This window comes from Podarcis tiliguerta, assembly GCF_965153285.1.
Source record: "Podarcis tiliguerta genome assembly, chromosome: 6".
Taxonomy (NCBI): domain Eukaryota; kingdom Metazoa; phylum Chordata; class Lepidosauria; order Squamata; family Lacertidae; genus Podarcis; species Podarcis tiliguerta.
In genome coordinates, this window is record NC_139539.1 from 15,685,571 (window position 1) to 15,829,749 (window position 144,179).

Below are 144,179 nucleotides of genomic sequence, written 5' to 3' on the forward strand. Positions count from 1 at the left end.
ACTGGAGAGACCTATCAGGAGTAAACATGGACCCTTGGTATCAAATAATATGGGAAACAGCCTTATTAGAAAAACTAACCAATAAACTGAAACTGACACGGCGACAAATAGAAGATGACTTCACCCTGGTATGGCTCCCCTTTATAACATACACAGCCCAACAAGACAATAGGAATCCGCCAACAGCATACAAATCAATATGGCTAACCTGATACAAAAACACCCACCCACCCCACTCACACATGAAAACAACGTTCACCACAGCCAATCACAAACAAACAACCACACCCTAGACCAACCCCAACCTCTCTCACCACCAAAGGAACACAAGCGAATAGTAAAGAGAACCCGTACAAGCAACACTGACACAAAACCCCACACATACATTAGGTAAAGTAGAAATATTGCCACCTGACTCCACAACACGACTCCACAACAACAACAACAACAACAAAAATGGTACAGACTAACTAAGTAGATAAAAATGCAGGCTTAGGTTTGAATGCAAAAAATGAATGAAAGGGGGGGAAATAATTTGGGGTAGCTCAGTAGCGTAGCGTGGGGGGTGCAGGGGGGCCGGCCGCACCGGGCGCAACATCGGGGGGGGGCGCTCACTCTCGCAGCTCTCTGCCCCTACCTGGCTCACTCACTCTCTCTCTCACTGCAGTGCTGGCTGTGCGAATCCGATCCGAGCCGCCGGGTCGCCACCCACTGTGGAGGGGAGGGTGCCAGGCGTGCGGTGCGGTGCGGAGAGAGAGCAAGGGACTATCTGGGGGAGGGACAGTGCAGTGGGGGGGGGGGGCGCAAATTACTTGCCTTGCCCCGGGTGCTGACAACCCACGCTATGCCACTGGGGTAGCTGTGATTCCTGCACTCAAGGGGGTTGGACTAAATGGCTCTTTGTATCCCTTCCAACTCTACAATTCTATTATTCTACTTGGTGACATCTTGGGCTTCTTGAATGAACAGACAGAAGGGGAAGTGGAAGACTTACCTGCAGTAGGAAAACGGAAATTCGATTTTGCTGAAGGAATTGGGTTGCATTGCCTCCAGTGATAAAGTACGGCTTGTCACACAGGACCCTGGTCTCCTGACCCTAGCACTTCTCTAAGCTGGGGTGTCTCCTTCCAGTTCTATCCAAATACAAAGGGGTACTTAGAATGCCCACCTGGGATACTTGGCCTGCATGGCAAACTAATTCTGGCTCTCATTCATAAGAAAAAGCCATAGGTCACTCCCTCCAAGGAGAGGTGAGAGAGCCTCTAAAAAGCCTTGGTCCCTCACCATTGAGCCACATTGTCTGGGGACTGCTGAGCTTTGGAGTCTACAGGCTCCCCAGCTCTGTACTAGAGGGAACTTCAGAACCTGCAGCTTGCCATGCCACAGTGTTAAAAGGGGAGGGGGAAAAAACTGAACTTGCAGAAATATTGATGAACACATGGCTGGGAGCAATTCCCACTGAAGCCAATGCAAATTTATTCATGGTTAGGGTTATGCTGTGAAGCACTGGTGATTATCTTTAGCACTGCAACTTTAAAGTAACAGGATTCCTATTTTTTATTATTTAAAAAGTGGCCATCCTGAGTGATTTTTTTATTATGATCTAAAATGGTATGGAATGCCTTGTCCACTAGATGTCTCTGTTGGCTTTCCATATTCATTCTCACGAGCTCTGCCAAAAGTTTATTCGACATTTAAACAAGACACACACAGTAATTTAAATAATTAAATTCCAGGTTCTCCCCCCCCCCGCCCCTTCTTTATTCAAACATGATGCACAATAAAATCCCTCTGATTCGATCATCCTCAAACTGTAATGCAAAATGCAGTCACACACACACGTCATTCCTTAAAAGTATATTGACAGCACATGGTGTTCTCCAGAGAATCATGGGAACTGTAGTTTGTTAAAGGCATTGGGAATTGTAGCTCCGTGAGGGATAAGCTGTAGTTCTCAACATTCTTTGGGGAAAATTGGATCATAATTTAACTGCACACATGGATGAACTTTCAAACTACATTTTCATTGACAAGACAAGTGTGTGTGTGTGTGTGTGTGTGTGTGTGTAAAATGTAAGATGTGATGTGTGGATATCACACTGAGCATGAACCAACTGATTTCAATGGGAAAGAGATAAAAGTAAGCCTATACAGTGGTGCCCCGCAAGATGAATGCCTCGCAAGACGGAAAACCCGCTAGACGAAAGGGTTTTCCGTTTTTCAATGCACTTCGCAGGATGAATTTCTCTATGGGCTTGCTTCGCAAGACGAAAATGTCTTGCGAGTTCCTGTGATTTTTTTTCGCTCCCCACCCCCTTTTTCTAAGGCACTAAGCTGCTAATAGCCTTTTAGCAGCTAATCCGCTAATCCCTTAAGCCTTTAATAGCCGCTAATAGCCGCTAAACCGCTAATAGCGCTAATCCGCCAATAGGGTTGCTTCGCAAGACGAAAAAAACGCTAGACGAAGAGACTCACGGAACGGATTCTTTTCGTCTTGTGAGGCACCACTGTATTTCCCATTAAAGTAAATGGGACAAGCAGCACAATTCTATACAAGTCTTCTGAATTCAGAGGGACTTGCTTCCAGATAAATGTGCATACACTTTCTAGGGCAGAAATGGGGAGCCTGTGGACCTCCTGATGTTGTGGGACTGCGTTTCCCATCATCCATGACCGATGGCCATACTGGCTAGAGCTGCCACATCTAATGTAGAACATGGTCTATGTTCTGATTGCAGCTTTGATTTGCCTGGAATGTTGCATGTATGGATGAATGGAACTGATAGTTGGGTGAATGTTTCATCTCTCTCTCTCTCCCCCCTTTGCCCTTCCTACTGTTGGAATGTGGCCCTCAAAAGGCTGGCTGGATTCAAATCCAGCCCTTGGGTGGAAAGTGCTTCTCCATGCCCTACTCCACCCCAGTAGAAGATATAGACCTTCACGACTTGTGGCTTGCTAATCTGAATGGAGCCCATCTGTAGGTTGTCCATGTGCTCATCTTTACAGAGGGCTGTCCTCTACTTGAAGGGCTGATAGAGGACAGTTGTATGTTTCAAAGACTATTCCCTCACAAGGGCCGCCCAGTCCAGGGCTGGTTTAAAGACAAAAAACAGTAAGAGATACTATGGATATTTGTAGCTGCAGCTGGAGAACAAGCCAGCTACAGTTTTCCCCACTATGATAAGAGGGACTGCATTTCCATTTGTTTCTAAATTTGCAGCTAGACATAGAAATGCTCAGATGCATATTTTATGAAATCTGCCTACTTTTTTTTAGCAGTACATAAGTGGCCACCCTACTTTGTGACTTTGGTGGCAAAGTGATTGAATGCTTGCTTCTCCACTAAAGTCAAAGGTAAAGGTAAAGGGGCCCCTGATCATTATGTCCAGTCGTGACCGACTCTGGGGTTGCGGCGCTCATCTCGCTTTATTGGCTGAGGGAACCGGCATACAGCTTCCAGGTCACGTGGCCAGCATGACTAAGCCACTTCTGGCGAACCAGAGCAGCGCACGGAAACGCCGTTTACCTTCCCACCGGAGCGATACCTATTTATCTACTTGCACTTTGACGTGCTTTTGAACTGCTAGGTTGGCAGGAGCAGGGACTGAGCAACGGGAGCTTACCCCGTCATGGGGATTCAAACTGCCGACCTTCTGACTGGCAAGTCCTAGGCTCTGTGGTTTAACCCACAGCGCCACCCGTGTCCCTTACTAAAGTCAAAACCTCACCCCTAAAAAGAGAGAGAGAGGGAGAACAAAGGTTCTTCCTGACATGTCAGCTTCCTATTTATTTTTGTATAGAGATGAAATCCAATAGTGTGATCCCCTACCTGCATTCTGAAGTGGTAAAGCCGAGATCTGAGTGAAGAGATCTGGGCCAATGATTATCCCATTTGGAGCTCGGCTGCTGAACTGTGGCATTTAAGTACAGCAAACCCAAAGAGTGGGAGGATGTTCCCGCCGCCCTTCACACTCTCTCCTCCTGTAAATGTTTCTTGACCTGCCTCTTTATCCTGCCCAGGAGATCCATAACTGCTAAATGTATTGCTTTCCACTTCTTTGTGTGCTGAAGTTCAATGCAAAACCTCTGCTTTATTTGGTGCATGGTCCATTGCCAGCCTTCCTTGTGATATTGCTGTCCTTGGAGACTCACAGTGTCACTGAACTGGTATCCTGCATCGCAGGAAGTACCTATTAGCCAGGACTGACTGATGGATTTTCTATCTCTCCCCTCAAAGTGCAATATGTATTTGCTTCAGTACATGTAGGCTCCCCATCTGATCCTTGTTAGCTGAGCTTTGTTTTTCCTCACTGGAATCAGGAAACAAAAATAAAACAGTCCAGACACCTCTCTCTCTCCTCCAAACCTCCCTCCCCACCCCTTTTTGGCTGTTTGCATAAATGATGCCTAGAGGAGGTGGTAGTGTGGGAAAGAGTCACATGACGTGCCTTTGAAACAAAGATTGCTCTTTCTAATAGGGCAGCTCAGCACATAACCCTTCAGCTTATTTCTACTGTGGGATGTTTCTCATAACAACCACCTCCCAGATGTATTTGCCTGGACTGAAGTCTGGCAACAGTTCATCTCTTCTTTTCCAGCACTCATCCAAGCAAACTGGGCGCAAACTAAAGTTAGTAGCCACCGGCTATCAATGCTATTTTAAGCAAGCATTTTATAATCAACTGTAGCCACCAGTTCTATGGAAGCTTAGAAATAAAGAGTCCTCTTTCAAGCAGTGGGGGTGATGGCTATTGGGAATGGTAGGAAGCTCAGAAGTAGAAGAGCCCATGATCCTGGCGGAGCCAACTATTCCTGGTTTTTGGCCCCATTCTCGCTGTTGAGTTCTGCAAGAGCAAGACTGACACGAAGGTGGGGATGTCTGACAGACAGTGCCACCCAATGGACTGGTTGTAAAGAAGGAGACAAGGCAGGTGATGGCTGTTGCTGGAACAATTTGCCCTCTGGAGAACAACAAAATAAAATTGATAAATATATGAATGATGCAATCTACAGGTGAACGTTGCAATACTAAGTTTAAGAAGCTGGCAGAATCTACATTGACTTGAGCGGATCTTGGGTTTGGCTTGTGCTGCAAGACATTAAACCCTGACTGTTACAGAAAAGATGTCAAATATAACCCCATCTTGAAAGTCTTCCCTTCTTCAGCCTTAGCTGTGCATGAGTGTCAGGGACTGGAAGGACACTGACAAGTGCGCACCGGGGGCAGGGGGGTTGGAGGCCAGTGATTTGTGGAGACCTGTACCAGCCAGGAGGCAAGAAACAGAGGCAGGGGAAGCTTCAGAGCTGGAGTGTGGAGCAGAGGATGGGTCGTAAGAAGAGGAGGAAGAGGCAGGCCATGCAAGTGAGGGGCCAGGTGCTTCCCCACCCCCTCCTGCATCCCTGTCTTCCAGAATCAGGAGGGGATTCAAGAGGGAAGAACAGAGACAGCTTCCACACATGTAATGGTAATAGTAATTTATTATTTGTACCCTGCCCATCTGGCTGGGTTTCCCCAGCCACTCTGGGTGGCTTCCAACAAAGATTAAAAATACATTAAAATGTCACACATTAAAAACTTCCCTGAACAGGGCTGCCTTCAGATGTCTTCTAAATGTCAGGTAGTTGTTTATCTCTTTGATATCTGATGGGAGGGTGTTCCACAGGGTGGGCACCACTGCCGAGAAGGCCTTCTGCCTGGTTCCCTGTAGCTTAGCTTCTCGCAGAGAGGAAACCGCCGGAAGGCCCTTGACGCTGGACCTCGGTGTCCAGGCTGAATGATGGGGGGTGGAGACTCTCCTTCAGGTATACTGGACCGGGGCCTTTTAGGGCTTTAAAGGTCAACACCAACATTTTGGATTGTGCTCAGAAATGTACTGGGAGCTAATGTAGGTCCTTCAGGACTGGTGTTATATGGTCTCGGCGGCTGCTCCCAGTCACCAGTCTAGCTGCTGCATTCTGGGTTATTTGTAGATTCCGGGTCACCTTCAAAGGTAGCCCCACATAGAGCGCATTGCAGTAGTCCAAGCGGGAGATAATTAGAGCATGCACCACTCTGGTGAGACAGTCCACTGGCAGATAGGGTCTAAGCCTGCGTACCAGATGGAGCTGGTAGACAGCTGCCCTGGATACAGAATTGACCTGTGCCTCCATGGACAGCTGTGAGTCCAAAATGTGTGTGAGCAGTCCATCAGGGGGAGGTACATAAGCTGGTGGAAGGAGAACGGCTCCCTGTTGCTGCAACTGCTCCATAGAGGGCAGACCAGGGACTAACTCCTGGATGCTAGACTAGTGTGCATGGGTGTTCGGAGCTGTAGAAACCACAGTAGAAAACTACAGAGTTAACTATCTCCCATGTGCATTTCTTTGTCTGGGAGGCACCCATGACATGGCAGAGATTGCCTTCCACTTTGATCAAAACAGAAGGCACTGCCTATGGCAACAGATGAAGTTCAGGTTAGGAATGAGGAAGTAAATGAAGATCTTCAGCAGCCAACACATAATGCTGTTGTTAGGTACAGCAAATACAGCTTGAACTGGAGAAGCACGCACATAAAGCCCTTAGGAAAATAAATCCAAGACTGCCCTTGGGGAAAACCCAGCTCAAGCTTTTTTGCTGCTCTGGAAGAATTAAAGCATTGTGTTCCACACACTGCATTCCTGGCATAGAGTATTCTGATGAACAGGAAATATATTTTATGTTGCCCTTTCAATGTTCCCTCTGCACCATTCATTTTAGACTCACAACAGCCCTGTGAGACTGAGCTGGTAACTGGGAGTACTGTGTTTTTTTGACCTCAGGTGGTTGTGGTGAAGTGCATTAAAGGACTCCCTGGAAGATACAATGGCCATCTTCAAATATCTGAAGAGCTGTCACGTGGAAGGTGGAGCAAGCTTGTTTTCTCCTTCTCTGAAGGGTAGGACCTGAACGAATGGATTCAAGTTACAAGAACGGAGATGGAGACAAAGCATTAGGAAGAACTTTCTGACAGTAAGAGCTGTTTGACAGCAGAACAGACTCCCTCAAAAGGTGGTGGACTTCCCTGCACTGGAGATTTTAAAGCAAGGATTGAATGACCATCTGTCATAGATGTTTTAGTTGAGATTCCTGCATTGCAGGGGGTTGGACTAGATGACCCCTGGGTCCCTTCCAACATGGAATTATATGATTCCATGTTTGAAGCTTAATTCTAAAGGGAGAGTCACCTTACCCTGTAGTATATGTATATCTTCATTATTAGAATGATGCATTTTTAAGTCAGCAGCCAGGGCTGTCTTAAGCATATCTGGCGCAGTGGTGCGAAGATCCCTCTGCTGCCCCCCCCCTTTCCCAGAGTTGCCGACCTTTTTTAGGGAGGATGGTGCTGCCAGTGACGTGCCCAGCTTTGTGGGGCTGGAGGAGGTGGGCAGCAGCTGGAGGGCAGCTCCTCCGGCGGGTAAGAGACAGGCTGGATGCAGCAGCTCCTGGCTCAGCTGGCCGCTTTGTGCCATGGTGGCCATGGCAGGCAGAGGCTCTGAGCGCAGTGCTGCTTCGGCAGAGGAAGAGGCGGGCGAGGGCGGTGAGCTGATGCTGGGAGGTGCCGCGTCCAGCCTCTGCCTCTTCCCTGGCGCCCTCCAGAACTTGGCGCCCAGGCGCCCTGCACCAGTAGCCTCTATGGGTAAGATGCTCCTGTCAGCAGCAACATCGGAAGGGGGTTTGTTGTACCAACTCAGATTGTTAGTTCAGTTAGCAGTTACTACTATCTGCTCTGTCTGGCATTAGCAATCCAGGGTCTCCAGCGAAAAATCTTTCCCATCACCTTCTACCTGATCCTTTCAATCAGAGATGCTAGCCAATGATCCTGAGGATTTCTGCATGCAAACCATGTGCTCAGGTTAGGACTTGCCTAGACATACTAAACATTTTTTTTGTTATTATTTATTTTTTAATGGCAGCTCTAGTTGTAGTGAGCAGACCTTCTGGCTGAGCTGTGTATTCTAACAACACGGGCCCTGTTCCTTCTTACCTGGCTGTGTGTTTTCCCGAAAAACCAGAAGCCATCCCCTGAAGCCTGTTGCAACAGTGATGGGGCTGTCCCAAAACATTTAGTTGCCTGAAGCAGAACAGGAAGGTGTACAATACCAAAGCCTCACTCAGTTATTTTGGCACCTGAAACAGAAAATCCCACAAGCCTCTTCCTTTCCCTGGTTGAAAAGGAAAATAGACCAAATAATTAACCATTTGCTGTCCCTTTGTGACACTCAAAATCATCCACCTGAGGATTCTGTCTCCCTCTGCCTAATGGAAGCGCTGGCCCTAAACAGCAGTCTGTAAAACCCAAGGTTGATAAGCATTTTAGTTCTTTTCAAGAGTTCATTAGCAAAATAAATAAAATAAAATAAAATAAAAGTGGAGATTTCCACCAAGATGTCCTACAATGAGAATCTGAAAAAGGATTTCTGAAAAGGGCTACAATATATGAATACAGTTGTGGTTGGTGGGGTGGAACAGTATTGTTTACCTGGCTTCCCAATGTGGAAGTTGCTATGAGAAAGAGGGGCGAGACAGCAGGGAGGTTGGTGTGGTTCAGGCACGGTGGGAGGAGCATTGGGTTGGTTCTGCCACTGTGTCCACACCACACTGACCTCCACTCCTCATTCCCTCCTCCTCTTTGTTGCCAGCAATGACTTCCGCATTGGGAAGAAAGCCATGCCACCCCACCGGCTGCTACTGTTTGAATGGTATTCTATACATGCCTAGGGCCTTTGAGTTTCACCTGCCTGGATTAAGTGTTCTCTAATGTTTCTCCATCTCTGGGTCAGAGTTCATGAAGTTATTATAGTTTTTCCGATCAAACAATAATAAACATTGGAGGAAGGTATTTCAGGTGGACTCAGAGGGCCGCTTCTGGGGGACTTTGTCCTCCTTCCCCTGAAGAAAAGGTGTGTGTGTGATTGTACAAATCAGGCCTCCACAAATACAGGTCTTATCCCATGTCCCAAATAGAAGCCAGACCAGTGAATATGATCAGTAATTGCTGTTGTTCTTGCTTTCAATCTGCAAAAGATAGCCACTCACAATAGATGCATGCCTTCCCCTGGTGTGTAGGTCAAGATCTGGGCTACATGGCTTCTCCACAGCTGGAAAACAACCGTAACATTTCTGTAACATTTGAATACAGTGGTACCAACAGGGACGGGTGGGAATTGTGATGTGTTCATTGTGTATTATTGTTACAATTTCTTATTCCTTGCATATCTTGCAAAATCCTGGATAAAATATCATTGCACTGATGAAATAAGTTACTTGGGTGCTACAACTGTGCAATCTTTGCTGCTTAAATGCTGTGCTGACTTTCTTATGAAATTGATCACTCCTAGACAGGGCCATCTTTACCCAGGGGTGCAAGGGGTGTGGGGCACCCAGGCACCAAATTCTGGGGGGTGCTAGGCACCCACCGCTGAAGCTGCCTAAGCTCTTAACTATCTACCTGTTATGAAATAATAAATAATTTTGATGAAGCTAGAAAAACAAAATACATATATACCTAGGTATTACCGAAATGTATACCTACAGTTTTACTAAAGGACTTTCGATTTTGTGCACTCATTTACCAAAGACGTGCTGTGCCAGCGGCGGCGCTTGTCATTCACAACAGTGGTGTTTGTCAGGCTCATTGGTGGTGCTTGTCATTCTCAATGGCGCCGTGCATGCAAAATTAACTCTTACATCAAAATATTATGTTACGTATTGTATTGAGCTGCTATGCTGCAGCGAGGTCAGCAGCACCTTTGACACCTTGGGGGGCATCTAAACTAAATTTGGGGGCACTGGGTGGATCTTTGCCCCATGGCGGCACATATGCTAAAGATGTTAGTGCTCCTAGACCTGTACCTGTGCTTGGAGAACTGAGCAACCCCATAGATTACAGCAGTGGCATAGCGTGGGGGTGTAGGGGGGCCCGGCCACACCGGGCGCAACATCTGGGGGGGGGGCGCTCGCACTCGCAGCTCTCTGCCCCTAACTGGCTCACTCACTCTCTCTCACTGCAGTGCTGGCTGTGCGAATCCGATCCGAGCCGCCGGGTCGCCGCCCACTGTGGAGGGGAGGGTGCCAGGCGTGCGGTGCGGTGCGGAGCAAGAGCGAGGGACTATCTGGGGGAGGGACAGTGCAGCGGGGGGGGGGCGCAAATTACTTGCCATGCCCCGGGTGCTGACAACCCACGCTATGCCACTGGATTACAGCTCTCCCTATTCAAATGTTGCTCCAGCAACCAACAGACACTGCTTTCAAATAAACCTGGGTGTATTACTAGGTTATGTCTCTGATATATCCACTAAAAGGAAGTAACGAAAAGGGAAACCAGAAATAAAGCAAACAAGCTTTGTCCTCCCCTCCCTTCAGAGGTAATTACCAGAAACCGCCTGGGTAACTTCCCTTTCTCGTTGAGATATGAGCACATACCAGGAAGAAGTGGTCAATTAATTAATAATTGTTCTGGTCGAGAACTTCTGAGAAGCAGAGTGGGAAAAGGGAAAAGCTGTACTGTGGAAAAGCAAGTGTTCTTCATAAATAAACAACAGAATGGACTCTTGTGGGAAACTGCTGAAATAAGGAGAAGCGATGGAGAACGCAAAAGCTCTGGATGTCGTTCCACAGGTAAAGGAATACATTCTTTCTCCCTTTAGCTGCCAATGGCATTCGCTAGGCACAACTAATATGAGCCTGCTTGCAAGCAACTTGTAAACAGCATTGTCTGGGATTTTGTTATATGGAAGCCCCACACTCATGGGATGTTACAGATTATCTAACATAGGAAGAGGAGTCCATCAATTAAGAATTAAGACTGCAATCCTGTGCACCTCACTTACATGGCTGCTGTGGGATAAGAAGTATCAGTTTGAGTTAGCTCCTTACAGAGCGATCATACAGACTTCTTAATGCAGTATACTTCACAGGATCCACTTTTGTCCCATTGTCAAGATTAAGCAAGCTTAAGTGATTCGGAGATAGCAGCCTAAGAGCCTAGATAATCATTAAGTAACTGTTAGGGACCAAAGTAGATGTGATGGGCACGTGTGCATTTATTCCTGTGTCTGCTTCATTCATGTATCAAGTGAGAGTTGTGTGTGTGTGTGTGTGTGTGTGTGTGTGCGTGCGCGTGTGCCTATGCTTTACATTAAGTGGATCCTGCAGGCAAGTGGAGTAAGGGCCCCCTCTGCTTTCTTCCCTCACTGCTCACTGTTGCTTTGTATTTTCTCTGCCTTGCTTCAGTACAGTGGTACCTCGGTTTAAGAACAGTCCGGTTTAAGAACGCTTTGGTTTACAAACTTTGCAAAACTGGAAATAGTGTCTTGGGAGATAGATATAAGATATATGTTCAAAAATACAGTAAAGGTTCACTATCTATGCTAGCATTCTGTTGATGTTGGAGAGAGACTGAGTTGAGAAATAAGACCAAGGGTACATATTGATATGAGAATGTATTAGATAAAATGTAAAGAAATATACAATAATAAGAGTACATTCCTTTGTAAAAAAGGAATATACAACGGGATAGACAGGAAGTCCAAAGTGTTGGTACATATATGATTTTGGAATAGTTTTTTGTCCTTGTTTTTTCCCTTTCCCCCTTTTCTTTTCTTTTAGTATATAAACTTTGTATACATGTTGAAAATTATAGTATAATAAGTCTTGTGATGTAATATGATAATGTTTACCGATGTAACATAAGAACTTTAATAAATAAATATTTTTTTTTTAAAAGGGAAATAGTGTCTTGGTTTGAGAACTTTACCTTGGTCTAAGAACGGAATCCGAACAGTGGAAGGGCACTGGTGGTGGGAGGCCTCATTAGGGAAAGTGCACCTCGGTTTAAGAATGGTTTTGGTTTAAGAAAGGACTTCCGGAACAGATTAAGTTCATAAACCAAGGTACCACTGTATTCATTGAATCATAGAATTGTAGAGTTGGAAGGGATCCCAAAGATCCCTTGTCAGATTTAGGGCAGTGCAGGCAGTTTCCCCCACATAGGGCACCGAACTGAGGGGGCGCAAAGTTGAGAAGATCCATAATTGAGAAGTTCCTTCTGGGGCGTCAAATTTTGGCCTCAAACAGGATGCTGCACTAACAAAGATTGCCAAAATCTGCCCCGACCAAGGATCATGGAGTCCAATCCCATAGCTAAAGAATCCCTGACAGATGGTCATCTAACTTCTGTTTAAAGACCTCCAGTTGAGAGTCCACCACCTTCCAAGGTAGTCCAACTCCACTGTAGAACAGCTCTGACTGTCAGAAAGCCCTTCCTAATGTTTAGTTGGATTCTCTGACTAATGTGAGCTGAGCTGGGGTGGGAGGGGGGAGGTTACAATGCTTGGAGCACTCACATTTAGTGAGAGACACTTTTATCATAGACATTGGTTGGGAGAAAAGAGAGGGGGGGACAGATAAGGGGAAACTATGAATTGAAAGTGGAGATGATAAATGTACCTTTCCCTGTCCATCTGTTTTGTAACACAAAAAATCTTTAATGATATATATAGATATATGATATATGATATATGATGATATATGATATATGATGATATATGATATATATCTCTATCTATCATCTATCATCTATCTATCTATCTATCTATCTATCTATCTATCTATCTATCTAATCTATCTATCTATCTATCTAATCAATCATCTATCTATATCTGTCTATCTATCTATCTATCATCTATCTATCTATCTATCATCTATCTATATCTCTATCTATCTATCTATCATCTATCATCTATCATCTATCATCTATCATCTATCTATATCTATCTATCTATCTATCTATCTATCATCTATCTATCTATCTATCATCTATCTATCTATCTATAATGTTTGGATCAATGGACCTGCATCTTCCATTACATGTTTAAAAATGAAAGATACACTTTCTGCTGAACAGATATATGGATATGGCTGGATCCTCACATCTAATTTGGCCCTAAGAACACCATTAGTGCCTTCATCTTCCAGTGTGCAGATCCAGGAGTGCAACAGCTGTAAGATCATCAGCAATCTTTGGTACTTTGGTACTACTACAACTAATCCAGAATGCGGCAGCTAGATTGGTGACTGGGGGTGGCCGCCGAGACCACATAACACTGGTCTTGAAAGACCTACATTGGCTCCCAGTACGTTTCCGAGCACAATTCAAAGTGTTGGTGTTGACTTTGAAAGCCCTAAATGGCCTCAGTCCTGTATACCTGAAGGAGCGTCTTCACCTCCATCGTTCTGCCCGGACACTGAGATCCAGCGCCGAGGCCTTCTGGTGGTTCCCTCATTGCGAGAAGGAAAGCTACAGGCAACCAGGCAGAGGGCCTTCTTGGTAGTGGCCCCTGCCCTGTGGAACGCCCTCCCATCAGATGTCAAAGAGATAAACAACTACCTGACTTTCAGAAGAGATCTGAAGGCAACCCTGTTCAGGGAAGTTTTTGATGTGTGATATCTTAGTGTATTTTTGGTCTTTGTTGGAAGCCGCCCAGAGTGGCTGGGGAAACCCAGCCAGATGGGCGGGGTACAAATAATTTATTATTATTATTATTATTATTATTATTATTATTATTATTACTTAGGGTCTTAGTAGGGAGAGCATTTGATTTGAATACGGAAGGTACCATGTTAGTTTCCACCATATCAGACTAAGGCTACAAGAGGCCTCTGTCTGAAGCCCAGGTGAGTCGATTCTGGTCAATGTAGACAATACTGTGCTAGATGGACCCATGTTTGAAATGGTCCAAGTTCTGCTTGCACGATGGGACTTTCCCCACTCCCCACCCCACACATGTGCAGCACCCTCCCACAGAGCAGCTGTAGGGGGGCATGTGAGGGGGAGAACATTCCCTTGTGCAAATAGCTGATGCAAAGTTCCCCTCAGGGCTAATTGAAATACGATCCCTAATGCAGATTACTATTATTTGATTAATTGTGGCAGCGGGCCCATGATTTCATTAACCACGGATTAAAAATGAGAGCTTTAAAATTGGTTTTTAATCAGAAATGCTTCCCCACGAGATAGTATTTCATGTTGGAGTCAGTGTCACTAAAACAGAATGTTTGCTGGCAGAGTACTCCAAACCCTCTTTGCGCAGGGCTGGTTCTGGTTCTTGGGCTGCTGCCTTGTGGTGATGCATTTTAAATGGTTTTCCAATTAACTAGTAAGATTGGGTTTTGTACTCTGTTATTTATTTATCTTATTTATTACACACACACACACACACACACACACACACACGCTTGATGGTTAGAAAACCTCTAAGTGGGTAACATCATATTGGTATGATGGAAAACATATTTGTGCAGATCAGCTGATTGGATTAGAAAATGCACTAATTCAAAATACCACAGCTAATCTGTGTTGCAATGCAAGCATTTAAATTTTCTATTTTGTGCCGCCTTTCCAATTGTCATTCTGTAGTTCTCTTATCCACCAAAGCAAATGCCCCACACTGTCTTGATCCCCATGTACTTTCTAATTAGCTGAAATCAGGGATGGTGGATTTCCCCAGTTTATACAGTAGTAGATTAATCAAGCTTTCAGCTGCCAATATGTACGCTGGCTGCTTAAATCCTACTGGTGCCAACAGTGCTGCCCACAAAAAAATATATTTAGGGGTACTCTCATTTTCCTACTCATATGGAAATACTTCCCCTCAACTTAGATTCACAAAATGTTTAGGGGTATGTGTACCCCTGCATCCCCCTAGAAAAAAAGCACTGGGTGCCGATAGCTTTTAACCAGCTTAATTTAAACCAGGGTTGCAGTTTAACCTTTATTTATTTATTTTACAGAGTACTCATGTCTCTGAATTGTCCCCCCTTTTTTTTCTTCTTTGCTGGATGGTGGAGAGCTGGTTCTTCATGCTGGTTCTTGATCCTGTCCTGTTAGCCAAGGCTACCTTTTTGCTAACAGTCCGTGATTTATTTTTTTAATTTATTTTTGCATTACTGGCTTAACCACTTAGTAAACCGTAGCATCCTTAACTTCCGATCTGCCATGATTTATCTTGAAAAATGTACACTCGTTTTAGTTGCGAAGACAAATATTAATTGGTGGGGCTGGGAAATAGGGGTGCTCCGGTTTATGCTTTGATTCTTTTTTGCTCCCAGTGTTCTACCATCATAGTAAATTGAAAAGGGGGGAAAAATATGGAAGATGGTCTTTCCTTGTAACAATGAGTGGTAACTGGGCACATCGATCCAAAGATCCTGGATTGCTTGGTGGTCACTCTGCCACGGCCAACAGTGATATAAAGCAATCATATATTGCACCAGCAGCAAAGTCAACAGCCAAACAATATCCATGGAAGCAAATATTATTAGAGGAACATGGACAGCATATCTACCATTGACTGACCACTGTTGAGCCTGTACAGAAGGCACCAATCAACATTAAATCAGATGTAAACTGGCTTCTTCATGTGAATGAAGTGGTGAGCATCCATTTAAGTTCACTACAAGACCTCCCTACTAACTGAGCTTTTCTTGAAGGTCTTATTTTACAATTTCTCCAGTCCCTGAACAAAATTACATTGAAATGTAACGTTTATGAAAAAAAGAGAGTCTATGAATCGAGCTGCGAAAGATCTCTTTGGAGTCCATGAATATACATACCAAGAGATATAGATTAATTTTGCCTTATTTAAATGCAATCGATCACTTGCTGTATAAATACAGTGAAAAATCAACCCCAAACAACCTTGCCAAGGACCGGTGGGGGAAAATCAATTGCATAGGAGAGGTGGCCTTTAACTAAAAGTCTAACAAAATTGATAAGAAGCCTGGGGAATATGGTGCTGCAAAGTGGTTGATTAAAACTAAGCGAACTATAAAGGGAGGAGGAAGAGGTCATTTGGCTTACAGCCCTGATACCAAGAGCTGTGGTCTTCTCAGCATTCGCAAGATACAAAGCACAAGGGTTAAGGGAAGAGATCTACAAATGAGGCCACAAAATATCCAAATAATCTGTTGTGCATAACCAGGCAATCTGTTGTGATTGTGCGGATGGAAGCTTTGCCTATGACTTGAGCATTGTCGGGGCACCCACAAAAGCAACCATCACCACAACAGTGAGGCCAAAGCTAGGCATGCTGGGAGATGTGTGGCTGATGCTGAAAGCACCGGACTCCCTCCCAGAGTAATGTCCGCTGCAGGCTTTCCCAACCTTGTGCCCTCCAGTTCTTTTGGATTTACAGTCTCAGGTAGGGTGGTCAATAATCAAGGATTATGGGAGTTGTAGCCCTAAACATCTGAAGGCCAGTAGCTTGGTGGAAGGCTGGTCTAGCATTACAAAATGAGCAATATCACTGTGTTGTAATCAGGGACGGGTGAATATGTCAATTTTTGGTTTCTTGCAGTTTCTGCATGGCTTTGCAATATTTCTTTAAAAATCCTCATGAAAACTTGTAAGCATCATAGTGCAAATTTCTCCCAATGCACACATTTTGGTTTGTCATTTTGCTTGCTACACATTTTTTTGCATGCAATTTCCTGTAATATAATGGCATTCTTATGCGCTACTTTCACGAATGTATGCATTTTTATATTCCCCCCCCTCCAATACGAACATTGTTGTACGCATTATTTGGTTGGAGAACTGTGTCATAATATTTGGAGCAGCACAAAATTTTGCAGGATAGCTGTGTTTCAGTTTGCATATTGTCGTAGCATTTGGTAGGCTTGCATTAAAATCCAAACTAAACCAGATTTCTCCTGCATCCCAAGCTGCAAACTTTAGGATAAAGTAGAGACATTTCTTTTCCGATACATAATTCTCCAAGAAAATGGCAGGGGGCTATTTTGGGGTTGTATCGCTGGCAGAAAAGCCCCCATGTGACAAGTAGATCATTCAACGCATAATCCCCTCTGATGAAAGTGCTTCTGTGTTGATGCAATTTTGGCAGACCGCTGGTTAAAAGCCATTTAGATAATTGTGGCTCCAAAGTTGGTTTGAAGCATTACACCTATTTCCAGAAAGTCTGCCCATGTTTGATTTAACTGCTGGAGATATAATCCTAAATACACTTGGAAGTACATTCCACTGACATAATGGGCGTGACTTGCATTTCACATGGAGGCTTTCAATTTATTAAACCCCTTGAGGGAGCTGGTGCTGACGCCAAACGGACTTATTAACTCAGAGAAGCAGCCAAGGCTGGACTGCGCTAAAGAGTCAGGTCTGGTGTGCTGTAACAGGATGCTGGCAAAGCAGAGACCGCAGCTGACTGTGGCAGCGGAGCCTACATTGGGGAGAGTGTTGTAAATGAATGATGGCTCGGAGTGTAAACTGGGGAGTCCAAATTTCACTACAGTCATGGACTTGTTAGCTTTAAAAAACCGCCACTTTTTTATTTTTATAAATTTATTTATTTGGTTTTTCAAATTAGAATTTTACAATCACATATCCAACATAGAACATAAAAGCAAGATTCCAAAGACTCTCCTGGACTTCCCTCCTCCTTTGTGGGTCCTATTATTAATCGTTTCCTCCTGCATCTTTTATAATACTCCAAATCTTTTACATCTTCATTACATCCAAAATCCACCATTTAAACTACAAGTGTTATTCCAATCCTACTAACAATTTCAACCGTTTACAATGGTTTTTAAGGTAAATTATAAATTTCCCCCATTCCTTATTAAAGTTTTGGTCTTCCTGGTTTCTGATTCTTCCAGTCATTTTTGCCATTGCAGCATAATCCATCAACTTAATCTGCCATTCTTCTCTGGTCAGGACTTTGTCATCTTTCCATTTCTGGGCCAATAACATCCACACAGCTGTGGTCACATATATAAATAGTATTTTCTGCTCCATTGGGATTTTGGAACCTAGAATTCCTAAAAGAAAGGCTTCAGGGTTTTTTTTTGTTCTTTTTTTTTTTTAACAAACAGTTATTTTAAACATTTTCCCTGGATTCATTATATATCATTTCCCAAAATTCTTTTACTACCTTACATGTCCACTACATATGATAGAATGTGCCACTACCTTCCTCCCTTACATTGCAATAATACTGACCAGCCTTATAGCATTAGAATGATGGATGAAATAATGTAAATGCAATGCATTGAAGGTCTTTATCCAACTCTAGTTATCTTTTGTGGTACCTAGCTAGCAGCTCTTGATAGGGATAGAAGAACACAAGAGTCGTGTTGGATCAGATCAGTGCTTCATCTTCTCCAACCAGATGTTTCTGGGAAGCCTATAAACAGGACACAAAGGCAGCAGATCTTTGCTGTTCTTGGTCCCAGCAGTTGGTATTCAGTGCCATGCAGAATCTGAATGTGCAGGTTGAATGTGTGACCAGTAGCCACGGATGGGCTAGTAGTTGGTATTAAGAAACTCAGTTCAACTGGAGCTCTGCTCATGTTCTCAAATAATGTCTTTGCTTTGGCTTTGCTCTGAGCAATGAGCATGGCACCATTGAAGGGAACCATATGACAGTTCAAGCTAAGTAAACTCCCATCCAGAGAAGCTCTAGTGGTTCCTACAAAACAGCCTATCCATAATAGCTGGGGAATTCCCTGGGGAATTTTCCCACCATAAACTAGTGTGCATGGTTGATGAGATGAACTTTATAAGTTTATGGTCCATGTCATGTGGGAGTAGGTAGCCTGTGTGAATTACATCCATTATCCATTTTGCTATTTTCACTTCCAGGATTGGCGCTTCAAGCTGATAAAGCAGTTTCACATGCAGACGTTTTGGAGGTCCTGTGCCACAGGGAGGTTAGGCTGGCCTCAACCAGAGCCAGGGCTTTTTCGGCTGTGGCTCCAATCTGGTGATCTGGTGGAACGCTCTGTCACAAGAGACTAGGGCCCTGCGGGACTTGACATCTTTCTGCAGAGCCTGCAATACAGAGCTGTTCCACCAGGCCTTTGGCCAAGGCACAGTTTGACCCCCTCCTTTGGCACTCCTCACAGAACTCTAACTCAATGGTTGCCATTCATTTAATTTGAAGTGATTTTATAATGAAATGATTTTAGAATGTTGTATTATTTTACTGTTGTTAGCCGCTCTGAGCCTGGCTTAGGCTGGGGAGGGTGGGATATTATTATTATTATTATTATTATTATTATTATTATTATTATTATTTAGCTTGATCCTTGTTGCTTCCTGCTTATAAGAGAAATAAGCAAGGCAATATTGGTGTTTCTAAACTAAAAATGTGCATTGCAACTTGGTCTGCAGAGTTCAGTCATCTCCAGAAAAGATACCCAGACCGACATTTCTTTGAATGTATCTGTAAGATATTAGTTGACATGTGCACATGCACTAATAGTGTGGATAACAACATCCTCCACAATGTCTGCAAGAGATGCATCCATTAAGTTCTGTAGGGACTGGATATGAATGGCAATGCACACCTGCATCCATATGCATGTGAGTGCACAGATATCACTTGCTAGAGTACACAGAAACCTGTCTTATACAGAGTCAGACCATTGCTCCATCTAGCTCAGTATTGTCCACATGGACTGTCTGGCAATGGCTTTCCAGGGATTCAGACAGGGGTCTCCCAACCTTACCTGGAGATGACAGGGATTGAACCTGGAACCTTCTGCATTTAAAGCTGGTGCTCCACCTCTGAGCTACAACCCTTCTGATTGTTGGAAGTAAAACAGTGCTTGCAGTAAGATACATGAACCAGTAGGGGACCGATAGAAAAGGCAATCTAGGGTAGGGTTACCAGACGTCCCCGTTTCCCGGGGACAGTCCCCGGATTTGTAAATAAGTTCCCGGACATATTCCATCCCTGGAATTTCCCCAGATTTCATCTAATGTCCCCGGGAAATGCAGCAGCGGCAGTCTCAGCAGCCTGGAGCAGTTATCTCTGGCTGGCTTCAGGAGCTGCTCGGAAGACCCCATCTAGGGTGGATCTAAACACAGGAAAAACCGCTTTAAATAAGTCAGAAATTAGATCGTTTTAACAAAAGAAAAATATGTTGTTGTTGTTGTTTAGTGGTTTAGTCGTGTCCGACTCTTCGTGACCCCATGGACCAAAGCACGCCAGGCACTCCTGTCTTCCACTGCCTCCCGCAGTTTGGTCAAACTCATGCTGGTCGGTTCGAGAACACTGTCCAACCATCTCGTCCTCTGTCGTCCCCTTCTCCTTGTGCCCTCCATCTTTCCCAGCATCAGGGTCTTTTCCAGGGAGTCTTCTCTTCTCTTGAGATGGCCAAAGTATTGGAGCCTCAGCTTCATGATCTGTCCTTCCAGTGAGCACTAAGGGCTGATTTCCGTAAGAATGGATGCGTTTGATCTTCTTGCAGTCCATGGGACTCTCAAGAGTCTCCCCCAGCACCATAATTCAAAAGCATCAATTCTTCAGCAATCAGCCTTCTTTATGGTGCAGCTCTCACTTCCATACATCACTACTGGGAAAACCATAGCTTTAACTATTGTTGGCAAGGTGATGTCTCTGCTTAGTTGTTACTAATAAGGTAGTAGATGAGCACTCAGGGCTGATTTCCTTAAGAATGGATAGATTTGATCTTCTTGCAGTCCATGGGACCCTCAAGAGTCTCCTCCAGCACCATAATTCAAAAGCATCAATTCTTCGGCGATCAGCCTTCTTTATGGTCCAGCTTTCACTTCCATACATCACTATTGGGAAAACCATAGCTTTTACTATATGGACCTTTGTTGGCAAGGTGATGTCTCTACTTTTTAAGATGCTGTCTAGGTTTGTCACTGCTTTTCTCCCAAGAAGCAGGCATCTTTTAATTTCGTGGCTGCTGTCACCATCTGCAAAATATATATATGTGGAAAACTGCATTTAAAATTTCCTGCTCTCTGGTGCCATCTGGTGTTGCATGTTTATAATGCATCCAATTATAGTTCTTCCAATTCACCCTTTCTTTACTAATGAGCCGAATAGCTATTCTTCCCTCGCTGATTCTTTCCTAACTTCTTACACATTGTTTTCTCTTTACTTCTTTCCTGCTTCTTCTTCAGCCTGTGAGTGTTGAGCCATCCTTTTATTAACCTCATCACTCCACGATGGCCATAGTTAAGCTTGTACTCAGAATGGCTTTGTTTGCCAGGAGTATTAAACCTTCTTTATTCTTTCAACCTGCAGTCTTCCCAGACTATTTATTTCTGCACTCCACTGCAATCTATAGCTCTTTACCAAACTCCGATTGTAGCAACAAGGTCGAAATTGGACAAGATGTCTAATGAGACAAGCATTTAATACCCCCTCGAAAATGACTCGGCTAAACTCAAGCGCTGGGCTGGCTGTGAATCCATCCCTGTCTCTTTACTCACATTTCTACAATGCTCATAAGCCAGATGGACTGCGAATCTTGGTTAGGTGTCACAAGACCTTTTGCAACAGGGTCATTCCATGAGTGGAGTTATGATGCCGATCTAGTCGGCAGCTACACTTCGTCAAAACATTTGGCAGCTAAAGTGCTCGGCCAAACGGAGCAAGAAATAATGATCAAACATCTCCAAGGAAATTGCTTGCCACTAGTGTCAGAAAGGCAAGCAGCGAGTAGCGGCAAACGGGGTGTTGTGAGTGTGTCAGGGCTGTGTTCCAGCAGATGTGATACACCTTCTGGTTTTATTACGCCTGACTAGATTATCCCAAGCCTTTATCAACTAAGAAAAGAGAGGGGAGACCTGCAGGTCCTTTGTCATTATCTGCCTGCTCATGGAGCCAGATCGGATGTAGTGTTGACTGACTGCTTAAGAATTCAAAGAGGACACAGCGGGATGGCAAAACCCCTCCCCTCCCTTTAGGAGTGCAAATTTCCCTGACAGCTTTAGCCATGCTTAAACATTGCACACTTGCAGACTGTCCTTGCTTCATGGGTGGGATTCATGCCCAGATTTGGGGTGCACAATTAGTGCGGATCTGGCACTCTCGGGCTACAAACCTGCTTCCAAGAAAAGAAAGGGAAAATGGACTTTTGCAGTAAGGAAAGTGAGGCAGAAGGTGTCCTGCGGAGTGTGGGACGGCCAGTGCTTGATACGGCATGACTTAAGCCTTCCCTGCCATCAGAATGACTGTGCCATAAGCAGCTAACTTAATACAACCTTTCTGAAAACTTTGCACAAGCAAATCAGAGGAGTGCTCCATAAACAGGTTGCCTGGAAGCACCCATTATGTTGACAGTGTGATAGACTACTGATAAGGCCAATAAAGCATATTCAGCACACCTTTGAGTATTAGATACTGGGAAGAATCACAGGTTCTTGAATGTGCTAGGCTGGTTGCTGTTGGATCTTTTCCAAAGGTTTGCCCAGTTCAGGTGATGGGATACAGGGAGTCAACTGCCAGGGATTATTTAGCTGTCATTCCCCATTGCAGAGAGTTCATTTGGGCTCCTTTGAACTCTACAATTCTATGATTCAATGAACTATGAATGAAATATTGGAGGGAGCTTCGTTTGGTGAATGCTCAGTAATTTCAAGGAGATCCTTCCTCAATCTCTTGTGATAAGTAGATGCTGAACTGCTAATCTGAACATTCACTTTGATCAGTGAGCTATAGCTGGTTTTGTAGAGATGGCTGGATGTCAGGCATAGAAAATAATGTTTTTTCTCTCAACTCTGGCATTATACCAGGACTGGCTCCGGCTTTGGGTGATTCTTGGACCTAGACAGGCTTCATAGTGGTCTCAGGGTGAGAATAAATATTGGGTGCCCTGCCCAATTCCAAACACACTAATCTCTGCTGTCAACTGTGCTTTGTTGTCAGATCGGGATCTGGAAAATGCAGTTACAAAGAATCCTGCAAACACTGGTTGCTCAAAATTAGGGTTGTCATATTTCAAACAGTGAGAATCTGGACAGAAAAAGTTGTTGAGCTTTTTTTTAGTTTTCCCCAAAGTTGTTGAACTTTTTCTGCTGCTTGCTTAAATGGGCATTGGGAGTGGTATGGCATTCTGACAGCTTAAGAAACAAAACAACGAATGGCCTTAGTTAAGAAGCTGAGCAGGGTTTCATAAGTGATGAAACCCGGTGCTATACCAGCTGCACTGGCTCCCGGTGGAGTACAGGATCAGGTTTAAGGTGCTGGTTTTAACCTTTAAAGCCCTATACGGCCTAGGACCCTCGTACCTACGGGACCGCCTCTCCTGGTATGCCCCACAGAGAAACCTACGCTCGTCAAATAAAAACATCCTGAAGGTCCCAGGCCTCAGAGAGGTTAGGCTGGCCTCAACTAGAGCCAGGGCTTTCTCGGCTGCGGCTCCAATCTGGTGGAACGCTCTCTCACAAGAGACTAGGGCCCTGCAGGACCTGACATCTTTCCGCAGAGCCTGCAAGACAGAGTTGTTCCACCAGGCCTTTGGTCAGGTCCCAGCCTGACTCCCTCCTCTGGCAACCTGCACAGAATTTTGCTCAACGGTTGCCATTAATTTGACTTTAATTAATTTTTATAATGGAATGTTTTTAGAATGTTTGATTATTTGATTGTTTGATTATTTAATTGTTGTTAGCCGCCCTGAGCCCGGCTTCGGCTGGGGAGGGCGGGATATAAATAAAATTTATTATTATTATTATTATTATGATGAGACTGTGCAACAGGACTCATGCACAGATAGGTTTGGAAAATCTAGAACAGGCAGGATCACCCAGAACAGAAATTGAAGTTCTTTTGGCCTGTAAACTGCAGTTAGTGCAAAATGCTGCAGCACAATGGTTGGTTGGTTTGTTTACTACATTTATAATATTCTTTACCTTCCAAAGAGCTCAAGGTGGTGTACATGGTTCTCCCAGGGGCGGAGGAAGGGGAGTGGGGGTGGTCCACCTCAGGTGTCACCACTGAGAGGGGTGACAAAATGGCAGGCGGCACTCACAGCCGGTCCTGCAGCGCACCTTAGCCACATGTTTCTCCTGGGAGTGATGTGGTGGCTTGGGTGCCCGCAGGCCCTGCGCTGCCCCAACAGTCTGCCCGCCACCTCCCCCTCAGCTGTAAGGCGGCTGAGTGGGAGGAGGCAGGCAGACAGGAGTCCCCGCAGAGCATCCTGCCTCAGCTAGCCCCACCCCGCAGGTGGCTGCCTCCGCCGCTGGGCACAGGGCAGGTGCGCCACCCCAGATGCCTGATCGGCTTCCTCCACTGCTGAGTTCTCCTCCTTCCCATTTCATCCTCACAGCAACCCTATGAGGTAGGTTAGGCTAAGAGATGGTGACTGGCCCAAGGTCACCCAGTGAGCTTCATGGCTGAGTGGGCATTCGAACCCTGGTCTCCCAGGTCATAGTCCAGCACTCTAACCAGTATGCCACACTGACATTTGTGCTCAAATATATTCGCTGCCCGCCAGTGAACTACTGGGCTGAGTTTAAGGTGCTATTATTGATATATAAAACACTTAACAGCCTGGGACATAACATGGATTATGTTAGCCATATACAGTGGTACCTCGGGTTAAGTACCGGTACTTAATTCGTTCTGGAGGTCCGTTCTTAACCCGAAACCATTCTTAACCTGAAGCACCACTTTAGCTAATGGGGCCTCTGGCTGCCGCCGCACTGCCAGAACACGATTTCTGTTCTCATCCTGAAGCAAAGTTCTTAACCCGAAGTACTATTTCTGGGTTAGCGGAGTCTGTAACCTGAAGCGTAGGCAACCTGAAGCATATGTAACCTGAGGTACCACTGTATGCTGATTTGAACACTTCAACAAGACTATTGAAAAGGTGATCTCCAGTTGATCATCTTGCAGTGGATAAACTTAGTGGCCAAATGAAAACTGGAATGCTGAGACCTAGTTAGGCTGGATCTTGTTCTTTTTCTTTTAAGTTACACAGGTCCTCTGACACTTGCCCAAGTAAGCTATACATTTACATCTCCTTATTTCCTCCAAGGAGTTCAAGATGTTGTACATGGTTCTCCTTCTCCCTATTTTAGTCTCGCAATAACCCTGTGAAGTAGGTTAGGCTGAGAGACAGTGACTGGCCCAAGGTCACCCAGGGAGTTTCATGGTTGGGTGGGGTTTTTAATCCTGGTCTCCCAGGTTCTAGTCCATCACTTTAACCACTATGTTAAGTTGGAGGAAGGTCATCACAATGCTTCCCTGTGGCTTCCTGATTTTGGGTCTGAAACTTCTGTTTAATGCCTTGAGCGATCTTCTAAGCAGCCCCTCTGTCCCCCCAGGAGTCCAAGTCTCACAGCCTCGGCCAACACAGCCAACAGTCAGGGAACATGGGAGCCGTAGTCCAATAACATCCAGAGAACTGCAATTTCGCATACAGTATCTGTTTTAGTGCTTAACAGACTGGTTCTTTTCCACTGAACAAGGCAGGTCAAGTATACAGACCTGTGAGCTCAGAGTGCACCAAACTGTCTCTAAAAATAATTAGGTGCCACTGTTTAACAACCTGATAATCATTGTTTCAACACAAGGCTAATTAGATTATCATGTTAATAAGCAATATGATAATACAGTTCTTATTACTTTGGATAATTTTAATCACTCGTTAAAAGGCACAGGGCATTATTACCTAGGTAATGAACAGATGCAGTGATATGTCAACAGCTTTCTATATTATTTTATGCATAGTTCATTAAGTAATAAACATTTGAAACTGCACAGGGGAACTCTGTGACGGCTCAAGGAGCCAGCAGCAGAAGGTTTGGCAGTTTGCAAACAATTACAGAACGCCGCTTTCTGCCTCGGAGATGGGGCTAAAATTTACAGAAAATGAAAACAAAAATAAAAATACGTAAGGGGTGTTATAGAGGTATTGTGGCTGTTCCATCAAAATCAATGCAGATTGTGGTCTGCTGGCAAGAAAGAAAAATATCGAGTGTTAGGAAGCCAGTCATGCTGACCAGTCAATATTTTGTTAATTGAATGCTCAGTTACCTGTTTATTATTTGATCACTCGCAAAATGCTCATCGTTATCATGGGCTGGATATATGTGGAGTTGTGGAGGCGATTATGGGGGCTACAATTTGTGCATTCTATGAACATCCCCGGAATCTGTGCTGGTGGCTGAGCCACCCAGTGTCAGAAAGTGTGAGTGAACGTCATTTCCTCTTGCAGTGCTTAAAAGCAAATGTTGATTCTGCCATCCCTAGGTTGTTACCTGCCAAACTCTGATCCACCTAACACAGAAATGGCCAACCAGCAACCGAGCATCGTGTTAATAATCTCTGATCTCCATTCATTTATATTTTGACTTTGTCTTGCCTGCTGTGTTATGCCTGAAGCAATTTGCTCTGCAAGTGCTTTTTCTGACGAGGGCTTGCTTGTGGCACACTGCAGTTTGGATTGGGTAGCTCTGTCTGCTGAAGGGTGAGCAGTACTAGGGAAGGGGTCATAGCTCAGTGGCAGAATGTGTGCTTTGATCCCTGGCACCTTCAATTTTAAAGGACCAGGTAGCTCTGGAGAGGTGCTGTAGGTTGGAGCACACAAAGTACTGAATTGGATGGTAAAAGGTAAAAAAGGTAAAGGACCCTTGGATGGTTAAATCCAGTCAAAGGCGACTATGGGGTTGTGACACTCATCTTGCTTTTAGGCCGAGGGAGCCAGCATTTGTCCACAGACAGTTTTCCGGGTCAAGTAGCCAGCATGACTAAACCGCTACTGGCACATGGAGGACTGTGACGAGTGCCAGAGTGCATGGAAACGGTGTTTACCTTCCCACCACAGTGGTAGCTATTTATCTACTTGCACTGGCATGCTTTCAAACTGCTATGTTGGCAGGAGCTGGGACAGAGGAATGGAAACTCACCCCAACATGGGAATTCAAATCGCCGACCTTCCAACCAGCAAGCCCAAGAGGCTCAGAGGTTTAGACCATAGCGCCACCCGCATCCCTTGAATTGGATGGACAGATAGCTGGATGCATTTTTCAGCAGTTTCCTACGCCTTGCAGCAAGGAGTCCAACTGAGGTTGTATTTTGTCATTTTTAACATGATCCTGGAAAAGGGCAAAAGAAAGATGGAGACAATTTACAAGCCACCACATTCTCCTTTGCAACCCTCCTCCCCATCCTTCTGCCTGCCTGTGGGGAGATTGTTTTTAAATAGATCACCTATATATAAATCGTGCAGCGCAAACTAGCATTGTCTTGGGAGCTTGTGCATGAAAATGCAATTTTTCAAAGAGGTTCTCCCCCCTCCATTTTTTTTTTTTTTTTTTTGAAAGGGGAGTGCACATCTACTTCTCCCTTGCTCCCTATTGCCCAGGCTATATTTCATGCCATGTTCAAATGGGATCTGGGTCCGTGTGGAATGAGAGTGGGGGGAACCTCAGCATATTTCTCGTGATGGGTCACTTTGCTGCAAAGGGCTTTTCCAATGGGCCTTGTTCTTTGCTACTTTATCATGCCAGCAATGCTGAGGCAGCGTAAAAGCCAGCCATGCCCTGTCAGCTCTGATGAAGTATTCTGTAGCTCCAATTGTAACAAAACTGTTTCCATACTTCTTCCTCCTTGTTGTTACTGTGGCAAAGCACACTGTCCCTTGCATCCCATTCTGACAGCACAGAGAATGTGCACTGGTATAATAAATGGCGATCTGCCAGGGAAAATCTTACTGAAGCTTTGCTTGGGGGTGGAGATGGGGAACCCATGGTCATATCTTAGTACGGTATTCAGGTCTAAGACTTAATTCATTTGCAGAGAATGCTGCAATGTGGGTTACTGAATGAGCTGCTTGTTGATCTCATGGTGTTGATTCATGCTGTTGAGGGTGGTTGCTGCTGGCTGGCAGATTCTCCATGGCAGGAGACAGACTGCAGTGTGCAAACCAAAGGTGATAGGATAGAAGCACCATTGTCCACGGAGAAGCATCAGTATTCATGGAGTGAATCTTTCTTTCATATTTACAGGCTTTGCAGGCTTTTTGGGTAGCACTTCAAAAACCTGCCGAAACCATTTGACAAATGGAAATACAATAAACACACAAAGTGAAGGGTGCATCACCTTAAAACTCTCCTAAATGTGGTGCCCCCAGCCTGGGTCCCTTGCTGCCATGCTTGCGTGAGATGCATGTCTCTATATGTAGGCAAACGACTCCTCCATGCACAGGGGGAGGAAAATAAAATAAAACCTTTCTGGGATTGAAAAGTGCAAGAGAAGTTAGAGCCAGAAGTTAGAGTGAAATGCTCTGCCCAAGACAGAAGGAGGGGAAGACACTGGGGCAAACCCAAAATGATGGTAAAAGGGAGTTCAGATGGGCAAGATGAGGATGAGGAGCAAAGCGCCTCGTGAACAACTTGCTCCAAAAAGGATTGGAAGTAGACTAAGGCCTTTTGAGGGACCACCTTCAGGTGACCTGAAGGTGCACTGCTTCCTTGCTAGTTTTCTATATGCAGGGAGTTGTTGTTGTTTTTGCTGTAAGCAGGTGTGGACCTTGGTAATATGCCACCTTATTGAGGCCATGGGCTCTTGCTGCTGTTGGGGTTTGGGAAGGAGGTGTGAGGCTCTGACAGGGTCCTAGAGCCCTCCCATCTCCTTCCCAATGCCCAGTAAGCACTTGCCCAGCTTGGGGATGGAGGAAGGAAGACTCCAGTACCCAGTCAGAACCCTCACGCCTCCTTCCTGAAGCCGAGCAAGTGCTTACTGGGATTTGAGAAAGTGCCCTCCTCGGCTGCGCGCCTGGTGTGACTACATAGCTTTGTTGTTGCTGTTGTTGTTTAGACGTTTAGTCGTGTCTGACTCTTCGTGACTCCATGGACCAGAGCACGCCAGGCACTCCTGTCTTCCACTGCCTCCCACAGATTGGTCAAACTCATGCTGGTAGCTTTGAGAACACTGTCCAACCATCTCGTCCTCTGTCGTCCCCTTCTCCTTGTGCCCTCCATCTTTCCCAGCATCAGGGTCTTTTCCAGGGGGTCTTCTCTTCTCATGAGGTGTCCAGAGTATTGGAGCCTCAGCTTCAGGATCTGTCCTTCCAGTGAGGACTCAGGGCTGATTTCCTTAAGAATCGATAGGTTTGATCTTCTTGTAGTCCATGGGACTCTCAATAGTCTCCTCCAGCACCATAATTCAAAAGCATCAATTCTTCGGCAATCAGCCTTCTTTATGGTCCAGCTCTCACTACATAGCTTGCACCACCCTAAATCCAGCTCTGCTGTAAGGGGCTACTCAGCAATGCAGTTTCCCAGGCCTGCCAGCAGCACCTGAAAGCTTATGCCAGCTGCCTGGACCCCAGTGCCCTAGCAGAGCCCCCCAGTTCTGATGTGTGCCTTGAGCCCCTTACAGTGGGCAGGCTCCATTCAAATTTCCCACAATGCCTTGGAACGGCACTGTGTTAAGCACCCCGAGCAATGTGGGAAATTAAGATGGCAGCCACCAGCCACTGGGGCCACCATCACTTGCAGCTAAGTCTGGGGGGGGGGTGTCCCTCAACATAAGAAGGAGCACTGATCCCCAGGTCTGTTGCCCCAAGGCCCACTCAGATATGGAGGCAGCTTTGCCACCTCCCACCTGGATTATGAAATAGAAGAGCAGAACTAGGAGGGCTTTTAATTTTGGAGGACTCACTGTGGGCTTTTGCCACAATGGGAACTGGCAACTTCTGGAGCAAGGACCACACCTATTGGTCTATTGTAGATGCTCTCCCGTTCCATTAAAAAGGCATTCACATGCGTTTGCCTCTTATTTCAGTGACATGTTAGGATGTGCTTTGAATATTAAAAAAGGGTAAAATAAACTTTGCACATTTAATTCCTCACTCAGCTGACACGCTGATCAAATCTACAAACAATTTCAGTGATAGCTTTGTACTCTAAATGGTTTTAATGGACTAAACTGGCTTGATGATCACTGAACGGAAGATATTGTTATATCTACATGAGTCACACATTTGGCATGAATATTTTACATTTTATAGTCTTGGGATATGAAAAGCAACATTTATTAACATTTCTGGCACTGTTTATATACATGTCTGCTGGCTTCATCAGCTTGCTTAAAAAGCTGGTTGATATTAATGACGTTTGTTTGCCAGACAATTCCACATTTGTTCTCTTCTCATTGTCTGCAGTCTGTTGGCATCATTGTTTCTAGACTCATTACTTCTCCAGAGTTACAAAAGGACAGCAAGAAAAGGCATTTGCTCATTTGCATCTAAAGTAGAACCTCCTTGATCCATGGCAGTATACCCTGATGTAGCAGATGCCAAGGACAAACACTTCCGTTTCCCTGGTCTGCTTGTACGCTTCATGGAGGCAATCTGGCTAAGAAGCAAGTTGTGCAGTGGTACTGTCAGAGCAGAAATTCAGGGCAGAAGCCCAGGTCCACACTCAGCAGAATGAGCTGCAGCAAATAATTATCAAATGTGACATCTGATGATTGAGGAGGGGACTATCTGCATCCCTAACAGGACAGATTTAAACCTCTCATCCCAACTCAGTACTACATATACTTTGATGGGCAGAAGGGTGGTCATCCAGCTCCTTGGCTGGGGATTAGCCACCTCTGCTATAATGGATATCATAGAATGATAGAGTAGGAACAGACCCAGGGGTCATCTAGAGCAACCCCCTGCTATGCAGGAATCCCAGCTAATTTCGTGGCCTTAGTGGTGATGTTGACTGTGGTGAAAAAGCCTGTGGCAGTGATTGGCTGAGTTGCCTGGTTCTCACAGTAGGTCAGGCATGGCAGAATAGAAGGAGATGTTAGAGAAGACACCAGGCTCCAGACCAAGGGACAAAGTGCCAAAGATTAGAAGGTTGTAAAAAAGGCATGGAGAAACATGGACCACTTATAATATCTAACTCCTCGAAAGATTCCATCAACAGTGTCACCGAAAATGTTTACACATCACTTGGGAAGATAGGCAAACTAATGCCAATGTACTGGAAGAAGTAAAGATCACCAGAGTTGAAGGAATGATTTTTCAACATCAGCTTCATTGGACTGATCATGTTGTGTGGATACCTGATTATTGTCTTCCAAAGCAACTATTCCGAACTAAAAAATGGAAAGCGTAATGTTGATGATCAACAAGGGATTTAAAGACTCTCTCAAGGCAAATCTAAAAATATGTAGAATAAACATTGGCAACTGGGAAACATTGGCCTGCGAGCACTCCAATTGGAGAACATCCTATACCAAAGGCCTCTTTAAAGACTTTGAAGATGCTCAAACTCAGGACGAAAGGGAGAAACGTGGTAAGAGGAAGGCATGCTTGGCAAACCCTCACCGTGATCAACTCCTGCCCGTAAACCTATATCCCCACTGTGGGACGTGTGGATCCAGAACTGGCCTCCACAGTCACTTACAGACCCACTGTTAAAACCGGGCTTATGGCAGACAATCTTATTCAGCTACAAGTGATTGCCAAAGAGATGAGGCAGAGAGTGAAAGGGATGAGGATCACACGCCCTACTTTGCAAAGGTTAGCCCTCTTTTTGAAGGGTTGTGGGGTTTGAGTCTGGTTTAAAGGTAAAGAACCTTGGCCGGGAGAGCACCTTGAAGTAATAATAATAATAATAATAATAATAATAATAATAATAATAATATAATAATAATTTATTATTTATATGCCACCCATCTGATAGGGTTACCCCAGCCACTCTGGGTCGCTTGCAACAAATTAAAACACAGTAAGACATCAAACGTTAAAAATTTCCCCATACAAGGCTGTCTTCAGATGTCTTCTAAATCAACAGCTGGCCCACAGGCCATTGCCGTCTACACATGGGAGGTACTGCATTTCTATTTGAAGGACAGCAATTATTACTAAATTTGCACCTGTACATATAAATGAGTAAAGCTTATGGGAAAGTGTGCCTTGATTTCTCTCCCCCTCTTTTTGTCTTTTTCTTTTTGGTGGGGTGTATGACGCCATCCTAACAGAAATAAGTATTTGTAAGAAAAAGTAGGAGAAAGAACAGGCAGGGATGGGAAATGCATGCAGCTGGGAGCTGCAGAAGTGACAGATTGTACTGCAACATGGAAGATGCTTTAAATTGCCTGTCAGTTAATGAAGTTTGAGTGTGAGTCAGCCAGCCTCTGTTCCAGGGGTTGAGCTAGAAGACCTCCAGGTGCCTCCCGGTGCTACAGTTCAAGGCTTGCTCGATTGAAAACAAGTTGCCACCGAGTTCAGTTCACGGCCCTGTGTCTGGTTCATTGCATCTGGTTTCACCAGTCACATTTTGTTAGACCTCTGAACAATCATCTGTCTTTGTGACATTTCACTGGAAGAAACCTGTTATCCATTGAAGAACGGGGCGGTTGGGGGAGGAAAAGAAATGTTCTGAGCACAACGGAGAGAGGAGAGCGGAGAAGAAAAACACACCATCTAGTTGCTAAATGAAAAATGTCAGGACGTACTTCTTCCTTTCAAGTACTTGTTTTCAAGTTTTAAAAAGAAATACTGAATTAATTTATTGCTGTCAGAAAGATCAGTTAAATCAGAAGTCTTCAGGCAAATAATTCTGAGAAATCTCGCCAACAGAAGTGTCATTTCCTTCTTTTATTTTGTTAAACACACACACCAAAACACTCTCTTATCCCTCCAACATCTGCTTACAGATGTGCACTGAGATTGTGAACAAAAAGCAACATCTTTTAAGAGAACTCCCCCCTGCATTGTTTTCCTTTCCTCTGTCTCTGGGGAACACCTCCAACAGCAGTAAACAAACTTCATAACTAATCTTTCAAGGGGGGGGGGGTAATCTACAAAAAAAAGGGGGGAGAGACTTGTTTCCTTCCCGAAAATGCTTTGTCTTCATACATTATGAAGAGAATTAAGAAGGCCATTCCATGTTGCAGTCACACCGCAGAGAAGCAGAACTGTTTCAATTAAATGCTGAAGATCTCTGACTAAGAAAAAAAGGCTACCAGTCGCTGGGAATCAAAGTTGGGCAGGTCCCGTTTCATAGAATCATAGAACTGGAAGGGACCCTGGCAATCATCTAGTCCAGACGAACTGCTTGCGGGCTTCTCATGAGCATCTGATCGGCCACTGTGAGGACATGAAGTTGGGGGAGATGGGCCTTTGGCTCAGTGCAGAGAGCCAGTGTGGTGTAGTGGGTAGGAGCGGTAGTCTCGTAATCTGGTGAACCGGGTTCGAGTCTCCGCTCCTCCACATGCAGCCGCTGGGTGACCTTGGGCTAGTCACACTTCTCTGAAGTCTCTCAGCCCCACTCACCTCACAGAGTGTTTGTTGTGGGGGAGAAAGGGAAAGGAGAATGTTAGCCGCTTTGAGTCTCCTTAGGGTAGTGATAAAGCGGGATATCAAATCCAAACTCTTCTTCTTCTCTTCTCCATCAGGGACTTCATCTGTTCTCATCTGCTTTACACCAGAGCTAGCTCACCATTCTCCACTCCGACTTGCTGTGGATCCCGGGTAGACGTGTAGGTGGGTTCCCACAAGACAAGACACAGTGATAACAGCAAGAACAAACAGAACAGGACAAGAGGGGCAAAGCAACTGCTTATATACATTTCTTAAGGCCTTGGACACTCCCACTCCCAATTTGATTGGCTCTCCAAACTTCCAAGCTGCGAATCATAAGTCAGAGTCCCAAATCCTGAAATGTGATTGGATGTCATGTATCGAATCAGAACACAGGGCTCAGAATCTTTAGTCCAGACTCAAGCTTAGGCAAACACACTGAATACCTAACACCCCCCCATCACTTTTTGCACTCTAAGCATGGGCTCCGAGCCCTCCCCAGGGAGGAGAATATAAGGAAGTGGCAATTAGAAAAAGTACCTCCTGGTTTTTTGCCATTGTTGGTGCAGCGCAACTGACGGTTGCTCCTCCTTGGAAAGCCAAGTCGGAGCCCCTAATGGACACCTGGATTAATCCCGTCTGGAACACAGACATGGATGGCCTTACACAGAGAAGGAGGGCTTTAAAGGGTGTCTCAAAATGGGACAGCTTTTGCTTCATAAAGAAGGGACAGCATACTCTATATCTTCCAGCCTGTCAAGCCCGTCCATGGAGAGGCTGTATGGGGGTTGACTGAAAGCAGGGTAATGCATGAGGCACAGGATTCTTTCAACAGAATGAATCACAGCATGCATGAGAGCAGAGTGCTTACCAATATTACACTGGCAGATACTTTCCCTGTTTCTTTGCTGTGTTTTGCTTTGTACGGGCTTGCAACTGAAATGATTCTGCGTGGTTTTATATTTGTTGTTGGTAGTGTTTAATGAAAATAATAATAAATGGTTTTCTTTGAAAAAGGAAAAATAATGCCTTTATAAGCAAGCTGTGGTTTCTTGAGCATTCATCCTCATCTGTTTGCAGGGAGATTAGATGATATTGCCTATTTAATGAGCATCTATTTTTGATTTGCTTGTGGGGAGGGTAGATGATGTTGCCTCAAAAAAGTGCTATCCCACACTTCCAGGTCCGTCTTCCTGTCACTTAACTGTGTTTTTACACAACTGAATTTGCAGGGATGTGATTAAATCCTGCCCCCCCCCCCCCAAATAGTGGCAGCCTGGAAGCAACCTGTGTGTGGCTGTGCACACCATGAAGAATTAGCCTGCAGCCATAGCCTTGAGCTCCCCTTTCAAAGGTTGAAGCCCTCAGTGATTATCAGATTGATACTGAGGTCTTACCAAACCTAAACAAAAGGATTTCCCTTTGAGAGAAGAACTGAAGGAGGAGTGGGAAGAAGGGATGCTTCTTTCCTTTTCAATTCTGGCATGGAAATGTTGCCCCCTGCATTTTCATACCTGCCCCCCCCCCCATGCAGGCTCCAAAATGAGACTTTCTTGCCTCTCTATCCTTCCCTAAATATGCTCCTCTGAGCCCTTGTGCTGGCAGAGGAAGAGGAGCGCACCGTCCCCGGCAGCATGATCCCTGTGGGGTGCCATTGTGGCTGCCCCCCCCCCCGCCCGTGCTGGGCACCATGCCCCTGCAGACGCCTTGCCCCGCCCCCAGGACGTGGGCCAGTCCCGCCACCACCTGCTCTCCACCCTCCGGTGCTGGAGCATGAAGCTCTGCCACTGGGCACCACATCTCTACCAAGATAACATCTAGTTCCATCCTATTTTTTTTAATAAGTTGTGGGATGGACATATCTGTCAATTTATAATCAGGATCACTTTTGCATGTTTCTTACCTATTATTCTGCTACAATATGCTTCTGGACTTTTAAAAAAAATGTTTTGAAATATGTGTTTATTCTAATCCATTCTGTTTCATCCCGAAATCTCAGTTTACTCTACGAGATGTACTATATATATGTAATGTATTATAAGACTATTAATAAAGCTTGTTACATTGCAAAAACAAAAACCAAATATTACAAGATGCCAGTAGCCCTCCAATGGCCACCTTGCAATGGGTACCCAACCCAAGTAGTCTTGTGTCCCTGAAACCTCTTGCCAGTTGGAGGACTGGGGACCACATGGCAGGGTTCTTCTATATCTGAACAGGCAGAATATTTGTCTCAATAAAACTTGAGAAGTGTGAAACTCAGTGGGTATTGATTTGCCTATTAGTTTCAAGATGTGCAGATTAGAGGTCATTTTGCACAGGAATTGGCAGAGACTAAGTTCATCAAGGACTGCTGAATAACCTTTAACTTGTTTTGTGTAATCCTACCTGGCCAGGAAAGGGGGAACTTGAAGGCTGATGACCCCCCAAAATCCAAAGCACTGCTGGTCTTGCCATGGTAGAACAGAAGGTTAGGTGGGGTGTAAGTTAGCCAAGTTATTCCTTTAAAAAAAGGTTTCCATTGTCTGCAAAATCCTATTGGCCCCAGGATGCTCTCCCAGGAGCCATAGGATTGGGTTTGTTGATTTAAGAGCAATAAATAATATCCCTGTTGAGTAATGTTATGAACAGCTTCCCCTGGTTTTTTGTTTCATTTATGTTCAACGGGCAACATTTTCCGACAAGTTTCAGAGACAGCTAAAACCCGTAGCGAATACATTTCCATACACAAAACTAGCTATGTCCCCTCTAAATATCTGATGTTACCAGTTTAGCTTCTTGCTATTTGTTATGCAGTGCTTTGTGCAAGCAGAGAGAGACTCCGGCACAAAGCATTCAGAATTGATATCCTTCCTTCTTGCTAGGCTCAGCCAAGCCAGGGAGATTTCCTCGGAGCGCCAAATACTACCACCCTGTCTTTCAAAAACATACAAAGCCCTGTATATTTGATATCTTGTAGGCTCCTGCTTGGCTTCAAAGGGAGATTATATTTGCTGGGCAAGTTGTCGATAAAACATAAAATATGAATGAAATAGTAATTTTATGACCGATACACTGCCAATGCAGTTGTCACAAGCCTTGCTGTAGCCGGACTTGCCAGGTGGGTAGGGCAAACATCGTTCTCCCCGCTCAATGATTTTTTATTGTTCAAAAACATCTCTCTCTCTCTCTCTCTCTCTCTCTCTCTCTCTCTCTCTCTCAAGCTAAGCCAAGGAAAAATCTTGAAAATTATGAACATGGTGAAAAACAAAGAACTGAGTGTCGAAGAAGCCCTGGATTTAGCAGAAAGAGAGAGAAATGCAGAAGAAAAAGAAGAAAAGCAGATTGCATCGTGGGCGGTAAGGTACCCCACCTTCCTTCCATGTGCAATATGTTTACTAACAAAACATATTTTATTTATTTATATTTATGTATGATTTTATGCAGTAATCATACATCATCAGAAGCTGATACTTCTCTCCGCCACAGACTCTCCCAACTCACTAAGTGTCAAGGTGGTGTTCCCTCTTCGCAGTAACACTCCAGTACCCTCAGCGTAATATTTACAGTCTTTATTACATATATACAAAAGAACAGCTACAGTTCAAAATCATGCGTCCGAGCCTGTCGAGTCAAATTCGGGGAGTGGCTTCTTTCGATTCTGGCGCCAGCGAAGTGGGCGTGGAAACCTCATGAGACGTCTTTGATCTTTGTGTTTCATTTCCCTCCTTGCCTGTGCTGATGTGAATGCTCCCCCCCTTTCTGAGTCTGAACTTCCTTCTCCCAGCTCTGGTGGGTTATAGGCAGTGGCGTAGCGTGGGTTGTCAGCACCCGGGGCAAGGCAAGTAATTTGCGCCCCCTAACCCGTGGATTTGCGCCCCCTAACCTGTGGATTTGCGCCCCCTAACCCTAACCCCCAGATGTTGCGCCCGGTGCGGCCGGCCCCCCCTGCACCCCCCACGCTATGCCACTGGTTATAGGGCTCTTCCCCATCTCTGACCCCCTGCTCCGCCTGACTACTCTCTGCCCCCTGTTCTGCTTCACGTGTCATTTCCCTGTCTTCCTCTTCTGACAGTTCCTGCTCAGAAACCTCCCCTGCTACTGACGGAGCAGCACGTTCTGGCTCTTCCCTGACACTAAGCCTGGTTACCTCTTCATCTTCTGACACCTGCTCTTTCCCAACCTTCTCCCTCTGATTATTCATTGTCATCCCACCACCCCGGCCTCTGAGTCTTCTCCCCTTGGGGATTCCCCAGCTGGCTTCTCCCACCATTCCTTCGCATCCAACGAGTCGGTGACATAATGGGACCCAAACAACTGCCCAAGAAAGTCCATATGTTGATGGCAGGGCTGCATTCAACCCATCCGCATCTTGCCTGGTGAGAGAAGGAAGGCTGTCTCTGATGTAGAATCTCGTTCTTCCCTGGAACTTAGGCATTCCTCCCCTTTCAAGGTGCCCCTCATCCATCCCTCAGAGAGGCTCTGAACAGTCTGAGATTTTGCTCTGTTTCAATGTTCTATTCCTTGGGAAAATGCTACAGGGAAAGCCAATAAGGCATGGCTGTAATTCATACATGGCAGCTACTGATTATCATTGTTCATTGCCTGTTCCTTTTCCTCCTCCCTTCTTTTTGCAGCCCTCTTTTCATTTCTATTGTTGTTGTTGTTGTTGTTGCTGCTGCTGCTGCTGCTGCTGCTGCTTCCACCAATTGTTTGCTGCACATGCTGTGTGGTGTCGCCCCAGCCTACCTGACGATGAAAGTTATGGCTCGTGTTTGGCAGCTTCAGGTCAGCTTGAGTTGCAAGCACAGTACATAAAATTGCGCCACTGCATTGATACAGCAGCCACAGTAATTGGCTCCAACAGCAGCCCATGGAATCGGGAGTGCTTTCAATAGCTCTTAGGAGAGCTATTGAAAGTGTTTACAATTTGCCAAGTTACTCAGATTGCAAACATAAATAGGATTAAATAGGCAACTTTGATTTGTGAATATGGAACACCTTGTTTCTGCATTATTCTGAACTATCGGCCTGCCCTTTATCTGTCTTGGCTGGTTTGCTTACAGATCCCTTCCTCTCCCTTTTATGCTCCAAGTTCCCACTGCTCACAAATCATTAGGATTTGTGGATGCTGAACACTTCCAAAAATCAATCCATTAAGGTGCTACAATTCATCCCAGGGCAGATGTGCTGCAAATCATGGAGACACAAAAGGGAACAGTGCAGTAAGATGAACAGAAGGAGAGCAATGACTTATTCAAGTACGCTAATCTCTTGCAGGATTCCCTGGACTTGCCAAACAGCTTGCAATTCAACTTCATTGTCTACAAATATAACCGCTACCGGTGGCAGAAAAGGATTTTGCAGGTAACTCTACAAATGTAACTACAAACACAACAGTTTATGGGTGAAACTCCCCATGATTTGTGTGTTCTAACTTGCAGGTTAGGTGATGGATATCCATGATGAGTCTTGCCAAAGTCAAAGGGCCAGGCCATTCCTTTCCACTGAATTATAAGTGGTAAAGTGTTGGAAGTGCAACAGAAGGGATTATTCAGTGTGTAACTTAATGGTTAATTGCCTTCACAGTATTAGTCAACTACCCAAGAGGGTGGAGGTGGTGGTGTTTATGACCAAGCAGCATGGCGTGATCTTCACTGAGGTAGCATGCACCTTGAGGGAGTTTTTCTTCTGTATGTTTGGTTGAATGGCTGCCTGCAATGTAAGAAAGACAAAACTTCTTAGCTTATGTCTCCTCAAATCATACATTTTTGTCCAGATTTCCTGTGTTACCACAGTACAGTGTAACCAGGATTTATTTTCTCTCTTGTCTCCATCTGTGTTATTTAAGAGACTTTGCTAACACAAATCTCTTCCTGGACTTCCAGTTGCAGGTGGTTTGTGTGTCTATGGAATTTTCCATCTAAAACATTTCAGCACCTACAGAACAGGCAGGCCAATGAAAACGTTTCTTCCTGATTTACTCTTTTTCTATGCAGGGATTTTATTTTTTCATGCATGCATGCAGTCAAAAGTGTTGATCCAAAAACAGTGTGCGCGTTTCAAGACAAGGAACAGGAACTAAAGCAGCAAACCTCACACCATTTCCCAAGTTGTAGGAGAAACTGACCTGAATCTTTGCAACAAATTCACGCACAGTACAATTGCATCTCACTTGTGTTTAACTTGTGCGATTTCATACAATTGCACAAGTTAAATCCAAGGAAGGCGGAGACCTTGAAAGCTCTATTTGCACTGGGCCTGCTTGGGTTTACTGGTGCAGAAAGAGCTTTTAAGCCCTCTGCCTTACTTTGGGCTGGGGTGTGTGTGGAGTTCAAGGCTTGCTCAGCAAGCTAGTTCTGTGATGCTTTTGCAAGATTTCAAGGGTGCTCAGAGTTCTTGTGAGAGCATCCCTAGCTTTCTCTCTCTCTCTTTCCCCCTCATCTGCTAGCACTGGGGCAGCTCCAAGGGTTTGGATATGTGATTTTCATGTATATACAGAACCCTTGGAACTGAAAACCCATTTAAGATGCAATCATACTGTAATAATCAGGCATCTTCCACATCCATCTTTGGACAGGATCAGGCAGCTGCAAAATTAATTTAGGATTGTTTTGTTAAAGTTGGCATTCAGCACAGTTTGAACATTCACTGTAATGCACACCCACAAACAGCAAAAAAAACGAACCTTTCTCATCATTCATACTTTGACCCCTAATCAATTTCCAGTCAATGGCTTACCAACCAAACCTTTGTTTGCCACCAGGTTCATTAGAAGCTCTGCCTCCCTTGCTGCTGAAATTTGGAAGTATTTAATAATTAGTCGGCAGGAAATCACAGTGTGTAGGTTTAGTGCTACTGCTTAGCCGTCCAGCCTGGAGTGTGTTCTCTCTTTCAGCCACTTACTACATTTTCACACATGATTAGAAATCAATGCTGTGTACTGGAGTGAGACAGTCAATACTCCTGGCTGTGATTTTCATCTCTGACTGTATCCTGCTGTGCAAACAACTCACAGCACAGGGGAATTCTTTGTTTGAAGATACCTCCTTAGCTTGCTTTTCATTGGTCATTTCCTAGCAGAATTACCCTGGTAGAGAGGTGGAAAGTACCTTAGGGCGAGGCATGATGTCATCACTTTTATTCAACACCAAAACAAGATATTCTGGCCCTTTGTAAACAATACATCATGGATAATCTTCCAGTGAGTTGCCTTCAGATAATCAGATTGCTTCTGCATGGTATCTATCTTGGAAAGCAGAAGTCAAACTGTGCGAAAATATAGCAACCGACTGGTGTTATAATGGCTTGTCTAGCTATAAGAAACAGCCTGCAAATACTACTGTCCTGGGAAGAACAGTCATAATCAACTCCTTAACCTCTTTTCAGGTTCTGCATAGCAACTAGAGTCAGAATGGCTTGTCAGTCGGTACTCAGTGCATGTATCTGTTGCCCAGTAAAACTCAACCACAATAAATTCATTTGCCATAATAATAACAAAAATGGAAGGAAGCCATTCTCGAGTGGAGCAGAGTTGGCAATCTCCTTTCCCTCTGGGATCTTTAAGCAGCTGCCCAGCCAAATTCAAGAGTACAAATTCAAGGGTAACTTTCCACCTCTCTGTCCTCCCCTCTCCAAATTCCCACAGCAGGAAAAGTTTCAGATGCCTACCTCTCAAGGCAGTTTACAATATAAAAAATACATAGCTACAGCATAGCAAAAGCAGTCAATAGCAATAAATTAAACTTAAAAAAACAAAAACAAACTGAACCATTTCCACGTAAATCACAATGAAACTAAAATAAAGATGCAAAACCCCAATAGCCACAACATCCTGGCCCAAGAGTCTGTTCGGCAACCTCAGCTGTTGTAGTCAGTCAGTCAGTTAGTTGGGGTCCTTCCCTTCTGGGCCAGGTGGGAAATGGTCTGCAAGGCAGGGAGTAGGCTTTCAAGTATTCACAGCCGGATGGCAAATGGATAATTCATTTGCTAATAGTAAGCACCAGCAAATACAGGGTTAATTTAGTTCCGGACTGAGCTCAGTAGGGAAGCTCAGTGGGGAGGCTCAGCTTTCAACATCAAAGCAAAAACAAAGCAGCAAAAGGTTGCCCTTTAGCATGGCTGGTGGTGTACAAGCCCACTGGGCTTGGCAGAAGACAGACACCCAAGATCTGAAGCACCTGGATTTCAGCTGATAGGGGCTTGCTTGGAAGCTGCCTGCTCAGCTGTAGTTTCTAAGCGGGTGGAGCATAGCACATTTTGCCTTCTTGCTGAAGCAGACAAGCAGGGGGGCCTGATCCTATGTCAGGTGGAGGGAGTAAAGTTTCAGTGCATTCAATGAGGCTTGTGTAAGATTGCGGCCTAATGCAGCTCCTTTCAGTTCAATTAAAAACAAGCAAACTTGAGTTTATTTTCGTGAGTTATTAAGCTGAGATAACAAAGCGTGTTCTCCTTCAGGGAGAGCACGTGTTGCGGTGGGGTCTACTGAGCCACCCCTCTGTTACCAGGCAGGGTCTCTAAAGATGGCCTGGGGCAGTGATTGGTTCACTGGGTTGCTGGGGTAAAAGTTATGTTGCAATTTTGGTGGGAGGGGTAAAAGGTTTAAATACTCTGCACGCAGCCTTGTACTTTCTCTTTTGCTGCGTGCAATGGATCACCCGCCCACCCGCCCTAGAGTAAGGGGTTGTTGCGTTGACCTTGCTATGCCTGTCATGGGGTCGTCTGCCTTTGAGCAGGGGCCTGGTAGGAATTTTTCCACCTGGCAAATTGGCTGGCTGGGTGTTTTTTGCCTGCTGCGTAGCAAATCATCACAACTTGTAAGGTTGTGGTTAGGCATTGGTTATAAATTGGTGGAGGAGGGGTTAGGATAGGCTGTGCCTGCCCCTCCATGGTTGCTGTGGAAAGGGAATTCCGTTAAAGGAATCCTGGGGCTTGCCATCTTTTCGTCCAATCCCTGGAATGGGACTCGGGCCGGCAAGCCTTCGGGGAGCAGGCGGATGAGAGTTGAGGGTCTGTGACTCAGCTCCAATGCCTCCCCGACTTGCTTTCCCCCGCACTGTCTTTCGGTGGTGCCCGGAAGTCAGTTCTGTCCCCAGGAAGGGGGACAGATAGTCTTAACCAATGCCTAAACAACCACTCACTGTTTGTATTTGAATAAAGTTGTGGCCAAAATCATGCCAAAAATTACGTGTCTGTTGTGAGTTATTTGGGGGGTGGATTGGGGACCTCGACACGCAACCCCCACCCAACCTTCCAATGATCCCTGTTTTCTGCAGATTGGTACATCTTTCAATCTTTATTATTATTATTATGGCCACAGATCAGTAACTAAGTTGCAGTCAAACAAATGCGATTTGCGATTTGCAGTTAACAGAGCAGCAAAAGAGTGTTAGGAATTAGCAGCACACCATAAAGAAGGACTAAGTAATGTGTGTGTGTTGTCACTCTTAGAATGCATCGCTGAGTGTTGGTTTGGTGGGTAGAGAGATTTAACCATCCCTGGGGCTGACGCACAGAATGGGGCCACTTGGTTAGTGATTTCAAAGTGAAAAAAGGACGGAGTTGTAAAAGTTATCTACCGTACCTGGGAATTTGTAAAATGGGTGTGATACATAAGGAATGAATGTCCTCGTAATAGAAGCAGTATAGTAATATAAGCGCTTTGGTGAATATGTGAAGGATATTCCTTGGCGAAGGATGCTTTTTAGAGTGATTCTTCAGATTTCATTTTTCTCTAAGAATGAGCTGAATGTGTGTTCAGCTTTGGGGGAAAAGAGACAAAGAGGAGATGCAGATAGGGTGTCTATGTTCGTTGAGTGCTTTTGCCAAACGTATTGCTCTGCTAAACTTTATACCACATCAGTGAGGCTGAGGGGGTGGAGTGTCTTGTCCTCTGGGCAGCCCAGGACCTCCATACACACTGCCCAGCCTCATGCCCCAGGGAGGTCACTTTGGTGCTGCTAACATAGTGGTTTGACTGGAAGAGCACTCCATTGTCTCTCAAGACAGACAGGTGCCAACAATTAAATACAAAGAACTGGGGGGGGCGGAGAGAGAACACAGAGGGCAGAGGGAATTGTGTGTTCTTTCCCAGCAACTGCTCCCCACATCTTCAAGTATGTCCTTGCAGGGCTGTCTTACTCATAGGTGCGAAGGGTGCAGAGCACCCGGGCGTGGGGCTCTCAGGGAGTCCAGGAAATAGCCCGCCCATCGGCCAGAGTGCCACGGTGGGCTCTTTTGCTGTAGGTGGCTCTGTGCTGCGAGCTCGGGGGCGACTGAGCCAGTGAGATGCTGAGGCGGCTGGCCGGCTCCACTTTCCTTCACGCCTGGGACTGGGCAATCGGGGACGGACAGATGCCGGGTGGATCTTTGCACCCTGGGGCCGCATATGCTGAAGACAGCTCTGTGTCCCTGCCACTCTTTGTGAAGCAGGGTATTCAGAGTCTAGACTTAATGGTCTCCCTCTTTTAGATTGCAATGCATATTGCTTCACTTCAGAACGAGGTAAGCCAGCCTAGCTGCATTTGGAGTCCTTTCTGTTAAAGGGCCCCTGGACATCTGCCCTCAAATCCTTCTCTGATGGTGCAAGTGAAGGTACTAGACTGAATCAAGCATTTGCATCTGGCTAATATCCTTCCATGCAAGCTGAGGTTCTTGCCTTAGGTAGAGCAAGAGGCTGGAAAATTTCAAAGGAAATAACACTTCAAAATGATAAATCGATGCATATTTATCACAAGAAAACAGGATAAGGAAGCAGCAGACAGAATCAATCTCTATTCGGTCACTAACTTAAATAAATATGTTATGGTGACTAAGTGATGAAGAGAATGTTTGTCTTGATTATTATCATCAATAAAAAGATACATTTTCTCAGTCTTTTTTTTTAAAAAAAAAACCAAACGGCTGCGCATCTTAATTTGAGGAGAGGCTGTTGGCTCTTCACTAGGGAGAAAAGACTGGCCGTGAAAAATACCTCACCAAGAAAAATCACTGTTTCCCCCGCAGATTGATCTGAGCACCGAGACAATTTTTAACATAGAGAAAGGGATAATCAAAAAACAGTTCCCGTTTCCCCAAGTCAAATCCTGCGCATACAGCGAAGGAAGACGTTTCAGAATTAACTTCCATGGACGCCAGGACTATATACTGGAAGCAGCATCGGTGGATGATAAAAATAAGGTAAGTGATGTTGAAACGCTCCCAGCAATTCCATTTAGTCTGGCTGCTAACCAGAAGGTTGGTGGTTCAAGCCCACCCAGGGACGGTTGTGGGTAGGATTCCTGCAGAGCATTGGACTAGATGATCCTTTTTTCTTTTCTTTTTTAGTATAGAGTTGGGGTCTCTTCCAACTCTACAATTCCACGATTCTATGAACCCTGCTTCTTCCAATGTTTGCTTTGCAGATAACACATCTCCTGAGTAAGATTATACAGACTAACGCCTGCAGAGGGCTGGCAGAACCTTGCTGTGGTGAGCCTGAAAAATGTGATGTGATCCACGAAGGAATTTTGGATCTACAGCTAGAGACGCCAAAGTCCATTAAATGGGTGAAGTACGAAACTTAGAGATAACTGAAGTTAAGGACAGTGCCTTATTTACAGTGCACTCCTATGCATGTTTGCTTGCAAGTGAGTCCCATTAAACGCTCAAGAAAGGGCTCATTCACATTTCTGCTTGCCCTATCCCTAGAAAGCATGGGCCCAAGCAGTTTTCTGCTTATCGCATGCTTTCAAGGCATGGGTCCCAGCAGTTTTGTCTTTGCCCTGCTGTTTCCCCCTGGAAAACCTGCTCTCTAGTGCTAAATCGGAACAAACACCAATCTTTGGAAAACCCGATTCAGCACTGAAGGTTGGGCTTCCCTGGGGGAAAACAGTGGGGCAGATGAAGGTGTGGATAATCCCTAAGTTTCTTTAGGACTCCGGCCTCAGTTAATTAATTTACTGAGAATGTTTTAAAACCCCATTTAAATTAATAAAATTCCCAAGGTGGCTTGCAGTTTTTTAAAAAAATCAAAATCAAATACCATTAAAACACTCCTTTTAAACAACAGTGTTAAAATAATAATGAGAACATATAAAAGAATAAATCACATTGATAAACTGGGATAAAATGCCAATATTAATTAGTGAATATGTTTTCGTTATAGGGAAGACTGTGACCAAGTGACATGAGTGCCTGTGGTCCAACTGCTAAACACTGATGGGTAACTTTGGGCTCCCCAAACACCCTTTTTATTGTGCACCATGATGCTTTATGCTCATGATGCTACCGGGGGTCACAAATGACCCTGCTTTCAGTGCTATTTGCAACTGCAAAAGTTTTTGGGTGGTCACACTGCTTCATTTCCAATTTGTGCATAACCTGTAACTTCCTGCTGAAATTCTGTATCCTTTTATACCACAGATGTTCTGGGGTTTTGTTTTGTTTTTGTCCTGGTATCAGAGACAATGTGCATGTCTCAATGCAAGTTGCTGGGAACTGTGGGGAGCACAAGTGGGGAGAGGGATATTTCATTCATGTCCTACTTGCGGGCTTTCCATAGGCACTTGGTAAGCCACTGCAAGAAGAGCATGTGAGACTAGATGGACCTTTGTCTCAAGCCAGTATTAAGCAGCATTATACACTGTTGATTGGGAATATAATAAGATCTGCCGAAATGTAGTTGGCCACTAAGCAGAGAATGCGAACGGCTGAATAAAGCTTGGCATGTTGTGAACGTGTCAAAGATTACTGAGATAGTAAGACTGAGAGGACGGCATAAGCCGGAGCAGCCTGAAAGTACATGATCCATCAGTTATATGAAAAGTAAATACAACTCAATATAGTTTGATGCATTTTCATTGCTGAAATAAGCTCAGGGGGACATAGATAAATGGCTAAGCATAATTTCCTTAAGAGATGAGAATAAGAAATCTAGGGTGGCAGTCAACGCAGAGCAGAGCAGCTGGAATCAATGGGCCTAACATAGTCATGTCCATTCATTTCAATGGCCCTGCTTTGAGTAAAGCCCTCCATAAAGTTGAACATCATATACTGTGTACACATATGGCAGTAGTTGTAATTTATTATTATTTTATGTTTTCCCTCTTTTCTTTGTCTAGGTGTACATTTATATTCCCTTAATAACATAAAAGGAGCATTTGGGGAGATTACTTTTTAAAATCTATAGCAATGCCATCAATATAAATTGTAAGAAAACAAAAATAATCCCCACAAAAGGGCTTCCCTCCCTCACCAGGAGGATTTCTGACTTCCCTAATAGAAAGTGCATTTGTCGTACACAGGGAAGAATTCAGTATAACTCTATGGCAATCGTTCTGTTGGCACCAGAGTTACAGCCTGCCAGACCAAATGACCCCAGTCTCCTTCCCCAACATGCTGTTCTCTGGACACACTTGAGCTACTTTTTTTGGGGGGGGGGGCACAGGGTAGAATGGGTGGGGGGAGTGTGGAAAAGCCCAATTGTGTTAGTGAAGCTCCTTGCACGGGGGCTTCCGCTAGAAGGACTTGCTACCTTAATTTGGCCCATAATCCCGTTTGGCTTTTTATAACAAAGTCATTGTGCAGCGAAGCAGCGACCTTGGGTGCTTCCAAATGTTTCTTAATTGTGGGATGAGAATGCAATATTTTTCACAGCATCCATGTAGCACCACTGGCATCAAAATGCCCACTCCCCTTCGTGTGGATTTACCCTTTCTGGTTGAATATATAATATGATAAACAGCAACAATATTATGTGCTGGAAGCGATCCATTTGCAATATCTCACCTTGGTTAAAGCCCCATCTAGAAGCACGCTTCGTGTGATTAGCGGTGATGAATAATCTTATAGTGTCTGAAAAGCAGAGGACACAATAGACCTATTGTCGTGTTCAGTTTCTCACATGAGTGGGAGAGTGAGTCTATATCTGCTGGCCTCTCTTTCTCCATCACATCCCTGTTTCCCAGCCCAGCTGCCCTCCATGTGTTTGAGAAGAAGGGAGTTATGTAGCTCCCTGTGTGGTGTAGCACCCTGGTTGCACAGGGTTCTACATTTACACGAATCCTACATACATACAGCAGGCTCTTCATTTATTTATCACATTTATATCCCAGATTTCCTCTAAGAAGCTCAGAGTGGCAAGCACGATTCTGATTCTTACAGCAATCCCGTGAGGTAGATTAAGTTGGGAGACAGTGGCTGGTCCAAGGTGAGCTTCATGACTTGAGTGGAGGCTTGAATCCTGGTCCTCCAGGTCCTAGTCAAATGCTCTAACCACTGTACAACAATTCTCTCCCCACACATGGATGGCCATGAGAACACAATGGATTTTTGTTGTTCACCTTGTGGAGCAAAGCCCAAGTTTGCTTCCTTCATCAAAGCAACTGTTTGTTAAACAGTGAACAATTAAGCTGCAAGTTCTGTGTGAAAGGAATTCGAATGCAATAAGACGGCCAGCTCTGTTCAACAATACAGAGAACTCTGACTCTGCACACAGATGTAGAGATAATGGATGCTTTCAGTTAGGAGTGGTAGCCAAAATGACTTGAATTCTTTATCTTTCAGCCAAGCTTTCAGGAGAGACACTAAATAAATCAGAACTAAACACAAAGGGTTGTATCTAATGCTAATTGCATTCAGACTAGACCCATTGAAAATAATGATCATGACTAACTTTGGCCTATTAATTTTTGTGGGTTTACTTACTTAATGCTTAATAATGCTTAGCTGGATAGAACCCACACAATCAGTAGTCAACTGGAGTCCTCTTGATGCTCCAGTGTTTGCCCCACACTGGAGTGGGGGCTTGCCAATCCACTCGAGCCCTAGACTTCATATCCATCTGTAGTGACAGGGCCTTCCTACATGCAGAGCATCCCATGTAATCCAGAACTCTGCATGATTGTGAGTCTGAGTTATGTGCAAGGATGTCAGAGATGTTCACTTATGTGTTCCATTTCCAGAATAGAAATACAGAAATACAATCAGTATCCATGGTGGTTGTTTTCAGTCTGCAAATGGTGCTTAATTGATGACTCACTGAAATGAATTGTGTGAAATAACATAATTTATTACTTAAAATTGTAAAATTCTGCCATGGTGGACAGCAAGATGAACAACTTTTCTTTGTTTTTGAGAGCCAGTGTGGTGTAGTGGTTAAGAGCGGTAGTCTCGTAATCTGGGGAACCGGGTTTGTGTCTCCGCTCTGCCACATGCAGCTGCTGGGTGACCTTGGGTTAGTCACACTTCTTTGAAGTCTCCCAGCCCCACTCACCTCACAGAGTGTTTGTTGTGGGGGAGGAAGGGAAAGGAGATTGTTAGTCGCTTTGAGACTCCTTAAAGGGAGTAAAAGGTGGGATATCAAATCCAAACTCCTCCTCCTCCTCCTCCTCCTCCTCCTCCTCCTCCTCTTCTTCTTCTTCTTCAGAAGTCAGACTGCAGTGGAATGGAAGCAGCGCTGCATGTGACGAACACGGGTCTTAATGAAAACAAATTATTTCTGCTTCTGCAGTTGAACTCCCCCCTCTTCCCCGTATGCCCCCACAATCTGTTCTTGGGGTTCCCTCAACCCTCTGGAGCAGATCTGAGGAGGGGGTAGGGGTGGGGGAGGAGAAGCAGGGAAAGTTCAGTAACTTGATGGGACAAGTTAATTTGCTACCACCCATTATTTCATTAATTTATGAATCGCCTTCCCATGAGTCTCAAGGTGAGTTACAACACAACTGAAAAGAGTTTTAAAACCAGTACAAAATATAACAATTAAGAGAGGTTTAAAGCATAATAATAATAATAATAATAATAATAATAATAATAATAAACAATGCAGCCACTTAAAGCAAAGAAGGGCAGAGTAGATCAGATGGGAGCTATCTTGAGTGTTATCTTTTAATGTAGGGATGGGGAACCTGTGCCACACTGTATATTGTTGGACAGCAGCTTCCATCAACACTAGCCAGTATGGCCAAGGGTGAGGGTTGATGGGAGTTGTAGTCCAACAACCTCTGGATAACTAGAGGCTCCCCATCCCTAGGTTATACCATAACCAGGGAGCTGTCATTGAGAAGACCCCTCCCCACTGTTAATAGCCAGTATAAGAGTACAGTTAACCATTTCAAGAAAGACAGATTTGGAGATAACTGAACACAGCTACTCTATTTTCGGGCTAGGTAACCTATAGCTATTTAGATGTTGCTGGGCTACAACTTTTGTCATCCCTGACTATAAGCTGGCAGATAATGGAAGAGTGTACCTTTGGGGGTAAAGTAAAACCATCAGAGACCCACAGTGTCTGCTGGTGGGCTGCAGGTCCCCAGGTTTGTGCATCAAAGACAATGTCTTGCAATATCTCTTCTTCATTTTCAGTCTGATGCCTATCCCTGAATTTCTATCCTGAAGTTCTTTTAAAAAACAAACCTCTTATTAATTACAGTGTTCATTTCAATTAGAAAAACAGAGTTCACTTAATAAATTTAATTGAGGAAGCACAGAGCATTATTGCCCTGTATTAGTGAAACCCTGAACACTTCAAATGTTTCGGATGCCATTAAGACAGACTAGCAATTCACAAACCCTTTTAACCTAATAAATACAAAGCATAGAGCACCAAGATACATCAAAACACTGTAAATGTTTTAGGCTCCATTAATGAGGGATCTTTTAACCTCCTAAGTTGATTCGCAAGCCATAAAACAATAAGGTCCTTCGCAAATCCTTTTAAAAGAAATTATTTTCACCAGTATGAAATGTGTATTTTTGCATTGAATCAAAGGATCTACATGTACCTAACTACCTGAGTTTGCCAGCACCTTTTCTTTTCTTTTTCTTTTTTTGTCCTCTAGACACTTTGTTCAGCTGAGCGAACGGGAGCTGAGCTTACATTGCATCGACCAATGCCAGATGGAGACGGTGGCTCCTGTAGCAAAAACAATTAACTTGTCAAGTGGAGATGCAGTTGTCAGCGAGGAGGATGGTTCTGGCACCTTCATGCTTCGAACAAAGGAAGCCAAGTACTTGTAAGTGTACCTAATACAGCGGAAACAAATGTAATAATAATAATAATAATAATAATAATAATAATAATAATATATTATTTATACCCCACTCAGCCAAAAGGGTCTAAGTCAAGGTTGCACAAGTGGTACAAACCATGCTAAATGATGCTAGTGAGCTTTGCGTAATGTTCTGTTGTGGATGCTGTGTAGGGAGGAAGAGAAACACACACACACACACACACACACCATACATTCTAAGCACTATGATACCACTTTAAACAGTCATGGCTTCCTCTGTAGAATTCTGGGATCTGTAGTTTGTTAAGGGTGCTGAGAGTTGTTAGGAACTCACAGAGCTACAATATGCAGATATTCCTGGGAAGAGAGATTGACTGTTAAACCAGTCTAGAAATTATAGCTCTGTAAGGGGGAAGAGGAGACAGTGAGATGTCGGTGAAACAAAGCTGTGGGGAGTCATTCATGAAGCCGTTTCCTCCTTGAATTGTTTCACTTATGTTTGATCACCTTTTCTTGCCAGCTGTAGTCCTCACACACATCAGTTACCACACATTGTGACATCCATATACATGTACACCCAAATTCAATAGGCTCTAATATTACCCTGGAGATTGTGTGAAAGAGCTGAAGGCTTGGGAATAAATGAATTGTTAGAAGTTTTGCTTTCTTAGTTTCCCTAAAAGTAAAGCTAGGCATGTCAGATTAGTCACTTGAATCCAGATACACAATTTCTACATTGAATATATGATTGGATGTGTATGTTTCATTTCTAAAATAAGAGGTGCTAAGTTTTCATCACTTGGGAAAGACACTCTGCACATGCTCAAAAGCATGTTAATGTGCTGGACATATTTCAGTTCCAGTTCCTAGTGGCTAGCCAAGTTGATGTATCTCAATGTCGAAAGCATTCTGTTCCTTGCTCACAAACCAAAGAAGGATTAATTAGTAAATTGGCTCACGTGAAAAATCTAAATGCTGGAGACAGTGTTGAGCTGTAGCTGTGTCTTCGCAGACTGTAGAAATGTTCCATTTGACCCCAGAGGCCACAAAATTATACGGAAATTGTTCACCTGAGTCAATATGTTGCAATATATATCTTTATATCTCAGCACTCTTGTTTCCTTCAAAGTCTGAGCAATTAAGTCAGCCTGAAAAGGTCAGAGTCAGCACTGCTGGCCTTCTTGACAAGTAAAACTGTCTGTAACATCAATGGGCATGAAACAGAAATGGTTGTGGTTGTGCTTATTGGCATTTCATGTGCACTATTTTGGGTTCACAGACTCACCGTTTTTGAATTGTAGATTCCAAATACCCTTTACTGTCCAGAACAACAAACTAGAGGACATTACCAAGCTCCGAAATGAGTGGATGCTGCTCATAGACAGATACTGCTCATTGCCAAAGGCAGAATCCCTGACTCAGGGGAATGCCTCAGATGCGGTGTGTGAGGAAGCTCACTGTTTAAATGAAGGGAAGATGGAACAGCCCATCTCTTTCGGTTTGGAATCTCCTACGGCTCCAGAGGCTGTGACTTTAGCCCATACTCTCCAGGAGAACCGTCCTTTGGTTTCAGCATTGGGTCAGCTTCCTGGAAGAACGGCAGGTGGGAAAGCCCCGCCTCCTTTTCCCAAGTTGTCCAGCCAGCCTCCAACATCAACAAGAACAAAAGCATTCCACTGGGAAGTAGTTCCTCAGGAAAAGGTCTGAAATTATATTTTGCATAGAACAGGGCGCATAAAATCCATGAGTGTTTGATTCTCTGTTGTTGCAAGCTGTCATCATCATAATCATAATGTGGTTTAACACGAGATTGTTCATCCTTCTACAGAATAGAAATGCTGTCCATGTAGGAATTTAGCAACAAAATAGAGAAAGCAAGTAGTACCAGGGTGACCACTGAGGTTCTTTCCAGATGTTTTGGACCAAGCCTCCCATTGTTTCTCAGTATGGGAGTATGGGAGAAAGCATCCACACCTGGAGGGCACCGTTGGTTACCCTTATAGTACATACACCATGTCCCCCTCACATGCCCATTCAGATAATCCTGACAACACAAGTGATGTAAGCCTCCTTGCAAAGGAGAATATTGTGATCATGGTAGGCATTTCATGGAATTAAATTGGCGTGTGGGGAACCTATCCTTGCTGTCTTGAGTTCCTTAGGAGGTAAAACGGGCAAGAGACGAACACCATTGGTTAATAAATAAATGTTGTGAATAATCTATAACCATAGTCCCTATCCTCTTAGAGGAGGGCTGAACAGAAGCAGCCAGCATTCCATAGATCACGTGACAGGTGGGTGGATCTGGCTACCTGCTAATCAGCTGATGGCATCGGTTGCCAGGAAATGGTAACTTCAATATACAGCTGCAAGATTCTTCCTTTGCTTCCTTTACTTGAAATGCAAAGAAACACAGCCTGAATTCACGAAGTCAAACCGCAGCTGCAAATATTCTACCCCTGCAACTATGGCTTGAATTGCAATGGAATTTTCATTTGAATTCAAGTCAGGTCTGCAAAAGAAGAATCAGTGGTCCATTTAGAGTGAACTCCTGATTCTCCCTTTTGAATAGGGTGCTTTTCCAAGTCATGCTTTTACCTGTCCCATAGCTGAAGTCATCTGATGCTGGGTGATGGACAAGTGGCTGTGGCTTGGCTGACATGGCCCTTGGGCCAAGTGGGAATAACTTGTGGGCCTAATTAGGACCATAGGCCAGGGGTTCCCCACCACTGTCCTAGACGTAATGACTCATGATTCACAATCACCCTCTACCCCATTGAGGGATGTGGTAGCACCAAGCCACAGAGCGGTCATGATCCTATATTGTGAGTCAAGCTCTTTTATGGCCTATTTAGATGGAATCTCCACCCTGCCCCCTGCCCACATACAGTCCCCTGGTAATCATTTAGTTGGAAGAATACAGTGAAAAACACTATGATGGAATTCAAGTTCTACAAGGATTCCTCAAGAAGAATCCCCAAGCTCTTAGCCCCATGGGAATCTATTGTCTTTTTATTGTTGCGACTGTCCATAAAAGAATGTCATGACTACTATTTACACATCACAGGGTGACCTCAGGAAGAAGGTACTTGCAGTTCCTAGGACTCCTCCTATATGCTCATTTAGGTGTTACAATACCCAGTCATGGGATCCTACTTGGATGTCCTATAAGATAATTATACCTCACCAAATCCCATTTTTTTTGAATCATGGAATTCTCTAGTCTTGGGCTTCTAGGCTAATTATTAGCCAAGTTTGGTCTCCACTCATAATTAGTTTAGCCCCAGTTTCAAAACCGGCATATAACACTTCCATGGTTGACCCCTTCCATTTCTGGCTGAAACTTACCTGGCAGCAGTGGTAAGGAGGGCTGTTGCAACCTTCATTAGGCCATTATTAAGTGACAAGACTGGTGGGAAATGTTGTTTCTATGGCCTTTGAGGTCCTCACAAATATCCTGGAAACTACAGTTCACCAGAAAGCAGCTACCAAATGATACATAGGGTATCTATAATTCTCAGGGTTCCTGGTGCTTTTGCTGCATTAAGGCTACATTTCACCATTGCAGGTATGCTTTTTTCAGGGATGGGGGAATGTGTATGAGGAGTACGAAGGGTCTGCAGGACTCATCCTATTCCCTAGTGGTTGGAGGATGTGTTGGGAGTGGGGATACTTCTCATTGCCTTGTGTGTTTATAAAAGCATCACTGAAAATATGACGAAACCTGGAGCTTGGAATATGTGAGCTTAAAATGAACTAATTTTGGACATGAGCTGAACTGCGTGCAAAGCAGCTTGCATTAGGTAAGCTCATTCCAAATCAAGCCTTGGGAACTTGCCCGTCCTAATTATAGAGATGCCATGACATATTTACTTACAGCTTTTTAATATTTTTAGATAGAGAAATCAATCTGGACATCCTGCCACCTGGGCCAGAAAACCATAGATGTGGCTCGGCTTCACAACCAGTTTCGTATTCAAGAAGTGGTGGGAACTCATGGCAATGAGCCTCTCCAGACACAACAAATTATGCTAAACCCAAAAGTTGCGCATAACTTCAGTAAGTGTGAAAATGTCACTTGCTTACTAGGAGTAGCCCCTTACTCGTGAGTCCTAACATTTTTAAGAGGCTCAGAAGGAAATGCTGCGGAATTTCAATGGAATTTCAATAGTTATAAGAAGAGCAGTCCATCAAATGTTATCCTGTGATCACAAAATCATTGACATAAGAACATAAGGAGAGACCTCTTTATCAGGCCAAAGATCTAATATTCTGTTCTCCTAGTGATCAAACAGATGTCTGTGGGAAGCCCACAATCAGTTCATGAGGGCAATAGCTCTCCTGTAACAGATGTGGTCAGGTGGCTGTTGCAGTTGCTCGAGAGTAACCAGGCAGGACTCCGACCTGTGTTTTACAGGCTTTATTTTGATGCAAACTATTTACAGTGAAGAGCCCCAAAGCTCATGTCTGGCTCAATTGCTAGCAGAATCCGGGAGTGGTCTTTTTTTGGACCCCCCCCCAACATGAGAGTTTCGTTACCCCCAAACGTCTCCTCCCCTCTCTGTGCCTCAAACTACTGTGCAAGATGTGCGATGGCAAGGATGTGTTTCCCTCCTGTCCGGCTTTCCCAGAAGGCTCCCACCAGCATCCTCTGGTCCTTCCACCTCTTCCCCACTGGAGGTGGGGCTTTCCTCCTCCCCGAAAGAGGAACTGCTTCGCAAGATTTTCGGAGGCTCCCTGTAACACACCTGCCCTTCTATTTCTCACCTCTGAGCCGATGGCAGTTCCCTGACAACTGTCTTTGATCCTGAGGTAGTACACAACCATTGTGACAAGTAGTCATTGATGGCCTTACCCTCCATTTCTAATCCTCAATTTAAGCCGTCCAAGTTGGTGGTCATAACTACATTTAGTGGTAGCAACTTATGTAGTTTAGCTGTGTGCTGTGTCAATGAGTGCTTTGTTGTTGTCCTGAATCTCTTGCCATTCAGCTTCATCTGCTGACCCTGAGTTAGGAAGCTGCTTTCTACTGAGTCAGACATTAGTCCATCTAGCTGTCTACACTGACTGGCCAAGTCTCCACAATTTCAGACAAAGGTCACCCCCTGCCTTTTCTGGACATGCCAGGGATTGAATCTGGGACCTTCAGCATGCAAAGTAGATGCTCTACCGCTGAGCTTTGGTCCTTCCCTCAAGTACCAATGGATGAGTCTGTCAACATCAGTTTCTCCTTTTTCCAGTTTTTAGTTCTCCATATTTCTCCATCAAATTGTGATTTTTAAAAATTTAATTTTTAATTTTAAAAAATCCACATGAAAATTTGTAGACATTTTGTATTCAGTTTTGACAAATATGCATATTTTTGTAAGCAAATTTCTCCCATATATTACACTTTTACCTGTTATTTTCACTGCTGTGTGCTTTTTAATGCATGCAGGCGCACTTACATTTTCTGGTTAGTCAACTGTACTGCAAAATTCAGAGAAGTGCAAAATTCAGAGAAATACAAATTTCAAAGGATAGTTCGTGTGTAAGCTTGAAAACTGCACCTTAGGTAGTTTCTCATTAAAATACAAACAAAACCAAGTTTCTCCCCCATGCCTACTCAAAAGTAAGCTAAACGCAGCCAAAACAGTTCACCCTGCCCTTTATAATTACTCTAAATTTTCCTTTTCTCTTTGATAATTTTTGAATGCATTTCCCCTCTCAGTATTGGAACATGGTCAAGAAGAAATGGGGGATAAAATTTTGGCACAACACTCTAAGTGTATGTGTGCTTTATAGTACTTCCCAGGATCCTTTGTAACTCTTGAGGCAGCTGCGCAAGGAGCCTCCAGCAAGCACAATTGGAAATCCTTTATGTGAAGTACAAACCTGTGAAGGGTGTAATCATTATGTTAATTGGGACACCTGGGCTGGGAAATTATTGCATCCATTGACTGACACTAAAGTGGTGGTGGTGGGGAAGTACATGTTAAGATGTTGTTAGTGAGGATAAAGACATCTTTAAACAGTGCTTTTTAATCCTCCAAATTAGTCTTGTTTCTTCCAGGAAACCACTCTTTTCTACTACGCAAATTGGGCAAGCCCCTGCTTTTAGCAAACTTACAACTCAAAACATGCTTGGGGAAAAACTGGACAAATTCAGGTGTGGGTAATTCAAGAAGGGTATCACTTTTCATTCAGAGGCATTGTACCCCTGTTTACTTGATGCTTTGATGACATGACAGTGAGAGTGATTGTCACCTTTCCACCTTGTTTGTGAGCTCCCAGGGGGAGTTGAGTGGTCACTCTGGAGAACAAAACAGTGGGCTCCGTAAACTCAATCCCAGAATCAGCAGCACAATTTTTGTATTCTTAACTAAAATAATTTTCAAAGTAAGGTTTTGAGTGCCATCAGGAGACACTCTCTTGATTTATTCTTCTGACTAATGGATTGACTGCACTTCAATCAAATACATCCATATGGATACATCGATGCCATTCGTACTAGAATGCTAGGATACTATTTGTACAAGATATTAGAGCACTGACTCATCTTAGCTTTTAGTGGGCACAAGCACAAGCTAATTCTGTGGGCTGAACAACAGTATAAATGTCCCAGTGTTCTTTCTCTGCTTCCTCCCCCCCCCCCCGGCTCCCCTGTGCATTTATCTACAAGTAATCAAAGAACCATTCTCCCCCTCCAGACATTTTTCTTAAAAGTTTCCGCATAAAGCCAAGCCAGCTGAAAGAAAAATTATACATTATACATGAAGACAGTGGTGGACTTAGCATTGAGCAGATTACAGCACTAAGAAGGTAACCTTTTGGATAGAATTCTTTATTTATGATAGATATTACTTTTTGAAAACAGCATCATTTTGGGCAAATGAAAGGAGAAGCGAAAGGATGTGTTTACTGAAGCACCTGATGTACCTAGCTCCTTGCATTGGAAATTAGGGATGTAACTTAAAAAAAATACATATGCTCTATTACTCATTGTTCTCTGGAGGAACCGTAAGCCACCTTGCTGCTTGTAATGCTGAGCTTTAAGCAAAGTGAGCAACAAAACAATTCAATCCAGTTGAGCCAAATGGCTTGGATTTAAAATAAATTAATCCCATGCTTGACATGATTATGGGCCACCCGTTTGCATTATTTCCCCCAACCCATCCAGAGACAGCTTGAAATAACTTTCCACAGTGCCTTAGGGACATAGGAAGCCGTCTTCTCCTGAGTTAGAACATTGGGTCCATCTAACTCAGAATTGTCCACACCGATTGGTAACAGCTCTCCAGGGTTCCAGGCAGAGGACATTTCTACCTGGAGATGCTGGGGAATGAATCTGTGGTTTCTGCATGCGAAGCAGTTGCTCTAGCACTCAGCTATGGCCCTTCCCTGTAATGTGGTTCACCTCTCTCCACTTGCTTTGTGTGCTTGGACTGGGAAGATTCCATGGTGCTGCTTTGCAGACTATCCGAGGCAGATGAAAGAGGCATGTGGATTTACAGTGGTGCCTTCTGGGTGATGCTAGACTCCAACTCCTGCCAGCATAGCCAGAGGTCAGGGATGATGGGAGTTGAAATACAACAGCATCTGAAGAGCACTATGGTGGGTACCCCTGTACTACCGTACCTACTCTGGCAGTCACAAGGGGAAGGGAGAATACAGAGACTGCTAAAAGAACTCTCTGCGTGTCAGAACAAGTTTGTGTTGCTTGGTCTAAATAAATAGGGAGGTTTGATTGGTGCCAACTCTCTGTATTCTGAGTGCCAAGCAAAGGGCTATTTATTCAACAAGACATTGTTTTAAACTCTGACATTTAACTGTGCTTTTATCTGCTACGTTTATGTTTGTATTGCATTATGGTGGGTATTGTGGCTTTTAAGTTTTGTAAACAGTGCAGGCACAATTTGACTATGAGGCAGCCTAGAAATGCATTACATCAAACAAACAAATGAACACTGCTAGAATTTGTTCCACCTGTGGGAAAGCCCAGTGAAACAGTTCTAGCTGTTGTTGTTTTCCCAATCTGAATGTGGGCAGAAGAGGAAAAATAGACATATGGAATGTAGTTAATTATTCAAGATGGCAGTGGTTAATGGATTTGAAACAAGCCAATACAAAAATGCTGTATTTTCCCCCAATTAATTAAAATGGGCAAACATTCATTGTTGTTTACTCTGGTTTAGCACACAAATGAGCCCATGTTTGTAAGTATTCTGTTGAAATTGTTACCATTGTCTACAAAATGCCCATATTTGACACTGATGTCTTGGAACCAGGAATGCTAATTTGTATCGATTTCCCATAGATACCAGCCCACCGCGAAAGATATAGAAATGTACACGTCGTTCAAAGGGTCTCCTTCAGAACTGCATCTGGTGGATCAATTTATGCTAGAAGTAAGAAGTATACCTATGGTTTAAGTTGTGGGTTTGTACATGCCATATTGTCTGCTTCTTGCTCTCTGTTGATTTTATGCTGAGTTTAAAACTTGGGACAATGCAACTCATCGAACTTTCTTGGAACAAAGAAATCCTTTGCAGCAGCTGGGTTGCTTTATTTATTCAAACATCCTTATCTGTCTCCTTAACACAGAAGACTGTGCAAAAGACACAGTGTTAGATTATTAGAATTAAGTTCAAACTGAAACGTTAAAAAAGCATTTCTAAAATATTTCATTTGTGTTTTTTAAAGTACAGAACAGCAGTTGTGTGACTTAAGGTCAATGCATTGTTGAAGATGCATGTCTAGTTGATATGCCCCAAGGTGGGAGCTTTTACCTAGGGTTATACCGAGGGACATGGGTGGCGCTGTGGGTTAAAGCCTCAGCACCTAGGACTTGCCGATCGAAAGGTCGGTGGTTCGAATCCCCGCGGCGGGGTGCGCTCCCATCGTTCGGTCCCAGCGCCTGCCAACCTAGCAGTTCGAAAGCACCCTCGGGTGCAAGTAGATAAATAGGGACCGCTTACCAGCGGGAAGGTAAACGGCGTTCCGTGTGCTGCGCTGGCTCGCCAGATGCAGCTTGTCACGCTGGCCACATGACCCGGAAGTGTCTGCGGACAGCGCTGGCTCCTGGCCTTTAGAGTGAGATGAGCGCACAACCCTTGAGTCTGGCAAGACTGGCCCGTACAGGCAAGGGTACCTTTACCTTTATAGTTCAATATGGATATGTCTGGTCCCAGGTTCAGCCTCATCTTTGCTGGTGCTATGCCAAAACGTGTCCCCAAATTTCTCAAAACTTTTCTTCCACTGCAAAAGAGGCTGCCTCATTCTCAGGACACTTTAGAATTTTTTTAAACATTTTGTGGCTGTGGAATCGAGCTTTCGTTATTGTTTCAAGGTAGCTGTGGGTAGAATGGGCATACATGCATTTTTCCTTTCCATTTCTCCAGCACTTTGTAGTCTCTTGGCTCTATATGGGCAAAGCTCTGTCATCTTACTCTGAGTAAGCTGACCATTGAGCAGACTTCAGGGGTTTTCAGGAAACACTCAGGAAGGCTGCAGAGTGCAGCCACTGGAGAATTAAACTGAAGACTGAATGAACGGGCACTCACAAATGCTGCTTCACTACCTTGTGAATGGGTGCCTTGAAAGTGAGAGAAATTCAACAACAACCCTGTAGCTCATGCATGGGAATTCCACCAATTTCCCTCTCCCTTTCCATTTTGATCATTTTTGAGCACAATTTTCTCATGAATTGACGAGGTGGTGTCAAATGAATACATTCCATTGGAGCAAGGATTTATGTTTGCTCAGTGGAACTTCCCTTCATCCCCTTCCTCCATGCATACTCCAAACTCTCTTCAAATCTGCTTCAGAGGGTTGTGGGAACCCCTAGAACAGATTTAACAAGGCAGCTTAAAATTTTCTTATGTAGGACAACAGGAATCTTTTTCTGAGTTTCCTTTCCTTTATGCAGATGTGTAAAATACCTAATTTATGCAAGAAACTTGACCTCTTGCATTCCATTCGTGAACTACCAGAATCCATGGCTGAACTGCGGCCAGTAAGTATCATACCTTGATTTCTGTGGGTAAGAATATTATATTTGTTTGTGTGTGTGCCTTAAATAAATTTAAACATTGAGCTTGCTGTAATCCTATCCATACTTACGTTGGATAAAGTCCCTTTGTACTCAGGGGACTGGGGTGAATCTGTCAAACTTGCTTTCTCTTGGTGTTTTTGTCCCCCCCCCCCCAGTCGTAAGTCCACATTAGCACATCAGTTTGGATATGCTAAATCGAATTTATCATTAAGGGAACCAAATGCATGTTATAGCCAAACATAAACAGGCAAATATAAAATAAACAGAAGAATTGTACATTTCAATACAGTGGTGCCCCGCAAGACGAATGCCTCGCAAGACGGAAAACCCGCTAGACGAAAGGGTTTTCCGTTTTGGAGGTGCTTCGCAGGACGAATTTCTCTATGGGCTTGCTTCGCAAGACGAAAATGTCTTGCGATTCCTGGGGTTTTTCCCCCACTCCCCACCCCCTTTTTCTAAGGCACTAAGCTGCTAATAGCCTTTTAGCAGCTAATCCGCTAATCCCTTAAGCCTTTAATAGCCGGTAATAGCCGCTAAACTGCTAATAGCGCTAATCCGTTAATCCGCTAATGGGCTTGCTTTGCAAGACAAAAAAACCGCTAGACGAAGAGACTCACGGAACGGATTATTTTTGTCTTGCGAGGCACCACTGTACCTTCTTTTGTATATGTTACTTGGCTGGAGAACTGCATTGCAAGCTTTGGAGAAGCACACATTTTGAGGGATGGCTGTATTTTGGTTTGCATTTTGTTCTAGGAAGTGAGAATTAGGTAGGTTCACCTTTAAATTTGAACTAAACTGAATTCCTGCCCCCCCCCGCCATCCTTACTCCTGAGTCAACATGCTTAGGGATGCACTATAAAGCACCAGATGCCCTCCATGTCAATTTTAAAAGCCGGCGTGTCTATCTATGTATGTGTGTGAGCAGAGATTTTCCTTGGAAAAAGCAACTCACCCGTCATGTCGTTGACATTCATATTGTAATAATGCGGGCAGCCTGATGTATAAGTTGTCATTTCACTGCATTATTCAAAAGAAATGTGGGGAAAGGTTTTGATGATCTATGTGTTGCTCCTGGATTTGATAGCCAAGAGAGTCATAACTAGCATGAAAGTAAATTTGAGATCGTCTAGATTTTGAAATACAATATGCGCTACCTGCTGGGGTATCTAAAATAGCCTTGGGCAAGTCAAAACCTGAGAGAGTTCATTAGCGGAAATAGCACCTCCAGAAGGTAATACCTCATGAACGATGACACAGTCCATGCCAATCAACACAGCTGATACCTTGTAGATATTGTTTGAGATTTAATTTTCGAGATATTTGTCATTCTTGTTTACCTATGGAAACACAGTCTAGGTGCCCAAGCAATACATCCAACATTGACTGTTTTGTTTTACATAATAATGAAAATCTGGTTTGGGGCTCAAGGTGTCCACAGTCTCAAAAAGACTGCCAATCATCCAGTTTGAAGAGGCTGCAGGGAGGGAGCTGAACTTAACCTGAACCACAAAGGCTGGTTCAAAGAACCTCCTGCATTGTGTCAATTGCAACTAAGCATCAATGCTAAAACCTCTCTGGAGCCTTGAACCTGAACTAGAGCCAATTGCTCCCAGATACTGGTTGAAAATAACAGCTCTCTGTTGGGTGCTCCCAATGTCATTCTATTTTTGGAAAAGCAGGTATGGGGCACTGGTTTTGATTGGGGTCACAGCATGAGGAGAGAGACACTTTTCCCCACACCATAGCCCTGGTCCAGATTACATACACCCCTTATTTAATTGGAGCTGCTATTACTTGTGGATGGGAAAATATGAAAAATTAATTTTTAAAGTCCACATGTTTCTCCCTCTATGGCTAATAGCAGCTCTAGGGAGGCAATCCTTCTTTAATTAATGAGCTCAATATAAGGAAGGGTGAAAAATATACATCCATATTGGGAGAGACAAAAGAAACAAAGAAAAACCCAACAAGATCTGAACAAGTTAAAATTGCACATCCTTTTTTCATTATGGAAATCAGTTTTGAAAGAGCACACTGGGGTCAAAATAAGAATGAGTTGGGATTATTGACAAGTGTGCACTGGGAGAGTAAGAGAGAGTAACCTTTTGCACCCTGTTTTTGCCCTACTGTGTAGTTGCAGAAGCAGTGATTTGCACAAACCCTCCATAGGGAGACACCTGTGTTCTGGGTGCAGGGGGACATATGATTATGCACACAAGTGGCAGATAAGACAAGCCACTGCCTGTATTGAATATTCAGGCTGCTATTTCTTCCTGCTGATTTTTGAAACTAACAGTGTATCTCTTTGAGAACACAAAGCATGAAATGACTGGCATATTACCTGCCAATAATGTGTCAAGGGCCATCAAAGGCTGCTACTTCTAAGCAAAAGCAGCTTTGCACAGGGATAACATGAAGTGGAAAAGTTGCAGCAATGGTGGCATATTAACCCTTTCCTTGCCTGTTGGTTTTCTGCTCAGAGTTGCCCTTTCACAGCTCTTATTCTGCCTGTGAGGTCCAAAAAGCAGACTTTTTCTTCACAGATCCCTCAATCTGTGTCTGTCACCCTACAGAGGAGGGAAGGGGAGGGAAGATTAGGAACATAGAAGCAGCACAAAGAGTCCAGTTACCCCTTCTCACCACTTTTACTGCTCCAAATTGCCCTTTCTGAAGCTGCTATTGTATGTAATTACTTTCCAAGTCAAGTGTAGCCAACATGTTGCCCACAGGACTAACAGAAAAGCAGCCTTGCAGACAAATGGGGAGGCCTGTGGGGCAATCTTGGCCTACCAGTTTCCTCGCCTGTTATAGCACAAAAGTGCTTCTCCACATAGCAATAAACGTATTAATATTTGGGAAGCATTGCAGGAACAACTAATAATTGCGAGCCAGCGTGGTGTAATGGTTAAGAGTGGTAGACTCATAATCTGGGGAACCGGGTTTGTGTCTCCGCTTCTCCACATGCAGCTGCTGGGTGACCTTGGGCCAGTCACACTTCTCTGAAGTTTCTCAGCCCCACTCACCTCACAGAGGGTTTGTTGTTGAGACTCTTTCGGGTAGTGATAAAGCTGGATATCAAATCCAAACTCTTCTTAATAAAGTGGTCCAAGTATAAATCTACCACTAATCCATTATTATTGCATCAGTGACATGTTGCACAATGTGCCCACAAGCGAATGCCGGAGATCCCTGCCATTACAGTGCGTGAGAATGTAGCAATCTTGACTATGAAGTCTTCATGGCAGATCCCTACAGAGGCCCCTTTTATGGCTTGAGATTCCCATGGTCTAGATTAATTCCTGACTGACCAGAAACAATGCAGAGAGCCCCATTTAGTCACCCTTGACAATTTAATCAAACGATGCCTCCTTGTGTTCCAGCTCATAAACCAGAAGATCAGGGCATGCAAACAGCTGCAGGACAACCCGAGATTTGTTGCTGTGCTGGAATATATCTTAGCCATTGGGAACTACTTAAATGAAAATGCTGGGAGAGAGAAGGCCAAAGGCTTTCAGCTGTCTTCTCTGGCTAAAGTAAGTGGTTTTGTTGGGGAAAGGCTTGGATTGTAGGAGAGTACAATTTCCCTTAAAAATAGTGTTTAAATCTCTCTCTTTTTCTCCTGAGTGCAGATAAATAATACAGCAATGTCATTCCCTTCAGATGAATGTTTTCTAGATGCTCCAAACCCCTCTAAGAAATGCTGAGACTCAGTGCAAACTACTCTGGCAAAGTCCAGACCCTCCAAGTGTCCTTATTTTCCAGGGACACGCCCAGATCTACAGAAGCTGCCTCAGTTTCTGATTTGATCCCGGAACGTCCTGCTTTTCCTTAGGACATCTCTATTTTCACCAGAGAAATATTGGAGGGTTATGTGACCCCTGAACCAAGAAGATAAGTAACTATACAACCTTTAGGAGACATCTGAAGGCAGCCCTGTATAGAGAAGTTTTTTAATGTTTAATGCCTAATTACACACACACACACACACACACACACATATAGACATATATATATATACACACACACACCATATTTACTCGAGTCTAATGTACCATCGAATCTAATGCTCACCTCAATTTTCAGACCCTTGAAACCAAAAAAAGTATTTGCTGGTGAATGTAAATGTGCCATCAAATCTAATGCGCACCCTAATTTTCACAATGTAATTTGGCCCAGAAAGGTGAGCACAGTTTTAGATTCGAGTAAATACAGTATATTGGAAGCTGCCCAGAATGGTGGCTTCCATCTGGTAGTCTCCACATTGCAGGAATATCATTTAAAATGTGTGGACATCTGCAAATAACAAAATTTTGTCCGAAACAGAAATTAATGAACAACAGTTTCTGGCCAGAATTATGATGCAATAGGATATGCCCATGTAAAAGTGACTTTTTTGGTTGTATTATCTGTGATCCATTTGCAGGACTGATGATTTGCCTTTGAAAATGTTGGCAATAAGAGCAGTTTCCTTTGCCTCAAACTCTGTGTTTGGCTACTCCTACTACTGACTGCATATTCTCTAGGCAGCCTTGAACCTTTAAGCATATTATCAAATTCTGCCACATCTCTAAATAGAAGTGGAAGTTATTTCCCCCCACCATGGCACTTCCCAGGGATTTCAGTATATTGAGTGAATGATTTATGATGCATGCGACAATTCAGAGCCCCAATTTGGATGTTTGCCTTTTTTTATATTTCTGCTGAACTACCACATTTATCATTATGAAAAATATCTACAAAACCTTACTGTGCCAGACGACATCTTTCTCCATCCCACTACGGAGACTTAAAGCATTGTTTTACATGAACTATTCTTACTGTTTTACACTGGAGTGTGAAACCTTTTGTCACTGTCTAGGAAATATATATGTCCCATTTTCAGTGTTAAAATCGTCCAGTGTGTTACTCCCAAGACCACATTACCTGCTTTCCTTTTTGTACATGGGTGTACAGCTATTTTTGCCAGTCAAGCCCCCTTCAGACATTTTCTCTCTCTGTATTTAAAGCATATGTGAGGGAGCAGCACCCTCAACACCTCCATCCCTGCTGGCAACACCTTAATACATTCAAGTTTTCTGCGGAAGATCTGAGAACCTGTGAAGCATCAGTAGTCAACTTGATGCCCTCCAGATATTGTTGTTCTCCAGCTTTCATCAGCCTCAGCCAGCATGGCCAAAGGTCGGGTGCAGAGAACTGAAGTTATTCTATTTTGGGAGGGTGCCATGTTGCCAACTGGTGTGGAGGAATAATTTCTGGAGGGGGCTTCTGTCTCTCTAGTGCATGAGCCCCCCCCCCCAATGGAGGAATGAGACAAATACCAAGGTTATTGTATCTATTTAAAATATAAAACCTTCAGAAGAATTGTTCCCAGGAGTAATATTTACTCAGCAGAGAGGACCCCCTTGGTCCAGTCACACTTCTTGAAGTCTCTCAGCCCCACTCACCTCACAGAGTGTTTGTTGTGGGGGAGGAAGGGAAAGGAGAATGTTAGCCGCTTTGAGACTCCTTAAAGGGAGTGAAAGGCGGGATATCAAATCCAAACTCTTCTTCTTCTTCTTCTTCCCCTGCCCTCAGAAGCTTGGTGTGTGTGGCAGCCTGGCAGAGGGCTTTCTTCAACCTTTAAAAGGTTTCTCAGAGCAGCTCAAAAGTGATAAGAACATCCCCCCAAAAGCCCAAAATAGCAGAGTAGTGTAAAATAAACTTTAAAACAGAGGCAATGTTAAAGCAGAACCCAAAAACAAAATTTATAAGTCAAATAAAAAGGTCTTCATTTGGCACCAAAAATACATCAATGTCAACACCAGGCATAGAATCCAATGTGGTGCTAAGTCTCTGTTTTTGTCAGTGGAAGCATTTCACAATGCGATGTTCCCCCCTCCTCCTGTGCCCCCTAAATTTAAGGGTTTCCCTAACCTCCTGGAGTGGGTTTGGGGAGGACACAAGTCGGGTGAGGAGACAGGGGGGAGTCCCCTTATGAAAGTGAAAAGTCTTGAGCTGAGTTAGTAGAATACTGCTCATGGCAAGCTTCCCTGGGAAAGGTATGTCAGACATGGGTGTCACAATGGAGAAGGCCCTGTCCGAGATCACCACCTACCTCACTTCTGAAGGCAAGAGAAATCACTGAAGGGTCTCTGAAGAACATTGCAATAGCCAGGCTGGTTCTTAGCTATGGTAGTATTTCTCAGCTTTAGTTCCTAAGTGGCATTGTTGACACCTGTCTATCTCAAGAGACAATGGAGTGCACCTCCAGGGGTAAAGTCAAACCACTGCATTAGCAGCACCAAACTGACCTCCCCAGGACACAAGCCTGGGCAGGGTATATGGAGGTCCTGGGCTGCCCAGAAGACAAGACTCCTCTCTTGGCCTCACTGATGTCTTCCCAGGGAAAGCAGAGCTATACATTAGAGGTGTTGGGTAGTGGTGGGGGACACCTCTGGTGGGGGACACATCATGCTCCTTCTGAGGTAGTTCACCCACCTTTGGTCCCCATCCTGAACTCAGCTCTGAGCACTCAACAGTGGTCATACCCTGGGAATGGCTTCAGCTGGCCAACTAAAACAGGTAAGGGTAGCCATTGGATCTCACACTGTCTATGCATTAGGGACTTCCCTTGTATCTGAAGACTGGCTCTGGCAGATTGAGCGGACAAGACCAATGGCCAAGATGGTGGTTTCTGCACATGCTGTAGAGGGAAGTAAGGGACAGGTGGGGCTTGCCAACCTGGGAAGGAAGCCCATCTAGGAGAAGGAAAATCTGATCCTAAGCCTCTGCTGCCTTGTGGAACATCTTCAGGAGAAGAAAAGACTAAGAAGTAAACCCTACATACCAATCCAGATTGGAGTCCCTAAGGCGGTTGGATGGGGCCTTGTACACCTCCTTCTGGCAAATCCTACAATGGTACCTCTTGTTACGAACTAAATTTATTCCGGAGGTCCATTCTTAACCTGAAACCATTCTTAACCTGAGGTACCACTTTAGCTAATGCGACCTGCCGCCGCACAGCCACCACACGATTTCTGTTCTCATCCTGGGGCAAAGTTCTTAACCTGAGGTACTACCTAACGTGTTTGTAACCTGAGGTACCACTGAATTCACAACATCCTTCATGAGGATGCAGTGAGAAAGATAGCACAGGCCCTTTGCAGAAAGACCTCTGAATCCTGTTAGGTTGGATAGGAGCTTAAAGAAATCTTAACCCCACTTTTCTGCTCTTATTAAATTTTCCTTGGAGCTATAACATTTCCCCGCTGCCTCCATTTTTGAAAATAATACACCCCAAATCTAGGCAAGCCTGTCAATTACATTGCTGTCTTCTGTTTGTAGTTATCATTGCTACGAGGGAAGGAGAGGAATTTCACCTTGCTCCATGCCCTTGTGGAACAGATCTTCTTACATGAGCCTGATTTGGCTACATTTTCTCAGGAGTTGACAGAATTTAAAGCTGTTTCTGCTGGTAAGAGGATTGTTTCCCTTCCCTCCTTTCTTGCAAATATTGCTTTTCTCAAAACACCCATTTCCATATTAGATATGTGTGATACTTATCTGGGTTCACCATCTGACTTCTTTTCTGCTTTGCCACAGCTTCCATCAAAGGTCTCAGTGCTGAAGTTGAAGGTATGTAAATATGGTTTCAGAATTCACCGAAAGCATTTTTCACACATTGTGAAGTCACCTGGAACTGGGTTCCACCGTGTTGAGCTTATAGGTCTCAAAGAGAAGAGCTTTTTGGGTTTGTTTGATTCTTTAATAATAATAAAAAAAACACATTCAAACTACTGAGGGGGGTGGTTGCCATGGCAATATTTTAACCTGTCATGTCTCTGCAAGGGAATTTGAGGAGAAATATCTAAGTTATGGCCATGAAGTTTCCAAATTGCGCATAGAGAAGTCAATTTCATTTTGCCTTAAACCAGTGCTCCATTGACCTTTAGAGGAGGTATGGGAGGCAGAAGAAACTTAGTGTGTTTGAGAAACAAAGACTCGGGAAGTAATTTAAACCAAAACTTTGAGTTAGGCATTGAGATAATGGAAATGTGCAGCAAATCCAGATCTGTCCTGTCTCCTGGACTAACAGGTAATGTGTCCCCATCCTGGCTCCAGTGCTCTCTGCTAGGCATGTAAGGAAGAGATGCTAGTGTTGGCCAAGGATGCAAGGAAAGTTCCTGAGACATCTTGTTGGCTGCTGTTGAAAACAGGATGCTGGACCAGATGGTGCCTCCAACAGAGGGCTCTTCTTATGTCCTTACAGAAAATCTCTCTGGTCTCATTCTGAAGAAGGCACCCAAGTAGTGCCAATCCCTGCAGGAGGCCTACTGTGGAGGTGGAAGGAAGCACGGTCTTTATTTTCCATTGCTCAGTAATAGAGCACCTGCTTTGCGTGCATAATATCCCAGGTTCAAATCTCCAGGGTACTGCTGCCAAAATACTTTGCCCGTCAGAGTAAATCGTACTTCTCCAGATGGAGAAACTGTCTGACTGGCTGGCATAAGGCACCTTCCTATGTAACTTTATGATTGTCCTCAAAATTCCACTCGGAAAGATCTACTAACAACTTTAGTTTAGATTTCAGAGCCCCAAAACCTTTGAAGATGGAACAGTCAGAAAGAATTCAAAGAGGCATGTGTGTGTATCTTACAAAATGTATTACATGCAAGAAAGATTAGTTAATTAACCAACCAACAAAATAATTTACCATTTCCAAGAATGCATCCTGTCAGATGCCGAGAATCAAATATACAATTGCAGTACTTTTACCTTAACTATAAACTTCCTATAACGTATACCAACATATAATCAATTATTGTATCAGCAATATATCAAATTCCTTTATAATAATATGTATTATTGGATTCCATTCACACATTCCAGCTGCCTTGTTTGGATGTCTCTGAATGTTAGTTTAATGATCCCTATACATATCCAAATTTTCCTTACTAATTCCTTTTTAATTCCAGCTTCTTTGGACTTTGACTTTTCAAAAAGTATTTTTGGAAGTGCAAGGATTTCTGCGTTTCATATTTTTGAATATGTATTTGGTCCCAGTGCTTATATCCAATCCCACTTGAAAAGGGACCAAATTTGCTGGCCAAATGCAAGATAGAAGTTGGGAGAGCTATGAAAGAGAATTTCAAACCAAATTGAAAAACCGTAAGGTTTGATGGGAAGACTCCAGTTGACTGATTGCAGTGAGATATTGATCAGATGCTTGCAAGTAACCAAAGGCATAAAACTGTCAGAGAACTTCAAACTGGGGTGGGGTGGAAAAGATCAAGAAGAAAAAGCAATGATTTGGGGGAAAGCCAGTAGCCTACTTTATTGTGTTGTACAGAAGGTATACTATGCATGTTATGAGAAGCCCACTATGGACAGTCCTTTTCCAATTTTGATGGCTACTGTCTTCAAGTGTTGAATAGGATATTGCAGGGAGAAGCACCATATGCTCAAAGGACATTCTTAAGGGTTCACATTAAGCTATCATTCTTCTTTGATTGATTGATTGATTGATTGGTGAGTGCATGCGAAGTATCAGCTCCTGAAACAAACAGAATGAATAAAGTCAGAGCAGTGTGATAGGCAAAGCGCCTCATTTTCTTCCTCTCTGTTTTGTGATTAGTTTTACGGAAAGAATTAGACAGCATTGCTGAGTGCAGAAGACTAATCAAACCCAATGTTATCAAGGCAGGAGCTGTGGAGTCACAGTTCTACAAAGAGCTGAAGGTAATTGTGGTCAGGATTATGTTTAAATGGGTATATACCATGCAGAATTTCAGAGATCAGATGTGAAGGGGTTTTTTGGATGCAGGGAAAGAAGGGTTTATGACAAGAATGGGGAAATTTTGAATGTGTCCCTACAGCTCCTTGCGACTCTTCCTGGACCACCCACCCTCTTTCCAAGTCACACTTCTCACAGTACATTTGCTTTCTGGAATGAATGAATAACTGAACTGAGATAATGCATTTTGCTTGCTTAGATGGAGGATAAAGAGGCATGGACAGATTTGCATGGCTGAAATGTGTCCTGCTGTATGTAGGTATGGGTCACATCCACCGAGCTGCCCATTTTTGCCTCTGGCTTTGCATCCTTCATGGTCTGTGTCCCCCAGAAAATTCCTCTTGGGGGATTGCAAAGTATTCCCCACTCCTCGTTCACAGAAACTCGTCTGCAAGTCACCAAAAAAATGAAAAAAACAAGCAAGATCTAGACCACAGACTCTGGGATGTCCACTAGTGATATTTGGCGGCCCACCATGCACTCAGCAAACCTCTTGGATTTTGCCCCTGCCTGGGACTCTCTGCACAGAGGGGCAATCTGACTGGTCACGATCCATGTCAGTTTGACGCCATTCATGTTAGATGTTGTAGATTCCTGTTCTAGAAAGTTGCATGGCTACAACTCCTAGCATGACGTAGCAAAAACGTTAAAGAGAAGGAAATAAGTATCCAATCTCTGTTTGGCTATTTTCCTCATCTTATGACTAGCTTCAAGTTGTCACACATAAGAAGAAAGCTTGAAAGCCTCACCATCACTTGCCAGAGCAAGGAGATGCTGTCAATTACCCTATTGCTCCAGGAGAACATGTTACTGCTAAGTTTATGTTCCTCTAAGCCCACCATCCAAGACATCACTGCAGTGGAGCATTTTCCTTCTTTGTCCAGGATCTGAAGATGACCTGTCATGCAATTTGGTATAGCCAAGCCAATTGTCAGTCTTGATCAATAATCCTCTGCGTATGCCACAGACTCATGTCTATGTGATTGTGTGTTGCCAATTTCTCCTCTAGCTGTAGCCATAAGCATTTCTTTGAATGCCACACCAGAGGATTCTCTGACCTTGAGGAATAGCATTTCAGAGGGTTATTAGTGGAATTGAATTTATTATCTATTTACAGCCCAGTTCATACTTCTACCATGGTGAGATAAGCAGCTGGCTAGCATGTGTCAATTTGCTAAAATAAATATCATCATCATCATCATCATCATCAAATGAGAAGAGAAGAAAGATACACAGCATAACAATGTTTTTTTAAAAATTAAAATACTATGGCTGCAATCCTAGTACCACTTACCTGGGAGCAAGCCTCACTGAATAGAATAGAACTTACTTCCAAGCAGATGTGGTTGTTATGATGATGATGATGATGATGATGATGATGATGATATTTATACCCTACCCATCTGGCTGGCTTTCCCCAGCCATTCTGGGTGACTCTCAACAGAATATTAAAAACACAATAAAGCATCAAACATTAAAAACTTCCCTAAGCAGGGCTGCCTTCAAATGTCTTCTAAAAGTCAGATAGTTGTTTATTTCCTTGACATCTGATGAGAGAGCATTCCACAGGGTGGGCGTCACTACCGAGAAGGCCCTCTGCCTGTTTCCCTGTAACTTCACTTTTCGCAGTTAGTTAACAGCCAGAAGGCCCTCGGAGCTGGACCTCTGGTTAGGGTTGTTAGCAGATAACATGGCGGGCTTGTGCCCCTTCCTAGTGCTGGTATGACATTAGATATTTGAACTCCTCTCAACTTGCTGCTGTGTGATGGATAGTTAGTTTAAACCTGAATGGGGGGCCCTTTACAGTGTGAAGACTAGATTCCCTTGTGGGCAACCTTCCAGGAGCTGGGGCCAGTGGCAAAAATGGAAAGCTGCATCTTTTATGGTAGGCTACATTCCTTCCAGGGATGCGGGTGGCGCTGTGGGTTAAACCACAGAGCCTAGGACTTGCCAATCAGAAGGTTGGCAGTTTGAATCCCCGCGACGGGGTGAGCTCCCGTTGCTCGGTCCCTGCTCCTGCCAACCTAGCAGTTTGAAAGCACGTCAAAGTGCAAGTAGGTAAATAGGTACCGCTCCGGCAGGAAGGTAAACGGCATTTCTGTGCGCTGCTCTGGTTCGCCAGAAGCGGTTTAGTCATGCTGGCCACATGACCCGGAAGCTGTATGCCAGCTCCCTCGGCCAATAAAGCGAGATGAGTGCCACAACCCCAGAGTCGGTCACGACTGGACCTAATGGTCCCGGGTCCCTTTACCTTTACCTTACATTCCTTCCACACGGAGGCCACACTCACATTTCTCCATTCAGGTGAGCAAGAAGCATTCTCCCAGCTCATGGGCACCTTCAAGCCAGGCAAAAGCATGGAAGGAGGCTGCAGAGCACACCTGGTGAGGAGCGTGGATTGAAGAAGGGCATGGCCTGAGAAGAATCCTGACAGGGAAGGTCTGCAGGATGGCCTGAGGTTCTCCACTCCTTGCTTAAGCCTTCCTCTCACCCCACCACTATGATGGAGAAGTTAAAGGAGTGGAAGATGCCTGCATGTGTGTGTGTGTTTGAGTGTGGTGCATGTGTGTGCGAATTCTGAACATTCAAGTTTGACTCCCTCCAACCCAGTGTTTGTGATCTTTTTTTATTGATGTTTGTAAGTGGCTTTGAGGTCGCATTAGACTTTAATGTGACACTCATTCCAGATTGTGCTTTATGTTTCAGGATTTGATTCAGGCATATGAAGGCGACCTTTCTCAGTTATTTAGAAGCTGTCAAGAAATGAAAAAGGCCTATCACAACATACTGGTACGTTTTATTTTAAAATATAAGTGTCAAATAAGCTGTTTTCTTATCAACAGTGACCTCTAGAAATGCAGAGAAATATCACCTTTGACAAATACAATTCATAGTGCAGCGTTTAGGCTGCATTCTTAAACACCCATTCTAGGGAGCGAACTCTTGAGAACAGTGCACTTTTGAGTAAATGTGCATTGGATTAGGTACTTATTGAAGGCAGCAGTCCTGCATACATGTATTACATGGGAGTAAATCTCATTGCATATAGGAGGCATTTCTTCTGTTCCACTAACTGTGCTTAGGAATGCACCATCTATGTTTTAAATCAGATTGCTGCTGTTCATTTAATCAACTTGCACAGTTTACCTTACCGTGTCTCAGTGCTTTTACAAAATAAATAAATAAATAAATAAATAAATAAATAAATAAATAAATAAATCTTAATTAAAGTAACAGGGACTTCTAGCAAATAACACTAAGTGACACAGACAGAAACCTTTATTGTATGGAGATTCCTAATGCATTTCCTGAATGAAGAGACTCTTTGCATCAACACTTATTATCTCTGAATTTCCTTTCACGGGTGATGAATCCAATTAAAAAAAATATGATGAATGCATGGCTAATGCAAAGTAGTATGCAAGAAGAAGGATGCAAGACAATTCTCCACAATTTTCCAGCTGCGGTAAATCTCAACGCATTGCACTCTCTCTGCACATCTTGACTGAACATGCTGTACCTACTTTATGTTTCAAGTTCATGTTCTCGCAGTGTCAATGACTGGGGTGAGGCCACTTTGGATGTTGCCTTTAGCAATGTGAGAGCTGCTGCAGCAAAGCTCCAAAGCCAGTGTGGTGTAGTGGTTAAGAGTGGTAGACTTGTAATCTGGTGAACCGGGTTCACTTCCCAACTCCTCCACATGCAGCTGCTGGGTGACCTTGGGCTAGTCACACTTCTCTGAAATTTCTCAACCCCACTCACCTCACAGAGTGTTTGTTGTGAGGGAGGAAGGGAAAGGAGAATGTCAGATGCTTTGAGACTCCTTCGGGTAGTGATGAAGCGGGATATCAAATCCAAACTCCTCCTCTTCTTCTTCTTTCTGCTCTGTTTGTCAGTGGAGGAAGTATGGATGATGAGCTTGCAGGGTGGATGCTAGTTATTCCATAAAGAAGAAAAGGTGCTCTAAATATGCTCTCTTCTTTATTACCACTCCATGCAGCCCAAGGATGAACTCTGATGTTGTTGGGAAGAGGTTCCAAGGCTAGGATCTGGTGAACCCTGCCTCAGATCACACCCATCATGGATGTTCATGGCTCTTACTTTCTTCTGTAGACATCTGAGCCAGCCTGAGATGGCTAGATTTCACCAGGCCCTTGATAACCTCCATGGTGCTTGACTATTTAGACTGTGAGCCAAAGTTCCCAAGCACAATTCAATCCTTTGGGCTTGGAGATCAAACATAGCTTTCAAACCTCTCTAGTTGACTCCTTGAGTGTTGCTTGGCTGGAACATCTCCTTGAGCTCCAGTGATGTTTCTTGCTTGTTTAGATGGAGGACAGAGAGGGCTGTGAGAGTATTTGTAATAATTAGCCTACTGTAAGATTCACATTTGTTGCCCCACCCACTTTTGCCTCTGCCTCTGCCCACCACTGTTATGTGGCCCCTGGAAACCTTCACATAAGGCCCTGTGGCCTTCAGACTGGAAAAAGTCCCCATCAGAGGCTATGCTCCATGTCCTTCAGAGACTTATCTGGTTGGGATTGCTCTGTATGGGAACAAAGGTTATGAAAGGTGGGAGAGCAGGTGGATCTCATTACCGCCTCCTTCAGTCTCTCCCTAGTACCTGCAAACTCCTCCTCCTTTCCTGGGCATCCTGCCAAGAAAAGACTATCCTGGTTCAAAATGTTTTGCTCTGGGGAGCCCACTGGGGCAAGAGTTTTCCCGAGAGGTGGTTACCTCCTGGGACTATGACCCAAAGCCACCTCTTGGACCACAGCAACTCCTCATGTTTAGGCGAATTCTCCCATCTGTGGTTTTTAATGTTGGGTAAGGTTTCAGCTCCCACGAAAGCTCTCCTGAAACTCTGTTCATTTATATGGTTTTCTCACTGCATGGGTTCTTCGATGTAAAGTAAGTTGACTGCTTACACTGAAGCTCTTTCCACACTGCGTGCATTTAAATGTTTTCTCCCTTGTGTGGGTTCTCTGATGATAAAGCTTTTTCTACACTCCATGTATCTCCATGCCTTTCCCCACATCACATGTACTGAGGATGCAGCCTTGGATCACAAATGATAACTCTCAAACCTAATTTGCTATGCCACTGTGTAGCTACACTTTTTAAAATAAAAGACAAGAGAGACACTGAAAAAGACCTTGACATATTCTTATGAAAAGGTTATTTTCAGTAAAACCTCACTAATTGCATTTTTCTGGGTCCAGCATTGCTTTAATCTTCTGCTCCTGTTCAGACGATGCTCCCAAATGCTTGAGGGGCCTCACCATCCCTTTCTGTAATGTTTTATGTAAAACTGAGAAACAATCACCTCTCTACATACACATTCTCATCTGCAAATAACATTGAATATGCTCTGCACCAGAAGCAGCTTCCTAGAGGGAGCGGGGCTGTTTTGCCAGCTTCCTGGAGGGTGGGTCACTGTTGTTTACTGAGAGGAAAAGGGGACCATGGTGTGGACATCAGCATAGTGCACTGGCAGGAGTGTTGGATTGGTTCGGCTGGTGCATTTGCACCACGCCAGACTCCCTGATGCCTCACCCATCCTCCTCATAGTAAATATCAATAATTCACCTGCCAGGAAGCTACTGCAGGGTCTCTGCCTTACTCAGCAAGCTCTTTCTGCTCTGCACCTTAAGGTAGGGTTACCAGACATCCCCAGTTCCCGGGGACAGTCCCCGGATTTGCACATCTGTCCCCGGACAAATTCTGTCCCCAGAATGTCCCCAGATTTGCAAATCTGTCACCGGGAAACGTGGTAGCGGCAGCCTCAGCAGCCCGGAGCCAGCCTGGTAGCGCAGTTGGCTCTGGCTGGCTTCGGGAGCTGCTCTCTGCTGTGGCATCCGCCATTTTTCCTCTCCGGAAGTCCCTGTATGATGTTTCTTGTGTGCAGTTTTTCTGCCAGGCAAGGTGCAAAGCAGTTCTTTCACACCCTGTGAAACATAAATGTGCAGGTTTTAAAAAACTAGGCTACGGCGCGCTGCCCCCTGCGACTCCCGAGCCTCCCCTGATCTCCTGCCCCCTTTGTTTGGACAGATCGGGGTAGGCTCAGGAGTCGCAGGCGGGCGGCTGTTGCCCATTTATGCTTCACAGGGTGCGAAAGAAGGGCTTTGCACCTTTATACAATATGCATGTGTGCTTGGGCCCAGGGTCTTTTGCCACACCATCCCCACTACTGACTCCCTGTTGCTACTCAGCTCCAAAAAACTCCCCCCAAAAACCACAACTTGTCCCCGGATTCATTGAAAAAAATCTGGAAACCTTACCTGAAGGCTGCAATCTTGCGCATGCTTGATAGGAAGCCAATGCTATGAAAGTCAACAGAATGCAAAGTTGGATGGATCTGTTGATTTCAGTTTCTCTCTGTTTCATTTCCCCCTCATTTCTGCATCAGTTTATTTTAAAAATTCTCTCTCTCACACAAATTATTTGCTTTTTAAGTGCATTTTTCTTACTATGCGCATATTTGCAAGCAACGTTCTTGAATGATCACATTGTTTTCACTCAAATAATGGAGACCTTCTTCACAAAATTTGGAGAACTGTGAATTTCCAATGATAGGTGTGTTTCAGTTTGTTTATTGGTTCAGGAAGTATCAGTCAGGCTGATCCAACCCCTTCACATCACTAGTGGGTTGTATTTCCATTGAGTCTCACTGAGGTTTACTTCTGAGTAGCTGTGCCTAAGTCTGCACTATGAGTTATGACTAATCTTTGTTGGATTCTACCTGGAGGCTGTGATTTTCCACCCATTTCAAATGGGTGCTTAAAAATCTGTTGCAGAACACTGACACAGCAGCTGTTCAGAAGCTTCAAGCCATATCATTACTATAGCTTTTGAATTAAACTGTGCAACTACAGACTACTATGTTACAGCCTTTGAGGTTGTACTCTTCTGGCTATGGAACAGCCTTCCCAGAACAGAATTACCTGGTGGTCATTTTGGTGACTAATGACTACTTTTTTTAATTAAAAAAAATCCACATTTTAAGCAACTAGCATTCTAAACAAAATCTGGATGGGGTTTGTCTAAATTGTCTTGCACAATTTTTCTCCACCTCCCTTCAATTTTTTAATGCTCAGATTTTTTTATTTTATTTTTTTTGCTTCTTGGATTTGAACATTTTGTTCTGAGTGGCTGTGGAAACACAACCAGATGGGCAGGGCATAAATAATAAAATTATTAATTATTATTGATAGGATGCTCATAAGGGACTGTTTATAAAACAAGCAGCCAAGCAAGCACATGCATTGGTTGGATGTGCTACTCTTTCCGCTGAACATCTATAGCAAACAGAGTTCCCAAGCCTGTCAATACTCCTAAGAGTATCCCACAGCTATTGGTAGCAACTGCATTATCAACAGTGTAGATAAATCTATTGGTTGCTGCACTTGTTACTCCCCATTTTTGGGGTATGTGTGCGTGCTTCATCATAAGGAGATATGATGGGATTAACATCTGATTCGCGTAGGATTGCCTTCAATTTACCCCGCTGGAGATCAACACCTTCTAGATGTTTGGTCGTTAGCTGTAGAAATAGTATCTTTTCTTCACTACTGCTTAATTATTGGCAAGCCTTTCGTGGGCTGTGTTATCATCTACAGGCTTCCATCACCCCAGAGGTGCAATTAGGAGCTCATTGTGAGAGCTATTGATTAGTCACTGATAGAGGAAGTTTACTTGATTGGTGAGTGAATTAGATTTGGAATGATTTGTGACTTTTTGCTTTGGGTCCCTGTAAGAGTCTGTTGTCAGATTATGCGTTTTATTGATACGCCAAAATAAAGAGAAACAGAGCAAATGAATAATCAATTGGCCATCAGAACAAAGGATAAGGAGACTTTGCTGAAACCATTCTGTGCAATTGATGATGGGCCGTAATGCAACTTCGCTTAAACAGCAAAGGAACAAATTCCATAGTGTGAGTTTGCTTTTTAAGCAATGCTGTATGGTTATTTGATGAGGGATCAGTAGTGAGGTTCCAACTCGGTATGAAGGAGAAATTTGATTTCATCTGAAGCAGAATCTATTAAATTCTCACTTTCCAAAAAATAAATAAATATGTGAACCGAAACATAGCTACCTTTCAAAATTTGCACTCATCTGAATTTTGCTATGCAGTTCGTCAAGTAATGTTTAAAAAATGCATATATTAAGGGCAATACAATAAATAAATATATTGGTGAAAGCATAACAAAGAAATACATTATATTAGGGCAAATTGTTTGGAAAAAATGTGTACATGTGTACATGTGTACAGTGAAAACTTCATATAAAATGTGTTTATTAGGAGAAATTTGCACTAAAACACTGATGATTTTCATGAGGGTTTTTTTTTATGGCTGCAGAATGTGGAGAACTATATTTCAGATTAGAAAAATAAGAAACTGGGAGAACCAAAAGTGACAGATCCTTCCACCCTGACTTCCAGTTTCTCTGATTCTAACATGGGCATGCCACAACAGCCCATATATCTGAGAAATGCTTTTGCAATCCCTCTCCACCATTTTTTCTCCAGACAAAATATACCCAACCTTTCCTTATAGCGATTGGACTCCAGGTCCCTCACCATCTTAGTACTTATTTGACTGTATTGAACAGTTTGGATGTTTGGAATTATGTATTGTTTTATGTAACTTCTTTTAGTGGTCACCATTTTTAGGGGGAAAAATCCTTTGAACAAATGGCATATACATTTTCTCTTGAGATAGACTCTGCACACCCTTCAGCTGGTTTGGATGGTAATGCCAACTGGAGCATATGGGAATTGTAGTTCAATAACATCTGGAGGGCACTAGGTTGAGAAAGGCTGTTCTGGACCCCTAAGAGCTGTACCTCAATCCTCATCATCCCACCCATATAATGCAATTGTGAAAAGCACAGAGCCTCCACCAGGAAAAAGATGGCAATATTTCTTTCCACCTCCCTTTTGTTATCCTAAATGCTTGGGGCAGAAATTGCAGGTTAAGGTATATAGAATGTTGTAGATGTAACCAACGACAGACAGAGATAGCTTTTCCTTATGCTGCATCCAAGAACTGGGCAAATTCCAAGTAAGGATTTAATGGCTAACTTGTTAACTCTGGCCAAATTGTTCTTTATCCAAATAGCTTTAAAATGTTAATGTGATTTTCTCACTTAGGGCAGTGGATTGGTTGAACAAACTGTGAGAAACAGATGAAGTTGACAAGTTAACTATCCTGATTTTAATTAGGGAATGCATTGAGGATACAGGTGTGCTTATATATTCAATAATAGTATCCTCTTTCTGAATTACTGGAATGATAATCGAAAAGGAATTTGATGTGATTTAGAATTTCTCAAAGATTATATATTGCAGGTGTAATTCAAGAGTAAATCCTTGCTTTAAATTTTTGTTGTGCAAATGAAATAAGATAACTGCCCATTACTCTATTTAACACTTAATCCCAAATAGTGGTGGAAATAATTTTTAGAATCTAGTATTCTTTCAAATGATGCCTGGGCTCAAATTAGGGTGCCTCTCAGGAGAAGGGAAATCCATCATTGTGAAACAGTCACCAAAATGACCTATACAATGGTGTGTGGTCAGTGAACCAGGAGGACTAGGCCAGTCCCCTAAATGTTTCCCTGGCGCCTTGTTCCCAAAGCCTCAGAAGCTCCTGTCCAGCTTGGGAAGGAGGTGCGACGCTCACATGCACAACTTTGTGACATCATGCACACATCCTCCCACAATCATCCTCACAAGCTGGTGCCTCTGGCCCTAACTGTTCTGCTATGAAAAATTTCACCACATAGACTCAGGTTGTATATATGTGTAAATAAACCATATATCATATAGACACCACAGTCACCACTGTGCCTCATTTCCAAAAGGAAACACAAGCCCTGGGTGAGCGCCTGGGACCCCTGGAATCTCACACTTGCTTGGAGATTTGTGTGGCATGCAACAATATGTATCAATAAGGAATCAGTACATGACATCTTAGAAATGTAGAGGCAATTGTCCTTGTTTAAGTGTGTTGGGCCCTGTATATTTTGATCATAAAGAGGCCTGGTTCTCACTTTAAGATACATGTGGGAAATGCAGGAGAGAACACAGAGAATGGAATAGCATTTCTGCAATGTGGTGGATCTGCTTATCTTGACCTTCTTGCCATCAGTTGCCATCCTTATACCATTTGTATTCAGGGTGCTTCCAGCAATAAATTCTGCTTGTAAACCATTTGGGTTTCGCTTTTTGTAACAGAACCTTCCAACACAGTTTAAGTGCCATTTTGCTTCCTGGGCCTTCATTGTGACAAATCCTACACTCACATAGAGAAAGGCTATATTTCAGCTCGTCACTCTTGCCTGATCTTTCCAATCCACAATAATCTTTACATGGCTCATATGTGAATAACATTAAACAGCTAGTCATTATTATTGTTATTATCTTGCAGGTGAAATTTGGGGAAGCAGAAGATCGAGACTCAGAAGAGCTTTTTGCCTGGATTTCAACTTTTATCAGTGATTTCAGAAGAGTCTCAGCCGAGATGATACCATGAGTGCAGTCACTGATTCGGCAAAACTGAACAGTGTTGCCTTGAGGGTGTCGGCAGAAATCGGATGATTTGTGGGGTTATTGTTTTAGTCATTTGTACATCAATGAATTTCTGCTTGAATGTAACTTTCTTAATGACCTTGCAGACCCTGTGCTGAAAAACCACTGCTGCCAGGAAGGCCCAAATGGGATTTACAATAGTTCTTCCAGCTAGAGGTAAAGTAAGGAGAACAGGACAGTTGATTTGTTATCAGGCCTGAACCAGTCTCTGAATGTAAGCTAAGAACTTCCTAACTTTGTGAAAGACCATGGACTATATGTGATTTGCCACTTTCTCCAATGTGCTGCCCTTCAGATGTTCTGGAGCTGTAGTCCAAAAACATCCAGAAGGCATCAGCTTGACAGAGTTTTTTTCAGACACAGAAGAACAGTGATGTTCTACTGTAGCCCTTTATGGGCCACCTTTGGTATAAATTATAGAAATCTATCACTTTGCCCTTATTGTATGTGGATATCAGAGCAGTGCTTTCTACTGACCTCAGGTATCCTGAACTAGAGAAAACAGTATCCACGTGTACAGGTGCCCTCAGTGCTGGCCCTGGACCAAAGAGTGCCCCAGGTGAGGAGCATCCTCAGTGGCCCTCTACTGAATACCATTTTTCTGACTGCATTCATAGCACAGTTGATTAAAGCATAGATTGGATGCATGGCTTGTCCCCGTCATCCTAGCCCTGATCACACAGATCACTTCAATGCAAGCTGATTCCACTGAATGGGCAACTGTTGTTTTAAAATGTGCTCATAATAAAAATAAACAATGCTGCAATGCTGATCACGAAAGTAAGTATTTCCATCTTTTCAAATGAAGAAAAATTGGTTGAATTACTGTTGTTTTAGCTGTTGAGTTCCACCCCCAAGCCTAGCATCCTAGGTCAGGGGTGGAGAAACATAGTCCTGGGGAGCAGGAAGATTTTGTGGCAAAGCCTACTGGGAAGAGTTGTTGTGCTCACTAAGCCTGAGCTCTTTTGTTCCTTGGAATAAAGAGTTCACTTCACTGACATGTGAGTTATTGCTGACCAGCTCCCAGTTCCCACCTTGACATCAGGTCTAGGGCTCAAGACTTCCTCAAATCTCACTTGCAGCCATCAGCATTTGACTGCCAACATACAGCAGCAGTCAATGTGCGATAGATGTGCAATACATTTCTCATATCAGGTCAACTTAAAATTCACAAATACATAACAGTGAATTCCAAACTACAGTGGTACCTCGGGTTAAGTACTTAATTCATTCTGGAGGTCTGTTCTTAACCTGAAACTGTTCTTAACCTGAAGCACCACTTTAGCTAATGGGGCCTCCTGCTGCCACCGCACCGCCGGAGCACGATTTCTGTGCTCATCCTGAAACAAAGTTCTTAACCTGAAGCACTATTTCTGGGTTAACGAAGTCTGTAACCTGAAGCATATGTAACCTGAAGCCTATGTAACCTGAGGTACCACTGTATGGCATTGCATTTCAGGTTTGTTGTTTGCTTAGTCATCCCATGCCTGGAATGGAAATCAATCCAGTGAATGTGATTGGTTGCTGTTGGTTTCTGTCTGCAAACAGTATGCAACTGATGACCTTTCTTTGTCCATTGGCATTGTGTTTCCTTTGCACTGAAATGAATGGAGTGGAAAAACGCAACAAGGTCACTTATGCACTTAATCATGTAGGTTACATAAATTCAAACCAGTAGGCGGTGAGATGAATAGCATAGTTTTGTGTGGAAGACGAATTGCAGTGGAACAGCCACAGTGTCGCATGCAATGGATCCAGGGTGGAACAGAAAAAAAGCTTGGAGTGGAATGCCCATCCTGGGCTTCCATTTAAGAGTAAGTATCTGGATGAGGTCATGGCTGGTTGGAAGGAAGAAACCTTGAAGAGGAGCACCTTGAAACTAAAGATACATTGCAATGTCTCATTGTCGGTTCCAATTGCATGATATTGCCCTACCTTTTTAAATTAAAAAGAGAGAGAGGCTAATACCAGTTTTAGCATAGTTCACTGTCGGAGTGATTCAATATAGTATTGTGTTGATGGAAGGGGCAAAATGTTAGGAACAGAGGCAAAAGTTACAAAAGCAATTAGTTTCACAGAATCGTCACAATGCATTTTACAGCTAACTAACTTGCCTTGCTAAAGAAATTTGCACTTCCCCCAAATATTCGCCAGTTTGAGTGTTGGTTTTAATCACACAATAAATGGAAGGACGGCAAATTGCCTGTGAGATCAGGGGGAGGGGGCATAGGACTTGCAAATGAACAGAGAAAATTATTTTTATCGTGTGAGTGGAAAAGGGTGTTACATGTGCTATTTATAGGGACTGGGAAAGGATAACTGAGAAATGTTGTTCTGCCTTGTCTTTCTACTCTGCTCCTGAAATAGGAAGAATGAACCTCAGCCGAACAATGGGGCAGCTGCTAACCCTTAGATGTTCATGCAAGATAGCACCTCATTGATTTGGTGCCTATTGGGATGGTTGGAAATGGAGACTGCAATCTTCATATTACCATCCAAAACCCCCAAAACATAGAAATTCAGCAAATTCTGTTTCAATTTTTAAGCCCCTTCTGAAAAATTGTCTGTTCTGTCAGGTAATTAAGAATGCATCTTTTCATAATGTCGGATTTTCATTTTTGACTTTCTTACAGGGTTTTTATTGTGAGGTTTTATGTGTAGCTGTCACGAAGCTCTTTGATACACACTGTGGTAGATGGAGCAATGGACTGACTAAGTCCTACTCTTTGGAGAAGTTCACAGAACATTTCCAAGATAGTATGAGGCAAGGTTGGGAGAGGTTTTTTTTTTTTTTTTTTTTTTTTTTTAAAGAAATAAATAAAAGGTATTGAGAAAGTGGTAAGTTTATAGTTCAATGGAATCCAATGACACTATTCTGTCTAGCCAATCACCTATCATGTATTCTCAACTTTTCATTCTTTTGCATTAGAATACAAGATTTACTTGAAACAATCTGGTGGGTTTTTTTGGTGAGAGTTCATACATGGATTGTTAAGCATCACTGCCATATCCTTCAACATTCCTCAGATGAAAATAGGAGCATTTCTCACTCCGCCCCACAACTGGTCCTCCTCATGCCCCCCCCCCATAGAGAATTTCCTATCAGAAGAAAGTTGAGTGTCACCACTGCTACACCCGTGGGACCCAACACACACACCCTCCACTGCCCTGAGAAAACTCCTTAATCCCAATTTTATTCTTTGGTAGATTTACAAAAAGAAAAGCACACACCAATAAATAAATTTTAGAAAGGGGCAAAATTATATGTGGATGCACAAAGTATTTTTTAAAATAAAAAAAGACTCCTTGTGCCCTGCTCCCCCTTTTTTCCCACCCAGGGTGGCCTTGCCCAGAGCTGTCTTTCCTATTGGGCTCACTGGCGTGTTGCGCCAGGGCGCTGGCCTCTCAGAGGGTGCCCCAGTGAGTGGGGGAACTGCACTGCTTTGCCAGTGGCCTCCCCTTTCCCTGCACGCCCACCAGCTGTGCCCCAGCAACCATATGGCTAGTGGGAGTGCAGCTTGCCTCCTAAGCCTCCGTGGGAGGAGAGCAATCCCTGCAGAGGTTTAGGATGGAAGCTGCACCCTGCAAACTATATGGCTGGCGGGTGTGAAGCTTGCCTCCCAAGCCTTCGCAGGAGGAGAGCGATCCCCACAGAGGCTTGGGTAAAGGTCAACAACACTGGGAAAGGGGGGAGGCGTCGGAGGGATCTTTGCACCACGGCACCGGATATGCTTAAGATGGCCCTGGCCTTGCCTGCCCCTTAGAGCCAATGTGTCTTATGGGGCTGGGCCTTGGCAGCGGCAGCCTCTCCTCCTCCCCTGCCCTTCCCAAGGGAGGAGACTCCCTCACAGCCTCTGCAGCTGCCATCGTAGTCGCTTGGGACAAGCGCTGGCTCATCCTCTTCCCCAAGCTTGGCACTGGCGGCACTGGCAGGGAAACTAGGGACATTCTAGGATCAAATCATTTCCCAAATTCCAGTGTTGCTTCAAAATTAGTTTATGTGATGCAGCTGGACTATTATTATTATTATTATTATTAATTATTATTATTTATTTATTTATTTATTTATTTATTTATTATTATAAAAAAATCACTTTGCCAAACACTAACATTGTTGTTGTGGTCCAACACATTCTAACTACCTTTTTTCGTCACTTTCTTCTTTCCCTTCATTGCTGTTTTATAGATTGCAACAACCCATGATATTCTACTTATGGCTACCCATGATGTCACCGCATAGAATCGTGACATTATTGGCAGTGAAGGCAAGCAAAGCCCAGGGGCAGTGAGGGCATAGAAAGGGGCATCGAGAAGTGGCAGCAGGCAGAGTAATAAAAGGGTGCTGAGCAGCACCAAAGCAATGCTAACATTTTAAAAATGAACGTGCTAAACTGCTGAGAACTGAAGGATCCTTCCAACTTGCGATCATGAATATGACGCAGTGAGTAGTTTTAGCTCAGCGCTAATTTTCACTTAGCTGTAATCCAGCCTGAGCCCTCAGGATAGAGTAGCAAGTAAATCTTAACTAACTAAAACTATCATTGGCTGCGAACCTATGCACTTTGTGGAACAAGCCGCTTCTTGCCAGCTAATTAAAATGAGCCTAAAATGAGCCTCAATTGCTAAATTATATCAAAGTTCAACTCTCAGCGGAGTGTTAATTAAACTTCGCTAAACTTAAGAAGATAGCTGGATAGGTTGGCTCTATATCCGGTAGACAGATTTCGGAAGACCTTAGTTCATCTACCCACGCATTAAGAAGTAGCACTACTCTGTGCTTCACCCTTCAATTTTTTAGAAGCTTTCTTCCCCTGAGAAAGTGGCCTTTGTTTCTCTGCCTCATTTGCACGGTGATTTAGATTTTATTTTTATTTTTTTAAAAAAGGATGGGTTCAGCTTTCATTAGCGGTATGAAATGGCCAAGGGTTGTGTGTGTGTGTGTTATTTTCCATTAAGAACATCGACAGCTCTCTGCAGCCTCCGGAGCTGGTTGGAGGTATGGTTTGAAGATATAGGAATATAAGCAGCCCTGGGTCTCATCAGTGCTCAGATGGGAAACTGCTTGGGATGGGAACCGATCAGTGCTCAGATGGGAACCGTAGGTCTTTATTTATCAGATTTCCTCCAAGGAGCTCAAGGTGGCAGCAGGCATGGTTTCCCTGCCTCTCCATTTGATCCCTGCAGCAACCCTGTGAGGTAAGGTAAAGGTAAAGGGACCCCTGACCATTAGGTCCAGTCGTGACCGACTCTGGGGTTGCGGCGCTCATCTCGCTTTATTGGCCGAGGGAGCCTGCGTACAGCTTCTGGGTCATGTGGCCAGCATGACTAAGCTGCTTCTGGCAAACCAGAACAGTGCATGGAAATGCCGTTTACCTTCCCACCGGAGCGGTACCTATTTATCTACTTGCACTTTGATGTGCTTTCAAACTGCTAGGTTGGCAGGAGCAGCGACCGAGTAACAGGAGCTCACCCCGTCGTGGGAATTCGAACCGCTGACCTTCTGATCAGCAAGCCCTAGGCTCAGTGGTTTAGACCACAGTGCCACCTGTGTCCCTACCCTGTGAGGTAGGTTCAGCTAAAAGACAGTGACTGGTCCAAAGTCACCCAGTGAGCTTCAGGGAAGAATGGGGATTTGAACATTGGTCTCCCAGGTTTTAGCCCTAGTCCAGCACTCTAACCACTATACCACATTGGATCCCATGATGGGAAAAAAGGTTGACTATAAATGGAAGAAAATAAATAAAAATAAAATAAAAGAAACACCTGGAGGAGTTAGAATCATAGAATTGGAAAGGATCCTGAGGATCATCTAGTCCAGGGGTCAGCAACGTTTTCTGAGGCTGGTCCGGTCCACTCCCCAGCAGACCTCTCGGTGCACACATGCTATTTCTGGCGCTCTTCGGACCTGGAAGTCAGTCCCTGTGTGGCTCTCTCTCTCTCTCTCTCTCTCTCTCTCTATATATATATATATATATAGTGGTACCTAAGGTTATGAACTTAATCCGTTCCAGAGGTCCATTCTTAACCCGAAACCATTCTTAACCTGAGGCATGCTTTTGCTAATGGGGCCTCCTTCTGCTGCCAGCACACAATTATCAATCTCATCTTGGAAAGATGTTCACAACCTGGAGCAACTACTTCTGGGTTAGTGGAGTTTGTAACCCAAAGCATTTGTAACCCGAGGTACCACTGTGTATATAATGGGGATTGAACCTGCAACCTTGGCATTATCAGCACCATGCTCTTACCACCTGAGCTATCCAGTAGGCTATGTCTCATGATATCGTTCTCTAAGCTTTAACTGAGGGATGGGAAGCCAGGGAAACGTCTTCCTTTTTTAAGTGAAGTCCTTCATTTTAAAAACAAAAAAGTTACTACTGTGATTTCTTTAAAAACAAAGAAGACTTTACTAAGGGACAGCTGTTGGGCACGTGGCAAGCAACTTCTGTACCTTCCAACCTGTACAGATGAGGAACTGACAGGGTTTTTCATTAAGTTGGACCATCAAGGATGTAAAGAGATGATTTGTAGAATGAAAATGAGGGCACTGCCACCTCAAGAGTAAGGCCAGTGCAACAAAAAAACTCTCACACCACCCAAGAGAAGTTATCCAAATTTTTCTTTTCCCTTTGCAAATTTTAGAATTTAATTTCTTTCTTTTTTCATTCATTGATAGATAATGGTTTGATAGAAGAAGAAAAATGTGGGGTGGTTTTATTTTTGGCGCAGCATTACTAAGATGACTAGATTCAAATCTTCAAGCGCAGCAAAGTTCTGAAGACCTAAAATTAGCATTCAGCCTTAATGCACATAGTTATCTGAAGCAATGCAATGTTTTGCTTTTCAGCATACATTTTGAAATATGTTTGGCATAAATACAGATATTGAATAATCTTCCAGGATTTTCTAGGCTTTCCTTTTACTGTGGGTCATATTCCTCATCGAATGGATGAGGAATGCTATGCAGTCGGCTGGGGGAGTGGAATTAGACATCTTTATGCAATCCTACTCAAAACTAAGCCCTACTGAATTCAGTGGGACTTACACCCAGGTAAAGTGGTGCTAGGACTACAACCTGAACATGTTAAAAGTTTGAAATCTTCATATGCATACATCATGCAAAGATATGTACCCTGGGTAGCCACTGATGGCTAGAAGGTGCTTGCTTACATGAATGTTGATGGCTGGTGGCTAACAGCTAATTAGATAATAATAATATAATAATAATTTATTATTTGTACCCTGCCCATCTGGCTGGGTCTTCCCAGCCACTCTGGGTGGCTTCCAACAAAAATTAAAAATACATTAAAATGTCACACATTAAAAACTTCCCTGAACAGGGCTGCCTTCAGATGTCTTCTAAATGTTTACCTCTTTGACATCTGATGGGAGGGTGTTCCACATGGTGGGCACCACTACCGAGAAGGCCCTTTGCCTGGTTACCTGTAGCTTTGCTTCTCGCAGTGAGGGAACCTCCAGAAGGCCCTCGGCGCTGGACCTCATGCTAAGATGAAAGCTGAAGCACAAAACTTTGGGCGCTATTCAGCTAGGTTTTACTCAGGAGTAGACCCACTGAAATGGATGAACATGACAGAATTAGGTCAATTACTTTCAGTGAGACGATTACTTTCAGTGAGTTGAGTACCACCCTTTGAGTTATTTGAATGTGATGAGTGAAGGAGAAAGAGGTAGGGCTTTTGCAGTTGTGCTTGCAGGGTGCGTGTGCGATAAAGGCATAGTGTCTGTCTTTGAGGAAACAGAGGCATTTCAAAAGTCTAGGTATTTATGCAGCCACTTCCCCCCCAGTGTTGCACTTGCATATTTTTAAGTAAACAGAAACTGCAAAGCACAACAGTTCTCTGGTACTCTGTCCTCCCAGGGAGCTCCCCACCAGGTTGGGATGACACATCACACAGCAATATGCTGAGGCCTTCTTTCCTCTCATCACCGATAGCATTTAGTCCTTCTTCATTGCATGTGATGTTTCTTTGCCAGCCAATTATATTGAATGGCAATGGGAGACAAGGTAAGATTTAGGAAGCTGTCTTCTAAAAGTCAGACGATCAGTCCGCCTGGTTCAATATTATCTACCCTAGCCACAGTGTACGCATGGACTACACCTCTCCAGGGCTTCAGACAATCCCCCTATCTGCTGGGGATTGAATTTGGGACGTCCTGCACTGCCATTGAGCTACAGTTCTTCTCCAGCACTTGGATCAAGGTGGGGAAATGTCATGAGCACAGAGAACTTTTCAGGAAGATGCTATTTTCAGGTGGTTGCCTACCATCAAGAGTAATAGATAGTAGTACCTTGGAAGTTCTTAACACACAAAGAAGTGGAGGGGAGCCATGGAAGCATGTTGCTACAAGTTGCGGCAGGAGGGTTACTCCAGATGATCCCCTGAGTCCCTTCCAATTCTTGGGATCATGTACCTGTGGGAGGGAGAATGCATAAGAGCAAGGTTGGCTAGGAAATGGCTTGGATAAACACCACAACTGGTTAAGCACCATGATTAGCATAGCCAAAGAAGCTGCTCTGTGCCATAGAGCAAGTGGGTGGGCCTTTCCGCCACCCCACCTAGCTGCTAGGTGTGATGATAACATATATGAGAGAGTGCTGGAGGAGAAATAGTTAAATAGGTTTCACAGACAGGACCCAGAGGGGTGGAGTCAGTGGGTCTATAAAACTAGTTCTGGGAGGAGTTTGTTGGGAGTTGTGGGTGGGTAGTTGGTTGGATTTCATGGGTTGGCTGGTTGGGAAAGGCAGTTGGTAATAGAGAGACAGTTAGGGCCGTGGGTTCTTGAGTGTGGGGAGGTAGAAGAGATAGAGAGAGGAAAATAAGATTAAGAAAGTAAAGAGCAACAACGTTTGGAATGCTGTAAAAGTTTTGTTTGTGTCTGAAATAAAATACACTCTTCTATATTAATTGAAAAGCTGACTGAGACTGAAGTGATTTTACCAGGGAGGACCTGGTTGGTGGCAGCGGATTAATGTGTACGGGTCAATAGTCCGTGAGACAACCGGGGGCTCCGTATGAACGCCACGCTAGGTAGGAGAACTATATACAGAGAGGTGTATGAAAGCTAGAGAAATGCTTGTTCTGTCCTAGATCCAAAGCTGCAACTAATGGAGAAGCAAAGTTTTCAGGGTGTTATATGCTGTGACACCCACCATCTTATACTCAGCTTATATATACAGCTGTACTTTGGTTTCTGAACAGCTTAGTTCTTGAATGTTTTGGCTCCTGAACGTCGCAAACCCAGAAGTGAGTGTTCCGGTTTGCAAACTATTTTTGGAAGCTGAACATCCGACAGGGCTTCCAATTGGCAGCAGGAGCTTCCTGCAGCCATTCAGAAGCTGCACTTTGGTTTCCGGATGTTTTGGAAGTCGAATGGACTTCCAGAATGGATTCTGTTTGACTTCCGAGGTAAACAAAACCACACATCCTAAAGAAACACCCCAGTCTCTGCTGACCTTCATTGCAAGGAAGCCAAACTTGCAACCCCTGGAATCTCTCCCAACTCAGAGATTAGGGTGACATGCAACAATATGTTGGTTTGGCCAAGAGAAAAACAAGCAGATAGACAAAGGTTTTGCCCCGCACCAGGGGTCTGAGTAGTTATTCTCCTCACCCAGGACCATGCCTTTCACTTCCCAATATCTCTCCCTGTTTTTATCGCCATCATTTGTGGCAATATGCCACCTTTAATCAAAGTTAAGCTGATTTCAGCATGCACACTATTTTCTGTGGCTCATTAAGTTTCTCCCATTTGAAATGCTCTTCATTTATATGTGAATCATGTAAAACTACACTGAGCACAATTGCTATTTCCATGGTATCCGGATTCCCCACATCCCCAAACAGCATAAGCTATGGTCACGATCATTTTCTTTTTCTTCCTCCCTCTGGGTTATCGGGACCACCAGGAGGCCCTTTAGAAAAGGAGGAGGGGGGGTTATTTATTTTTTAACAGTTGTAAAACCACTTGGCATGTTTTTCCACACACACACACACACACACACACACACACTGGCAGAAAGACCCCTGCAAACAAAAAAAGGCATAAAGGAAACAGGGAGCAGGCAGGCTATAGAAATCCCTATCAGTTCATTTGCAAATGAATTTAAAAGAGCTTCTCTGTATATTTAAAGCAATGTAAACCACGCAGCAGCAGGTCACTCTCTTGACTCAAATTCCCCGAGAAAGCCACTTGTTGTGAACATAAACTGCTTTCTTACAATTTAAGGTCTGTCATGACATACAACTACTTCTTCCCCTTAGGAGGCAGAATGGGGGCCAACAGAAAGCATCTCGGAACTGCTAGCCAATCAAAAATGGATACCAACGGCTGCTATTGTGCAGGAGAGAGAGGGGGGAGTGGGGGGGGGGACATATCCCTAACATACTGCAGAGTTGAAGGACCCACTCTGAAAAATGACGCAAGAAAGGAACCCAGCGTTCAACGTTTGCCTCACTTTCTTCCAGCATTGAAACCAGGCAATGGAGACACAATGAAACTATTTCATTGGCATATAGTCAAGTCTGTGCATATCAGATATGAAAACCGGAACCTGCAAAGAATAATATGATTGGGGTTTTTTTTTGTATTTTTTAAAAAATTCTATTGGAATGCAAATGCTATAGGCAAACCAAAGCTCAGCTCAGGTGGACCACTCTCCCCTTGATTGCATGAGCTGCACATGGTAAAATATTGCATGGGGAAATTTTATGTTGTATACTCCAGCTAAGAACATGTAAACCACCCTGAGACCTTCAGGTATAGGGTAGTATATAAATTCAATAATTATTAATAAGAAGAAGAACATAAAAGCAGTCCTGCTGACTCAGACCTAAGTTCTTTTTTAAAAAATATAATTTTTATTAACAAACCAATCAAATCACATTAATTCCAAATTACAGAGCCAATTTTTAAAATTTTTGTTGGGGGTACCCATGCTTGGAGCTCAGAAAGGGATCCAATCCAATCATCTCTATTGCTGCTGCTTTGATGTTCACAGTTCTGTCCAAATAATAGTCACATTTCTATCCATTCTTCTCTTTATTGTTTTCCTTATCTTCTTGTTGTTATCGTATATTTTTCCTTTCTTTGTGACCTCTGATAGTCTCCACAAGCGAGTTGAAAACAAACATATTATAGTCCTGTGTGGATTATTTCATTTATCCAAGAGCCATATTCAAACAGACAGACGCCATTTCCACACTTCCGTACAAAACAATCTTAACGTCTGCCCATAAATCTCCGCAGGCCTGTCACTCCTTCCTCAATCTTCTTAGGGGGTTCTGCCAGGTCATACTCAGTCCAATATGATAACAAAGCCGTTGGCCTCCTCCCCCTCGATCGTAAATCTTGCAACAAAGCCTGCCTCTAATGAGTCTCTTTTTATAAACTGTGTCATTCCAAAAGCCTTTCATTCCTTTCCAGATATTCCACAAACCATGTCTTTGGTTAGTAATTCATTTCCACACAGTTCTTAACCATCCTGCTTATAATCAATTGTTACAATGGTTCTTCTTGGCGGCGGGGGGGGGGGAATTGTTAGGTAATCACATAAGAAAAAAAAGAAAAGCCCCCCCCCCTTTCCGTCCCATTCCAACATACCAACAGCTTTGATGTGTCTTCTTCTTGATATATTTTTCTGTTAAATCCAGCCCGTCGCTCAACTTCACAGAGGTCACTTCACATAGCAGTCTTAACTCCCGTTCTTCACTCAAAACATGTGCATTTGCTGCTCTTTAATTGTTTATTTTGAGCTGCTGCAACCAGACGTGCTATCAGAGACAGCGTCAGGGAAAGCCATAAACCCACACAAGGGCTGTGCGCCTAGTGCCCTCACCCCCTGCATCTTTCAAACTTGGGGGTGATTTATCGGCAACCACAGGCAAAGGCAGTGTTTCCCCATTCCCTGGGGTAACAAAGGGAGGCTGCATACTCCCATATCAGCCTCTTAATTACCTTGTGTGAGCCAGAGAGATGGTATTGTTGGCCATCTTCCAATGTGCCCCTAGCGGCCCCCCCTCGACTCAGACCTAAGTTCTATTGAGTCTAGCATTCTGTTCCCTGCAGTGACCAACCAGATGCCTATGGGAAGCTCACAAGTAGGACCTGAGTATGAAAGCCTGTTGTTGCTCCCCAGGGAAATATTCAGAGACACACTGGGTGTTCTGGAGGTAACATCACCACCACCACCACCATTCATTACCTGCCCTTCTCCCAAAGGTCCCATGGAGGGTTGCAACGTAAGGAAAACAGTATTTAAAAATACAATTTAAAGCAAGTCACAATCACAAATATAAGGTGGGTCCTAAAAATATACACCTCAAATGTCAAGGGGGTAAAGAGATACACATCTTCTGGAGAATACTGAAGACATAAGGAAGCTACCAGATGTGGGGAGGGTGCTCCATTACTTAGGGCCTGCCACAGAGAATTTCATCTCCAAGGCAGCCAGCCCCCCGAGCCTCTGAGGGTGAAGGAACTACCAAAATGAGCCCCTCTGCTGTAGGGAAGGGGGTGGTTTTCATGGCAAGTAGCAGCTGATAGCATCGTTCTCCATCAATTTGTCCAACACCCTTTTGAAACCATCTAACTTGACAGGAAGTGAGAGCTGGACCATAAAGAAGGCTGATCGCCGAAGAATTGATGCTTTTGATTTATGGTGCTGGAGGAGACTCTTGAGAGTCCCATGGACTGCAAGAAGATCAAACGTATCCATTCTTAAGGAAATCAGCCCTGAGTGCTCACTGGAAGGACAGATCCTGAGGCTGAGGCTCCAATACTTTGGCCACCTCATGAGAAGAGAAGACTCCCTGGAAAAGACCCTGATGTTGGGAAAGATGGAGGGCACAAGGAGAAGGGGACGACAGAGGATGAGATGGTTGGAAAGTGTTCTCGAAGCTACCAGCATGAGTTTGACCAAACTGCAGGAACCAGTGGAAGACAGGAGTGCCTGGCATGCTCTGGTCCATGGGGTCACGAAGAGTCGGACACGACTAAACGACTAAACAACAACAAACTTGACAGCCATGGCTACCTACATCTTGCAATAGTGAAAACCATAGTTTATGTGTGATGTGAAGTAGCATTTAATTTTGTCTGCCCTGAATCTCCCACTGGCTATTGGATGACCTTGAGTTCTACAGGAGCAAAACATTTCTCCACCTGCTTTCTCCATGCTGTGGGCATAATTTTATACACCTTTCCACACACCGCGTATCATTTTCCTTGCCCTCTTTTGAAAGAAAGGACACTCACAAACAATCCTCAGCCTCCTCAAAAATAAAGTGCAACTAAACCTAAGCACCTGAGCTGAATCTATGGGAATTTCATTAAATTTTTCTAGCCACCTTTCATCCTTTTGAATGCAGTTTCTTTTCTCATTAACTGATGGAGAATGGTTAAAGTAACGAAGCAAGATACAATCTCAGTACAGGACTAATAACAAATGGACAAAGTACATTAGGAACCATTTCTTGAAATAAGGGGCATATGACTCTCACATGATGTTCCTCTGTTTTCTTCAGGTGAGGAAACTGCACATGCTTTCCTGGATGCTTGAGGTTCCTTTAACTGGAGATGCCAGGGACCTTTTGCATCCAATTCACCTGCTCTATTCCTGGGTTAAGCCCCTTCCTCTATTTATCTGCCTAGCAACATTGCTCTCCCTATCCCTTATTTCTCTGCCTTTCTTTCCGGTATGCTTGGGAAACCCCCAACTTCTTCTCTCCTCTTTTTCTACAATCTGCACGATATAATCAAACTTAGGCACTTTTCTGTCCCATTGATTTAAGCACATGCTTTAAACTCTCTTAGTGAAATCAATGGAACTTAGCATTGCTTTAGTTTTGTCTAAATCCTGCTTGTAATATTTACTATAGACCTGACAATGGTGTAACCTTCATTCATCCATGACCACATCAGAGAAACTGCCTCATTTCTCTTGATCCCCATTTTCTGCCCTGCTGTGGAACTCGTGTGTGTTTACCGAAAAATGGAGGCAGACCTGGGTTACCAGTTCTTGTGTTCCCAGAGGTTCTGAATCCAGTGTTGTTATGCTTCTTGTTTACATCAGGTTTTGGTTCAATTGGTGCAACCAAAAAAAGAGTCTCATTTGAAGGTCTACTATTGCCTCCCCCATTCCACCTTTAGACTGTGAACCAATGCAGGCACAATGGTTTCATTTTCCATCCACTCATCTTGCCTGATGAAGTATTCCAGAGCTTGCAGATTATTTTGTCATATTTTTATTGGGCTACCAACCATGCTGTAGCTATCAACTCTGCGTTACAAAGATGTCTGCAAATGAGACATGAAGGCTGGCGATATCAACTCCACCATGTGGGAATCCCTTGCAGATGACTGCAGGGCCTGGAGACAGACAATCCAGAGGAGGAATGACCACTGGGAGGAGGGCAGAGAGAAGAAATGTCATGGTGCATCTGCAGCAGCACAACTGAACGCCTTCATCGGCCCCAGCTGCAATGAAACATGTCTCTCCCATATTGGTCTCTACAGCCACAGCAGGCGCTGTAATCTCCAACGGTTTGACTTCAACCTCGAAGGTGCACTCCTCCATTGTCTCCCAAGACAGACAGATGCCAGCAATATATCAGCTAGGGATGTATGGATCTCCACTAGCCATGATGGCTATGTACTGCCTCTACAACTGGAGGCAGTAGTGCTTCTGAATACCAGTTGCTGGAAACCACAGGAGGTGAGATTCCTCTTGTGCTTGGGTCCTGCATCTGAGTGGCAACAGTGAAAATAGGATCGTGGACTAGATGAGCCATTGGCCTGATTCAGCAGGCTCTTCTTACATTCTTAAGGATCTGTTAGGCTCCCCACTCTCATTTGCTGAATTCTTCACATTTTTTCATCAGCCTGAGATTTTTTTTTTAAAGCCCCAATAAAAATTCACCAGTGCTTAAATGCAAATTTCTCTTAATATATACCTTTTGTGTGTGTGTGTGTGTGCGCGCGCTCACCTCTTTACCTTGGCTTTTAGGGATTAATTTCCACCCGTATATTCATTTTTATGTATATTTGACCCCAATATTTTTACACACATTTCTTGGCTGCAAATTGGAGAAGTGCAAATTTTGAAGGAAAAGTTGTCTTTCGATTCATCTACTGTGCGAATTAGATAACTTGCTTTGAATGTGAACTGATTCAAATTTCTCCACCATCCCTTCTCCAAGCACACTCTTCTAGTCTGTTTCATACTGCTGTTTTCCTATGAGAAAAAGCAACATGCATTAAAATGAAGGAAGGGGAGCTGCAAGGGCTAAAGCCCTTGTATTACTGGAAGTCTCTGCATGTGGATGAAAAGCTCAAAATATGCATATTATTTGCCTGGATGCTAAATGCTTCAGCTACAAAAAGTTCTGCCATTTTATTAGTATTCAGCAGTTGAGCTAAACAACGCTCTGCCAGTCTTTAAGGGCTGCCAGGGGCTAGTTCACTTTGGAAAGTCTTGCTTTGCTTTGCTTTTTAAAATAATTTCAACAGATGAGTCTTCTTGCTAAAAAGGGTTGACGATTCTTTTTAACTAATAATAACAGTAATAATAGCAATAATAATAATACATTAGGCAGAAATGTTGGCTGCAGACAAAGAGAGATGGAAAGGGAAATTTGACAGTTTGTGGATATTAAAGGCACTTGTGGATATTAAAGGCACTTTCTTGATCTAACACTCAATAATTGCTAGATAAAAGTAATGTAAATTTGGCCTATTAATTTCAATGGGTCTAGTCATGTAGAACTTAATTGGGGATGACACAATGCTATGACACAATGGAGTAGATCATCATGGTATGGCTCCTTTGGATCAGGGAAGGGAAACAAATGCATTGATTGTTGTAAACTACTCTGGAAACCAAGCTTTCTATGGAATGGTTGGGGGCAGAGGCAGTTTTAGGGTAGCATGACCGGTGCTTTTGCATTGGGCGCTGCACTGCAGGGAGCTTCACAACAATGCTGTAGAACAGAGGTGGTGGTGGTGGGCAAATGTTAGCATTGCACAGGGTGCCACTGAAACCTGAGAGCCCAAAGTCAGCCACTGGTTGAGGGAGTTGGGTATGTTGAGCCTGCAGAAGAGAGCTCTGAGAGGTGATATTGATAGCTTTCTTCAAATATCTGAAGGGCTGTCACATGGAAGATGGAGCAAGCTGTAATATATGTGCGTGCCTGCATATGAAAGCTTCTGCTGTCATTGATAGCATTTCAAATTTCCCAGCTGAGGCGGTTGTGCCATTTTGCTTCACGTTAGGACCTAGAGTCAAGTATTGCAGGAAGCGGGGATACAATGGGAACCAATTGTCTTGGACCCAAAGTTCTGGAGAGAGATCTCAGAAGAGATGCCCATAGTCAAAGTTTGTGCCTCTCAGTCCCACATCCAGATAGTGAACTGGTCTGAGAACCTCCTATTGGGGGTCCTCCTGGGCTGCATGTAGACATGAACTACACCATTGAACCCTTTTGGGTCCTATGTGGGAAGATGCTTTATATTGAGTCAAAACATTGGTCAGTCTAGGTCAGGGCTTTCTACACTGACTAGCAATAGCTCTCCAGAATTTCAGACAAAGAGTCTTTCTCAGGTCTACCTGGTGATGCCATGGATTGACCTGTGACCTTCTGCATGCAAAGTAGATGTTCTATCACTGTGCTATGACACCTTCCTACTGGAAGACTGCCCAGATTTCAGAGATGATCTGGCAAAATTATGCTTCAGGCAGGCCTGCAGCTATGTCCAGTTTCCAAATAAAAACAGAATGTCTGTCGTTCTCTACTCATTTGCCATGTACCTGTGTATTGTCATTGGTGACGGCAACTGCTTTGGCTGCATCAGGGTTAAGAGAAGGTTGTGTAGCTTGGGTTTCTTTACAGCCTAACAGAAAAACCTAAAAAAAAATCTCTATAAATAAAATCTTTTCCAATTTACTAAGCACCGCAGCATATTTCGTTTCACACAAAATGTGCCAAACTTATCAGGTAACTAATTTGTAAACACGTATAGATGTAGGGCAAATTACAAAGGGAAGAAGTATGAAGCCCAATGGAATTCTGTTTTTATAATTTTAAAAAATACCTAGCAACACAGGAATATAGAAAGCTAACCTGTATACCAAGTCAGACCACTGATCCACCAAACTCCAGCACATAGAAGAGAGGTTTTTCTACAGTGGTTCCCCTAATTATGGAACTCAGTTCTGCATTATGTCAGGCCAGTTCCCTCTTTAGTCTTTTTAAAATGGGCCTTAAAATTTCACCTCTTTACCTTGGCTTTTAGGGATTAATTTAGGATGCTGGATGTTATGCTGCTGATTTAAGTGAATTACTTTGTATTGCATTGTGTTATGTCTGTCTGTCTCTCCTTATCTACCTGTCTTAGGGGTAATGTAAGTTGAGCGGTTAATGTTCATAACAACCAGCCATTTATCAGTTCGCATAGGAAATCTGCTGATGAAGATGGAATCTTCCACATTTCCTGGTCATTATATGTACTCGCCAAAGGAATCTGCATTGCTTGACCACATTTTATATATTCTCTGGCTAATATGCATAATCCCCAACCAGCCTCAGTGGAATGTGCATATCTCAACATTCTCTAGTCATTATGCATAACCCCCACCTCTTTCTTTCACTCTAGCTTTAGATGTTTTATTGATATGTGCTTATTTGATTGTAAAACAGCTTCGAAAAGGAGTTTTGTTGACAAGAAGCAATACATAAGCCCAATCAACCAATGAGCAAACTAGCTAGCAAGCAATAAGTAAACACCCAGCAGCCAACCACACATGGTCAGTGAGGAGATTGCTTTTGGCTTGGTGGGTCCCGGGCTACACAAGCCTCTTCTCAGATCATCAACGACAATAATCTCTTTTAGCGTTAAAATCCAAGTGATGTGATGGTCAGGAAATTGCATTTAGGACAAAGACACCTATTCAAATTCTTGCTCAGACACACAAACCCTGCCTACATGACCTTGGGCCATCTAACCTACAGTGTTACTTTGAAGATAAAAGGAGAAAGGAGAAATCTACTACATACTGCCCCAAACTCTTTGGAATGAAGGTTCATACAGATATATGTATGCTAGCAGTGTAAGTGAGATCAGGACTGGTGCTTCAGTGCTCATCTGTACTACAAACTGGAGCAAGAATTCAGATTAGTTTGATTGTCCTTTAAAATGTCCCCACACACCCCAATTAAACCAACATCAACCATGGAGATGCTGGTTTTCTGAGGGTTGTTGTGACTCTTATGTGGTAGGAGGCCCTTTCTGAAGCCTCTTGTTTGGGATGAATGCCGGTGAAACCAGTTTGCCCCACTTTACACACATGGCATCTTGGCACATCTCATTATCAGCTCATATTTACAAAGTAAACTACATACATAAATGTGTTCAGGATGGAGATCTAACGAGCAATATTTGCTTAGACAACATTACCATCTGTCCAGTGATATTAGCCACTAATCACTTTGGCTTGGGGAAGTAATATTCTCCTTGAAGTGCAAGCCAAACTGGGGAAAGTGCTGAATTTCACCTTTGGCAGATATACTTAACTAAAGTTGATTGTCAATCAGAGAAGATTCAGGGTGGGACATTATAAGCCACATAGAAGAACCAGAGTCATTCTGTGCTGCTTTTTTTCTTCCTGGTAATGCTATTCCTGCTCTTTAACAGGGTTGAATTTGCTTCTTTCTCTCTCTTAGGGAAAGGGTGTTGGGGAATCACATGGGCAGGAATGCTTAATGGGAGGGGAGCAATCTGGATGTCATTGAATCCTGCTCCACCCATCCACCTTCTTTTGCAGCACCCAGCCTCGCTCCCTCTACAATGTGGGCTTTTCCAGGGGCTAAGAATTATTATTTTTTGGAGGCGGGGTGGGGGAAGAGACCTGATTGGCTTTTGAGGTGTTCCCTTTTCACTTGCTCCACACTGTAGGATTCTTTGATTCATATGCACATCAACACCCACCGCAAACCAATTTAGGGCCCAAATCATCATCTTCATCACCATTACAGTACATCTGAAGGCAGCCCTGTTAGGGAAGTTTTTAATGTGTGGCATTTTAATGTATTTTTAATCTTTGTTGGAAGCCGCCCAGAGTGGCTGGGGAAACCCAGCCAGATGGGCGGGGTACAAATAAATAATACTACTAATAATTACATAACCTTCTGTTTCTTACGAAAATAATATACATCAACAATATTATCACTATGTTCTATGCAATGGTGGAGTTTCAAAATCTTTGGTAATATGGCACTCTGAGCAAGGTCAAAATTTGGTGACCCCAAATGGATCTTCTCTGTTATGGGTTGTCTCAATTTTGCACCCCCTTGGCTTAGTGCCATGTGTGGGGGGGGGACCCTAAATCCACACTGCTCCATGGGAGAAAGTGGAGGTTTAGTCAAGGGTATCTAGAACATTTTTTTGATGCATCAGGATTTGAACACACAGTTCCTACTTGTGCCACCTATTCTCACATATGTTTATGGGAAATAAGTCCCTCTGAGTCTAGTGGAGTTGAGTCACAAGTAAACACACACAGGAATTTATGAGCTACAACACCTGTCATCTCTGACTATGGGCTATGCTGGCAAGGGATGATGGGAACTGTAGTTCAAACCACGTGGAAGGCCACAGGTTCTTCACCCTTGCCCTTCATCTTCCCATGCACAACGTGGAAAGCCAACTTCTTGAAAAACCAGGTCATTTCATCTAACTGATAGTGAATAGTCATGTAGCTAAGAAAGTTAAAAATTCAGCAAGGCTAGAAACTTGCAACTCAAGACGAGAGAAATGTGATGAGATGAAAGGAGCTGGCAGCTTGGGAACGAGAAAGGAACCAAGGTTTGTGTTACCCAAAAGTAAGCAGAATTGTTAAGGCCCTTAGGAACAAATTAGGATCATAGAACACAGAGGGTAAGTTTGGGATTGATTCCTCTTAAAAAAATAAGAAGCAAACTTCAAGCATCTTACTCAAGAGCCATCCTCTGAAGCCAATGGGATTACTTTAAAAGAAAGGTGGTGTTGGGGCTGCAACCTTTGAGGTTAATGTTTCAAAGCACTTCCCCAAGTGATTTAGAAATCACCCTGAACACTATTGACGGAAAGCTGTATTTTATTGTAAAGTTGTAAAAGGGAACAGTTGCTGGGAAAGAATTTATGGTAAATTGAAATGTGTCTTTCCACCCTTTGCTTGTTCTTTTGTTAGCTGTATACTGAAAGTTTTGAAACAGTCTGCTTGATGCAGAGAATGCATTGATCGTGTATTTATGGCACAAAATTATTTTTGCTAGACCCCAACTCAATCTAGTCCCTGATTTAGGCTGACCCAGGAAACATTTGAGCCAGCTTCAATCCAGTCTAGAATCTATTTGTGGGATCAGGTTAATATTTAATTACAGGTGTTTAAACCCTAAATAAACATATAGTCGGGCGGGGGAAGAAGGATACAAAATAACTCCTTATCCCAACCACAACCCCACCATGAATGAGAGCAAGAGGATTCAATCCTGTGCTTTGAAAGCACATTTCCTGCAGTGAAGGCACTTGTGAAGAAACATGCTACATTCCCCAAGACTGAATTCTTCCCAGATCTCTCTGGGCAGAGGAACTCAACATAGGGCAATATGGATACCACCAAATTGGCCCAATTAGGCGGTGGGGCAGAGTCAGCCCAGAGATTGTACATTGCATGCTTCTGAACAAGAAATAGAAACAAAGATATGTTTCTGGGAATCCATGCATTCTGATTAGAGAATGTGCATATTGCCCAGAGCATGTACAAAATGCTGTCAGAATATGCACATTACTCAAGGACTGCTGGAGATTATGCATAATGGTCAGAGAATGTACAAAATTCAGCTGAGATGTGCACATTTCACAAAGTGTGTTGGAGCTTATGTATATTGACCAGGAAATATATATAATTCCCTCTTCATGTAAGAATTATGTGCACATTATCCAAGAGGCCTGTTGAATGTGCATAATGAGCTGTTAAGCACATAAACTGCTTAACTTTCATTGCATCTCTCTCTCTCTCATCTATCATCTATCTATCATCTATAAACACACAAACACACACACACACACACACACACACACACAAACGTATAGTGTATGATAACAAAAAGTTCTCTGGACTGCATACAATAAGTGAGTGTGAAAACAATTCAAATGTAAAATACAACATTAAGCCAAAAATGCAGCAAGAAAATAAACCCCACAAGAACCCAAAAGTTAAAATATAGATTTGAAAACCTATAGAACCAGACTACATGAATTATTTCATGTAGTCTGTGAAACAAAAAGGCTTCACCTGATACCAGGTGAACCTCTCTGGGAAGTTTATTCCATAACCAGAGTACCACTATTAAAAAGTCCTCTCCTTGGTGGTTACCCACCTCACTTCATTCAGCAGTAAACCTTAGAGCAGGATGCCCAAAGAAGATGTTAAGGTTCAGGGAAGCAAATGTGGGAGAAGGCATTCTTTCAGGTAGCCCAATCCCAATTCATTTGGGACTTTAGCAGTTAAAACTAACTAGCACTTTAAATCAAACCTGGAAACAGGTTAGGGGCCAGTGCAGCTGACAAAACACTCTATTCCACAGCTGCAGTTTCTGAATCATTTTTAAAGGCCATGTATATTACAATAAGGGATGCGGGTGGCACTGTGGGTTAAAACCACAGAGCCAAGGACTTGCCGATCAGAAGGTCGGCGGTTTGAATCCCCACAACATGGTGAGCTCCCGTTGCTTAGTTCCTGCTCCTGCCAGCAGTTCGAAAGCACATCAAGTGCAAGTAGATAAATAGGTACCGCTCCTGCGGGAAGGTAAACGGCGTTTCCGTGTGCTGCTCTTGTTCACCAGAAGCGACTTAGTCATGCTGGCCACATGACCCGGAAGCTGTACGCCGGCTCCCACGGGCAATAAAGCAAGATGAGAGCCGCAATCCCAGAGTCGGTCATGACTGGACCTAATGGTCAGGGGTCCCTTTACCTTTACTATATTACAATAGTCTAAATAAGTTGTTACTGAATTATGGGTAATTGTGGTCACAGCTAGCATATTAGCCTAAGCTGATAAAAGGTGCTTCAGGCCTGCAGAGGTCACTTGAACCTTTAATGGTAGTTGTGGATCAATAAGCACCTCAAGACTGTGAGCATGATCATTTAGGGGAAGTGAACCCTAGCATTTAGGGGAAGTGCTGAACATCTGTTTCCTAGCACAATTCCAAAGAACTGTCCTCTACACCCAGGCCTAGACAGCCCTCACTTGTAGGGTTATCTTCTCCAATTTGAATCTGGCTAACTACTAAGTTCCTCTTTGGAAGTCTTGCTCAGAGTACCCTCATTTTCAGAGGCACAATAGGTAGCAATGAAGAGTTGGGTCTTTTCGGATTTTGCACCTCATCTTTGGAATTCCTTCCCTTATTCATTCACCAAATGTGTTTGCTAATGGTTGCTTAGCAGACATGTAAAGATCTTACGATATTGGACCTATGAATTCTGTCATTCTGTGTTTTGTTTGTTTTATCTACCTGCTTGCTGCATTTGTATCCTGCTTTCCCCCTAAGTTGCTCAAAGTGTTGTACAAGGTTCTCCTCTCACCTCCATTTTTATCTTCACAACAGTCCCACGAGGCTGAGAGATAGCCCAAGATGATTCTGTGAGTTTATGGCTGAGTGGAGTCTACTACCCTCATCTCTGCCACCTTAGTCCAATACTCTAACCATTGCAGTGCACTGTTTTCAATTTCACTGTGGATCTTAGTGTGTTATTATTTTTACATAAGTATTTAACCACCTTGGGAATCTTTGAATGAGAGGTAGGCCATAAACATGTTAATAATAAATGAACACTCCCTGTTGCCTCTTTCAAAGACTTAAACAGATGTTAACCTTATTTATGTCAGTTGCTGGAAGGATGTGATATAGAAAGACTGAATAATTGTTCAGATATGGGGAGGGGGGGAGGGAAGCTAAACTAAAAGAGCCAGCCTTGTAATGCAACTGTAAGCTCAAATATTGCCATTGTCAGATTTCGTCAGTAGCTCTTACCGTTCTCTTACACAGCACACATTAAATAATAAATTCCTGCATCACCTGGTAACATTTCCAAACAAGAGCCACTAGGCAGTGCACTAAGAGTACAACCTCACCAAGCCTGTTCCAAAAGTGGGAGAACACTGGAACTCTGTCTTACTTTTGTATGACACAGGGCATTTTTGGGATGTTTTACCAAGAAGCTGAAGATTTTAAGTGTAATGTTCCTCATCTATTTTTAAATGAGATAGACGGTGTGCGTGTTTCTCTTACGCATGTTGCGTATTGCAGAGAGCCACAGTTTGTGTCTCATTGAGTGCAAGCTATTCTTCAGTCCTGAAAGGGTTAATTTGCCTGCCTGGCTGTTGTAGTCCTATAAAGACCTCCCTGATCGTTGGGTCAATATTTTAAATGCTTGCCACAAAAAAATATACATACCTAAGGCACGTAGCCAACGTTTCATTGGGGGTTAAATCGTCCTGTTCTGCACTCTCCAAAATATTCTATTTGTTTTGTTTGGGAGTGGGGGTGGGAGTTCTGTCTGGGACGACAGCCTAGGAGGGCAATCCTGGGGAAAGGCTCGCAGACGCACAAAGCTTAAAATGCAGCGGAGTGTGCAGAGGAGAGGGAGAGGGGAAGAGAGAGGGCTGGGCGTGCTTCTGTGTGCCATGACGCTGGGGGGGAATTGTGGTAAAGAGCGAGGGAACTCCGCTTTTTGCAAAGCATCCTGGCAAATGAGCTCAGCCAGCAGTGCCTGAGCTAGCGTAGAGGGCAAGCTCCTGCCGTCAGGAGCTGGGCACGTCTGCTCAGATTCCTGCAGGACAAGAAAAGGAGACAGGCTCGCCATGCAACGAATCATGGCTACGTCAAATGTTTTTATTTCTTCCTGATCTCTCTCTCTCTCTTTCTCTTTTCCTCTCTTTCATCAATAATTCACCTTAGGGCTTCCCCCCCCTCTCTGCTCCTTGTGGATAGTGGAGGGGGGGTTGGACCGGGAAGAACAGGGTTTTTGGGGAGTGCTGATTTTGTCCGGGAGGTTATTTCCAAGAGCTCTTTAAAGGACCAAAAAAAAAAAAAAAAAAGGAAGAGGGAAGACTGACTTTTTTTTTTTGCTGGAATTGCTGGAAGAGTGAAAAAGAGGAAGATTTCGCTGCTGGTGCGCCGGGTAGCGGGTGTGCTTTCTTCTCCCCCTTTCCCCCCCAACTGCTGGTAGGGCTGCTACCGCTAGCTTGGTGTGTAAGCGTGGAGAGAGGAGGAACGAGAGGCGTCGCTGGGGCGCTCCGAGCAAGGCTTCGCTGTCCGCCTCTCTTGGTGCTGAACATGGGCGCTTCAAGCAGGGCGCTGTCCGTGGTGCCTACCGTCCTCCTGGCGTTGGCGCTTCCCACTTTCCCCGTCTGGGCGCAAAACGACACGGAGCCCATCGTCCTGGAAGGGAAATGCTTGGTCGTGTGCGATTCCAACCCGGCTACCGATTCTAAGGGATCGTCTTCTTCTCCTCTGGGGATCTCCGTACGGGCTGCTAATTCCAAGGTTGCTTTCTCGGCAGTCAGGAGTACCAACCACGAACCTTCCGAGATGAGCAACAAAACCAGGATAATCTACTTCGATCAGGTAATATAGGAAGTGAATGAATGCATATTCTTTCTTAAAAGGCAGGACATTCTCATCATTTCCCCCTGCCAGGAGGTTAAGAAAAAGAGCGAGAGAAGAATCGGTCAAAGGATGAGTAGTTTTGATCAAGGGAGGAGCAATTTTAAAAATATATAGAGAGAAGAGTTATCATTTGGGAAAGGGATTCGATTAGAAGTGGAGTGGAGAGGCAACCGGTCATGAAGCTGAGACGAGATCAGTTCAGGGGAGGAGGTGGGGATCAACAGGTGGGAGTCGATCTGTGAACTCTTTAATGCTCCTTTACAAGCAGTGGGCTGAAACTTACCAAGTGGCATTGGAAACTCTCGGTCAATAGGCTCATTTCCTTCCAACCGACACTTCCTTGCCTTTCCAGTGAAGTTTGATGGCCATTCCACTTTACCAAGCAAGAGTGCATTTGCACATTGTATGTCTTTGGATTGAATTAATCATAAGGCTGTAACCAGGAAGACGCAGACTGCTTTGCTCTGAGAATACAGCAGTTTGTTTTACTACTTATTGATTTATATTCCTACCATTCCACTCTCTTATAACTCATGCAGGGTTACATAAGTTTCCAGAGTTCAGTATTCAGAAATGACAATCACCTACTACCTAAAAGTTTGCATCCTTATGAAAAAAAGGTATGATGTTTAAACAAGGTCTGTGTATCTAACATTAATGAAGGAAGACCAGACTGCTCAGGAATGCATCCAAGTTTTAGATTATTTGCAGTCACTGGTGATGGTAGTCACCAATGCAGAGACCTTATTGTTTCTGCACTCTTGTAGCCCTGTCCTGAGAATATTCACCCAGAAGTAAGCCCCGCTGTGGGCATGTTAAGTGTGCATAGGATTATAGCCTTCCAGCTCAGATGATTTGATACCTGAAGGAAAAATGTGGGGATTTTTAAGATTCTAAGGAAGGGCATTGTGTGCAGTTGAGGTGAATATGTCCAAATATCCTATCTAACGCTGTGGGATATTCCTGTTTGCTTTCCAGCCACCTCTTCACAGCAGTCCAAACCTTTTATCACTTTATAAAGTGTCAAAATCCGTAAGTGGAATTTAGGCACCTCTTGTAACCCAAAATCTATTTATTCTGGTGCAATCACATTGGCATGTATATAGCAATCAAACACGGTCAGGTAACAGAGGAATATGGAGGCAGTCCTTTGAAAGATCCACTGCACCTTTAGTGTATCACTGCAGAATGTTGCAATATTGGAAAGGCACCCTGTTTCACTTTTCCCTGACCTACCTCTCAGAGACAAACACCAAACATACCCTCTGTCCAAGCATATGATCAATGGTTAGACAAAACAAAAAGAGTTATTCATCCCCGCTCCAAAGTAAGGTCTTGAAGGTCTTGCATTGTCAATGTTAAGTCATTTATAAATAAGAATGAATCCTTTAACAAAGAAAGATTTTTTAAAACAACAACAACAACACACTTTAGATTTTCAGCTGTCTATGAGATAATGCTACTACCTTTTTTTAAAGTCCATTTGTTTTAATGCAAGAGTTTAACATGTGTGTCAGTTTCTCCCATTAAAATCTATATGATATACAAGAGTGCAGTTTGGGCTGGATCAGATCCATATGTATTTTTAAAAGAAAGAAAGAAATGGTGGTGGAAGGCATTGTAATTATGTTGTGTCAGCTCCAGTTTGAAATGTCTCTGCCTTCTTGGGAATTGTTTAATGCTCTACCCTCAGCTATTTCCTCTATCACCCCCTTCTGATTATGTATGATAGCAGGTGGAATAGCCTATCTTTGCAAATATTAGCGCAGTGGGTTAATTAAGCCCCAGGAAGTTACTCTTTAGTCTTTCACAGCATATTCTTCCGAGAGAATGATGGATCTCCACTCTCTCCCATGACTACAAAGAGTCCTGGGAATATTGTACCTTGCTCAAGTCGCACTGCCATTAACCTTTTCAAGATGCCAGGAGACAGGTGGATATGTAAGAGACATGGAAATGGCCAGGGCATCAGACAGCTGCCTGTATCTTTTGAAAGGGAGTGCAAGGCAAGATACAGGGCTTTTCTCCCCCTTAGGTACAGGTTATGAGCCTTGAATTTTAAAAGTGTTCGTGCCCACCCATCACTTGTGCAGAACCTAAAAGTGCCATGCAATTAATTTCTCCTCTTCCTACTATGTTCTTTGCTTCCTGCTTTCTTGTAAGAAACTACCCACTCACCTCTCATGCCTTCACACTCGTTCCAATCAAGACTGAGCAAAGAGCCAACATATGTTGTGTGATATATGTGAAGACATTGTTTTTCCTCAATTGCCACGACAACTGGAATCCATCCCCACACTAACAGATCTGAAAGCGCATTTATGTTCTGAAGAAATTCCAACGGATTTCAGCCGGCATTGGCAAAGCTAACTAAAACCGACTTTCCATTGAACTCATGCAAATGTACTTAGGACTGAGGTGTAATGGGGTGGGGTGGGGAATGACAGATCACTTCCACCAGTATAGTGTGTGGCTGACAGCCATGCACGTAAAGGGGTACGTGAGCTGCCTCCTAAGAATGACCAAGGTGCAACTCCCGTAAATATTTCCCCTGGACTTCTGCAGAGTCAGAAATGTGATGAAGCTGCCTTTGACTGTTTCATGTCAACAGGCCATCTAGCTCAGTATAGACTGCCAGCAGCTCTCATGGCACAATGGCCATGACTCAGTGGCAGAGCATCCTCTTTGCATGCAGGTCACGGGTTTGATCTCTAGCATCTCCAGGTAGCTCTGGAAATGTCCCCTGTCTGAAGCCCTGGGGAGTCACTGCTAGTCAGATCAGACAATACTTTTAAAAATATAATATTAATTCTTGCATTTCCCAAAAATATTACAAAAGTACAAGTATATAAAATGTGTAACATGAATTCCTATCTCCTCCTAAATATGCCATGTAGACAGTTTAGAGTAGACAGTGCTGAGGTGGACCATTGGTCTGACTCTGTATATGTCAGCTTCCTATGTCCCTTCCAGTCGTCCACAAAAGATGCTGTAGATGGGGCCTCAGACTTTAGGTTTAAAACATATATTGCTACCATTTCCCCCTCCTCCTCTTCTACCTCTTCCTTTTCATCTTCTCAAGAGTATTATCAATATATTATGATGTCATCAGTGTATAACGAGAACTTCACAGGGTAGCATACACATACTGGAACTTCTCCAAGGAGCTTACAATATAAGAAGCGGAATAACTGTAATACTTCACATTGGTTGCAGTCTTCAGGGCCAGTCCTACCATTAGGCAAAATGAGGTGGCCACCTCAAGGAGCATGTGCTGGGCATGCAGCAAAAGGGGTGTGATGCAGAAACATGCTATACCTCATAGCAAATATTTTATCTCTGGCCTCACCTCAGTTCTTTCAGTTTTGGAATATCTTATCCATAAATTTATGGAAAGAGGAGGCAGGCAGCATAATACAGTGGATTATGTTTACCCCATCTACTGATTTAAATGATCATGTTCTTTTAAAGCTAATTATCTTTGTGTTAGTGGTATTATGCACCTTAACTTAGAGTGCAGGGCAACATTTTTTTCATTGCCTCAGGCTGCAAAATGTCTTGGCTGAGTCCTGGTAATCCGTACAACAACCCTGTAGGGTAGGTAGGTCAGCACAATCACCCTCATATTGCAGGTGGGAGGCTGAGTAGAAAAGTGTGCCCCTGGCCATCAGATGAGCTTTTGGCATAGGTGAGATTCAAACCAAGGAATGCATGAATCACTGTTCAGTTTCTTACCTTCTCACTATATTGCGATATTACACTGACAATGTGATCCGATTCATGTGTACTTAGAAGTAGTGCCATTGAGTTCAATGTGGTTTACTTCCAGACAGGTGGGCATAAGATTGCTGCTTCAGTTGGTGAGGGGGGGGGGGGCAAGCAGCAGGGACGGAAGAGAACTATGGCTAATAAGTGATGAAAGTGAGCAAATACAACTAGAGAGCCAGTATAGTGTAGTGGTTAGAGAGTCAGACTAGGACCTGTGAGACCAGGGTTCAAGTCTCCACACAGACTTTGGGCCAGTCACTGTCTCCCAAACTATTCACCTCACAGGGTTGTTGTTGAGGATTAAATGCGGAAAGGGAAAACCATTATTGTGCTGGAAGCCATCCAGAGTGGCTAGGCCACCCAGTCAGATGGGTGGGCTATAAGTAAATAATAATAATAATAATAATAATAATAATAATAATAATAATAATAGCTGTTGCTGTTGCTGCTGCTGCTGCTGCTACTACATTGTACTCCATGGAGAAAAAGATGGGGGGATAAATGCAATAAAATGAATAAGGAAGGTAAAAGAAAGTACTTCTCTAGCCAGCTCATAGTTTGCTCCCACGAGAAGCAGTGGTGGCCATCAACTTGAGTGGCTTTAAAAGAGAGTTAGACTCTTATAGCCCACCAATGGCTACTGAGCCTAATGCCCATGTTCTACCTCTACTTTTAGAGGCAGCAATGCTCCTGAATACCAGTAGCTAGAAACTACAGTTGGGCAGAATGTTGTTGTGGCTCTGGTTGGACACTGTGAGAATAGGATGCTGGACTCGATGAGACCTTGGCCTGATCCAGGAGGCTCTTACTAGGTTCTTATATGTACCTAGCCATCGTTTGAGCAGAGGCTGAGCAGTAAGGAGTTAAGACAGGGCTGAGAGACTGGGGGCTCTCCAGATATGGACTACAGCTCCCATCATCCCCATCCTCTAACCCTGCTCACTTGGGATGATGGGATTCAGAGTCTGGAGAGCTGCACTCATGAGCGCCATCCCTGAGTTAAGCTCTAGACTTCATGGGAAGGTGGATTTTAAGGAGGGTCTTGAAGAAAAAGGGGGAGGTGACATTACTTTGAAATTCAATGAAATCATTCCAAGCAGTTTTACCACTGAATCATGGTCACTTCCTCTGTGGCTAATAAGTAGCCTGCCTCCCAAGTATGTGAGATCTAATTAAAAAACAACAATTGAGTTGATTTTCATCACTTCTTTAATTTTAAATTGAGACCAACAAAGAACAGGAACATTTCATCATGAAAGATTCCTAGTAGGTGGTGGAAGATAAAGTAAAGGGACCCCTGACCATTTGGTCCAATTGTGACAGACTCTGGGGTTGTGGCTCTCATCTCGATTTATTGGCCGAGGGAGCCCAGCGTACAGCTTCCGGGTCATGTGGCCAGCACGACTAAGCCGCTTCTGGCGAACCAGAGCAGCACACAGAAATGCCATTTACCTTCCCGCCGGAGCAGTACCTATTTATCTACTTGCACTTCATGCTTTTGAACTGCTAGGTGGGCAGGAGCTGGGACCGAGCAACAGGAGCTCACCCCGTCGTGGGGATTCAAACCGCTGACCTTCTGATCAGCAAGTCCTAGCCTCTGTGGTTTAACCCACAGCGCCACCCAGGTCCCTTAGGTGGTGGAAGATACCCTAGAGCAAAATTCAGAGTTGTTGTTGCTGTTGTTGCTATTTTAAGAAAATATGCTTTTATTAGAAATCAATGAAGGAGGCAGATAGAGATAGGCCTATCCTAAGCTCAGCAATTAAGTACTCAAGGTGGGCATGCCAGGTGCCATGTCAGTATAATTTCATTGGAGCGGGGAATGGGGAACCTGTGGCCCTCTAGATATGGTTGGACTGCTTGCTCCTTCTCAGTTCCAGCCAGCATGGCCATTGATGAGAACTGTTTAGCAACATCAGGAGGACCACATGTTCCCCACCCCTGTTACAGTGCATTAATGTACACTATTACAGAAGCATTTTGGGATCTAATGCAAACTGGCCTCCTGAGACCAGCTGAGACTCAGGTTGATAAGCTTGTGTTGGTTTTACAGCACATGTTTATTATAATGCTCCCAGATCCAGTTTGATCTCAGTTGTCCTCAACTGCAGATCTGCAGACAGTCTTAACAGATTCTGGACTCACAGCTGTCCATGGAGGCACAGGTTAATTCTGTGTCCAGGGCAGCTGTCTACCAGCTCCATCTGGTTTGCAGGCTGAGACCCTACCTGCCCACAGACTGTCTCGCCAGAGTGGCGCTAGTTATCTCCCGCTTGGACTACTGCAATGTGCTCTGTGTGGGGCTACCTTTGAAGGTGACTCAGAAACTGCAATTAATCCAGAATGAATGAGGCAGCTAGACTGGTGACTAGGAGCGGCCGCCGAGACCATATAACACCGGTCCTGAAAGATCTTCATTGGCTTCCATTACGTTTCCGAGTACAATTCAAAGTGTTGGTGCTGACCTTTAAAGCCCTAAAGGGCCTTGGTTCTGTATACCTGAAGGAGTGTCTCCATTCCCATCATCCAGCCCAGACACTGAGGTCCAGTGCCAAGGGCCTTCTGGTGGTTCCCTTGCTGCGAGAAGTGAGGTTACAGGAAACCAGGCAGAGGGCCTTCTTGGTAGTGGTGCCTGCCCTGTGGAACACCCTCCCAGCAGATGTCAAGGCAATAAACAACTGTTTTACTTTTAAAAGACAACTGAAGGCGGCCCTGTTTAGGGAAGTTTTTAATGTTTGATGCTGTATTGTTTTTAATATTCGGTTGGAAGCCACCCAGAGTGGCTGGGGAAACCCAGCCAGATAGGCGGGGTATAATAATAATCATCATCATCATCATCATCATCATCATCCTTTTCCTGGAGCCAGACTGAAGACCCTAGGGCTAGTCAGTGATTTCTCCAGTTTTGTTCCACAATCCTGAACACATTGACCCATGATTCAGCAAAGTAACTTACCTAAGAAGGATGCTTTGATCAATGCCTACAGAAAGGAAAAGGACCCTGAGTGTTTATAGATCTTTGCCTGTCACCTCGTCAGCTGTGGAAGCCATGCATATACACTGGGGAGGTTTTGTACTGCAATTCAGAGCTAGATTTCTCGCTCCCTCCCTCCCTTTTCTTAATTGCCAACCAAGAAGGGCTAAAATCAACAATGTGGATAATAATAAAACACAACAAAATCCACAATTAAAATGAAACAGAATGCTGCAAAGCAACCAACAAAGCACCGCCCACAACCTCTTCCAAGCCCAGCTTATGCCTAAGAAAACAAATAGTTTTCTTTAGTGGAGGGTGAAATGTTTTGAGAGGGAGGGGGCATCCTAACCTCCATAGGAAGAACACCTTAAATGGTCCAGCTGTGCTCCTTTGTGGTTTAAAGCTGGGTAAAACGAGGGCTTCATTTGATGATATAAGGGCAGGGGGAGATATGTACTAGAGCAAGTGATCTCAAAGTTATGCAAGGATTTAAAGGTTAGAATCCTGAACAATATATATACACATGCCCCATTTTGATCAATAGGTTTGCTTTCCCAGTTATAAACTGCAGCCCAAAGCCACTTATTGGGAAGTACACTTCCTTGAGATCAATGAGGCTAATTTTTAAAGGCTGTGTTTAGGACTGAGAAATAAATTCCATCAAAATCAATAGGGCTCACACATGCCTGACTTTCTGTGGATTGGACCCATTTGTAACACAACCCAGCCATTCCCAAAGCTACCCAAAGAAAGGCCAGGATTTATGTCTGCAAGAGACATAAGGGGATCTTATCTTTCTGTAGTTGACTACACCTGCAGTCTCCTTAATGATCATTGTTCCCCATGCTCCAAAACCCGTTGCTTGCTCTGATATACCTGTGAAGTTCCTGCAGAAATGGGCTTTCCCATTCAGTTCCATGCAATTATTATTATTATTATTATTATTATTATTATTATTATCCCTTTGGAAGCACAACTGCCCTTTCCATTCAAGCTCTTCTAAGTCGAAGCACTTCAAATAAATCCCTGAATTCCTTTGTTTACTGAAAGCCAGCTAATTGGGGCTATTCTATGAAAATAAGTGCTCCCATGGCTCAAGTGTACTGTTACACAGAGTGTGGCTTGGACTTACGCATGCAGCTCACACCAGGCATATATATGATGTCACAGGTGCAACATTTGATATATGCGAACACTCTGCGTTGCAATACAGGAAAGGAATGCATGTGCAGATTTCAATAAGGGCATGGCAAGACTGTGTGAAGAAGACAGATGTGTGTAATGCCTGGTAGACATGTGATGGATGGCACATTATGCACATACATAGCAGTGTGTGCACGCATGCACACCGATACCCCCTGCACATCTAGTACTTTTACCACACTGGAGATCATCCAAATTGGCTCTGTACTCCACTGGACATCAGAAGGTCTTCCTTCCCAATAATCATGCTGCTTTTCCAATCTGGAAAGGTGTTGGAGGTGGGGGTGGTATTGTGGTGATGGGCATGCAAGGGCTATTGTGGGGATGTTCCTGCAAACCAACCAACGTGGGATGGAGATAGTAGGGGGGCATAAAAGCCCAGATCCTAACCTCATCTACCTCTTTGGATCCTTATTGATTTCCACTCATCTCTCCATATATATAAAATAATAAAAATATAATAAGAATTTATTATTTGTACCCTGCCCATCTGGCTGGGTTTCCCAGCCACTCTGTGCAGCTCACAATAGAATATTAAAAACACGATAAAACATCAAACATTAAAAGTTTCCCTAAACAGGGCTGCCTTCAGATGTTTTCTAAAATCAGGCAGTTGTTTATTTCCTTGACATCTGGTGGGAGGGCGTTCCACAGGGCGGGCGCTACTACTGAGAAGGCCCTCTGTCTGGTTCCCTGTAACCTCACTCCTTGCAGGGAGGGAACCACCAGAAGGCCCTTGGAGCTGGATCTCAGTGTCCAGGCTGAACGATGGGGGTGGAGACGCTTCTTCAGGTATGCTGGGCCGAGTCTAGCTGCCACATTCTGGATTAGTTGTAGTTTCTAGGTCACCTTCAAAGGTAGCTCCAGGGTAGTCCATGGATCAGATTGCCCCACACCTATTCAGCGCTGCGTTTTTTGGGTGGTGGTGCTACTGGCAGCTAGTGTGTGGTGACATATACCAAAGAGAACAGGTTGGGCACAATAGCAGAGAACGTGGGCAGCATCTTTCGAGCATAACGTTAAGGCTATTAGATGTGCCTAATTTTTTGTAGCAGCACTGTTACTTGCCTGTGAGACTTGTACTCCAAAATATATATCCATAAATAGACATAAAAGAAAGAAAGAAAGAAAGAAAGAAAGAAAGAAAGAAAGAAAGAAAGCAAAAGCCTGATGGTGAAAGGAGACTCCTTGACGTGCCCCCAGGGCTTTCTGACCTATATACACCCAGAGTTGTGGATATACCAGTCGCTTTGCTGCTTTGCCATGTCCTCCCATGGCTTACCAGCTGGGACTTGTATTGTCTTGTTAGATCATTCTTTTACAAGTTTACCGTAATTTTGAAAATCTCCCACGCTGTATTTAAAGTTATGTCCCTAGTGAACCCGATGTGCAAGGAGCTCACTTCTTTAATGGACCGTCGACATCTAGCATCAGGACATAATTGGTTTGAGGAGTATGCCCTAATTGTAAATATTTGCATGGGCAGATTATCCTGCAGTGTCAGAAGCATTGTGCTGCATCACTGTAATGCTGGTGTAACATCATGCCTTTGTGCTGCTGATGCAGCTGTCGGCATTCTGTGTGCTCTGCTTGTGCCTACCTGGCTACTGTGGTGGGGCTTGCATCACCAGAATTGTGCTGCAAAACAGATTTCAAACAATGAGCCTCTCCCCTCACTATGATGAGGTGGCTTAAAACTCTGCAGGACTTAAAATTCAGTAAGAGCTCTAGTGGAACTAAGGAGCTGTTCAGTTTGCAGGATACAGCCTGTGCATTAACGACCTTATCCTGGCAAACTCAAAAGCAGACCCAATTGACCTGAAGTAACAGACCTTCCAGGTATCCCTATTTTCCAGGGATGCCCCTGATTTAGAGATGCCATCCCAGTTTCAGATTTGATCCCAAAATGTCCCACTTTCCTTAGGTAAAGGTAAAGGGACCCCTGACCATTAGGTCCAGTCATGGTCGACTTTGGGGTTGCGGCGCTCATCTCGCTTTATTGGCTGAGGGAGCCGGTGGACAGCTTCCAGGTCATGTGGCCAGCATGACTAAGCTGCTTCTGGAGCAGCGCATGGAAACACCGTTTACCTTCCCGCCAGAGTGGTACCTATTTATCTACTTGAACTTTGACGTGCTTTCAAACTGCTAAGTTGGCAGGAGCAGGGACTGAGCAACGGGAGCTCACCCCATCACGGGGATTCAAACCGCCGACCTTCTGATCGGCAAGTCCTGTCCCTATTTTCATTGGAGAAATGCAGGAGGGTATGGAGTTATCTGACCCCTGAGATGTTTGTAGGCAATCCTGTATAAGGAATTTTAAAAAATCTTTAATATTTCTATATATGTTGGAAGCTGCCCAGAGTGGCTGAGGCAACCCAGTAAGATGTGTGGTGTATCTATATTAAAATTATCATTATGGAATGGCATGTCCCTATTTTCATCGGAGAAATGTTGGAGGGTATGAACTAAGCATGCACAGAATTGTAACCTTAAAGAAAGGATGTCTAGGCCAGTTTAATCTTGCTGGGGAAAATATTTCTTACGTCTGGAAATCTTAATTGTATGTACAATAAATTAGTATAAATAAATATTAGGGTTAAAAATTAACACCTTGGCTTTAGATGTGTAGGCATGGTGAGAAATCTTGTGTCTGTTGCAAATTAATTATATTTCCCCCCAAGAACACAGAATGCTTCCATTAATTCTTATTTCCTCTCTCTTTAATTTGTAGATCCTAGTAAATGTGGGGAATTTCTTTACGCTGGAGTCTGTCTTTGTAGCACCAAGAAAAGGAATTTACAGTTTTAATTTTCATGTAATTAAAGTCTACCAGAGCCAAACAATCCAGGTATGTTGATTCAAAAAGTCTGTTGGAACACATTTGTTAGCATTTCATTCCTTCCTTCTCCCCTTCCCCATTTCCCTAAAAAATATATATAGATAAATGGATAATAGCGAAAATCCATTTTCTATTGTAAATAGAAATAGTTTAAATGCACCCATGTTGATGAGTTAGGAAACAGCAAACAGCTCAACTTGGCCAATAGCAAATGGATTTCAGTGACATTTTAAGATAACAATGTTGCTCACCAGTTCAAGATATGGCCTTGAGAGTTCAAAATAAAGAGAGTGCTTGCATTCTAATTATGTGCTACAACTTTTCTGTGAATCTCACATTGGGGACTGTTGGAAGCAATTTCATGATAATAAATGCTATGAGCACAATGAAAGGAAGCATGCATTTGATGTAACAGCATAAGAACAGCTTTCTGGATCAGGCCAGACACACATCTAGTCCCTTGTCCAATTCAATGGCCATTCAGATGCATCTGAGAAGCGCATGAGCAAGATCTGAGTGCAACAGTGAAATCAGTAGGACTAAAAAGTGACTGCGTTTGACCCAGCCCTGCCCCTTTGTGAACAGAAGGCCTCTTTCCATTCGCAGAAGGAACTGGAATATGGTTGAGTCTACATAATGGAAGAAGGATGTGGGGAAACAATTCCCCTTTGGCCCTAAAGCTTGGAGTGCTGTTCCAAAGGACCCCTTTCTGAGGAACACACAGTATCGCGGGTGGCGCTGTGTCTAAACCACTGAGCCTCTTGGGCTTCTGCCAACCTAGCGGTTCGAAAGTATACCAGTGCAAATAGATAAATAGGTACTGCTGTGGCAGGAAGGTAAACAGCATTTCTGTGCTCTCTGGCTTCCATCATGGGGTTCTGTTGCGCCAGAAGCTGTTTAGTCATGCTGGCCACATGATCAGGAAAGCTATCTGTGGACAAACGCCGGCTCCCTCGGCCTGAAAGCGAGATGTGCGCTGCAACCCCATAGTCGCCTTTGACTGGACTTAACCATCCACGGGGTCATTTACATTTTATCTTATATTGCAGAGGGAGGATGGGATTCATGAAAGCCACTTCCCTTTCCCCTCTCTCCAGTGTGAGCAGAACTGTGCAGCTTTGCCTATATACGTCTTTGCAGAAGGGCTTGCCAGCAGTAAATCAGGTCAGGCTGGCGATCACACTTCTTCTCTCAGGGTGCAGAGATGATGCAGGAATGTAGAGAGGGATGTATGGACTTGATGATGATGATGATGAAGAAGAGTTTGGATTTGATATCCTGCTTTATCACTACCCTAAGGAGTCTCAAAGCAGCTAACATTCTCCTTTCCGTTCCTCCCCCACAATAAACACTTTGTGAGGTGAGTGAGGCTGAGAGACTTCAGAGAAGTGTGACTGGCCCAAGGTCACCCAGCAGCTGCAGGTGGAGGAGCGGGGAATCGAACCCGGTTCACCAGATTACGAGTCCACCACTCTTAACCACTACACCACACTGGCTCTGATGAGGCATTAGGAGGAGGAAACCTGGGAGAATGAAGAGGGTGAGAAAGAGATGGATTGTGGAAATGCATTCCATCCCATTTGCAGAGAGAGAGCAGTTTGGGGGAACAGAGATAATTTATTATTATTTTGCATTTATAGCCCACCTTTTCCTCCAAGGAACTCAGGGTGCTCTTCCTCCTCTTCATTTAACCCTCAAAACAACCTGTGTGGTAGTTCTAGGCTAGGAGTCAGTGACTGACCCAGTGTCACCCACTGAGATTTATGGCCAAGTGGGGATTTGAACCCTGGTCCCCTGAGGTCCTACCAGGATGCAGGTGGCGCTGTGGTCTAAACCACAGAGCCTAGGGCTTGCTGATCGGAAGGTCGGCGGTTCAAAACCCCACGACGGGGTGAGCACCAGTTGCTCGGTCCCTGCTCCTACCAACCCAGCAGTTTGAAAGCACATCAAAGTGTAAGTAGATAAATTGGTACTGCTATGGCAGGAAGGTAAACTGCATTTCTGTGCGCTGCTCTGGTTTAGCCAGAAGCAGCTTAGTCATGCTGGCCATATGACCCAGAAAAACTGTTTGCGGACAAATGCTGACTTCCTCGGCCAGTAAAGTGAGATGAGTGCCGCAACCCCAGAGTCGTTCATGACTGGATTTAACTGTCAGGGGTCCTTTACCTTTACCCCCGAGGTCCTAGTCCAACATCCAAACAAGTTCCTTCTAAAGCAGCCTCCAAACAAAGGTGAGAGGAGAGGAGCATTTTGGAATGGGGATCCCTTACATTTTGAGCAAGTGAGAATGCAACCAGAAACAGATCAGGAAAGTAGGGGAAGGAAGGTCTCCTCACTTTAGCAGTCTGATGTTGGGGTGATGCTGGTCTCAGTCACATAGCCAGCCTTAGAAACCAGTCCCACCTTCTCTTAGTTTCCTGAAGGAACAATTGCCTTAGTGTGACATTGAATTTCTCCCATTTTACTTTTCAAAAAGCAGATTTTTCCTCTACTTACTGCAAAAATAAAAATCCAAAATGGATCCTGCTTTCTGAGTGGAGGGGGTTGGGGCTGATGGGCATGGCTTGTGAGGCATCTGCTTTGTGCCACTACCCTCTGGCCTTCCCATTTGCAAGCTCAGGTCAGAGGAGACTGCAGATTGAGCTGATGGTCCTGAAACATCTCAGCAGAGTGATATGCTGCTGCTGAGTCAAGGCACTGCCCATGAACAGCCATCATTGGCTGCAAACAAAATGTCATCATGGCAACCAGGTTTGGCGTAACACAACAACTGCCGCATATATGACTCAGCTAGACTGGTAAAGAAAAAAGGGATTTATATGCGTTGTATGTGCGATATAATATTGTGCCACCAGATGGCGACATGGAGTCCCATTTTTCGCTAGCTGTTTTCCCTGTTTAAATTTGCAACAATTTAAACTGAAATGCTTCTTCTATGTGTCTAGATCCTGCCTATATAGTTTCCATTTGAATCTCCTATACTCCCTCAAGATTGGAATTCCAGAACTCTGGGCATTAAACATGTGTGTGTGTGTGTGTGTGTGTGTGCGCGCGCGCGCGCTGCAAAAGGGCACATGCTCATAATGCCAACATTAATTGGCTGGAGGAATGCAAGGGGCGTGGCTACAGCCATGGAGCTTTAATCAGTTAGGATACAACCTGCTTGCAGAATAGAAAGGGAGACCTCACACCCACTCGCTGCCAACAGCAACATGTGACCAAAGGTGCTACGAGTCAGCTGCAAAATTTAAAAAGATCAGATCAGACAGCAACTACACCACTGTAAATTGTAAGTGGAGAAAGCCCCATCCCCATGTTCTTAAAATGTCCTTTTATTCTAATAGGATTTTAAACTCCATTTCAGGCAAACCTCTCAAAACATGCGTGGTGTCATATACCTTGTAGCACAGGATGAGACCAGGCACCTGCTTGTGCATTTGCTTTGTTTTGACCCATGGCTATCAAGGATGATTACGAAGCTTTGCTGGTATCCTAAGTGATGGGTGATATGCTAAAAGAAAATCCCAGCTGCCCGGGTTGCTGAAATTTCATTGTGTTCTTTGGTGCAAGATTAAAAGCTCCTTTGCACTTCTCCTTTGGTGCCTTTCCAGACTATGTAATGTGCACACTGAAATCATGCTCAAAAGCATCATAAATACCAGCTATGGGAAGACCTCGTGCCCTTGCTGTATTCAGGCAATTGCCTCATTTGGAGAAAAGAGCAAGATTGCTTAAGATAAGAATGTGGAGATGTCTCTGCGAAAATGAATGGTCACGTGCAGCGTATTTTCTTCTGCTCTTGCCAAGCCTATCTCTGGCTCACGGAATATATTGCCACTGCAGTGTGTGATCTATTTCCACGTCATCTAGTCTCCTGCTGCTCCAATAATGGAGGGAACAGTTGCTAGAAGGGTATGGCAGTGACTCATGAAATCATAGAATTGTACAGTTGGAAAGGACCCCAGGGGCCATTTGCTCCAACCCCCTGCAATGCAGGAATCTCAGCTAAAGCATCCGTGACAGATGGCCCTCCAACCACTGCTTTAAAACCCCCAAGAGAGCCAGTGTGGTGTAGTGGTTAAGAGCGGTAGTCTCGTAATCTGGGGAACCGGGTTCGCGTCTCCGCTCCTCCACATGCAGCTGCTGGGTGACCTTGGGCTAGTCATACTTCTCTGAAGTCTCTCAGCCTCACTCACCTCACAGAGTGTTTGTTGTGGGGGAGGAAGGGAAAGGAGAATGTTAGCCGCTTTGAGACTCCTTAAAGGGGTGAAAGGCGGGATATCAAATCCAAATCCCTCTTCTTCTTCTTCTTCTTCTTCTTCTTCTTCTTCTTCTTCTTCTTCTTCTTCTTCTTGGAAGGAGAGCCCACCACCTTCTGATGGAGTCCATTTCACTGTTGAACAGCTCTCACCATCAGAAAGTTCTTCCTGGTGTTTAGTGGGCATCTCTTGTAACTTGAAGCTATTGCTTCAGGTCTTACCCTCTGGAGCAGGAGTAAAATGCCTCCTTGCTGCTGTTTACAGCCCTGATTGGCTAGGGCGTTGTCCTATTTTATTTGATTGTTATTCCTTGTCTTTCCTACACATCACATAGGCCAGGGTGAGCTCCAGAAGTCGCTGAACTACAGTTCCCGTCAGCCCCAGGCAAGAAGGCTGATGGTTTACAATGATGGGAGGGCACAACCTTCTGGAGGGCACAACATCAGTTTATCACCAGGTTCTGTGATCACATCACTTTAGCAAAGACCTTCCTGCCACACCTTCAGTTAGTTAACACACATGAAGCACATTGTGCCATTAAGCAATGGTTTCCACTCAATCCTGCAGTTCTCATGTGCACCCCTGACCCTGCTTGTCCCTGTCCTCTCACCCACACCTTTTCGGTGCTGAGGGCTTGAGTCATAACCTCCCAGGTAGATCTGAAGGCCTGAGTAAATGATGCAGGTGTGCCCCAGAAAAGTCATGCTCTCTGCCCTCAAAGAACCACGGTCCTGGTTAGCAAACTTCAAGGATCCTCACACCCTTCTTAATGCATCTCAGTGCTCACTGACAACAATGCTTTGCGCACTCTTCCTTCACTGTCCCAGTGTTGTGACCCTAGGTTACTTAGAGGTCAACATAGTCTATAAAAGGTAAAGGTACCCCTGCCCGTACGGGCCAGTCTTGCCAGACTCTAGGGTTGTGCACTCATCTCACTCTATAGGCCGGGAGCCAGCGCTGTCCGAAGACACTTCCAGGTCACGTGGCCAGCGTGACAAGCTGCATCTGGCGAGCCAGCGCAGAACACGGAACGCCGTTTACCTTCCCGCTAGTAAGCGGTCCCTATTTATCTACTTGCACCCGAGGGTGCTTTCGAACTGCTAGGTTGGCAGGCGCTGGGAGCGAACGACGGGAGCGCACCCCGCCACGGGGATTCGAACCGCTGACCTTTCGATCGGCAAGTCCTAGGTGCTGAGGCCTTAACCCACAGCGCCCCCCGCGTCCCTATACATAGGGACATAGTCTATACTAGTTGCCAATTGCTTCCAGATGCCACCTCTGCCAACTTTTAGATGCCCAGCTAAGACTTTTCTGTCTACCCAGGTGGCCAGTTAATCAATGTTGTCTCCTACAGTGTGCTTATTTTTTGGTGTGGTGGGTAGGACTTGGTCTTTACTAATTTGGGCCTTTTATGTATTTTGAATGGTTAGCGTTTAAATTTGCTCTGGTTTTAATTTAGTTTTATACACTGCATTTATTTTCAACCACTTTGATTCTTTTCCACCTGGAAAAAGTTTCAAAAAGTGGCAACCAAAATGATCAATAGGTTGTAGCAACTGCCTTATGAGAAAATGTTGTTACATCCGAGTTCTTTAAGAAATCTTGGCTGAGTGCCACCTAGCCCTATGGCTGGGGTTTTGTGTGTGTTTTTTTAAATTCAATTAGTTGTAAACCTTCTTTTGACACCTTATATTATCAGCTTCTGTCAGTTCAGGTTAGTGCTGAGCTAAAAGCTTTCACAAACATTTTCACCTGTACAGGTGAGTTCGTCTGGCCAACATCTGCAGTGAAGGTTGATGCAAAGAATTTGTGCATCTTCACTGAAATTTAATGCTTCTTTTAGCTATTGCTAATTTTACCCTGCTAACAAGTTATGCTAACTTTATCTTGCCGGAAATCTCTTGCTGGTTTCCTGCTTCTGTTGTATTTAAATTCTTTTAATCTTCTTCTTATTTCTATATATTTTTGGCATTTGCTCCCTAATTTTCTTCTGGGTTTGTCTTACTGTAGGTTTACATTCAATTTGCCTGAATTTTCTCATTTTCATCAGCCTTCCATTTTGTAATGTGAGCTTTCTCACCTTTTAGAACTTACAGCTAATTTTTGTGCCTTTTCAATGTAATTCACAAAAGTATCCTTTTTAGGATTGTTTTCGAAGCTGTGCTATACATTTTATTTGAACTTCTGTTCTACTGCATTAAAATAGTACCCATGCTCTCTTGAGAGATTTTACCCTTCTGACATTACCTTTCAGTTTCCTCCTAGCTAACCTTCTCACTTTTGACAATAAAAGCCCCCTTTTGGAATGAAATATGACTCTGTTGGATTTTCTGGGCAATTTTCCAGTCATATAATATGGTGAACTTGGTAGTGCTGTATTCACTGTTTCCAGGAAGTTCAACAGTGTTTATAGCTTCTTGTACTGCTCTGGGAATAATTTAGGATTAAATCAAGTGTCATTTCCTTTGTCGCTGGCTCCATGACTCAGTGTTGGTAAAGGCACACTCATTCATTATAGCTAAAACTCTTGGGCACTGTCCAATTTAGAGCTAAGCATGTTTAAGCCTATTTATTTGCCAGCTTGCTGTGACACAAATTTACAATTAGCCAGTCAATCTGAGAGTAATTGAAATAATCACTTGTTAGTACATTTTCTACTTTGCCCTTCCCCACAGTTGAAGAACAGAGGAAGCATCCTTATATCAGGCCAAGCCATTGGTCCACTCATATAAGAGGTAGCCAATAACTCTGTACGTTATTGGACTCCAGCTCTCATAAGTCCCAACCAGAAAAGCCATTGATCAAGGATGATGGGAGTTGTAGTCCAGCAATATCAGGAGGGCACCATATTAGCTACCCTGATCTAAATCAATATTATTGACTAGGGATAGCTTTCTAAGGCAGAGTTAACCAATACTGTGTGCTCCAGATGTCAATGGACTGTGACTCCTAACACATTGGCTGGGTTTGATGAGAGTTGTAGTCTAATTATATCTGAATGGCACCACATTGGCCATCCCTGCCCTAAAATCTCAATCAGAGATCTCTCCCACTGCCTGATCCTGCTAAGAAGATATGCTTACTTACTTCGCCAAACCTTTATTAGGCATTACAAGAATAGGCCATCATAAAACAGCCAGATATGAAATTTTAAAATATATACAAATAAACAGCCTTGTAAAATATGTACTAATGAGGATTTTCATTGGAATTTCTTCCTGCTAAATAGTGCCATTCACCACTCTAAGAGATACTATTGACAAAAACTCACCCACCCTGGTAGTTACTTCCGGGTTACTGTCAGAGAGATAGAATCTTATATTTTCATTGTGCCATGATGTTAGACTACCCCCAAAAGGGGATAGCATGTGTTTGCATAGCTGGTTGTACAATGGACAGTAGAAAAGAATATGTTCTACAATGTCCGGCATGTTCAAAGAACACCCACAATGCCTATCTTTTCTGGGGATGTTTGAATATCTGCCCTTGACAAGAGCTGATGGGGAAATGTTCAGTCGTTGGACTGGAATTATTATTTCAGATATAAGTGACCCTGTTATCTGTCATATTTAAACCATAGAACCTGGGGGAGCACATATTATTTACAGCTGACTCGGTGTTTTGTTTTTCAATGTCCCTTAATCTGGTTTGAATATTGCGATAAATATATGGCTCACTTGAATTATACAAGAGTTCCAAGTCAATGCCAATAGATCTGATTTTGCTATGTAAGAGTTAGAACCATCTGGATTTATAAGAGTCCTTAAGTAAGAACAAGATATGCTAGGAACAGAACTTGAGTTCTTCTTCATGTAAATCAGGTGATGCACTGCTGAGCTATTGTGCCAACCTTCTGCTTTTCATTTCATTCTATATCCCAAGATCCTTATTAGAGTTTTAGTTTGAATGATTTGATTGTATGCTCCAGCACAAACTTACCTTGGCACCTGGGATCATTCCTACCCTCATGATTCTGTAGATAAGCTTGTTTCACTGAAGATTTCTAATCGGGAAGTTTTTAATTTTTGACATTTTTGCTGTGCTTCTATTATGCTGCAAGCTGCCCAGACTGGCTGGGGCAATCCAGTCAGATGGGTGGGGTGTAAATTAATAATAAGAATTATAATCATAATTATAAATGTTCTGAACACTTTGCTCTCACCTCCAGAATAACATAGTGTGTACATGTACCTTACTTTATTTCAATGACCCACCAGGTTTCTCATTTACTATATTCTCTTTTAGGCCCCATTCACACAATACATTTACAGCATTTTCATATCGCTTTTGGCTTCCCTTCCAAAATAAAAAGAACTGTAGTTTGTTAAGGGTGCTGAGAATTGTTAGGAGACCCCAATTCCCCTCCCAGAGCTAGAATAAGCACAGCGGTTTAATAATCAACCCCTCTTCCTTGGGAGTTCTGAGAATGGCAATTCTGTGAGAGCAACAGGTGTCTCCAAACAGCTACAGATTTTTTTGGGAAAGCTATGAATGTTTATGGGGACGCGGGTGGCACTGTGGGTTAAACCACAGAGCCTAGGACTTGCCGATCAGAAGGTCGGCGGTTTGAATCCCTGCGAAGCGGTGAGCTCCCGTTGCTTGGTCCCTGCTCCTGCCAACCTAGCAGTTCGAAAGCACGTCAAAGTGCAAGTAGATAAATAGGTACTGCTCCGGCGGAAAGGTAAACGGCGTTTCCGTGTGCTGCTCTGGTTCGTCAGAAGCGGCTTAGTCATGCTGGCCACATGACCCGGAAGCTGTACGCCGGCTCCCTCAGCCAATAAAGCGAGATGAGCGCCGCAACCCCAGAGTCGGCCACGACTGGACCTAATGGTCAGGGGTCCCTTTACCTTTATGAATGTTTATAATGGTAAAATATACTTAAAATTTATAGTGCAGATGAGACCTTAGTATCAGAGACTCTACTTCTGCCATTTGGGTTTTTAGGATTCTAGCACTAGCTTATAAACACCTATATCTTTTAACATATTTTGGGTGTTTGAGGGTATGTGTGCATTTTTTTCTTTACGGCTTTTTCATTGGCACCCGGTCATTTTGATGTGCTTCTGGGGTGTGCTTAGATAGCTGTACACAATTGCCTGCTTATAACAGTGAGCCATCACTGGGCTGACATTGTTCTCTCTCTGGTTAATCCACGAAGGTGGGTGACTTTGGTGAACATTTTGGCCTCCACAATACGAGGTCTACCTGGTCAGCAGCTTTTGCACACCATTTTGAAAATATGCAAAACCATTTACAAAGGGATTGGTGTCAGGAGGGAAATCAAAGGTGGGGAAAGTGCTATACAGTACTGTGGTCTGATTTGCAGGCTTCTGATCAGCATCTGGTTGGCCAGTTTGAAAAGAAGATTCTGAACCAGATGGGCCTTTGACCTAATTCAGCAGGACTCTTCTTGCATTTTTATTCCTACAGTGAGCCTGCTGTAGACCCATAGTCACCAGCATATTTGCCCTGTCCCTCCCCTTCCACATAAGGAATACCTTAAGTATTTGTAACTGCTATTTCCCGAAAGAATGTTTCAAGAACAGCAAACAGTCTGTGGACTCCAGGCATTTGTGGTTTCTAACGATCCTTTGCATAGAATTTGCTAATGATAGCTGGGTTTCCCTGTTACCTTGAACTTTTTTTCAGTGATTTTTCTCTTTTGTAGGTTAACCTGATGCTCAATGGAAAACCGGTCATTTCTGCTTTTGCTGGGGACAAGGATGTCACCCGTGAAGCTGCTACAAATGGAGTCCTACTTTATCTAGACAAGGAAGACAAGGTTTACCTGAAACTGGAGAAAGGTAATCTGGTTGGTGGATGGCAGTATTCTACATTTTCTGGCTTCCTGGTCTTTCCCCTGTAAGGTTGATTTCTCCATGACATTCACCCAGGTGTGGACTGGTCATTGCTTCTGTTCTCCGAAGATCATCTTCTCATCCTTTGGATTGATGTTTTCTTTCTTGGTTTCTCATGGGTGAATATGGATTCTATTTATGGCATTTGACCCTTTCTGAACTCCTTTGAGATTTCACCGAATTTTGTGTGTTTAAAATACGGTGCATTTGGATTACGACCTAAAGCAGACAGTAAATATCTATGCTTGATGTTGCTGAAAAAAGCTGCCTGCAAGATTTATTCAGAGTTCCTTTACTGGACATATGGGATTTGTGGGAGAAGTGGATCATTATTGTTGTCTCTCTCCCTTCCCCCAATTATATTTTTATTTTTTATTTTTTTTTTTTTTTATAAATTTTTTTTATTGCGTTTCTTTCCATAATTTTATAGGTTTATAAACAAATAAAGTAGTTACAAGAAACAAATTTTCTCTTTTTTAACAACAAAAACAAAATAAAACTTGGACTTCCCCACCCCATCCGATTCTGCGTTCTTTGCATTAACAATGTCAGCATTTTGTTACCTTATTTCATACCTTGTTGTAACTTTCGAATGTTATGTATCCAAATACAATATATTATATCTCAATTTCAATACCTTTAAAATAAACATAACATATTCAATTTAAATTGTCTCCTTTTCTCTTTTGTCACTAATTTTACCATTTACTTAATCATATTCGCAGAAGCTTAACGTTTCCTAATCATGCACTTTCTTAGGATTCATACAGCTTATAATATTTTTTCAGATAATCTTTAAATTTTCCCCAGTCCTCCTCAATTGTTTCTTTATCCAAATCTCGGATTCTGCCGGTCAGTTCAGCTATCTCCATGTAGTCCATCAACTGCGTCTGCCAGTCCTCCAGCGTGGGCAAATCTTGTGTCTTCCAACTCTTTGCAATGAGTATTCTTGCTGCTGTGCTAGCGTACATAAACAAAGTTCTATCTTTCTTTGACATTTTCTGGTCCACCATGCCCAACAGGAAGGCCTCTGGTTTCTTAGGAAAGGTATACCTAAATACCTTTTTCAATTCATTATAAATCATTTCCCAGAAGGCCTTCACTTTTGGGCAGGTCCACCAGAGATGGAAGAAAGTCCCCTCTGCTTCCTTACACTTCCAACATTTGTTGTCAGACAGGTGATGCATCTTGGCTAGCCTGACTGGGGTCATGTACCACCGGTATATCATTTTCATAATGTTTTCCTTCAAGGCACTAGATGCCGTGAATTTCATTCCGGTGTTCCATAACCTTTCCCAGTCTTCAAACATAATATTATGTCCAACATCCTGTGCCCATTTTATCATAGCAGATTTAACTGTCTCATCCTGTGTGTTCCACATAAGCAGCAAGTTATACATTCTAGATAAAATCTTGGTCTTTGGTTCTAACAATTCTGTCTCTAGTTTCGATTTCCCCTCCTGGAAACCAACCTTTTTATCCATTTTAAAAACCTCTTGAATTTGAGCATAATGTAACCAATCTCGCACCTTGTTTTTTAATTTGTCCTGGCTCTGCAACTTCCAACCGTCTCCAATTTTTTCAATTAATTCCCAATATTTCGGCCAATAGGCCTCCATATTGGGTCTTTTTCGAGCTTTGGCCTCCACCGGTGATAGCCACCTCGGTGTTTTACTCTCTAATAAGTCTTTATATTTCATCCAGACTGCAAAAATCGCTTTTCTGACAATATGGCTTTTAAACAATTTGTGAACTTTAACCTTGTCATACCATAGATATGCATGCCAACCAAATGCATTATCAAAACCTTCCAGATCTAGGACATCGGTGTTTTCTAGCAAAAACCAATCTTTCAGCCAGCAGAAGGCTGCAGCTTCATAGTACAACCTCAAATCCGGCAGGGCAAACCCCCCTCTTTCTTTTGAATCAGTTAATATTTTATACTTTATTCGGGGCTTTTTGCCCTGCCAGACAAACTTAGATATATCCTTCTGCCATTTTCCAAAACATTCCTCTCTGTCCACGATCTGTAGGGTTTGAAACAAGAATAACATTTTCGGCAATACATTCATTTTAATTGCTGCAATCCTTCCCAACAAGGAAAGTTTCAATCTTGACCAAATTTCTAAATCCTTCTTTACTTCCAACCAGCATTTTTCATAATTGTCCTTAAATAAATTCAAATTTTTGGAAGACAAATAGATCCCTAGGTATTTCACTTTCTTTACCACATTTAATTCTGTTTCTCTCTGAAACCCCTCTGTTTCTGTAAGTGTCAAATTCTTGGTCAAAACCTTGGTTTTTTGTTTGTTCAACTTAAACCCCGCCACCTGACCAAACTCAGATATAAGTTCAAGAACTCTTTTTGTACTGGATTCTGGCTCCTGCAATGTCAAAACTAGGTCATCTGCAAAAGCTTTAAGTTTATATTGTTTCACTCCGACCTCTATCCCTTGTACCAGCCGGTCCTCCCTTATCATGTTCAATAGCACCTCCAGGACTGAAATGAATAAAAGAGGGGATAGAGGGCACCCTTGTCGTGTCCCTTTTTCAATTTTGAACTCCTCCGTCACCACATTGTTCACTATTAATTTGGCCTTTTGCTCTGAATAAATTGCTCGTAACCCATTTTCAAACCCCCGCCCCACTCCCATCCCTTCCAAGTTTTTCTTCATGAACATCCAAGATATATTGTCAAATGCTTTCTCCGCATCAACAAAAATTAACACCGCCCTTGTGTTCCTGTTAGTTTGTAAAAGTTCCAAAATATCGATGATGTTTCTGGTATTCTCATATAAATGTCTACCAGGGAGAAAGCCTGCTTGGTCTTTGTGAATTACTTCAATTAAAACTTTTTTAAGTCTACTTGCCAAAATGTCTGCAAATATTTTGTAATCCACATTCAGGAGTGAGATGGGGCGGTAGTTCTTGAGTTGAGTCTTTTCAGATTCTATCTTAGGTATCAATGTGATGAACGCTTCTTTCCACGTTTCTGGTGCCCTCTTCCCATCCATGATCTGGTTGCATACCTCCAACAAGGGTTGTGTTAAATAGTCTTTCAAAGTCTTGTAGTATTTGGAGGTAAGCCCATCCGGGCCTGGAGATTTGCCTAGTTGCATGTTCTGAATGGCACTTTCAATTTCCTGGGTGGTTATTGTAGAGTTCAAGATTGATCTTTTATCTTGAGTTATTTTTGATAGTCCATTTGTCTTTAAAAAATGATCTATCTCTGATTCTTTCTGAGGCCCCTGTACATAAAGTTCTTTAAAATATCTGTGGAAGCACTTCCTAATTTCCTCTGGTTTCTGCACCGTTCTTCCTTCAATCTCTAGATTTGTAACTGTATTCAACTTTTGTCTTTTTTTCAGCTGCCAAGCTAGCAGCTTTCCACATTTATTTGCTGATTCAAAGGATCTTTGCTTCATCTGTTTTATTTTCCATTCAATCTCCTGATTAATCAATTTTGAATATTCTGCTTGATGGAATTTAATTTCTCTCAACAGATCCTTTGACTTTGGTTTAGTTCTCAATTTTTTCTCTCCTTGATGTATTTTCTCCAGTATTTTATCTTTCTTTCCATTCCAGAGCTTCTTCTTAATTGTATTCTGTTGTATCAGAAACCCCCTCATGACAGCTTTGCTTGCGTCCCAGATCGTTCTTTTTTCTACTGTAGTATTCAAATTTATCTCAAAATAGTCCTTTAATGTTTTTTGGGCCTTTTTCACAATCTCTTGATCTCTTAAAAGAGTGTCATTCATTCTCCATCTGAAGGAACCGGTTTGAGTAAGTCTGAGATCTAATTTCAGAGCGTTGTGGTCGGAGCATGTTTTTGGGCAGATTTCCACCTTTTTAGTCTTGGGTGCCAGCCCCCTGGAGGTCCAGATTTGGTCGATCCTTGACCAGGACAGGTGGGCCTCAGAGAAGAAAGTTCCTTCTTTACCTAGGGGGTTCTTTGTCCTCCATATATCAATCAAATCCAGATTGTCAGTCATTTCAAAAAAAGTTTTAGGCAGTCTGCCGTCTGATGTTAGATTTTGGTTATAAGACTTATCCATATGTGTAGACACCACTCCATTCATGTCTCCCATCATTATGATGTTAGCATAGTCCAGATAGTCCAGCAGCGTCTCATGCAGCTTCTTGAAAAATTCTGATTTCCCGTCGTTTGGAGCATAAATTCCTAGTATCAATATTTTTTCTCCTTGGGTCTGGATTTCAATTGCCAGAATTCTTCCATATTCATCTTTGAATAAAAATTTAGGTATCAGGCTCTCCTTAGCATAAATCACCACTCCTCTTTTCTTTACCTTGTCTGAGGAAATAAACTCTTGGCCTAGTCTTTTGTTGACCAAAACTTTCCTGTGGAGCCTGGTCACATGGGTTTCTTGTAAACAAATAATATCCAATTGTTCTTTCTTCAATATATGAAACAGTTTCCTTCTTTTCTCCGGGGAATTTCCGCCATTTATATTCCAACTGAGTAGCTGCAGAGACATCCTGAACTATTCTGTTACACCTAGAGCGGTGTATCTTCTTTTTCCTCTAATTCCGAGGGTTTAGGCGTCCCTCCGCCTGCTGGCAGAGTGGGTCCTGGTTTAAGTATAGGCCAAAGGGCTGCTGCTTCTTTTTGGAGATCTTCTCCGTGGTCGTGCTGGAACTTTTGTAGATCCTCTGGTAATCTTATTTTAACCTTCTTCTGTTTGTAAGTAAATGATAGTCCTTGTGGGAACTCCCACCTATAAGGGATTGAGTTAAGTCTCAACAACTTAGCCAATTCTGAATAGGTGGCTCTCAGATCCAATAGCTGTTTAGGAATATCTCGGTAGATTTCCACCCTTTTCTCTTGTATCTCAATTGAGTTTTTGAAGTGTAGGCCTAATATTTTGTCTCTCTCCTCTCTTGATCTCAAAGCTATTAGACAGTCTCTAGATCTATCTTTTCTTACCAATCTTCCCAGTCGAAAAGCCGATACTATTTTAAAATCACTTTCTTCTTTTAAGCCCCAGAAATTTGAAAATTCTGTTGTCAAAAATCCAATCAAATCTTCTTGTTCGATTTCTGGGACCGCCCTAAGCCTAAGATTAGTCTCCCGGTTTTTCAGTTCCACCAAAGAGAGATAGGTTTGTTGGTCCCCTATCTGTTTATGCAGAGGCTTGACTTCTGCTTTAACTTCCTCAACCTCTTTTTTAGCTGATGTTGCAATTTCAACGGCTTCCCCTGCCAATTTACGGTTCTCTTCCGTTGCTCCTTGCAATTTTTCAATTGCTTGGGTGTGTTGGGAAACCTGATCTGTCAATTTCTGGATCGAGGATGTAGCTTGGTCAATTTTTGTTGATTGGTTATCAATTTTTTGATTTAATGTTGACAATTGTTCCAAAACTTGTTTCAGTGCTGCCTCTGCTCCTCCTGATGCCATATCTTCCTCTTCAGATTTTTCAGGCTTTTCACTTTCTACTTTTTGTGTTGCAAGCACAGCAGGCACTGATAGTCTACGTCCCTGAGTTAAAGTTGTTTGCAAAAGCTGTGCCTGCTTTTTTGCTTTTTCTTTTTCCTTAGCTTCCTTAGCTTTGGCTGCTCTTGTCTTTCCTGTACCACTCATCAGTCAATGTTCAAGGTCAGATGTTGTAATCCCATGGGAAAGACAAGTCCAAATTTATAAACAGTCTGGAGAAAGAAAGTAAGCAAAAAAACTTTTCCCAGGCCTTTGTTATCCAATGTCCTCTAGGGGGAGTGCCACCAAAAGTTAGTAAGAAGAAGGTAACTTTTCCGCCATTAAAGTTTCCGTTTTCAAAAACAATTTTAAAAGCAAGTTAGTTCCAAAACACTAAGAAAAAAGTCCTGCAGAGCACTTTAAAACGTTTAACAATGTTCCAACAAGGTGCCTGCATTTGTATCCACTCAAACTAAGTAAGCCCAAAAGTTGCACTTCAGTTACAAAAGTATCTGGAAGTTTGTAACAGTTCCGCAGTCAAGCAACTTCACCCGGCCACCCGAAGATTTGGAGTTAGAGTCTTCCCTCGCCCCATGGGGGACCGCTCCAAGTCCAATTTAAACTGTATTTTTTCTTCCTTTAAGAATAGAATTTCAAGTGTGCACGAAAGTCCCACTTTAAAGCCTTAAAGCTTCCCTGTTCACAGCGCTTTCCGCTCTTTAAACAGTCTGCTTTGATCTTATAAGCAGTGCCGGAAGACGGACTTCCTCTTTCTCGTCTCCCGGTTTCAGCCAAATTTCTTCAAGTTATTGTAACAAATCTTAAGTCCTTACTCACGGGTTTGCTGTTTCAGAGTAGTATTTTTTGGAAGAAAGGTCAGCGCTCATCCGTGACAGCCGCGCGGCTTCGCCTCCGCAGAAAGAGCGATGAACTCACAGCACCGCTCCCCCTCCTTCACTCCGGAGCCCCTTACGGGGTCCCTTCCGCGAATTTGGGGTCGCTCCAGGTGCCCGCCGAGTCCCACGGCCACGGACTCTCTCTGTCCGTGGTTTTTCTTGATGGGTTGCCGCTGCGCCGTAGCGAAACAACCCTTTTCTGCGGTGCCCCTCTTCAGAGCTCGAAGAGGTCCGCCATCACGGTTTCGCGCCGCCTCCGGAAGTCCCCCCCCAATTATATTTTTAAAAGACTGGCAACCAGGTCTATAATTTAAGAATCTTTGAGTTCAGTCTTCAATCAAGATTAATACATAGCTGCCAAAGAACCGTTCATTGATATATTAGTTATATCATGTCTTTGTTCCCCTCGCTCTAAAAATTAACATAAATCCATCCTGTTCAGTTGGGAAGGAATAGATAATGGTTATTGATAAGTGATTGACTTCATTACTCCTCTTTGTACAGTGTGTTGGATGATTCACTTAGATGTTTTCCTTCAGATAATGTATCTCAAAGAGGACCACCCAACTGAAAGTCTGTAGGTCACAGTTGGATGTTATTTGCACATGGATGGAGTTTATATTCTGCAGAAAGTATTTTCTAGTAACGGGAAGAGATTATCATGCTAACAAAAAAATGCTTACCAGGGTTAAATGGGATCATTTTGGCAAAGCTCTGCAAAACAGCCTTGCTGTATAGGAAAATTACACTTGTTCTTCACCTTTAATTAACATGATTGATAATAACCACTTTATTAAAAAACCGAAGGGATTTGTTCCTTAGACACAGCTAATTCATTAGTCGGAGATGGAAATGCTCCCCTCTTGTTTTTAATTATGTCTGTTTCTCAAGCCTTCTGTTGTATTTTGAGGTATCATCTGGTTTTGCCTTAACTCCGCAAATGTATATATGATGATAGGTATTGTGGGCATTGTCCAGGCAAAGTTAAGCATTTTTACAGCTCAGTCCCAGGCACATGTACCTGGAAGTTAGTCCCACTGAGCACAATGGGACTTACTCCCAGGTTAGTGTATATAGAATTGCAGTCCTATTGATCTCAATGGGGGAGGTTAAAGTGTGCAGTTAATTCTTCCACTAACATCAATAGGTCTTAACTGTGCTTAGCTTTGACTGCACTGAGCCTCATTTGTTTAGCAGATATTCAATCCAAATAGCCGGTACCTGAACTTGGTGCAATATCTTTTCTGTCTTTTTGTAAAGGCCATATGAATTCATAAATTTATTTATTATGTTGCTGTTACATAATAAAAGTTAATATATGTTAGTGTATTTTTTTTTAATCCTTGGGCTTCTCGGAAAATATTGTTTTAAAACGGTATCAATTAGCATGATTTTGTGCAAGATAAAAGAACAACTCTAGGAAACAGCTGAGATTTTCCACTCCACTCTGTCAAATTCCAGAAAGCAAATCAGCATGCAATCAAAGCGACTAAAATTTTGTAGCTCACAAAGACCCACTGGCTGGTGAACTGTTTGACAGTCTTCTAATTGTACTTGCCTGTGCAGCAGTTCTGTTCATTAAAGCACCATGAATCCACCAGGGGTAGGAAAATGAGGCAGAAGGATAATAACTTAAAAAACTTGGACAACAAATGACACAACAAGGGTCAGTTCCAAGTAGAGATCCTGGAGAGAAGATCCAGAACTTCATATGTGTATGGGATGACCCACCACTTCTCCTTCCCCGAGGTAAGTGTGTGTTTTTTGCTTTGGGGTAGAGGAAGCGGAGGCAGAGGCAGTGGTGGAGGCCCCATGGCTTTGGTGCATGTTCTTCTAATATGCTTGAGAAAGCCTTTGATGTATCTGACTGGTATATACTCGAAAAACCCCAAGTGCTTTCAGAGTTAATGAGAAAGGGTGAGAACCCAAACTTCCTCACAATCTCTTAGTTTAACTGACCTCACAGTATTCTTGTGACGGAGATGGGGATCATGCATACTGCTCTGAGGTCTGTAGAGGAAGGGTGAACGTGTAATAGATGGACAAGAGAAACCATGCATTCAAATTTTGCTTTCATACTTCCTGCCACTCTAAATCTCCACCCAGCATGGGCCAAGCACTCATAAACCCATAAGCCTACCATAGCTGTCAACATTTCCCTTTTTAATAGGGAAATTCCCTTATTCCGAATAGCATCCCTTGCAAGAAAAGGGAAAAGTTGACAGCTATGATTAGCCTACTACTCAGAAGATGACTATGAGGATTTGAATTTAGATCCCACACTTCCACCCAAAGGAGTAGCAAGGTTGGATTTTCTGCCTCCTCAGCAGCTCCACCCAAATGCCTCCTCTACAGCAGCCTTGGTGAATAGGAGGTGCTGCTGTTCTCCTCCCACCTCTAAGGAGAAAATTGTGGGGTCCACCATCTGGGGTCTCCTGGGTTCTACACCTGCCTGGCCCCTTTCCCTGCCCCTGATGGCCTTTGATTCCCACTTGAAGCATCAGGTAAGGTTGATTTGATTCCTTCCCTTGTTTCTGATGTAGCTCTTCACTCATCTCTTCTTCGCTGGCTGGGGTGGGGTGGGGGCACCATTTTGTGGCTTGCCTCAGGTGGCAAAATGTTTTGGGCTGGCCCTGTTGTGTGGTGTTCACATGTCCTATGGTCAGCAGAACATTAAGTAGCTCAGATCTTCTAAGCGTGGTGACCAGAGTGATAAGCACAAAGTTGACAGGGACTATACTCCAGAGGGATGACAAAGTTAGACTTGCAACAACAACAGCAAAAAAGTCTTGTAGCACCTTAAAATAAAAAACAAAAAAAAAATTATGTGTGACATATATAGTTTTGTGGAATAGGGTCCACCTCATTACATGTGCTACCCCCACCTCAAAGCCAGATGCAAAGTTCAAATGTATACAAGATAAATCAGTTACCATTCATAGCAGGAAGAAATTGTGACCCTGGGTTTTCTGTGTCTAGCTAATTATAAGCTGCTGGACATTATTGTAGCTCTGAGCTGCAGCAGCCTGAGTTCTCTACAAATGCTATGAAGCACAGGAGGAACTGGTATTAGTGCAGGTGGAATAAGGCAGCAGTGCATACACCGGCTTAGATTAATTTAAGAAGACACCTGATGGTTATAAAAATATTGTCTCTTTCTGTGCACACCCAAATGCACCAGGGTTTAATTGTAGCTTGGAACTGTGGTACTATACAGATGGTGTTTCTGTAGGGGTTTGATGACAGTAATGTCTTCTCATGATTAAACTGAAATGACTTGGGGTGATGACAAAAATATAACGTTTATAGTGGATTAAGGCTGATTTGGTCTCACCAGATTAAATTCAAATGTATCTTTTTCTGTGCTGTTCGGCAACTTTTTCCAAATGATTAATCTGAGTGAGGGCGAGGTGCCTATGGACAGTGAATGATTTGCTGGAGCTTTTTTTTTAAACAACAACAACTTGTGTCATTTAAAAAAAAAGTCTAGCAGACAAATGGTTGAGCTGATAAATATATATGCTTTAAAATAATAGAAAAAAGAAAGAAAGAAGGTTTTCAAAGTGTTCCATCTAAGTTTATGGAGGTTGTTAATAGCATTTTGGTAAAAATTATCCTTCTTTTAGGGCAACATGTCTAAAAACATATAATTATGTATTAAAAAGAATTCTACACAAAACAAAAAGCTTTTTTTTTTTTTTAAGGAAAAACAGTTATCAATAGACCTACATTGTGGTGTATGGGTTAGAGTGTTGGACTAGGACCTGGGAGATCCAAAACCCCATTTGGCCATGCAGCTCACTGGGAGACCTTGGGCCTGTCACTGATTCTCAGCCTACCTCACAAGGTTGTTGTCCTGGGGATTAAATGAGGAACTCCATGGAGAAAATGGTCTGGGGTGGATTTAGGGTTGTCAGAGCAGTGTATATGCACTGTGCATTTAACTTTTTGGAAAAATGAGGCCACAGAGTGAGTTGGCAACTTTGGGAGTTTCTAATCCACCTCAAAATGACTTATTAATGGTGCAATATTACTCTGGAATGTGAGATCATGACCCAAATCATCACAATTTCACCTCATTATTCTGGGGACATGCAGAGCTGATGCAAAATCCCACAAAATACTTTCCCCCCCAGAAGCCCTGTCCATTTCATAGATTTGCCCATATGTCCAGTGATTTCAGCAGAGGAATATTGTCTAAAAATGAAAAGTTAAGTTTATATGAAATGTGAAGCATTATACTCTGAATGGGAGCAATTTTATATGTATTTACAGGTTCAGGGGAAATAAAAAGTGCACCATTACTTTCAAGCAAAGTTCTGTTGCTAGAAAGGTAACACACTGGCTGAATTTTCAATGATTTACATTTTGCAAAAGAAATAAAACACTGACACATTTGTAATTACATCTCATCAAACTTCATCACCAAGTTCTAAAAGGATATATGTTAATTAAAGTAGGATTGCAACACGTAATTGAATGAGGTATGAGGCATGGTAATTTTTGACTTCTCCAAGAACAGCTTTATATAACACCGTGTAAAAAAGAAAGAAAGAATACAAATGGAAATTGTAATAGAAATCTATGGAAAATAGGTAATTTTATGCTCCCCTAATTTGAGTCATTCATTTACATGTGCCCCTGAACATATGATGTCTTTTGAAGCTCAAGGAACGCATAATGATAGGTATCACATTAATTTCAAATATGGTAACATCAGATATTTTAAGTATAAGCTCAGCATGGTGGGGATGATGTGACAATGATATCAAAATACCAAGAGTTGTCTACAGGATCACATCATGAAGAGGAAGTGAACTTAACTGAAAGCGAGAACAAGTTAGAGCAATGTAAATTAACAGGGCAGTGGTAGCCAATGAAGTAGACTCCAGAGGTTATTGGACTCCAAATCCCATCATCCCCAACCAGCATTGCCAATGATTAGGGATGGTAAGATTTGAAGTCCATCTGCATCTGGAGAGCACCCATGTTGGCTACTTCTGCAACAGGAAAACTTTTCTCAAGGAGTGTAAAAAATAAATTTTAAAAAAGCCGTTCTAAAAGGGAAGGGTTTTTCAGTGCTGCAAAACATATTGATTGCGGCACATGGAGGTGCATATGTTGCACATATGCTGTGGGAACTGCATTGGCTGCTGATCAGCTACTGGGCTGTGTTCAGAACCTTATCGCTAACGTAGTAAGCCATGAACAATTTGGGACCAGGTTAGCTGAAAGACCACTTGCCCCTTGTAGAGACCTATAAAATCATGTAGACTACCTGGGGAAATTCTTCTCATGGCATTGCATCCTATTCTGCTGCTGCCTCTGTTCTTTGGATTGTTCTTTCCTCTACCTGAAGCAGCAATGATTAGTTGCTTGAAATGTTTTGCAAAGGCCTCCCCACCGCAGGCTTTCCCTTATCCATAATTTTAGACCCTGATTTATGTGATTGAACCCCCTGAATCTGTTTTATTTGCTTTTTTGTTTTTATACTGTTTGATTGAGTTTAGGCTGCCTTTGTGTTTTACTGGATATTGCTTTTATGTTGCACATAGTGTATTCTACTTAGAAGATTTTAAAATATTGCTAGGGACTGCTTGTGTTGAAGAAGAAGAAGAAGAGTTTGGATTTGTTATCCCACCTTTCACTCCCATTCAGGAGTCTCAAAGCGGCTAACATTCTCCTTTCCCTTCCTCCCCCACAACAAACACTCTGTGAGGTGAGTGGGGCTGAGAGACTTCAGAGAAGTGTGACTGGCCCAAGGTCACCCAGCAGCTGCATGTGGAGGAGTGGAGACGCGAACCCGGTTCCCCAGATTACGAGACTACCGCTCTTAACCACTACACCACACTGGCTCTCTTGTGTTGTTTGTCAACCGCACCAAACTCCCCACCCCCTTGCCCATCCTCCCTCCTCTCGCAGTTCCTTCAACCCTTTATCCCAGAGCATTCTGAACTTTTCATGCTTGTGACACACTTTTTAGACATGCGTCATTTCGCGACACAGTAATTCAGTTTTACGAGCAAACCAGAGGCTAAACTAACCCTTTCCAGCCCCAGGAGGAGCGTGGGGAGCATTTGTGCAACACACCTACACACTGCAGCCAACACACTAATGTGTCACGACACAGTTTGGAAAGCTCTGCTCTGTCACCTCACAGCTCCTTCAACACCCCCATCCATTCACAACTCATTCAGTGCTCTCAGTTTCTTCTGCCAGCTCACATTGCTCACCAGCCCTGCCAAGCTCCACATATCCTTGCCAATCCCTCAACCACTCACAGCTCCTTCAACCTCCCATCCTTGCTTATGCTCCATCCTCCCCACACCAATGAAAATCCCCACCTGCTACAGTTTGCCCCAAACTCCCTTTTCCACAAGCAGCTTAAAGGTAAAGTTAAAGGGACCCCTGACCATTAGGTCCAGTCGTGGCCGACTCTGGGGTTGTGGCACTCATCTTGCTTTATTGGCCAAGGGAGCCGGCATACAGCTTCTGAGTCATGTGGCCAGCATGACTAAGCTGCTTCTGGCGAACCAGAGCAGCACACAGAAACACCGTTTACCTTCCGCCAGAGTGGTACCTATTTATCTACTTGCGCTTTGACGTGCTTTCAAACTGCTAGGTTGCCAGGAGCAGCGACCGAGCAACGGGAGCTCACCCCGTTGCGGGGATTCGAACTGCTGACCTTCTGATCAGCAAGTCCTAGGCTCTGTGGTTTAACCCACAGCACCACCCGTGTCCCAAACTCCCTTTTCCACAAGCAGCTTACCTCCATCCAAATATTTCCCTGCTGGTGCCAATCACGGAGGAGAAGGAGAAATTCCTTCTCCCCTTTGCCCCTTACTGCTGCCAACAGAAGGGGTATGAATACTGAAAAGCATGTTTCCTTTTGGTGGCACAGTGGCAGTGTACAAATGGGAGAATGACTTCAACCTGTGGCCACAACAACAGTGATGGGTGAGAGTATGAAAATCTGCCTGGGCCACCTGCCCAGCTGCCTGCTCTCTCACTCCAGCAGACTACCCACCTGTTTGCTTGTTCCCTCAGTTGGGGCACCTGCTTGGTCATACGCTGGGCTTCCTGTACCCTGTTGTGAGCAGGCAGGTGGGTGGCAACGACCATGTCAGGGCGAATATGGAAAACCCTCCTGAGCTACTGACCTTCTCGGTTTGTTCAGTCACTATCCGCTGTTGACATGATGCTGTTTACATAGCCAACCACTCATGGCTACACAAACTGTGGTGTGATAACTTTTTCTTATTCTATAGTTGTTGTTGTTTAGTCGTTTAGTCGTGTCCAACTCTTCATGACCCCATGTACCAGAGCACGCCAGGCACTCCTGTCTTCCACTGCCTCCCACAGTTTGGTCAAACTCATGCTGGTAGCTTCAAGAACACTGTCCAACCATCTCGTCCTCTGTCGTCCCCTTCTCCTTGTGCCCTCCATCTTTCCCAGCATCAGGGTCTTTTCCAGGGAGTCTTCTCTTCTCATGAGGTGGCCAAAGTATTGGAGCCTCAGCTTCAGGATCTGTCCTTCCAGTGAGCACTCAGGGCTGATTTCCTTAAGAATGGATAGGTTTGATCTTCTTGCAGTCCATGGGACTCTCAAGAGTCTCCTCCAACACCATAAATCAAAATATTCTATAGTAAGATACGCAATTTTAGATATGGCCTTGTTTTGAGACAAACTTTCTTTAAACCGGGGCTCTCCAGATGTTGTTGGACTACAACTCCCATCATCCCAACTGTAGCTTAACTGTAGCTCATGGGGATGGTATTCCATCTGGAGGGCACCAAGTTGGGGGATGCTGTTCTAGACTATTTCTTCTGACAAGACCTTACAGTGTGATTCACAAACAAAAGCTTTCTCTGGTATTACAGCTTGACTTGCGATATCCCTCAAAATAAAAATCCCTACACTGTGTGTCTGGGATAACACACGTTCCCATCTTTTAGCAACAACTCTTTATCACACTCAAAATATTTGGCTTGGAAGATAAGTTTGCAACAAAAGCTGCAAACGTAAGTAAATATGATTCCTGGTAGAGATGAGACAGAATCTGTTGTTCAGCTGAAGCCGCAATAGCATATTTCTGCAATGTTGTCCAGGCACAAAGAGCTCCTCTGAGGATACATATTGTCTCAGACAGTGAGCTAAGATGTTATTTATCTATTATCCCTTAAGCACTAAGGGAAAGGGATACAAAACTGGATGATAAAATCAGATGCTGTTATATAAGTGATGATGAGAAGAAAGGGGCAACTCGCCTGACCAGCCTGTTTAACAAAGGCTGTGATCTATGGCATTTGATGAAAGCAATCTCTATCTCCGCAATTTGGGGGAGGAAAAAGCCGGCTGCATTGTTTCCCTTTTGATTTCGTGCTCTTCCCTCTTGTGGATCCGCTGAGCTGTAAAAAAATATGGGCCCATAAATCAAACTAAGTCTTCAGAAAATGTTTTATTTCGAAAGTGCATGAAGTGAAAAGCCTGCGCTTTTTATTTGACGAGAAGAGCAATGACTTTTCTTGCAAAGATGGGAGGAAGGGAAGCTATGGTTGCCCCACCAAATGTATGAATGGTGGACCCATTCATACATAACATTACTGATTTGTAAATAGCATGTCTCTGTGTGGAAGCCTTTCTCCAGTTCCTTCCACATTGCTTTAGTGGCTACTTCACACATATGTGTACATCACTGGGTGTCTTGGCAGTACATGCCTTGGAATTCCAGTTGCTGGGGAATATAGGAATGCATTCTGCATTGATGTTGTTGTTATTATTTCAATTTATATACTTCCCTTTATTAAAAGATCCCAGGGCAGTGTACAACATTCAGAACATATTTTTCATATTCATCTGGCTGGGCACTGAACAGAATATTGGGATTCTGGTCTGATCCAGCAGAGCTCTTCTTATGCTCTCCTGAAACACAGTTACCCTGCACTTACTTGATGGCTGGCAGCTGAATGAGTAAATGGTTTCAGAGCCGGCCCACTGATAAGGCAAGATGAAGCATTTGCCTCAGGTGGCAGAAACACAAGGGGCAGTGCCCTACCTGCCCCAGTGCTTCCACTGCTGCCAGAATTCCACCTCCTGTCCCTGGTGGTAGGGAGGCATTATGGAGGGCAGTGTTACTGCTCATCAGGGGTGCTGACTAGCCCTCCATATTGAAGAGGTGTAGTCATGTGATGTGTCACGGGGTGCCTCACATGATGCCGTCGTTCTGCGCCATGTAGGGGAAGGATGCGTGGGGGGCAATCTCCACACTTGCTCATCCCAGTTGGCTGCCGGGCTGTGGCTGGGATGAGTGAAGGAAAAATTGCCCATGCTTATCCTAGCTGGCCTGTTGTCTTTGTCCATGGAGTTTTCTTGGCAGGGATACTGGAGTGGCTTGCCGGTTCCTGCTCCAGGTGAATCACGTTTGGTCAAAACTCTCCACTATAACCTGTCCAGCTTGGGTGGCCCTGCACGACATAGCTCATAGCTTCTCGGAGTTATTCAAGCCCCTTCTCCATGGCAAGGCAGTAATCCATGAAGGGGATTTTCTCTTGGGAGAAAAGCAAAGACAAACCTAGACAGCATCTTAAAAAGCAGAGACATCACCTTGCTAATAAAGGTCTGTATAGTTAAAGCTATGGTTTTCCCAGTAGTGATGTATGGAAGTGAGAGCTGGACCACAAAGAAGGCTGATCGCTGAAGAATTGATGCTTTTGAATTATGGTGCTGGAGGAGACTCTTGAGAGTCCCATGGACTGCAAGAAGATCAAACCTATCCATCCTGAAGGAAATCAGCCCTGAGTGCTCACTGGAAGGACAGATTGTGAAGCTGAGGCTCCAATACTTTGGCCACCTCATGAGAAGAGAAGACTTCCTGGAAAAGACCCTGATGTTGGGAAAGATGGAGGGCACAAGGAGAAGGGGACGACAGAGGACGAGATGGTTGGACAGTGTTCTCGAAGCTATGAACATGAGTTTGACCAAACTGCGGGAGGCAGTGGAAGACAGGAGTGCCTGGTGTGCTCTGGTCCATGGGGTCACGAAGAGTTGGACACGACTAAACGGCTAAACAACAAAAACATCCTAGCTGGCTCCTGGGTTGCTGGGTGGAGGCTGGGGCACATGAAGGGTGCCTGTTAGCAGTGGGTGGTGGGTGGCAGCCCCCTCAATATTTGGGGGGCACTGCCCCTGCTCCAAAATATTGGGAGAGCTGAAGCCCTCTCCACTCCCTATATCCAGCACTGCTGCTACTCGTCTTCCTTGCCCTGGGACATAGAATACGAGCAGCAATGCCTTGTGGAGCACCCCAGCTCTCGCTGAGTTAGGCATTTTGGTGGCGGCAGAAGTGAGGAGGGCAAGGTGCCATACATTCCCATTTCACCTCAGTTGGTGAAATGGGATGGGTTATCCCTGAATGGACTCAATTGCATTTGATGTGACGTGAGGTCATAGAAAAGCTCCTCCTGTGGTGCATACTTGTGAAATTTGCAAGACATCACTCTTAAACTTTAGATATCATGCAATGGACAAGCAAGTGTGAACCAGTTCTAAAGTTTATAGGATCAAGATTAAGCTGCAAACCTCCCCTACTCGAATCCCAGTGTACTTGAAGGGCACTTGTAGTGGTTACATTTTAAAATGGCACAATAATAAACAAGCACATTTGGCCACTTGGAGAACCACAATTGGGTGGGTAAAAGCAATAATTATGATATTGACCATGACAGCAACATTTAACAGATGTATGCCAGTACTTTTTTTCTTCTTCAGGGGGTACGGGCACCTCTTTTTAATTGCTGTTAAAGAGTGTGGCACAACATCATGGTGAGTACTGGCCTAGTACTAAAGGGGGGAAATTCTGGCTGTGAAAGAATGATGCCAGTGACCCAATCCACATAGTTCCTTCTAAAAGACATGACTGCAGAGGTAGGGAATCTATTCATGCTGAAGCTGAGCTGTATGATGAAGGGATCACATTGTCTTGGAGAGTGGTGGACTTAGTTAGAGGATTGGAGGCAGAACTGGATGGTCACCTATTAGGAAGGCTTATACCTTATAGAGCATCTACTTTATATGCAGAAAGGTTCAAGGTTGAATCCAGTCCTGCTTGGCCTCTCCAAGCAGGACTGGAGAAGACCACCTACCTGAAATCCCAGAGAACTAGATGGAGTAATGTTCTGATTCGGTACAATCTGTTTCTTACGTTCCTCCTTGTAAGCATGCAGTAAAAAGGAGATGCCCTGGGGAAAGACAGTAGTCTGGTTGTAGAATGCAGATTTTGCGTGCTTAAAGTCCTAGGTTCACTTCCAAGCACCACCAAGGAGAGGTTCTTCCACGAATCCCTGGAGAGTTGCTGCAGCGAAGACAATACAGAGCTTGATGGATCCTTGGTACAACTGAGTATAAGACAGCTTCCTATATTACTTATTCTGCTGCACTGGACTACAGCGTGGTTGAAGACCCATTCCAACTCTACAATTCTACATATACAAAGAGTTCGGGGTCTAATTCTGAAGGTTTTGAAAATATTGACTTGGCAAACATTGTTTGGATTCTACCCATTTATATGATAATATTCTAGCATTATGCTTAAAATAATGGTTATGGCTTTGTTTTAGACACGTGTGTGTGTGTAAATGGTCATCTATTTATAATAAGGCTATAGGACTTTAAAGCCAAGGTGCTACATACATTATACATCTGTATTATGTATATATAATGAGCAATTTCTTAAAATAAATTGT

The 144,179-nt window shown here is 43.6% G+C and overlaps 2 protein-coding genes across 4 annotated transcripts; both read left to right on the top strand.

Annotated features, from left to right (window-relative positions):
* Positions 1-10,305: 10,305 nt before the first annotated feature.
* LOC310680319 lies at positions 10,306-81,261 on the top strand. Of its 3 annotated transcripts, none has more exons than XM_083446871.1 (17): positions 10,306-10,636; positions 36,313-36,447; positions 38,369-38,455; positions 44,093-44,266; positions 44,491-44,639; positions 49,906-50,079; positions 51,378-51,777; positions 53,973-54,135; positions 56,766-56,877; positions 58,373-58,463; positions 59,984-60,070; positions 63,493-63,645; positions 67,436-67,565; positions 67,694-67,726; positions 69,726-69,829; positions 72,591-72,674; positions 80,321-81,261. In XM_083446871.1, the coding sequence occupies exons 1-17, from the start codon at positions 10,601-10,603 to the stop codon at positions 80,423-80,425; spliced, it is 2,217 nt and encodes a 738-aa protein (XP_083302997.1). In that variant the 5' UTR covers positions 10,306-10,600; the 3' UTR covers positions 80,426-81,261. The 3 variants fall into 3 exon arrangements, with proteins under 3 accessions (XP_083302997.1, XP_083302998.1, XP_083302999.1); XM_083446872.1 differs by lacking the exon at positions 80,321-81,261 and adding an exon at positions 79,042-80,260; XM_083446873.1 differs by lacking the exon at positions 36,313-36,447.
* A 22,916-nt stretch (positions 81,262-104,177) lies between these two features.
* Positions 104,178-126,473, top strand: CBLN4 (cerebellin 4 precursor). The gene is made up of 3 exons (XM_083447218.1): positions 104,178-105,165; positions 115,887-116,003; positions 125,922-126,473. The coding sequence occupies exons 1-3, from the start codon at positions 104,875-104,877 to the stop codon at positions 126,117-126,119; spliced, it is 606 nt and encodes a 201-aa protein (XP_083303344.1). The 5' UTR covers positions 104,178-104,874; the 3' UTR covers positions 126,120-126,473.
* The last annotated feature ends 17,706 nt before the right edge of the window (positions 126,474-144,179 follow it).

Excerpts from the sequence above, each read along its gene's own strand:
- LOC310680319 (XM_083446871.1), top strand. The coding sequence starts at position 10,601 with ATGGAGAACGCAAAAGCTCTGGATGTCGTTCCACAG. Across the intron at positions 44,267-44,490 it reads CGGTGGATGATAAAAATAAG|ATAACACATCTCCTGAGTAA; the intron begins GTAAGTGATGTT and ends TTTGCTTTGCAG. Across the intron at positions 67,566-67,693 it reads ATTTAAAGCTGTTTCTGCTG|CTTCCATCAAAGGTCTCAGT; the intron begins GTAAGAGGATTG and ends GCTTTGCCACAG.
- CBLN4 (XM_083447218.1), top strand. The coding sequence starts at position 104,875 with ATGGGCGCTTCAAGCAGGGCGCTGTCCGTGGTGCCTACCGTCCTCCTG. Across the intron at positions 105,166-115,886 it reads GGATAATCTACTTCGATCAG|ATCCTAGTAAATGTGGGGAA; the intron begins GTAATATAGGAA and ends TTTAATTTGTAG. Across the intron at positions 116,004-125,921 it reads ACCAGAGCCAAACAATCCAG|GTTAACCTGATGCTCAATGG; the intron begins GTATGTTGATTC and ends TCTCTTTTGTAG.